General features: G+C 42.7%; 3 protein-coding genes, 1 long non-coding RNA gene and 1 pseudogene across 13 annotated transcripts; 2 read left to right on the top strand and 3 right to left on the bottom strand.

Annotated features, from left to right (window-relative positions):
* Positions 1-568: 568 nt before the first annotated feature.
* Positions 569-44,623, top strand: CDC16 (cell division cycle 16). Of its 4 annotated transcripts, none has more exons than XM_086707678.1 (18): positions 569-759; positions 2,433-2,487; positions 2,590-2,687; positions 3,636-3,674; positions 4,016-4,156; positions 5,659-5,818; positions 6,772-6,863; positions 7,542-7,675; positions 8,498-8,577; positions 9,609-9,658; positions 10,860-10,933; positions 12,663-12,788; positions 23,265-23,417; positions 24,738-24,801; positions 27,334-27,395; positions 28,509-28,644; positions 30,334-30,424; positions 32,606-33,706. In XM_086707678.1, exons 1-18 carry the CDS (start codon positions 712-714, stop codon positions 32,689-32,691), a joined length of 1,689 nt encoding a protein of 562 aa, XP_086563804.1. In that variant the 5' UTR covers positions 569-711; the 3' UTR covers positions 32,692-33,706. The 4 variants fall into 4 exon arrangements, with proteins under 4 accessions (XP_086563804.1, XP_086563808.1, XP_086563796.1 ...); XM_086707682.1 differs by lacking the exon at positions 32,606-33,706 and adding an exon at positions 44,226-44,623 and having other exon boundaries at positions 570-759; XM_086707670.1 differs by lacking the exon at positions 32,606-33,706 and adding an exon at positions 33,885-34,367 and having other exon boundaries at positions 570-759.
* LOC147584587 (uncharacterized) lies at positions 44,024-45,776 on the bottom strand. The gene is made up of 2 exons (XR_015251511.1): positions 45,586-45,776; positions 44,024-45,332 (listed from the first exon to the last, which is right to left on the bottom strand). It is a non-coding gene; the product is annotated as an uncharacterized LOC147584587 (long non-coding RNA).
* Positions 45,777-46,486: 710 nt separating this feature from the next.
* UPF3A (UPF3A regulator of nonsense mediated mRNA decay) lies at positions 46,487-70,586 on the top strand. 6 transcript variants are annotated; one of them, XM_086707704.1, is made up of 12 exons: positions 46,487-46,736; positions 47,738-47,844; positions 49,409-49,515; positions 52,756-52,854; positions 52,979-53,089; positions 57,057-57,112; positions 57,203-57,349; positions 63,381-63,541; positions 65,153-65,450; positions 66,191-66,285; positions 67,501-67,649; positions 69,459-70,586. In XM_086707704.1, the coding sequence occupies exons 1-12, from the start codon at positions 46,530-46,532 to the stop codon at positions 69,578-69,580; spliced, it is 1,659 nt and encodes a 552-aa protein (XP_086563830.1). In that variant the 5' UTR covers positions 46,487-46,529; the 3' UTR covers positions 69,581-70,586. The 6 variants fall into 6 exon arrangements, with proteins under 6 accessions (XP_086563830.1, XP_086563824.1, XP_086563843.1 ...); XM_086707698.1 differs by having other exon boundaries at positions 46,489-46,736; positions 57,203-57,361; XM_086707717.1 differs by lacking the exon at positions 66,191-66,285 and having other exon boundaries at positions 46,489-46,736; positions 69,459-69,570.
* Positions 70,587-71,801: 1,215 nt separating this feature from the next.
* On the bottom strand, positions 71,802-91,649 carry LOC147584586 (F-box only protein 36-like; annotated as a pseudogene).
* Positions 91,650-91,718: 69 nt separating this feature from the next.
* On the bottom strand, positions 91,719-103,675 carry CHAMP1 (chromosome alignment maintaining phosphoprotein 1). Of its 2 annotated transcripts, XM_086707657.1 has the most exons (3): positions 103,551-103,675; positions 99,817-99,946; positions 91,719-95,270 (listed from the first exon to the last, which is right to left on the bottom strand). In XM_086707657.1, the coding sequence occupies exon 3, from the start codon at positions 95,214-95,216 to the stop codon at positions 92,745-92,747; it is 2,472 nt and encodes an 823-aa protein (XP_086563783.1). In that variant the 5' UTR covers positions 95,217-95,270; positions 99,817-99,946; positions 103,551-103,675; the 3' UTR covers positions 91,719-92,744. The 2 variants fall into 2 exon arrangements, with proteins under 2 accessions (XP_086563783.1, XP_025780510.1); XM_025924725.2 differs by lacking the exon at positions 99,817-99,946.
* Between the last annotated feature and the right edge of the window lie 18,221 nt (positions 103,676-121,896).

Raw genomic sequence — 121,896 nt, 5'->3', positions numbered from 1 at the left:
CAACAGTGAGGTCTGGTTGCACCGGGGTTGAGGGTCACCTGAGTAGGGTTCAGTCAGTGGGCGAACCCTCGCCAGTGGAATCAGGGTGTGTGGTCCTTGGGGGGCTGGCGTCCTTCACTAAGCAGGTGTCAACACTTCCCTTTCATTGCCGAATCCCACTCCATTCAAAGTTTTAATTGGCCAGCCCTTTTAGCTTACTTGTTTTTGGTCTCGGCTTCCTCTACCTAGGGCTTCGGGCCCTAGGGCCGCAAGACAACATGACGGGGAAGCTTGGCAACCCCCGCGGCGATCCGGGAGGCGGGCCACCCCCCCCCCCCTTCACGCCCCCGCTGCCACCCGGCTGCCGGCCTTGAGCGCCCCGCCCCCCAGAACGAGCTAAAGAGCGAACGGCGCCCGGACACAACAACCGACCGTGCTACCAGAGCCCTCCAGTCGGGAGAAAAGGCGTCCGTGGTCCCCAAACCCCGGCAACCCAAGGGTCACGGGAGCGCGCCGGAACCATCAGCGCGCCCCCAGTATCTGGAGCCGGAGGGAAGACGTTTGCGAAGGACTTCCGGGGCGGGGCCTGGCGGGAGCGGAAGATCCCGGCGGCGCCGGACAGGGAGCTGGCAACAGCTGTGCGGACTCGGGGCGGGCCCGGCCGGCAGCGGGAAGGAGGGCGCGCGCGGGGGCGGTGGACCAAGCTCTGCCGGATTCTCCGGCCGCGCGGCCATGAACCTGGAGCGGCTGCGGAAGCGTGTCCGGCAGTACCTGGACCAGGTGGGCGGCCCAGCCCGGGGAGCGCAGGCCCCGGGGCTCGTTGAGGCCAGCGCGCCCGAGCCCTTGCCCGCAGGGTAACTGTCGTCAGGGTCTTGCAGGCGCTTCGTCCGGCGGGGCCTGGGCTGAAGCCCCGGAAGGGAGGGAGGCAGCCCCTCAGCCCTCTCTGCATCTGGGAGGACCAGAAGCCCTGGGAGCGCAAGCCACCAAAGCGCAGCGCGAGCTTTACACGTGTTGACTCCCGCTCTGCAGCCGTCCTAACTGCTGCGCGCAGTGGGTGCTCAGTACAAACTTACTGCTCAGTGGAAGTTAAAGGGTTATTTTAGGAGGAAAGTTGCAGGATGGCCTTTGAATTTAGCTAGCTAATGGAAAAGTTTCGAGAAGCTTAGTTGTAATTCTTATTTGGCAGAATTTAAGTGAATAAAGATACAAACAAGCCTGTTGTGTCAAATCAGTACTTTAACAAATTCATGTTGGGACGCCTGGATGGCTCAGTCGGTTGAGCCACACGGACTTCAGCTCAGGTCATGATCTCAGGGTTTGTGAGTTCGAGTCCCGTGTAGGGCTCTGTGCTGACAGCTCAGAGCCTGGAGCCTGCTTCGGATTCTGTGTCTCCCTTGCTCTCTGCCCCTCCTCGGCTCGCACTCTGTCTCTCTCAGGAGGAAATAAACATTAAAAAAAATTTTTTTTTAATAAAAAATAAATGTTAACTCTGTCTGTATTCCCTGCACTGCCCGTGAATGAGCAGCAGTTTGTTTAGGAAGTGTCTCCAGAATCAGCAGCATTACTTTTATCCACAAGGTCAGGTAGTTTGTTTGTTTGTTTGTTTGTTTGTTTGCTTTTAACGTTTAGTTTTTGAGAGCGCTAGCAGGGCAGGGGCAGAGAGAGAGGGAGACAGAGAATCCCAAGCAGGCCCTGCGTTGTCGGTGCAAAGCCCATCCTGGGGCTTGAAACCACCAACAGAACCCTGAGATCAGGACATGGGCCACCTAGGCGCCCCAAGGTCATTTAGTTTTATAAAATTTATACTCTCCAAGTAAGTTGAAAACCAGGAAGGGGAGGGAAAAGCATATTTGATATGAAATGTTTCTAATGGATGTGACATAACACTGCCAGATGCCTGCGGTATGTTAGGGTCTTGTGTTGGTGAGTCAGTTGAACTGAACAGGTGCTTCTGAGCACTTTCCTTTTGGTTCTGGGGATGTAGTGAGAGATGAGACAGGTCCGGTTTCCACCCTGGGGGCACCTACCTTGAGCAGATTTGTAACCATTCTATAAGCATTCCTTTTCCCAGATTGACTGGTGACAGAGTACCTAGCTGGTGTTCAAGAACTGTACAAAGACAGAACGTTGCTAATGAGGAGATAACTGCAAAATAATTGTTTAAATTATCTACTGTCTTAGATACCTGCTTATACATTTTTACAATGTATAAGTTTAAAAAAATCCTACCTTCTTGAGCTGTATGTATCAAAGAGCCTACAATAATGTTTATGTACCTTTGAACCAAAACTCACCTAGCTGAGATGTAAAATGGAGATAAGATTGGTAGACCTTTGCTACATGTAAAAAATTGTATTACGATGTTGATTTATTATATAGCATTCTAACGATATTAGATATCTGTTTAAAACTATTGAAATAACAAGGTGGTTACTTTTTATGTTTTGATACAGCAACAGTATCAAAGTGCTCTATTTTGGGCAGATAAAGTAGCTTCACTCTCTCATGGTAAGTGACAACTTGTAATTTTTTTTTCTGATTTCTATATTTTAAAAACTTTTCTATCTTTCCTTGTGCCTCTGACCATTTATGTGATTTTTTTCCTTCCAGAGGAACCCCAGGACATTTATTGGTTGGCTCAGTGTCTTTACCTGACAGCGCAATATCACAGAGCAGCTCATGCACTTCGGTCACGAAAACTGGACAAAGTAAGTGATTGTGTGAACTTTAAAGCTTCCCAAACTTTTCAAAAATGCTGTTAGATGAGGGGCACCTGGGTGGTCAGTTGTTTAAGTGTCCGACTCTTGGTTTCAGCTCAGGTCATGATCCCATGGTTTGTGAGTTCGAGCTCTACATCGGACTCTGCACTGACAACATGGAGCCTGCTTGGAACTCTCTCTCTCCCTCTCTACCCCTCTTGAGCCCTTTCTCTGTCTCTCTCAAAATAAATAAACTTAAAAAAAAATGAAAGGTATTAATTAAAAAAATATCATTAGATTAAATGTCAAAGTTATTTAAAAGGATTCAATTTTTCTTATTGAATGTAAAGAAAAATTTTCTTATTCCTAATCTCAGTCACTTTTGTCCCCCAATCTAATCACTCAGTTTTGAAAATTCTGTTTTCTAAGTAACTCTGAAATTATGGATATTCTTTTCCATTTCATTACTGCTCATACATGTCAGGCCTTTAATTTGTCTGTTTTGTTTTAGCTTCTTGTCTCTTTTCTTTGATAATATCTTTCCCACTTCCATTTTCCCTGACTCTTTTTAGCAGTCTTTTAAACTATCACAAGAGTGGTCTTCCTAAAACACAGAAACACAGACCTGATTATAGCACTGACAGTATCAATCAGTGATTTCCCACCACCTACATAGGCACCAGAGTCCCTGTGGTTTCTCTCCATCGGTGTCGAACCCACCACCACCACCTGTACAAGTAACATGTGCAAACTGACTGTCTGCAGTCCCATAGAGGAGTGTCCCTGCTCAGTGCCTGGAATGCTGGCCAGCCCCTCCACCTCTGTCCCTTGCACATATTTTCTTAACTGCTAGTACTTTTATGCCGTTCTTCCAGAGTTTATATAGTTTATGTCTCACGAGTACTGTGTTTGCGTCTTCCTGCCGTAACCTCCTTAACAGATTGTTTTCTCTCCTAGCTGTATGAAGCATGCCGCTACCTCGCAGCTAGATGCCATGTAAGTATGCCATCTGTTTTAATTTTCTTGGTAAAAGTTTAATTATGTTGCTGTTATACAGAAATCTGGTGGTGGAGCTGGCAGATTAGTAAAGTATTCATGAGGAAGTGTTCTTTTCTTTAGTATTGTGTGCTATAAAATATTGATTCTCTATTTACCAATATCTGACATGCATGAAGAAAACTCTGCCTTAGAATTTGAAATTTTAAGCTCTACATTTTAAATATAAGTAATGAGTAGGTATATTCTATGACCCTTTTAAAATTGACAGTATTTGCTTGTATGTCTAGTGTTCGAAGTGATAGGTGATAAACAGTAGTTCTGGCTTTTGCACAACACAGTATGCTGCGAAAGAGCATCAGCAGGCACTTGATATTCTTGACATGGAGGAGCCAATCAACAAAAGGTTATTTGAGAAGTACTTGAAGGATGAAAGTGGCTTGAAAGACCCCTCCAATGACTGGGAAATGTCACAGTCCTCCGTAAGTAATGCTGCAATAAGCATACTTCAGTAACATCAGTAAGAATTACTCACACGACATGCAAAACATAAATCACTTTCTTTTATTTCAGTATCACCATGTTAAAACAGTTCAGTTGCCAACTTACTTAATTTGCCACTGAAACACAAGAAGACTCCAAGACATTTCTGAGTCATTAGATGGAAAGCTATAGCTATGTCCTCATATGCTTGAGTCTGAAATAGGCTGACTTGAGAGCTTTCTTCTCATATTTGATGCCTTAAATTACTCCCACAGATGGAATAACCTTTCCCTTTCTTACTGTGTTTCAATACCTACCCCAGGAAACCATAGTTTGCTTCTTTCCAGGGAGTGGTTTGGTGTTACTCTTTATGTAATTTGTTTACTTCAGTTTGTATACTTCATATCTGCCTGAAATTGCAAATTCCTTGTTGGCAGAGATTATATAATGTAACATAATAAATGACATTCACAGATTACTAATCTCAACTGTTATTATTTTTTCTTTTTTTCTGGTTTTTTTTTTTTTTTAACAGCCTTCTTGAGACTATTTATGTGCTAAGGAGCACGTTTATTTTTCTGCTAATAAAGGTATTTATGAGGGAGTCTGGTATTACCATTATTATTTTTGGACTACTTACCATTTACCTGCTAAGAAATACATGGTTTGTTTGTAATACATTATTTATCTTATGAAATTATTATTATTATTATTATTATTATTATTATTTACAAGTCATAAGATACTGCATTGGTGTAAGATTACACCTTGTTACATCCTCTTATTTTTAAGTTTGGATTTTATGATGAATCTGCTTTGTCCTTTTACCAGTTTTAGCTGCCCGTCTCTGGATCATCTGTAGGTTTAGTTGCATGTTTCTTGAGGTTCAGAGTCTAGAATCTAGGTTGGATTGCTGCCCACATCCTCTTGTTAGTGGTAGTGGTGAGGTGGCTACTCTGTGAACACCTCACATGTACTCGCTTTGCAGAAGACTAGCACCTCTGCTTCTCACAGGGCCCTGTAAGTTAGATGAGGGAAGGAAACTTGTCCAGGGTCACTAGGAAGCATCAGAGCTGGGGTTTTAACTCAGGTCTGTCCAATGCTACAAGTTCATGACCCTAATCGTGGTACCTTATTGCCACCAGTTTTTCAGTGTTTATTACTAAGATCCTTTCATTGTGACCCGCCTATCAAACTGTCTGAGTTTAATTTAATATTTGTATTCTGCTTACTATCTAAATCATTACCCTCTTTGAGACAGAACAGATAAGGAACCAAGTAGCAGTGACGTGCTGTAGTTCTAAAGATTGTTGAAGTGAGGAGAGCCTAGGGAAGATAGAGAAGTTTTACTTCCTTTCCTGTTTCTGTTAATTTGTTGGGATTGAATAAATTATTTTAGAGGTCAAGAGAAGTCTCAGCCTTAAGATAATAGATCATTCTGATCAAAAATTAAATTTCGACGTATTGATTTAGTACATGACTCATCATATTTTTCCAACAGATAAAGAGTTCTATTTGTCTTTTACGAGGGAAAATCTATGATGCTCTGGATAACCGAGCCCTAGCTACCTATAGCTACAAAGAAGCTTTGAAGCTGGATGCCTACTGTTTTGAAGCATTTGATCTTTTAACATCACACCACATGTTGACAGCTCAAGAAGGTTTGGAAACTCAGGTGTTTTCATGTTTAGCACAATTAATATCATTTGGATTTTTTTTTCTCTGAAACCTTTACAGTCAACAGCAGACTATGCATGTTTAAACAGACCTGAAGCACATTGCAAAGGACAGTGGTGGATTGTGCAGTGCCCTTTGCTGTCAGAATCTTTAGGGTTGTGATGTGGTGAGGCCATCTTTTTGGGAAGTAACTTGAGATAGTGTAAACCAAGATCTCAGTATCTGATTCAGAGATGCCCAACATGGCTTTACCTCAAAGCCTTTAACAACATCAGGGTGCAGGTCCCAGCTCCAGACAAGTGGAATGGAATCTCTGGCAGTGGGGCCCTGGCGTCAGATGTTTTAAAGCTCTCAGATGACCCTAAGGTGCAGCTAGGCTGAGAACCACAGACCTAGTATGTCAGCAGTAATGTGAGGTGGATATGTGCAAGAAACACAGAGAAAATAGGGATGTTGTGTTAGTGGGGTTCAAGCACATTTTAGTCTATCTAGTGTAGTAGTTCTCAGGTTGATTTTGTGCCCTAGGGACACTTTTGATTTTTATAAATTGGGGACGGGATGGGAGGTTGCTAATGGCATCTAGTGGGTGGAGGTCAGAGATCCTGCTAACCATCCTGTGGTGGTGTGGGACAACCAACCGACAGAATTATCCACATAGAGTGTCAGCAGTGCTGAGGCTGGGAAACTGGCCGGGTGGTTCTTGCATCTGGTGGTGACCAGAATTGCCTAAAAGGCTTCATGGCTCAACCCTCCAGGTGGTTCTTATCACCTGGGTCTGGAACCACTGTCTTAGATTTTCAAGTATATTTTGATCTTGTTATTCTCTCTTTTGAGTTTGATTTACTTAGACCAAGAACTATAGAAGAATATTTTTTATTGATGCCTTTTTACCCCCATAAATACTGTGAGGACATTCTTTTTTCTTAACATTTTTAAGAGAAAGAACTTCTTGAGTCACTACCTCTTAGCAAGCTCTGTACTGAAGAACAGGAATTGCTACGCTTTCTATTTGAGAACAAATTAAAAAAGGTGAGTAAAAACACAAAATTAGTTTTGCTTTATGTAACTATTTTACTAAATTTGGCATCTATTCTTTTACTAGTTAAATTTTTAAAACTTAATTTTTATTAGCACATTTGCAAGAATAGATGATATGATTCCTTAAAAAGCATCCAAAAACATGTCTTTTTTCTAGGGATTCCTTATGCTAAAAGATTGAACTGTAACATAAGTGGGACGTTGTGTGAAAATGAGGATTTTTTTCTTATGCTTAGTGAACTTTTTTTTTTTAATTTATTTCTGAGAGAGAGAGAGAGACAGAACATGAGCGGGGGAGGGGCAAAGAAAGAGGGAGACACAGAATCTGAAACAGGCTCCAGGCTCTGAGCTGTCAGCACAGAGCCTGATGTGGGGCTCGAACTCAGAAACTGTGAGATCATGACCTGAACCGAAGTTGGATGCTCAACTGACTGAACCACCCAGGCACCCCTGAACTTCTGGTTTGTAAAATACTTCCTGCCCTGGAACTCCGTGATAAAATTGAGAAGAGAGTCCAGCTGATTGAGAGGAGGGCTGATAAGATATAAAGTCAGGGCTCCCAGAGGTTCACACCTGCCCTGTGTAAACCCTTGAGCCATTGGGCCAGATCGAGTCTGCCGTTTGATTTGTACTGCACATTGGGTTCATGTTTCCCTTTCTCTGTTGCAGTATAATAAACCCAGTGAAACTGTCCTCCCCGAGTCTGTAGATGGTTTGCAGGAGAATCTGGATGTGGTAGTGTCTTTGGCTGAAAGACATTATTATAACTGTGATTTTAAAATGTGCTACAAGCTTACTTCTGTGTAAGTATATCCACTTATTTCTGTGTAGGAGCATAGAGTCCATTCTCATTTTACCTAAGAAGTATGTAGGGCTGCTTTGTGAATAAGCTTGAACTAATTGGTGATAATTGAAGTTGCCTTTACAATTTGCAGAGTTTACTAGAAGGGTTATTGTTATCTTAAAAGAGCAATTTACAGACACAGGTTTATGGGCACTTATCGGTTTAGTCCATTGCCTTGGGAATAGACAATTCCCTCGTCTCAGTGTTTTATAATTTGCAAATTTGAAAATACCATTCTGGCACATAGTCTCATAAAATCCCTTCTTTTAAAGTAGGAACTAGTCAAATCCTGTAGATGCTGGGTGCTCAGTCAGGCTTACTAAGTAGCTAAGCCATCTCCCTGCCACCCCCACCATACCAGTTTTCATGATTCAAACTTGTCTTGTAGCTAAATTACATATGCTATTTTTAACAGATCTTTGGGATTACTTAACATCCTTGAATTCACAAAAATATTAATTGACAAATACGATCTGTTTAATATTTCATATTGTTTTTAATCCTTCTTAGTAATTAGACTGCTTATTTTGTAATTCTGTTGATTTAAGATAAATGTATGTGATAATGTTTATTTTTATTCCTTCTAAATAAACCAGAATTTTCCCTTTCATTTATAAGATAATCATTACCTTAATTGAGCCAACCTGAAGGTAATGGAGTTAAAAAAGTAAAAAAAGTATTTTACATAAAGATGTAATGACTGTTTAGACATAGCTATTTTAATGAGGTATGTTCTGTTATGTATTGCTTCTGACATGGTAAATGTTGCTTTGACTTTCAGAGTAATGGAGAAAGATCCTTTCCATGCAAACTGTTTACCTGTACATATAGGGACACTTGTGGAGCTGAATAAAGCAAATGGTAATTTTTTTTAAATCAAAATAATAATTGTTAAGACAAAAAAATTTTCTGTAACTTAACATTATGTCTCACAAGTCCTGGATAATTGAGATTACAGTTAACAACATAATGGAGTTCTCTGACAAAAATAACAGCTAGTGTAAGAAAAGCTTATCAGAGTGACTGAGGATCAATTCTCTTACGCCTACAGAACAATGTTTGTTTTCCCTTGCTTCCTGTTGTCAAATGTACTTTATGGTTTAAGTTGTATAAGCTTTAGAGTATCGGCAGATAGTTTTTCTTTTTTTTGTAAAATCCTAAGAAAACTGATAGAAAATAGTTTAGAAACTGGGTGGGGGCAGAGTTTTTGCTTGTGTTTCCTATACTTTAACATTTCAGAAACAATTTAGTTATGTTTGGATGTTATTTGCCCTTAAATCTTTTAAGCTGTGTCAGGAGTTTAAAAAGCCTGACACTCCAATTCCAAACCCCTGCTGCTCCGGTTGTGGTCTATGGACCAGCAGCATCACATCTCCTAGAAGCTTGTTGGAGATGTGGACACTCCGGCTGTGCTGGTCTAATGGATCCAAATCTGCACATAGGAAACTTCATCATGATGTGTTAGGACTTACACGTTACTCAAGAAGAAATCATCTTGCTGATTTGAAACTTGAAAGTTTGATCACTCAAATTGGTTATGGGTAGTTAAGATGGTCCATAATAAGGGCACAGAGTGTGTGACACCAGTTATGAAGATAAGCGAAGAGCTTTGAAATTACTTCTCAAGCACCATGACGTGCTTTATCATGAGAGACTCGTCCAGTTTTCCAGTCACTCCAGAAGCACTCAGTGTCCACTTGTAGGGTAAGAGGTTGGTGGGGGGCTGTGAATGAAACAACTGTAGTAGTTGTGTATTTTATTAAGTAAATAGAAAACTATGAAAGTGTTACTATAAGAATAAATTTGTTTGATCGTGAAGAGTTGTAACTAGAGGAAAGTCATATCTTAAAATTGACTGGATCTAATTCTTTTTTTTCTTTTTTTTAATGTAGAACTTTTCTACCTTTCTCATAAATTGGTGGATCTGTATCCTAGTAATCCTGTAAGTAAATGTAAACCTTTTTTTCTTATGGTGTTTTTTTCTTACCTGAACTCTAAAAAAATACTTAACTGGCTTTTAGGTAGTAACTTATATTTAAGTTCAAGCAAATAATGTTTATTTATTTATTTATTTATTTATTTTTATTTATTTATTTTTATTTATTTATTTTTATTTATTTATTTATTTATTTTTTACATTTATTTATTTTTGAGAGACAGAGTGAGACAGGGTGCAAGCAGGGGAGGGGCAGAGAGAGAAGGAGACAGAATCCAAAGCAGGCTCACAGAGCCTGACACGGGGCTCGAACCCACGAACCATGAGATCACAACCTGAGCCGAAGTCGGATGTTCAGCCAATTGAGCCATCAGGCACCCCCAAATAATGTTTATTTTAAGGTGTTGGAGGAGGACCTCCTAGTGCTATGATAATTAGAAGTGGCGTTAGCTTTTCAAATCCATGAAAGTATTTTTTTTAAGTATCTTGAAACAATAGCTTAAAACAAAAATCCTTTTATTCTGGTTACAGAAATAATATATGCTTTTTTTAATATACTTGATATACAGAAAAATAAAATGTTGAAACTGGAAGTCATACTCTCACCTCTCGTAAGTGATGCTAATAATTACTTGGTGGCTTCCTCACCTTGCACGTACAGCATAACTTACCGAATTGTGCAGTAGTTGGGTCATTGGGTCTCTTAGGCTACCTTGGAACACAACTGGGACCCAGAGATTAAAACTAACTCAGGAACTGTGTCCTTAGAGACAGAAGTTAGGGATCAAAGCCTAAGCCTCACCCAAGAATCTCTGCCCTTGGCCAGTATGAAAATAATTTAGAAAGAGGCAGAATCAGTGCAAGAGAAGTCTGCTAATGAGGTCGAGCCTGCATAGTGCTGGTGAGAACCTGGGTGGAGCCAGGGAGGACACGACTCAGGCTGGTGTTTGTACCAAGTGTGAAGGAACCTCATCTTGTATCGAATGCTGCAGGGACATCGTTGAAGGCACTTTGAGGAAGAATCTGTTCTTTTTTCATCTAGGACCCTTAGTAGACAGCCTGTCTCAAAGAAGTTTCTAACTTGAACTAGAATAACTTGACCTAGAACACATAATGGAATGTGTAGTCCACCCTCTGGCCTGGTATGTTAGAGATTTCCAGTTCCAAGTCAAGCATCTTTGGTCACAGTAAATTTTGAACTTTTTAGGTGTCTTGGTTTGCAGTGGGATGCTATTATCTCATGGTTGGTCATAAAAATGAACATGCCAGAAGATACCTCAGGTATGGATCTGTTGTCTTTCTCCCTCTGTAATGAGCCCATAGTAAGGGATTTCTTGTTCATCCTTTTTAATACAATAATTAAGTACTTTAAAAGCAGTATGAAAGAATAATTTTTTTCAGATTCAGTTCAGTTGCATCAATTATGTACCTTTTTTTTTTTAATGTTTATTTATCTTAGAGTGAGAGAGAGTGCACACATGAGAGCAGGGGAGTGACAGAGAGAGAGTGAGAGAGAGAATTCCAAGTAGGCTCTGCCCTGTCAGCACAGAGCCTGACGTGCGGCTCAAATTCACGAACTGTGAAATCATGACCTGAGCCAAAATCAAGAGTCAGCTGCTTAATTGACTAAGCCACCCAGGTGCCCCAGTTATATACCTTTTTATAAGATGTCATGAGGGGATATAAAAGTCAGTGGTGTAGACCTTATTCTCAAGGAATTTACGATGTGTGTAAATTATAAGTGAGAAAAAACATGAAACAATAATAGACGTTTGGAAGGTCCTGTTTTTCATTTACAGAGATACTCGGCACCTTTTAACTTTAGGACTTCTTTTGTTAATACTTGTGAAATTACATGAAACTACATGAGATTAGGGTCACTAAATGTGACTATAAAACAGAATTCTTGTCATAGTGAACTGGTTTATATAAGGATCTGCTGTGTGCAGCCCAGTCAAGCTACTTTATAAGTGTGATTTCAGCCACATGAACAAACTGGGAAAGTGGATCTAAGAAAAAGTGTGTAAACTTTGGACATAGATTTGAATTCTAATACAAGCCCTACCACTTGCTAGCTGTAATTCCTTGGGAAAGTTAATAACCTCTGACCCTCTCTTCTTTAAAAATGGGAATGATACAATACTTGTATCCCAGGATTGTTAGGAAAATTGGTAGGATGACTCATAAGGATCCTGCACTCGGAAAAACAGGGAGTTCTCTGGTCAGTTGAATGTTAAGCATTTTAGAAGAACTTGCTTGTGCTTTTTCCTGGAGTAGGCAGATGATTCAGATGTGATAGTTCCTCTGAACTGTGCTTCTCTGATTTAGTGATGGACTCCATGTGAATCAAGGAACATTTGAGTGATAGAAAACTTAGAAAATAAAATGCTGGGAAATGGGCATCTCATCGTTTATATTTTCCTTGTTTTGTGGTGTGTTCTCTTTATTCTGGGTGTCCTGGGTCACCGGGTGTCTGCTGATTGAAGACTACTTATGACGGCTTAGACTGTGTGGTGCAGTCTGCAGGACCAGGGTGTTCTCCTGCTGCCGTCCACAGGGTGTCACTTAATCTTCCCAGCCTCAGTATACTGATGTTTAAAATACAAATAACGATTTATCTTGTAAGTTACTAGGTGATGCACATGAAGCATTTCACATGGAGTCTGGTGTAAAATATGCCCTCATTAAATGGTTGTTGCTACCACAATTACTGAAACAAAGCTCCTGGATTAAGTAATATTTGTAAATTCAGAGTGTATTTGTATTTGTAAATACAGAGTGCCAGTGGTTTCAATTATTGGACCTAAAAAGTTGTGGACCTCTCTTAAAATGTCTTAAAATTTTGCTTGTACTATTAAACATTCTTTTATTTCAAATGAGATTAACAATTGTTATGTAAGTATTTAATATGTTAAGAGCTCATTTATTTAATTCCAATATCCTTGAAGTATCAGCTTATATAAAATTAACAAGAATGAATCTCTCACTAGAATGACGTTTCTTGTTTCAGCAAAGCGACAACACTTGAGAAGACTTACGGGCCTGCGTGGGTAGCGTACGGACACTCATTTGCAGTTGAGAGCGAGCATGACCAGGCCATGGCTGCTTACTTCACAGCCGCGCAGCTCATGAAAGGGTACGGCAGAGTGCGTGGTGAAATCCATGAAGGGCTGCTCTTGCTAACAGAATGACGATTCTGTTATTACTGTCATTGCCATTTGGTTGCTGAACTAAACAAAAATATCTTATTTGTATCTTGTTAGTAGCTTATGATTGAACATGGAGGGAAAGAGGCTGGTGTAGTGGTTTTGACCTAGCAGGTCTCTTTCACCAGTACAGAATGGCACTAGGAAATTAAGCTGAGGGAAGAGAGGAGGGTTAGAGGCTCCTTCTCATGCAGGAATGAAAGTATTCGTGAGCAAATATGTTATCTGTATCCTATTTATGTCCAAAAGGTATTTGATGTAGGTTTTGTGGACTGTATTTGACAGCGTTCTTGATTTTATTTACTTACTTTTTATTTTTATGAGAGAAAGCATGCGCGTGTGCGCATGAACCAGGGAGGGACGGGCAGAGAGAGAATCCCAAGCAGGCTCTGTGCTGTCATTGCAGAAGTTGATGCGGGGTTCCATCTCATGACTATGAGATCATGACCTGAGCCTAAATCAAGAGTCAAGACACTTAACCAACTGAGCCACCCAGGTACCCCTCCAGTGTTCTAGATTTATATCAATATTAAGAGTATTGATATTAAGTGATATAAGTGCACCCTAAGAGTATCTTACTTTGTGGTGGGGAGTCAACTCTCCTGTCAACTCTCTTTGGACTTGCCTAACACTTGTCCTAACCCTACCACGTGGTGTTCTTTTGTGTGGGCTGTGTCCGTTTCTGGAGAGGTAGTAGGAGTGCTGTAGTTGCAAGGGCTGGTCTGGAGTCAGACTCCTGGGGGTCTCAGCCAAGTATGTACCCTCTTGAAAAATAGGGAGAATTGCAGTACTTATTCCTGGGAATAATTGAGACAATACCAGTTAAAGACTTGGAACAATGTCTGACATGCAGAAAGCAGTCAGTAAAAGTTAGCTGCCTTAATTTCTTTGCTTATAGTATTCAGAAGTGGGATCATATATTTATCTGCATTGAACGTCATCTTGTTAGGTTTGATTTACCTTTTCTATTTCCTTACAAGCATTCTAAGTGTAGTCACTGGGGTAGGGCTTTATATATGAATTTGGTCAGGGTGAGGATATATAATTCAGGCCTAATACCAACGTATTATTAGAAATAGTTCTCCAGGTTAAAATGGTTTCAGCAGTTACTGACCCACCTGAATGGTCCTCAGTACCAATCATGGAGAGTCCATGATTTCTCCAGCTTATCCACCGTGATGTGTGAGACCTTTCTTTCCCAGTGTTTTGCTAAAACTTGGCTCCCGTGTCTACCAAGACCTCTAATCTATCAATCTGGTCAATTGGCAGAAAAAAAAGTCTCTGCAATTTACCTTGGGTTGTTTCTTACTATTTTTTTTAACGTTTATTTATTTTTGAGACAATGCGAAAGACACAGTGCAAGCAGCGGAGGGGCATACAGAGGGAGACACAGAATCTGAAGCGGGCTCCAGGCTCTGAGCTGTCAGCCCAGAGCCTGACGCGGGGCTCGAACTCACAAACTGTGAGATCGTGACCTGAGCCGAAGTCGGATGCCCAACCAACTGAGCCACCCAGGTGCCCCCTTGGGTTGTTTCTTATGAACACAGGCTAGAGTGTGCTTTTTAATTTTATTTATTAATTTTATTTATTTTATAAATAAATTTATTTTTTCTGGGTGCTCACAAACCCAGAATAGTTATTATTTGTTTGTCAGTTTCTACCTAAGAATCAAAACTAATTACAAAATTTTCCAATGTAACAAACTACATGCAAGTAAATTTTCAAATCCGCTCACCAAGATAAGCATTATTCTTTTCATTTCTTCCCCATCAGAACAACTTTGCATTCTCTTAACTTCCCTGTGTTTGGATAAATGTTTGAAATTGTGTAAATACTTCAAGTGTTCCTTTATGATTTCTTCTTTGAGCCACTGGTTATGTAAGAGTATGTTGTTTAATTCTCACATATTTGTGAATTTCCCAAATTTCCTTCTGTTAGGATTTCTGATTGAATTCCATTGTGGTTAGAGAGCATATTTTATGTATCTCAGTCCTTTCAAATTTATTGAGGCTTGTTTTATGACCTCACATGGTCTATTGGAGAATGTTCTAGGTGCACTTGAGAATCTGCTTTTTTGGGGTGATTGTTGTACTGCAGTTCCTTGGGTCTGATTGGGTTCTAGTGTTGGTCATGTCTTCTGTTTCCTTGTTTATCTTTTGCCTAGTTATTTTATCCATTGTGGCAGGTGAGCTGTTGAAACCTCCCAACTGTTATTTTTGAATTTTGTCTTTTTCTCTCCAATTCTGGCAGATTTTGCTACATGTATTTTGGGTCTCTATTGTTAGGTTTTGAGTGCAGTGAGTCTTTCACTATTATAGGAGGTCTTTCATTGTCTCCAGTAACAGCTTTTGTCTTGTCTATTTTGTCTGATACTAGTATAATCACACCAGTTCTCCCTTGTTACTGTTTGCATGGTCTTTTTCCATCCTTTTACTTTTAACTTGTGTCTTCAAATCTAAAGTAGGTCTCTTATAGACAATATGTAGTTGGATCATTGTTTTATTATTCATTCTGCCAATTTCTTTCTGATGGAATTTTATGTGTTACTGTGTTATGTAATTACTGGTAAGTAGGATTTATGTTTACCATTTGCTCTGTTTTTATGTCTTTTTTGTTCTTCCTTGTTACTGCCTTTTTTGTCAGATATTTTGTAATATACCATTTTAATTCCTTGGTTTTTCCTTATACTATATTTTTTGAGCCTTTTGGTTTGGGTTTTTAGTGGTTATCTTGGGGGTTACAGTTAACATCTTAAAAGAATCTAGTTTGTAGGGTGCTTTCCAGCACCAACAACCAATTCTCTGATTATCTGGACACTAGCTGGGTCCAGTTCTGACTGGTCAGTTCAGTTCTGACACTACCCAGATTTAGTACAGACCCTTCACAGGTTAAGCACTCAGTCCCATAAGACTGCCGCTCCCCACTTCAGATGCCAGTGGTAAGTCCCAGACCACTTTCACTTCTGACTGGCTAGAAATCGGGGCTTCCCATGACCCTCTCCTGAGATTTGGTGATTTGCAGAATGACCCACAGAATTCAGGAAGGCATTTTACTTAATTCTTCTGGTTTGTCATAAAGGGTATACTCCAGAATAGCCAGACAGAAGGTATCCACACCCTCTGCAGGCAAGCCACTCTCCTGGCAGTGCACTGTGTTCAGCAGCCCAGATACTCAGTCTCTTTGGTCGCAAGTTTTTATGGAGCTCAATTTCCGGCCCTTCCCTTCATGGGAAGTCAGTTGGAACTTTTGTTCCCACCCTCTTATCACTTGGTCCTCCTGGTGACCAGCCCCTTACAAGGCTGTTTTGGGGCCCTACCCTGAGTCACCTTCATTAGTATAAACTCAGGTGTGATCAAAAGGGGTCACTGTGAATACCAAAGAGACTCCTGTCACTAAGGGAATTGCAAGGGTTTTTAGGTGCTCCATATCAAGTACCAAGGGGAAGACCAAATACATTTCTTACTTTACCACTGCAACTTAATTCCAGTTGTATAAAATTTTACTCTTCTGCAGTTCTGTTTCTTTCTGCCTCCTTTGTGCTCTTAATCACACAGATTACATGTTACACATTGTAAGCCCCCAACACAAATTTATGATTGTTCTATTACTCAGTTATCTGTTAAATCAGGTAGAAGAATTGCAAACAAAATATATTTGTACTGTCTTGTGTTTACCTAGGTGGTAACTTTTATTAAATTACTTAAAAAAAATTTTTTTTTAATTTACATCTGAGTTAGCTAGCATATAGTGCAACAGTGGTTTCAGGAGTAGATTCCTTAATGTCCCTTACCCATTTAGCCCATCCCCCCTCCCACAACCCCTCCAGTACCCTCTGTTCTCCATATTTAAGAGTCTCTTCTGTTTTGTCCCCCTCCCTGTTTTTATATTATTTTTGTTTCCCTTCCCTTGTGTTCATCTGTTCTGTGCCTTAAAGTCTCATATGAGTGAAGTCATATGATATTTGTCTTTCTCTGACTGACTAATTTCATTTAGCATAATACCCTCTAGTTCCATCCACGTAGTTGCAAATGGCAAGATTTCATTCTTTTTGATTGCTGAGTAATACTCCACTGTATATGGAAACCACTTCTTTATCCATTCATCCATCGATGGACATTTGAGCTCTTTCCATACTTTGACTATTGTTGATAGTGCTGCTACAGATATTGGGGTGCATGTGTCCCTTCGAAACAGCATACCTGAATCCCTTGGATAAATACCTAGTAGTGCAATTGCTGGGTCGTAGGGTAGTTCTATTTTTAATTTTTTGAGGAAGCTGCATACTGTTTTCCAGAGTGGCAGCATCAGTTTGCATTCCCACCAGCACTGCAAAAGAGATCCTCTGTCTCCGCATCCTTGCCAACATCTGTTGTTGCCTGAGTTGTTAATGTAAGCCGAATATTCTGACAGGTGTGGTTTTGATTTGTATTTCCTTGATGATGAGTGATGTTGAGCATTTTTTCATGTGTTGGTTGGCCATCTGGATGTCTTCTTTGGAGAAGTGTCTGTTCATGTCTTCTACCCGTTTCTTTACTGGATTATTTGTTATTTGGGTGTTGAGTTTGATGACTTCTTTATGGATTTTGGGTACTAACCCATTATCTGATACGTCGTTTGCAAATATCTTCTCCCAGTCTGATGGTTGCCTTTTAGTTTTGCTGATTGTTTCCTTCATTGTGCAGAAGCTTTTTATTTTGATGAGGTCCCAATAATTCATTTTTGCTTTGCCCTTGCCTCTGGAGACGTGTTGAGTAAGAAGTTGCTATGGCTGAGGTCAGAGAGGTTTTTGCCTGCTTTCTCCTCGAGGATTTTGAAGGTTTTCTGTCTCACATTTAGGACTTTCATCCATTTTGAGTTTATTTTTGTGTCTGGTGTAAGAAAGTGGTCCAGGCTCATTTTTCTGCATGTTGCTGTCCAGTTTTCCCAGCACCACTGGCTCAAGAGACTGTCTTTATTCCATTAGATATTTTCTCCTGCTTTGTCAAAGATTAGTTGGCCATACGTTTGTGGGTCCATTTCTGGGTTCTCTGTTCTGTTCCATTGATCTGAGTGTCTGTTTTTGTGTCAGTACTGTACTGTCTTCATAATGACAGCTTTGTAATACAGCTTGAGGTCTGGGATTGTGATGCCCCTTGCTTTGGTTTTCAAGATTGCTTTGGCTATTCAGAGTCTTTTTTGGTTCCATACAAATGTTAGGATTGTTTGTTCTAGCTCTGTGAAGAATGCTGGTGTTATTTTGATAGGGATTGCACTGAACATGTAGATTGCTTTGGGGGTTATCGACATTTTTAACAATATTTGTTCTTCCTATCCAGGAGGAGTCTTTTTCCATTTTTTTGTGTCTTCTTCAACTTCTTTCATAAGCTTCTATAGTTTTCAGTGTATAGATTTTTCACCTCTTTGGTTGGATTTATTCCTAGGTATTTTATGGTTTTTGATGCAATTGTAAATGGGATCGATTCCTTGATTTCTCTTTCTGTTGCTTCGTTGTTGGTGTGTAGGAATGCAACCGATTTCTGTGCGTTGATTTTAGATCCTGCCACTTTGCTGAATTCATGGTTCATTTCTAGCAGTTTTTTGGTGGAATCTTTTGGGTTTTCCATGTAGAGTATCATGTCATCTGCGAAGAGTGAAAGTTTGACCTCCTCCTGGCCAATTTGGATGCCTTTTATTTCTTTGTGTTGTCTGATTGCAGAGGCTAAGACTTCTAATACTATGTTGAATAACAGTGGAGAGAGTGGACATCCCTGTTGTGTTCCTGACCTTAGGGGGAAAGCTCTCAGTTTTTCCCCATTGAGGATGATATTAGCGTTGTGTCGTTCATATATGGCTTTTATGATCTCGAGGTATGATCCTTCTATCCCTACTTTCTTGAGGGTTTTTATCAAGAAAGGATGCTGTATTTTGTCAAATGCTTTCCCTGCATCTGTTGAGAGGATCATATGGTTCTTGTCCTTTCTTTTATTGATGGGATGAATCACATTAATTGTTTTGCGGATATTGAACCAGCCCTGCATCCCAGGTATAAATCCCACTTGGTTGTGGCCAGTGATTTTGTTAATGTATTGTTGGATCCGGTTGGCTAATACCTTGTTGAGGATTTTTGCATCCATTTTCATCAGGGAAATTGGGCTATAGTTCTCCTTTTCAGTCAGGTCTCTGTCTGGTTTTGGAATCAAGGTAATGCTGGCTTCATAGAAAGAGTTTGGAAGTTTTCCTTCCATTTCTATTTTTTGGAACAGCTTCAAGAGAATAGGTGTTAACTCTTCCTTAAATGTTTGGTAGAATTCCCCTGGAAAGCCATCTGGTCCCGGACTCTTGGGTTTTTGGGAGGAGATTTTTGGTTACTAATTCGATTTCTTTACTGGTTGTGGGTCTGTTCAAATTTTCTATTTCTTCCTTTTTCAGTTTTGGTAGTGTATATGTTTCTAGGAATTTGTCCATTTCTTCCAGATTACCCATTTTATTGGCATATAGTTGCTCCTAATAGTCTCTTATTATTGTTTTTATTTCTGTTTGTTGGTTGTGATCTCTCCTCTTTCATTCTTGATTTTATTTATTTGGGTCCTTTCCTTTTTCTTCTGGATCAAAGTGGCTAGTGGTTTATCAATTTTGTTAAGTCTTTCAAAGAACAAGCTTCTGGTTTCATTGATCTGTTCTACTGTTTTTTGGTTTCGATAGCATTAATTTCTGCTCTAATCTTTATTATTTCCTGTCTTCTGCTGGTTTTGGGTTTTATTTGCTGTTCTTTTTCCAGCTCCTTAAGGCGTAAGGTTAGGTTGTGTATCTGAGATCTTTCTTCCTTCTTTAGGAAGGCTTGGATTGCTGTATGCTTTCCTCTTATGACTGCCTTTGCTGCGTCCCAGAGGTTTTGGGTTGTGGTGTTATAATTTTCATTGACTTCCATATACTTTTTAATTTTCTCTTTAACTGCTTGGTTAGCCCATTCATTCTTTAGTAGGATGTTCTTCAGTCTCCAAGTATTTGTTACCTTTCCAAATTTTTTTCTTGTGGTTGATTTCGACTTTCATAGCGTTATGGTCTGAAAATATGCACGGTATGATCTCAGTCTTTTTGTACTTATTTAAGGCTGGTTTGTGTCCCAGTATATGGTCTATCCTGGAGAACGTTCCATGTGCACTGGAGAAGAATGTATATTCTGCTGCTTTAGGATGAAGTGTTCTGAATATATCTGTTAAGTCCATCTGGTCCAGTGTGTCATTCAAAGCCATTGTTTCCTTGTTGATTTTCTGATTAGATGATCTGTCCATTGCTGGGGTGTTGAAGTCCCCTACTATTACTGTATTACTATCAATGAGTTTATGTTTGTGATTAATTGACTTATATATTTTGGGGGGTTTCACATTTGGAGCATAAATGTTTACAATTGTTAGGTCTTTTTGATGTTTAGACCCCTTAATTATGATAGAATGCCCTTCTGCATCTCTTATTACAGTCTTTATTTTAAAGTCTAGATTGTCTGATATAAGTGTGGCTACTCCGGCTTTCTTTTGTTGACTATTAGCATGATAGATGGTTCTCCATCCCCTTATTTTCAATGAAGGTGTCTTTAGGTCTAAAGTGGGTCTCTTGTAAGCAGCATATAGATGGATCTTGTTTTCTTATCCATTCTGTTATCCTATGTCTTTTGATTGGAGCATTGAGTCCATTGACGTTTAGAGTGAGTATTGAAAGATTAAAAAAATTTTTCTTTTAATGTTTATTTATTTTTGAGAGAGAGCGCAAGTGAGTCACGGAGAGGCAGAGAGAGAGGGGGACACAGAATCCAAAGCAGCTCCAGGCTCTGAGCTGTCAGCACAGAGCCAGACATGGGGCTCAAACCCACAAACCGGTAGACCATGACCTGAGCCAAAGTCGGACTGAAGTCTTCTAAATTCCTTTTTTTAAAATGTGGGATTTGAGGGGCACCTAGGTGGCACAGTCGTTTAAGCGTCCGACTTCAGCCAGGTCACGATCTCATGGTCTGTGAGTTCGAGCCCCGCGTCAGGCTCTGGGCTGATGGCTCGGAGCCTGGAGCCTGTTTCTGATTCTGTGTCTCCCTCTCTGTCTGCCCCTCCCCCGTTCATGCTCTGTCTCTCTCTGTCCCAAAAATAAATAAAAAACGTTGAAAAAAAAATTAAAAAAAAAAAAAGTGGGATTTGAGTTACTGTATAGTCTCCTTTCATTTTAGCGTGAGGGACACCCTTCAGTGTCTCTTGTCTTCAACAATATTTCTCAGTTTTTTGTTTCTCTGAGAAATGTTTTAATTTCACCCTCATTTTCAAGAGTAGTTTTATTGGGTATGAAATTCTTGGTTGGTGCTCTGTTTCTTTCAGCACCTTGAATGTCCTCCCTCTGCCTTTCCTGGTGTCCAGGTATTTGATTACAAGTCAGGTGTTAATCTTATTGGGAATCTCTTGTACGTCACTGGTTGTAGTTTCTTACTGCTTTATAGTCAGTAGTCTGGGAGTGCCTGGGGCGCTCACTCGGTTGAGCGTCCAACTTCGTCTCAGGTTATGATCTTGCGGTTCGTGAGTTCAAGACCCACATCAGGCTCTGTTCTAACAGCTCGGAGCCTGGAGCTGCTTTGGATTCTCTGTCTCCCTCTCTCTCTCTGCCCCTCCCCCACTCATGCTCTGTCTTTCTCTCTCAAAAAATAAATAAATGTTACAAATTAAAGTCAGCAGTCTGACTGACTATAATATGTCTAAGTGTGGATCTCTGAGTATCCTGCTTGGAGTTTTTTGTTTGTTTTTTTAATTTGAGGTGTTTTGGGCCCAAATATTCTTTAGTATCTAATATTCTTTCTGCCACTTGTTGTCTCCCTTTGCCTTCTGGTGTTCTCATCGTGTATATTTCGGTTTGCCTGATAGCATCCCACAGGTCTCTGAAGCTTTGTTCATTTTTCCTTATTCTTTTATCTTTATGTTCCTTAGACTGGGTAATGTCAGTTGACCTAACTCCAGGTTCACTGATTCTTCTGCCTTTTCAAACTGCTGTTGAACCCTTCTACTGAACAACCCTTTTCGTTATTTTACATTTCAACTTGAGATTTTATATTTTTGTTTTCATATAGTTTTTTAAATGTTTGTTTATTTTGAGAAAGAAGAAAGAGAGTGTGTGCACTCACACACGTGAGCAAGAGAGAGGCAGAGAGAGGGAGAGAGAACCGCAAGCAGGATCTGGCTGCCAGTACAGTGCCCGATGTGGGACCCAGTCTCACAAACCGTGAGATATATGACCTGAGCCAAAATCAAGAATCAGATGCGTAACTAAGCCACTCAGGCACCCCTCTATTTTCATATTTAAAATAGCTTATTTAAAGTGTTTGTCTAAAAATAATAATAAAGTGTTTGTCTAGTACATCCAACATCTGGTGTTTGTCAGGACAGTTTCTGTTGCCTGCTTTCTACCCACTCCCCTGGATTGCCAATTGTTTCCTGGGTATTTGCATGTTTCACCTGTCTTTGTGTAGTAAACAACCCTCAGATTGTTGTAAGGCTTTAGTTAGCTTCTGAAGTTCTGAAAAATTTATTTTGACAATTAGGCAGTGTTGATACTGCTTTTCTGGTGTCGAGTTTTGGAGGTGTTTACTTGGCCATTTTGGAAGTACTTCCTCCAGGTAAATCCTTTTAAAGCGTCCTTCATGAACCTATCTGTAGGTGACTCTTCACCTGAGCTGATTCTTGATTAAAACCAAAGCACCTATCAACCTGTTGGTTAGTATTTATAGACTTTCTTAGATTCATCTTCAAAAAAATATTATTTTATTCTGTTTGTTTTAATGTAATTACTGGTCTGGCAAGAGATTCAGTTAAGAAGTGGTTAGTACTTGCTCTGTACCTACAACTGTTTCAGAGGATGTGAAAATGGGGTATACATGACATACTTTTGAAACCCTTGGGGATAGAACTGATAGTAATTGAGATAATAGGAATGGACACAAGGGAGATCCATTTAGGTTAGAAAGTCAGAAGCATTTCCTAAAGGGAAGGGTCACTTGAACATGTCACAAAGGATAAATAGTAGAGGAGGGGGAAGACAGTCAAGGCCAAAGGTATGACATTAGCATCGTAGAAGAAAACAGGAAGCACAGACCTGCCCTTCTGCTTAGGAGAGTTTTGGTTTTTTTTGTTTTTACTGTAGAATGATGAAAAATAAAGATAAGTAAGTAGCTTGCTGATAGATTCTAGAAGTGGTCTGAAAGTGATAGATTCTAACAGGTCTGAAAACCTATTAGACATTTATTATGTATTAGTAAATGAAGTGTTAGGAAAAAAAGTAAACACATTATTTTGGGCTATGTTTAAGTTATTTTGCACACAGGATTTGAAGTTGGTAAATTAATTTCTGCTGAATTATAAAGTTTTAGGTGTTGCATATGTGACATTCTCCAATATTTTTAGGTGTCATTTGCCAATGCTCTACATCGGATTAGAATATGGATTGACCAATAACTCAAAGTTGGCTGAAAGATTCTTTGGCCAAGCGCTAAGCATTGCACCAGAAGACCCTTTTGTTATGCACGAGGTTGGCGTGGTTGCATTTCAGAATGGCGAGTAAGTCTTGAAAGGCCCAAAACCCTGTTTTCTTTCTGTAAATGAAATAAAACCAGTCACTAGAGTTTAAGTGATTAGGGACTCTTCAATAGATTTTTGTTTTTAAATGTGTATTATTTGAAGAGAAGGAGGCAGACATTAGAAAAAAAATAGAAAGTGTTATTGTGGAATTCTTTAAAAATACTGTACTGGGATTTTGGTCCCCTGGGAGGTGGGCTCCTGCAGACTCCATTCCAAGACTGGACAGTTATTGCTGACTGTCCAGTAACCACACCCTGTAGGGTGCCTGGAGGCCTTGCAGAACCCTCAGTCAGTCATCTCCTTGTTGGTTAGGAGTTGGAGTCATACATTGAAGGGAGATTGCCCACAGCTGTGAAACAGAAATGAAGTTAATCCAAAAATTAAACTAATTAGAATGGCCCAGATTCCTGGTCATTTGAGGCATTAGTGTAACCTTGGATATTTGTAGAATAATTCAGTATCATGCTCTAAAGAGAAAAATGTCTGTAGTGCTTTGCACTAAATTATACATAAATTTAAAAACAACAAATTAGTACTACTGTGTTTTTTATGGCATGTGTGTGTATTCTAAGTATTGGATTATCTAGTGTTTACAAAAGCAAGTTTGGAGCTGTTGTAAAATGATGTAATATACAGCCTGTTGGTTTGTAGCCCAGGGCCCGCTCCTGGAGTACTTTCATACTTACGTGCACGTTCCCAGCCAAGGTCAGAGGTGACATTCTGCCTTCCTGTTTCTGCTCTCATACTGTAAATGAGTTTGTGGGTTTTTTTTCAGTGCCACATTTTTCGCATTTTTGTGTTTTTTGTTGATGATTTCACTGTTTGAAATGATCCCCAAGCCTCGTGCTGATGTGCTGTTAGTGACCGTAAACACAAGAAGGCTGTGATGACCCTGTGTTAGATGAGCTGTGTTGCTGGCTGTGAGTTCAGTGTCAGTAAATCAGTTTGTATGTTAAATAAGGTATCGATCACAGAAACACATATAAAACAGGTTATATGTTGAATGGTTGACCAGAGGTTTATAGGAACCTGAGCCTGTACTTTTGCCAGGAGCAGTAGTTCAGTATTTGCTAAGGCAGTGTTCACACTGACTTTATAGAATGTAATTACCAGGAATAATGATAATTAACCATATCCTAAAATCTTGAACTCCTATAATGTTAATGCCATAAAATTCATTAATTTCACCTTTAAAGTTGAATTTTAATAAACTATTTACAGAAGGTTATCTCGTTTTTTCTTAAAATGTTTATATTTGCTAATTTTGAATAACCTGCAGCCTTTTCCCCTCTATTTTAGATGGAAAACAGCTGAAAAGTGGTTTCTTGATGCATTGGAAAAAATTAAAGCAATTGGGAATGAGGTATCTTATGTAACATCTGTAACTCTTGTGTGTGTTTGCTGTTGAATGAGAACAATAATATGGACAAAGTCTTGCCTGGGAGATAAAGGGCTAATATTTATCATGGCAAATGTCTTGTTAATGTTTGAATTTCAGGCATTTATTTTGCTGCATGGTGTAAAATGAGTTTGTTTCTAACTGAGAAGGTAGATGTCAACTGTTTGCTTCCTAGGAGGCTTTGATATGTGGGAGTAATCAGAATATATTTGATGATTTTTTGATATGGGGAATATGTGACAGTTAGTGGATACTAGTGGGCACTGTAGCATCTAACATAAGATGTCCTCTAGAACTGAAGAGGCTCCTCTTGAATTAATGGGTAAGTATACAGCACCCACCTCTGTAGGAATAAGGCCAGGTATCATTTTATTCAGACCTATCATGGCTCTTCCTGACCTTGTAGTTACTACATATTTAGACCTCTCAAGGTTTGAGAGATTTTGCTAGGTTCTACCATATGAAAGACGTGTGCTCATGAATTAACCTTCTGCTAGCTTGGATGTGTATATGTGGGTATTTTTTAAAAATAATATTAATTTTAGATACTGTCAACTTCTGTAGGTAAGGGATTTGCATATTGCTACTTTTCTAGTTCTTGATTCTTTTTATTCACATCTATTTTGTTTTGTGCCATTCTGATTGTCACTTCCCATTTTTACTCTGTTCCTATTTGGGCCGCCTTGCTTATAACCCACATCTTCCTTGGTGCTGGTTCCCTTCACTGACACAGACACAGCTCCCTTGGGGTCCCTGCCAAGTCTCTTATTTGTCATACATATGAACTTAAAAACACTGTATTTCTGTGTGTTGGCACATCTTTTATATAAAACAGGTTCTTTTTTTTTTTTTTAATGTTTATTTTGAGAGACAGAGCGAGCTGGGGAGGGGCAAAGAGAGGGAGACAGGATCCAAAGCAGGCTCTGCGCTGACAGCAGAGAACCTGGTGTGTGGCTCGAACCTACGAACCATGACCTGAGCCGAAGTTGGATGCCTAACCAACTGAGCCACCCAGGCACCCCTATAAAACAGGGTCTTGAACAGCTCAGTCTTGGGTGGTCTGGATAATAAATGTTTTTGTTATATGGGATGGCCACATACCACCTTGCTAGTTTTCATAGTAGGATACCTTAGGGCCTTGCTGCTCTAATGGGACCAGCTGCATCAGCATCACCTGGAAGCTCACTAGAAGTGTAGGGTCCCAGGTCTACTGTGTCACGTCTGCAGTTCTAGCAAGATCCAAGATTCTCATGCTCAGAGAAGTTTAGGATGCACTGTCACAAACTACACTTAGAGTTGAAACTATATTCGTTGATGATCGGAGAGCACTGTGGAGCCTTGCAGAAATTTACAGTAATGGCTTTAAGTACAAATGCCTAGTGCTACTGAAAGTTATGTGAAAAGGGGGAAATACTGTTTGCCTTCAGTTGTAAACTACAGCAAATGTCCAAACAGCCAAAGGGAAGCAATGTGCCTAAGAACCATGAAGGGTTTGTTTCCATTCTCATAGGCCACACCTCCTGGAGCCAGGCTCATGGGAGCTGGAGACTATGGCTCAGATCTGTTGCCTGGTTAGCTCAGACTGACTGATGTGTGTTGACTGTGTCCTAAGCTCTGAGCTAGGTGTTGGGAGGAAGTAGGAAACTGACGTGATAGCTCCTGGCCTTAGACCTGTTGGGGATTGCAGATAAGTAAATTGGCAGTAATGATACAGTGCACAAAAAAGGCCATGATTGAGGAAATAAAGAAACTCACGCAAGGGAGCAGTTAACTGGAATTTGAGGATGGGCCAAGAAAACCTCGTGGATACAGTTGTGACATTTCAGTCCTAAAACATGAGCAGATATGTTTTGCCAAGCAGAAGTGAGGAAAAGAGTGTATTAGGTATAGAGAATGGTATGTGCCAAGTTGGAGCTAATCGAGAATGTCAAGAAATGGGTCAGGAGGGCTGAGTGTGGATCGTCAAGGGCCTTGTACCTTATCTTGAGGTGGTTGGGCCCAGACAAGACTTGTTACATGGAGGTTGGCGTTATGCTGGGGCAGCTGATGAATAAGCCTTCGGTAGTTGCTAGGGGTTAGGGTTGACATGGGTGCCGGGCATGAGAGGCAGGCACTTAGAAGGGCGTGAGGTTGGGGAGCTGGGAGGGCAGGAGAGAGGGTAAGAGATGAACGGGTGGCATGCTGGATTTGCAGTGCTTATGAGGTTTCCAAGTGGGAATGTTTAGTAGGCAGATGGAAAGCTCTGGGCTCAAGATACAGAATTTGAATGTCAGCACAGACGGGCTCATTAACAGTGTTGTGCTAATAAAATAACAGCATCCTCAGGAAGTCTCTTCTAATAGGAAAGAAAGATGGAGAATCCACAAATACTCTGCTTTGTGCTGTGCAGTCACCGCCAGAGAGGGCGGCCTGCTTCACTGTGTGCAGTGGTGTGGTTGAATGCGCGTGACTGGAAAGTGGCACATGAGTCATGGGTTTGGTGTTGCTGTGTTTCAGGTGACAGTTGACAAATGGGAGCCTTTGTTGAACAACTTGGGGCATGTCTGCAGGAAGCTTAAGTAAGTGAACTAGGACCATTGCAGAAACATTCTTTGCGATTAAACGTTTACTTAATTTTGCGTAGCCTTTCTCCATGTTTTGTTTTGTTTTTTAAGGTTTTTATTTTTAAGTAATCTCCACCTAACATGGGGCATGAACTCATAACCCCTAGATTAGGAGTTGTATGCTCTACCAACTGAGCCAGCCAGGCACCCTTCTTTTCCCATATTTTTATTTTGAGGTCCTCCAGCTTTATACTTTGCTTCTCAGACACAGCAAGCATCAAAATAATTATCTCTAGTGAGTTTTATTATCTCTTTTTTTATTATCCCTGGTAGTATAATTTTATTTTAGAAATATAGAGAGTTACAGTTCTCTAATAAATTTCATTTTCTTAGATAAAAAAATGGGTATTCAAAATTAATTTGGAAGAATTAGGACAGTAGGGTTTATTTAAAACCATATCCATATTCTAACTTACTGTTTTTCTCTAGTTTCCAGTTTTATGATGTGATAAACAGCATTGCAAAAATAGATTCTTTGGCTCAATATGTTTGGGAAACTCTAGGTTACTCAAAATTTAATAGGTTTTTCTATTTCAGAATATGTTGGTGTCTTGAGTTTTCATTATGAGCTGCAGCATTTCCCAAACCTTATTGAACCTTCTTCTCACGAAAGATTTTACAGGGCAGGAATTCCAGAGAACTTAGGAAAATACTGTTCAAGTGACTTCTTTGGACCTTAAAGCAAAAACCTTTGGTTGCTTTTAACCACCCCCAGTGTGGGAGGTTTGTCTGGCCCCAAAAGAGACCTTGCAGTGTGGTGGGGCACAGGACCCAGGGCCAGAGGTTATGTTCTGGCTCATGTCTCCCACCTGTGTCCCTGTGGGAGCACCTTCAGCTGGCTGGGTGAGAAGGGCAGGAAGATCCATTTAGGAAGGTGTCAAGGTACCCGAAGGTGGTATAACCATTCTGGATGGTTACTGTGATGTACCAGATTGTTTTTGATGTTGGCACATGGATGAATACTCATCTTAGATCTAGAAAGTCAGTACTTTCACTGTACCCACTAATTGTTTTCTCTTTCTTCCCGTTCTTTCTGCTCTCAACTCCCTGTCTTTTCTTCTCTCACAGAAAGTATGCCGAGGCCTTGGATTATCACCGTCAGGCACTGGTGTTAATTCCTCAGAACGCGTCTACCTATTCTGCCATAGGGTATATCCATAGTCTGATGGGCAACTTTGAAAATGCTGTTGACTATTTCCACACAGTATGTCTAGTTAACATTTATCACTTTTTTTTTTTTTTGAGAAGATCTTTTCTAGCCAACATTGTATTTACCATTTTAAAATTCTTCAGACGACTTTGTAGTTTCTTCTTTCCTTTCCAGAGAAAAGAATGTGTGTGTGATACTCATCAAATTAGAGACAAATGTGAGACTTAGGTCCTAAGTGTGCAGTCAGACATACATGTGTGCATGAGGTTTGTGGGCCTCATCTGAGCTGGGCATCACGTCTGGGCAAGAAAAAAGAAATTCTGGTCTCTCTGTTTAGGACTTAAAGTCCTAAAGTCCTTGGATCACTTTTTTTTTTTTTTTAACGTTTTATTTATTTTTGAGACAGGGAGAGACAGAGCATGAACAGGGGAGGGTCAGAGAGAGGGAGACACAGAATCTGAAACAGGCTCCAGGCTCTGAGCTGTCAGCACAGAGCCCGGCGTGGGGCTCGAACTCACAGACCGAGAGATCATGACCTGAGCCGAAGTCGGCTGCTTAACCGACTGAGCCACCCAGGCGCCCCACCTTTGATCACTTTAGTTGGTGAACAAAACATCTGTGTCATCACAAGGAAAGAATCTCACGTCATACTTCACTAGACCTAAGACACCATCAGTAAGCAGGTTGGGTGCCCCGCCCCCCAACACACAGACAAACCTTTAAACTTTACACAATTCTTTCCAATCTCTCAGTTTTTTGGTACTTAGAAAAAGCACTCTTTTGGGGCACTCTTTTTGGGCATATTAGGACATAGGTTTTTTTTCAGAGATGACTCTAGTTAATCTACATAAAAAAGAAAATATAAGTGAAACAAATACTTAAGATGCTCTATTCTTTACATTCAGAGTTTGGTTCTTTTAAATCACTTTCGTACCAGGCGGTCAGTGTCCCTGTTTTCCTGGGGCTGGCACGTATACCCTGTTCTTGAAGGTTTTTCCCAAAGGCGTTGACTATGCAAATCTTATGCTGCCAGAAGGTGTCAACGCAAGGATTTTAGGCAACAGTCTCAGTTCCTGTATTTTTGAGTGTTCACGTGGTTTCAAATCTAGTCTGTACATCACCACGGCTACCCACGCAAAACACCCTCATCACAGCTGTGGCCAGCTGACAGCAGTAGTAAGAAACCACCAGTAGTTTAAAGCGTCCCAAGTTCAGAAATGTTAGAATAAAAAAAAAAAAAAGGGTGTTAGAATTGATGAAATAATGGTATTTGGAGAGAAAGATAAAATCAGAAAATGCATAGGGTTGGTTAGAGATTTTCAGATGAGATCAAGTCCTGAAGATGCCATTATGATAACTAGGATACTGAGCTAGGCAGAAGTGTAGACTGGCAGCTTTTCTGGTTTGGGTGATATTTCGAATGTGTGTATTTGAAGATTCTATAATTTACCTCTCTTCTGTGATGTAATTTAATGCAGAAGACTTAGAAGGCTCTATGTGGAGACAAAGTTTTGAAAATCTTTTTGGAAGACTGGGATTTCAAACATAAACAGTGGTGTGATAACCCTACATGTGCCCATCGCCCAACTGCAACAGACATCAACTCATGGCCACTCTTGTAGGCCCCCCCCCACCCCCTCTGATTCCCTGTAGTGTTTTGAATGGAGTCCTGCAGGAATATTTTTAAATGAAAGAGAAGGAAATACATTTTCTTGTAATAACCATGCTGAATCTTTTCTGCAGGCCCTTGGTCTTAGGCGGGATGATACATTTTCTGTTACAATGCTTGGTCATTGCATTGAGATGTACATTGGTGATTCTGAAGCTTACATTGGTAAGATTATAATTAATTACTCTGATTGACATTGCATCCCATTCTTTAGATTGTTGTATATCTCTGTTTAGGTTTATCAAATCTCATGTAAGGTTTTAAGTTTAACTTTCTAACCATTTAACTATATTATTAAGAAACTCCATTTATTTGTTGGAAAATTCTGTGGGAATTAATGGCTCATTAAGTGTTTGTTCAGTTTATAATTGAGTACTTGGTATATGCAAAATACTATTATGGAGTATGTGTAAAGTGCTGTGATATACAAGAATCAATCTAATTAATTGCAAGGCACCTGGCTGGCTCAATTAGTAGAGTGTGTGACTCTTGATTGCGGGGTTGTGAGTTCAAGCCCCACGTTGGGTGTAGAAATTACTTAAAAATAAAATCTTAAAAAGAAAAAGTGTTAAAACAATCTAAATTGCATAATGGGAAAAAACCCTAGAGACTTTTTAATTTCCAATAGTTTCTAATTTCTAATAAGTAAATGAAAACACTCTGGCCTTAATACTTTATAATGAGGTTTGTAGCATATTAATAACATTAATTTTTGCATTTCAGTGGACTGTTAAGCTGGCTTACATTCACACATTACAGTGCTGTGTAATTTTTTAAGTATTTTTTTTGGTAATGATAAGCAAGTGTTAAGATAAATTTGGGTAGAATTGCTGTCCTTGGGCCTTCATTTAGTGACAAACATTGTAAGGTAAAGAGGGTGTAATGAAGTTAAACTCGAGGTCTGGACTTTGGGGTAGGCAAAGATTTCTTTCACAGGACAAAAAACCATGAGAGGAAAGCAGTGTTCAAGTAGGCTTCAGTAAAATTGAGAACTTTGTTCATCAAAACACTGTTAACAGAGTGAAAAGGCATGTCATAGACTGAGAGAACTTACAATTTATAGACTGGTCAGAGCTTGTGTCTAGAATACAAAAAATCCTATAAATTGGTGAGAAAAAGTTCAGTCAAAGATGGGTCCAGAATGGGCAAAATACCTGAACAGGAGCCTCACCAAAGAGGCTGTCTGCCAAAGCAAATGAATGTCTGTACTGTCCTCGCATATTATGGAAATGAAATTAAAACCATAACAAGATGTCACTGCACACCTGCAAAATGGCTACAAGTGAAAACACCGCTAGTGCCTAGTGTTGGTAATGACATATACACCTGGTATGCTTGTATATTATTGGTGGTTGGTGCTCATAGCAGGTAGAACCACTTTGGAAAACTGTTCAACGTATCTGCTAAAGTTAAACCTGTTAAAGCAGTTATCTGTTGCTCCCTAATAAGCTACACCAACCGACAAGGATGTATTACCTGTCTCAGCTCTGTAGGTTGATTGGTGGCTCATTTACCGGTCTCATCGCTAATGCAGCTGTGGTCAGCAGTCACTTGATGGGTTGACGGGCTAAGATGGCCTTATGCACAGATGGGGACCTCAGCCAACCCAGCTGGGCCTCTCATGGGTCTTTCAGACTTCTCCATAGCATGGAGGTCTCAGGGTTCTAACAACAAGAACTAATGCCTCAAGACCTCTTGAAAGCTGGAAGTTTCCTAGAATCACTTCCGTCACATTCTGTTCAGCACAAGTCATGTGATCGAGTGCATTGTCATCAGGGGTGGGGTGTGATTCATTGGGGTGTTAGGGTGCTGACCTACCATGCTGCTCTTAAGCCATAGCAGTTCTCCTCCCAGGTGTGTGCCCAGTGGATCGATGTCTCTGTAAGCCAATGCTTACATGCAGAGTTGTTCACAGCAGCTGTTTGTAACCACACCTAACTAGAAATAACTGGATGTTCATGAGTAGGAGAATGGGGAAGTGAATTGTGGCAAGCATAAGCGGTAGAGTACTACACAGTTAAAGGGACCAACGATGAAGTCACACTGTAACCTAGGTGAATCTCCCAGATTTTGACAAAAAGAATATATACTGATAAATTCCATTTATGTGAAGAGTAGTTAATCATAAGCAAAATTGATCAGTGGTGATAGAAAAATTAGAGCGGTGATTCCTTCTGGTTTGGGAAGGGGAGGTGTTCACTGGAAAGGGCGTGAGGTGGTTTTCTGGGAACTGGAGGTGTTCTCTTTGTGGTCTGGTGGTGGTCATGTGGGTATATGTGTATGTGAGAACTTGCCCAGCTCTGCACACTTTTTACGGTGTGTATGTTGTGGCTCATTTTTTTAAAGCTAAAACAGAAAGCTTGAGCTCTGGCACCCTAAAGACCCTGAGTTGGTATCTCAACTCTGCCACCAAGCCCTGTGGCTTTGGGTAAGTCTGAGCCTCAGTTTCCTCTTTTGTTTGAGGAGGGTCTTACAACAGGCTTAAATGAAAAATTCTTATAAAGCTAAGGAAGGTCTGGAGGTAGGGTACTGAGTGAGACAGACATTTTGCCTGTCCTCACAAAGATAATGGTCTTACAGAGATTTCCAAGTGTATTAGTCATTACTTACTATTTATATACATTTTTTATTCAGGTATAATTGTCATGTAACATTAGTTTCAGGTGTATACCATAATTCAGAATTTGTACATATTGTGAAATGATCACCACGGTAAGTCTAGTTAACATTCATCACCATACATAGTTAGAAATTATTTTTCTTTTAGTGAGAACTTTTAAAATCTTCTGTCTTAGCACCTTTCAAATGTGCAATACAGTATTTAATCACCGTGCTGTACTGTTTTTCTTTTTAGAAGGCTTGTTTGTCATTATCTGTCAAAACACCTGTTGCTGAAACCTATTAGTTTGAACTGTGTAAAATTATTTTGTGTCAGAAATGATTGAACCTAATACATCTGTTGGAAATCTCTTCTCCATCATTCATAAGATTTTGATGTGTGGAAAGTGTATTTCCCCTCACTGTGTTTCTGTGTGCATAAGGGTGCAACTGCACCGATGCCAGAATGCCAGTGGGCTGTTCTTGTTTGTAACCTGCAAGGGCAAGTGCCTGCTGTGGCTCCCTTGTGTGTGGGGGCTTTAGGGATGGTGCCGCTGCCACATGGGGCTTGAAGTACATGTGCTTGTCAGTCTCCCAGCAGCCGCCCTTGATAATTGAGAAAAAGAAGAGGAGGAGAGTGATTGGAATTTCTCCTTCTGAGCTGTACTTGTGCTCAAAAGTACCATTGGACTTAGGGGTGCCTGGGTGGCTCAGTCCGTTGAGCATCCGATGGCTTCCACTCAGGTCATGGTCTTGCAGTTTGTGGGTTCCAGCCCCTCATTGGGCTCTGTGCTGACAGCTCAGAGCCTGGAACCTGCTTTGGGTTCTGTCTCCTTGTGTGTGCCCCTCCCCTGCTTGTGTTCGTTCTCTCTCTCTCTCTCTCTCTCAAAAATAAAAATAAACATTAAGAAATAAAAAAAGTACCATTGGACCTAAACGTTGGAGGTGGTGCTACATACATGGTGATGGAAATGATAGATAATGACGGGGTTTCTTATTTTATTCTCCTTGTGGTATTCCCTTTTAGGAGCAGACATTAAAGACAAATTAAAATGTTATGACTTTGATGTGCATACAATGAAGACACTAAAAAACATTATTTCACCTCCGTGGGATTTCAGGGAATTTGAAGTAGAAAAACAAACTGCAGAAGAAACGGGGCTTGCACCACTGGAAACCTCAAGGAAAACTCCAGATCCCAGACCTTCCTTGGAAGAAACCTTTGAAATTGAAATGAACGAAAGTGACATGATGTTAGAGACATCTATGTCAGACCACAGTAGTTGATTGCAGACAGATCTCCATTCCATTTCGCCTTGGGGGAGGTTGGGGTTTCCTCACACCCTTGTCCTGTCTTCAGAATTTCCCATTTCTTAACACGAATCCAGACTGCACCTCTACATTTAGGAATGGGGGCCTGCCAAAAGAGACTGGACTGCACACCTTTGCAACAGGTGTTTTCTGACCCTACAAAACAATTATAGGTAGAGGAATAAAGAGGTAAATTGTGTATTATGTCTGTTTTTCCTTTTTCAATAAACTTTCATTTTCAGAATAATTTTAGTCTTATGAAAAAGCTTCAGAGACTGCACAGAGAGCTCCCATAGGACCCCTAGACAGTTTCTCCCTGTTCTCATCTTACGTGACTTTGAAATCTTTGTCATGACAAAGAGGCGCACATTGGTACGCTACAAGTAATGGAACTCTGAGCTGTATTTGGATTTCACCATTTTCCCATTAATGTCCTCTTCCTGCCCTGCATCTTATCCAGGGGCCACACTGCACTTAGCTGTCACATCTTGGGCTCCCCTTGGCTGTGACCATGTGTCAGACTTCTGTGACATTTGAGGAAGGGGATTTGAGGAAGACTGGTCAGATGTCTTGTAGAATGTCCCTCAGTTGGAGTTTGATGTATTTCTCATACTGGACTAGGGTTATTTGTTTTGGGGAAAAAGTACACAGATGGGAATGAAGTATCTTTCTCATCACATGTCAGAGGGTGTATAATATAACATGACTTATCACGGATGGTGTGAATCTTGACCACGTGGTTACAATGATGCCTACCAAGTTTTTCCACTGTAAAGTTACTGTTTTTCCCTGCCTGTAATGTGTGATTTAGAAGCAAATCATGAAGTTCAGCCTATCCTCAATAGGACCAAGGTTGTTTTTGTTTGTTTGTTTTTAGGACCAAGGGCTCCACCATCTGGGGGGGGGGGTCTATCTGCACATATTTGGAAATCTTCTGTAACAAAAATTTGTGTCTTCTCCCATTTATTCAGCCATTAGTTAAGTATTATCAAAAATCAATATGTATACATATGTATATGTATACATATTTTGTATTTTAAGTTATAATCCTACACAATATTATATTAGGGCTTCATTTTTTTTTTTAACGTTTATTTATTTTTGAGACAGAGACAGAGCATGAACAGGGGAGGGGCAGAGAGAGAGGGAGACACAGAATCTGAAACAGGCTCCAGGCTCTGAGCTGTCAGCACAGAGCCCGACGCGGGGCTCGAACTCACGGACTGCGAGATCATGACCTGAGCCGAAGTCAGACGCTCAACCGACCAAGCCACCCAGGCGCCCCAGGGCTTCATTATTTCAACTTTGGCCATTGGGACCTCTTGAGCCTCGCTCCTGTGTCCCTGTGATATAACCCCATCCGTTTTTGTTGTGATTCTTTGTTCTGGTAAAATACACATAACATGAACTATGGGCTTTAGTTAATAATGCATCACTATTGATACAAATGTCGCAGTGCAAGGTGCGGATACAGGTGTGGTGGGGAGCATGTGGGAACTTGTGCTTTTCCATTTTTCTGTAACCTAGTGCTCTAAGAAATTGTGTGCATGTGTGGGTATAGATATGGGTAGGTAGCCATTTTAACCAATTTCAAGTGTACATTTCAGTGGTACTTATTTCCAGTTTTTTTTCATTCTTGCAAATAAGTTTTGTACCCATTTGGGCAGGAACTCCACACATGTCCTCCCCCCAGCCTTTGGTAACCTCTAATCTACTTTATGTCTGAATTTGCTTATTCTAGACCATATAAGTGGAATCACACAATATTTGTCCTTTCGTGTATGACTTTACCTAGCATATTTTTTAAATAAAAGTATTTATTTTTGAGAGAGCGCATACAAGCTGGGGAGGGGCAGAGAGCAAAGGGGACAGAGGATCTGAAAACAGGCTGTGTGCTGACAGCAGAGAACCTGATGTGGGGATTGAACTCACAAAACCTGAGATCATGACCTGAGCCAAAGTCGGATACTTACTAGATGCCCCTATCAAGCATATTTTTAAGGTTCATTCCTGTTGCAGCTTTTACCAGAACTTTATTCCTTTTATGGCTCAATAATATTCCATAATGTACATCACATTGATTTATGGATGGATATGAGTTATTTCCATCTCTTGGCTATTGTGAATAATGCTGTGAGCATGCATGTGTAAACATCTGAGTCCCTGTTTTCTGTTCCTTTGGGTATTTGCCTAGGAGGGGAATTGGCTCATGTGATAATCCAATGCTTAACTTTTTATTTTTACATGTTTTTAAATATTTATTTTTGAGAGAGAGACAGAGTGCAAGCAGGGGAGGGGCAGAGAGAGAAGGAGACACAGAATCCAAAGCAGCTCCAGGCTCTGAGCTGTCAGCACAGAGCCTGATGTGGGGCTCAAACTCACAAACTGTGAGATCATGACCTGAGCCGAAGTCAGATGCTTAACTGACTGAGCCACCCAGGGGCCCCATTCAGTGCTTAACTTTTTGAGGAACTGGGCAACTTTCTACAGCAACTGCCCATTTTACATTCCCGCCCCCAGAGCATGAGGTTCCAATTCCTCTGCACCCTCACTGGGACTTTTATTTTTTGTTGTTACAGTCCACTCCAGTGGGAAGTAGCTGTTTCGTTTGTGTTTCCCTAATAACTAGTGATATTGAGCATCTTATCCTGAATTTCCTGGCCATTTGTATGTCTGTTTTGCAAAACTGTCTATTCAGATCTTATGGCCACTTTGTGTGTGTGTGTGTGTGTGTGTGTGTGTGTGTGTGTGTGTGTGTGTGTGTGTAAGTTTATTTTTGAGAAAGAGAGAACACAAGCAGGGGAGGGGCAGAGAGAGAGAGACACAGAATCCAAAGCAGAATCCACACTCAGCACAGAGCCCAATGTGGGGCTTGAAATCAAACTGTGGGATCATGATCTGAGCCGAAATCAAGAGTCAGATGGTTAACTGACTGAGCCACCCAGGTGCCCCCTTATGCCCACTTTTAAATTGAGCTGTTTCTTTTTGTTGTTGAGCTATAGGAGTCCTGTATTGGTTTTGAATATTAAATCCGTGTCAGATATGTGATTTGCACATATCTTCTCCCATTCTGTGAGTTGTCTTTTCACTCTCTTGATAGTGTCCTTTGATATACAAATTTTTAATTGAATGAAGTCCAATTTATTGTTTCTTTTGTTTATGGTGTTTTTGGTGTCATATTTACAAAACCATTGCCAAATCCAAGGTTATGCAGATTTTCACTAAAGTTTTCTTCTAAGATTTCCATAAATTTACGTCTTTGATCCATTTTGAATTAATTTGTCTAAATGTTGTAAGCTGTGTTCAACTTCATTCTTTGGTGTGTGGATATTCAGTTTTCCCAGCACCATTTCTTAAAGAGACTGTCCTTTCCCCATTGAATAGTGTTGGCATTCATGTCAAAAATCAGTTGATGGTAGACATATCTGGGTGGCTCAGTTGGTTAAATAAATGTCCAACTCTTGGTTTTGACTCAGGTCTTGATCTCACGGTTTGTGAGTTCGAGCCCCATGTCAGGCTCTGTGCTGACAGCATTGAGCCTGCATGCGATTCTCTCTCCTTTCGGCTTGCTCTCTCTCTCTCTCTCTCTCTCTCTCTCAAAATAAATAAACTTAAAAAAAAAAAAACTTAATTGATGACAAATATGAGAGTTTATTTCCGGGGTCTGGATTCTATTCCATTGGTCCATATGTGTATCCTTAGGCTAGTTCCACACTGTTTTGATTACTATAGCTTTATAAGTAGGCTTTGAAATTAGGGTGTGTGAATCCTCCAACTTCTTCTTTTTCAAGATTGTTTTGGCTGTTGTGGCTTCCTCGAATTACCATATGAATTTAGAATGTTTTTTTCCCCCCATTTCTGAAAAAAGATGGCATTGGGATTTTCATAGAGATTTCATTGAATTTGTGTGTCTTCTTAATATTATATCATCTAATCCATAAACAAAAACTGTCTTTCCATTTAATTATGTCATTTTTTATTTCTTCCAGCAGTGCTTGTAGTTTTCATTGTGCAAGTCTTTTACCTCTTTGGTTAAATTTATTCCCAAGTATTTTATTATTTTTTTGGATGCTATTATAAATGGAATTGTTCTCTTAGTTTCCTTTTTTTGATTGTTCATTCCTAGTGTATAGAGAAACAACTGTTTTTTGTGTGTTGACTTAGTATCCTGAATGTATTTATTAGCTTTAACAGTTTGTGCATGCGTGTATGTATGTGTACATGTAGAGCTTTCTACATAATAGGATCGTGTCATCTGCAAATAGAGATAGTTTTACTTCTTTTTTTTGAATTTGGATTGTATTTATTTCTTCCCACTTGCATAACTTCTCTGACTCGAACTCCAGTATTACGTTGAATAGATGTGAGAAGCAGGCATCTTTGTCCTGTCCTTGATCGTAGGACAGGCTTGATCCAAGGCTTCAGTCTTTCACCATCAAGGGTAATGCTATTGTAGGTTCTCATCGATGCCCTTCATAGTTTTGGAGGAGTTCTCTTCTATTCCTACTCTATTGAGTGCTTAGTTGTTTCATCAAGAAAGGTTGCAAATTTTGTCAAATGCTTTTTTTTCTTTTTTTTTTTTAGGTGGATCAATGTGATGATGAGGGGTAATGAGTTCTAGGATTTCAGGGCTGTTGAGGGAAAAACATGACCATAAGGTGGCAGTAGCATATTTTATTTGGGCAAGTGTATTTGAGCGGCTCTTTGGGGGCGATGTGGTAGCAGGGTGACAGGAAGAGGAGGTTAGAGAAGACTGAAGCGCAGTGGCTGTGTGGTCCTTCATAGTCCCAGGGTGTGTCTTATGTACAGGTTGCAGATGCTGCGTGTAGATTTACCCAGTATGCAAAACAGGCAGGCTCTAGATGGCTAAAGATACGCTTGTTTAAGCTATATTTAAAACAATGATATGTGTAAAAATTGGACTTGGCATTGTTGGGCTTGAGCTAACCAACCCCGTCTGCTGTGAAGAAGTAAACAACATAGGCTTCAATATACAAGGGCCACATCTCTGGTTCACTTATATAACGTCTTGAAGGTTTTTTCCTTCATTATATTAATGTGATAGTTTACAATGATTTTTTTAAATTTGTAAAAAGAAAAAGTGTTTATTTTGAGAGAGAGAGAGAGAGAGAGAGAGAGCAAGCAAGCGAGCAGGGGAGAGGCAGTGAGTGAGACAGAATCCCAAGCAGGCTCCACACCATCAGCATTGAGCCCGATACAGGACTCGAACCCATGAACCATAAGATCATGATCTGAGCCCAAATCAAGAGTCATGCTTGACTGACTAAGCCATACAGGTGCCTCCTACGTTGATTGATTTTTGTGTGTTGGACTACCCTTGCAATCCTGAGATAAATCCTGCTTGGTCACATTGTATGATCCTTTTAATAGAATGTTGAATTTAATTTTTTGTTGAGTTTACATATATGCTCATAAGAGATATTTATTGGTCTGTAGTCCTCTTGTAGTGCCTTTGTCTGGCTTTGGTGTTGGGGTACTGCTGGCCTCATAAAATGAGTGAAGTAGTATTCTCTCTCCTCTTCAGGTTTTTGAGAAGAACTAATGTTAATTCTTTAACAGTGAAGGCTTTTGGTCCTGGGCCTTTCCATGTTGGGAGGTTTTTGATTACTGATTCAATGTCTTTACTTGCTAATAGCTGTTTCCTCTTGAGTCAGTTTTGGTAGTTGGTATGTTTCCAAGAATTTGTCCATCCAGGTTGTTCACTTTGTTGGTTAACCATGGTGCACGGTATCCTGTTACAATCTTTTTTATTTCTATAAAGTCTGTAATAATATCTCCTCTTCCATTTTATGATTTTAGTAATGTCTTTTTCCCCCCTCAATCTGGTTAAAGGTTTGACAACTTTGTAGCTCTTTTCAAAAAACCAACTTTTGATCTTGTTGACTTCCTCTGTTGTTTTTCTAGTTTATATTTCATTTCCACTCAAATATTTATTATTCCTTCCTTCTGCTAGCTTTGGGTTTAGTTTGCTATTCTTTTTCTATTTCCTTAAGGTGTAGAGTTTTATTACTGAAATAAGATTTTTTAACACATTTACAGCTATAAATTTCCCTCTGAGCACTGTTTTTGCTGCAGCCCCTAAGTGTTAAACTGTGTTCTTGTTTTCATTTGTGTTAAGGTATTAGCTAATTTTCCTTGTGATTTCTTCTTTGACTCATTGGTTGTTTAAGAGTGTGTCGTTTAATTTACTACATGTTTGTGGGTTTTCCAGTTTTTCCTGTCTTAGGATTTCTAGTTTTATTCCATTGTAGTTGGAAAGAATATTTTGTGTGATTTCAGTCTAAGTGTTTAAGACTTTTCTTGTGGTGTAATTTATGGTCCTTCCTAGAAAATATACCCTGTTCACTGGAGAAGATTGTATTTTCTGCTTTTGTTGGGTGGAGTGGTCTGTGTATGTCTGTTAGGTCTAATTGGTTTATGGTGTATTTCAAGTCTTCTATTTCCTCATTGATCTTCTGCCTACTTATTCCATTATTGAAAATAAGGTGTTGACGTCTGAAACTATTATTATAGAAGTCTATTTCTCCCTTAGTTCTGCCAATGCTTGCTTCATGTATTTTGGGGCTCTCTTATTGGATGCATATATATTTATACTTGTTATAACTTTTGACCCTTTTATCAATATATAATGTCCTTTTTGTCTCATAACAGTTTGCCAGCCCAGCTCTCCCCATTACTATTTACATGGAGTAATTTTTTCCATCCTTTTACTTTCACCCTTTTGTGTCTAAAGCAGGTTTCCTATAGACAGCATTCTAATGGATCATATTTTTTTATCCATTCTGGTTTTTAATTGGAGGGTTTGATCTTTTACATTCGAAGTAGTTACTGATAAGGAATTTGTCTTGAGCTGCCATACAGCCATTTGTTTCTGTAAGTGTTACATATTACAAAAATATCAATACTATCAATCTTATAGTTGATTTTGTGTGTGTGATGTGCCATTTTGATACTCTACTATTCTGGGGCTTTTTGGTTTTTCTCCTCATGGCTACTCTGGGGATTACAATATCTGACTTAAATTTATAACAACCTAATTTGAATGATTCCAATTTAGTTTTAGTAGCATACATACACTGTTGTTATACGCCTCCTTCCCTTTCTTCTTATTATCACAGATTACATCTTTTTTCATTGTTCCCATTAACATTGATTTATAAATACTATTTCATTCATTTGCTTTTTAAATCATATAAGAAAAAAGGAGTTAGAAACCAAAAACCAAAAGTACACTAATACTGGCTTTTATATTTACCTATGTAGTTATCATTACTATTGTTCTTTATTTCTTGATATGATTCCAAATTATTGTGTAGCTTTCTTTCATTTCAGCTTGAAAGGCTCCCTTTGGGATTTCTTAAAAGGGCACTTGTACTAGTCTACCAGTGATAAACTCCCTTAACCTCTGGTTGTTGGGGATGTCTTAATTTCTCCTTCCTTCTTGAGGAATGGTTTAGCCAGAAAAATTTTTGGTTGACAGTGTTTCTCTTTTAAAGCTTTAAATATGTCATATAATAAAGGGATAGGGTTATATGCTTCATTTGTTGTAACCCTTGCAAGCCTTCATCCTGACTTCACCAGGTATATTATCCTATGTTTTTGTGGTTTCTGAGACATTTGTTCAGAGCATTATTAACAAAGTATTGTACAGAAATGAATTTTCCTGGCACCTGAAATGGTTCCTTAAACACTAACTTTTTTTCTTAATCTAACATGTATTCCATATAGTTCTACCTTAAGAAGCTAAGGCAATAAATAAATAAATAAATAAATAAATAAATAATAAATAAATAAATAAATAAATAAATAAATAAATAAAATAATAATGGCTCTCATTTCCTGAGGTCTAACTCCAGGAGGTCTTTAAAGTAAGTTGCCTGGGGGGCTCAGTTGGGTAAGCGTCCAACTTCCACTCAGGTCATGGTCTCACAGTTTGTGGGTTTGAGCCCTGCATCAGGCTATGCTGACAGCTCAGAGCCTGGAGCCTGCTTGGGATTCTGTTCTCTCTCTCCCCCTCTCTCTGCCCCTCCTCCACTCGTGCTCTGTCTCAAAAATTAACATTGAAAAAAATAAAAATAAGACTGTACATTTGAGGAATTTGAGTGCAGCTATAGATGCTTCCAAGGCCCAGCATCCTAGCTATTGTGTGTTTCCGCTTATGACAGCGAATGTCAGTTTAGTGCAGTCATGCACTTAGGTCGTGAGTTACCTGCTGCTCTTCAGACTCAAATAGTGTGGTTCTGAGTTTTCATCTTTCTATTTAATGGCTTTTTTAATTTCTTCTCTATCAGGATCACATGTGCCTATTGTTATGCCTCCCCTCTTTAGCTGGGGCTGGAAAATCAAATGACTGAACTTAAAATAGTAATTTTTAAAATAGATAAAAATGTAGGTATTAACACTTTTTTCAAGTTTATTTTGCCTTCCAGATAAAATATTTCTTCCTGTAATTTCTTCATTGATCACATGGTATGTTTTTTTAAGTTTCCGAAAAAGCAAACTCCTGATAAATGAGCCTAATTACCATATTGACAGTGCTTTAAGAAATGAAAGGCAAAATCCAAGCTGTTTTTCAGGTCAGCAGTCTAGTACCAATGTTTAGGCTTCAGAGAGTATCAAAGAAAGGTAATGTGTAATTGTACTGTCAAGTAGTTTTCTATACCACCCAATATTTTACTCTCATAATGATGCATGGTTTACTAAAAAGGCATCCTTCTTGCCAACTTTAAAGTGATCATGCTGTCATTTTCAAAGGGATATGGGAGTGTTATGGTCACCTGCTGCTTTAAACCAGTGCCATTTACCAATTAGATGTGCTCCCAAGTAAAATGTAGCCTTTCCTGTGACAAGCATTCACCCCAGGATCACATTCATGTGTGGCAAAGCAAAGTTACCTACTTTATTCACTCTGACATTTGGGGATTCTTTTCTTTTATTGTCTGTAGTTGTGTGTGTATGTAAAACAATGTAAAAGAAAACGTATATAACAGGCTTGGCAGTATGTAGGAATCTAGACTTTCTTTGTGATGTACTTATTTTTTCATATAAAATCTTATTTTGCAAGTGTATTTCATTCACTGTATCTTGAAATTTGTACTATGATTTTTTTAATTTACAGAATAATTTCATAGTCATACCTGAATTCTAAAATTGTGTCATTTTTGTGAAACCATTTCTGAGAACCTTATTTGTTAATAACAGGAAGTAAAGAATCCAAGGAGTCTTTAAAAATTGACCATGGTGGCTGTTGGCTAGGGGAAAAAAAAAACATTTGGGCATTTTGCTGTCCAGATTGCAGTACACATACAGCAAACATGTGAGTGCCTGTAGGTGCCACCTACAGGCCTGGACTGGGCACAGAGTTGGATAAAGACATAGTTCCTGCCTAAGTGAAGGCACAGTTCTAGGTTGTTAGGGAATATTCAGCATTGAAACAATGTAGTAACTAGCAAATGGAGGTATGCTTGAATTTCTGGGCATCTTGAATCACTTTGGCTGGGAAGATGTTGGGTTGGGATGAGAAAGACTTCAGGAACGTCCTTCAGGATAGGACATTCCAGGCCGAAGCCATAGCATAAACCGTGGCTTCACTACGGGGGCACAGTATGGACACAGGAATACCACAAAGCGTTGCACATGACTTGGGCCTGATGAGAACTCCCTTTCTGAAGACAGCAGTTCTTTTCTCCATTTGACAATTTTGCTTTTTGGCCTAGTATAGATGTGAGTAGGTTTGTGGTATGAGGTTTAGAATCCTTATCTCAACTTAAAAACCTCACCAAAGAGCAAAAGATATTTAGATGACTGTGTCAACCTGAAAATAAAGAGCCACAATGAGAGGCAAATGAGTATTTATTTGGGACCAAAGAGTTGCAGTTTCGGGAGCACAGATTCAGGAAAGCAAGGTGGTTTTCATGAGGAAAACAAAGGGAGGTGCAATGACATGATTTAAGGGAGAAATTTTTTTTCTATGGGTGTTTTAACAGGCTAGGCTACTCTGGGTTATATACTGACTGAGTGCTGATTCTGTCTTCAGAAAGTCCACAACCACCAGACTTGTGATCCGGATGTCTGTTCTGCTGACTTTTCAAACAGTTGCTTAAAACAACTGCCGTTTTACCCAGTGCAAAGGTTTTGACCCAGTTCAAAGGTGAGTATGGCAGTTTCTCTCCACTGGCCACTCAGACTCGATTTTAAAATGGCTCCAGTAATGCCAGTTTTTCAGTTGGTTAGTCTGAATAATATCAAGAAATTAGAAAAGTAAAGACCTGCAAATAGATTGAGAGCAGTTTTTTAAAAGTCCAAATATGTGCTCTGTAAAGACTGCTGAAACATTCCAATTTTTCAAATGAATGGTTTTCACGTTTTTCAACATCAGCCCCTTCTGCATCTACCTCCTTTCCGTCTTTTGTATTAAAAGATTTTATTTTTTAATTTTTTTGACATTTATTTACTTTTGATAGAGACAGAGCACAAGTCGGGGAGGGGAAGAGAGAGGAGGAGGCACAGAATCCAAAGCAGGCTCCAGGCTCCAAGCTGTCAGCACAGAGCCCAACACAGGGCTGGAACTCACAAACCAGCAGATCAAGACCTGAGCCAAAGTCGGACTCCTAACCGACTGAGTCACCCAGGTGCCCCTGTATTAAACGATTTTAGGTGGCAACCATATTTTCCTTCTTTTTATCACAGGTTATACCATCAGAGCTTTTGATCAGCATACCTAAACTGTCTGTACGGAGTTGATTTGAGACCAAAAAAAAACAAACAAACAAAACAAAACCGTGGAGCCAGGGTGGGCAACCTTATCATAGGTGTGTTTCTAATAGGATTCCTTTAGATTTATGAAATATTGACAACTGCTCCTTGCCCCCTTCATGGGGTTTTAGAAAACTGCTTTGGAACTGCTTTTTGAGTCTTGGCTCATTTAAAAGTCACATTCCCAGTGTGTTCATTGGTAGCGAGTAGTTTAAGGATAAAGCACTAGAATTAGGCCTGGACTTACCTCCAGTATCTGACAGTGACTCCCTTCATCTCTGTTTGTGCTCGGAAGTTCTTGGGAGAAAGATGCTATGAATGACAAATACAGCCAAGGTAATTAAAAAAATAGAAAATATGAAAAAACGTGGCATTTAAAAATGAAGACCTGGGGCGCCTGGGTGGCGCAGTCGGTTAGGCGTCCGACTTCAGCCAGGTCACGATCTCGCGGTCCGTGAGTTCGAGCCCCGCGTCGGGCTCTGGGCTGATGGCTCAGAGCCTGGAGCCTGTTTCCGATTCTGTGTCTCCCTCTCTCTCGGCCCCTCCCCCGTTCATGCTCTGTCTCTCTCTGTCCCAAAAATAAATAAAAAAAAAAAATAAATAAAAATAAAAAATAAAAAAAAAAAAATAAAAATGAAGACCTGATGGGGCACCCAGGTGGCTCAGTCAACTAAGCATCCACTTCAGCTCACGTCACGATCTCGAGGTTTGTGGGTTCAAGCCCCGCGTTGGGCTCTGTGCTGACAGCTCAGAACCTGGAGCCTGCTTTGGATTCTGTGTCTGCCTCTCTCTCTGCCCCTCCTCCACTCGTGCTCTGTCTCCCTCTCTCAAAAATAAATAAACGTTAAAAAAAAAAATTTAAAAAAAAATAAATAAACATCAAAACAAAACTGAAGACCTTCTATACATTCTAATCTGAAGTGCTACTGCCTCTTAAGTTCATAAAAGAAAAATATATGAACGAGAACCTGGCTTGGTTGCTGTCCCATCAATAGCTTCGAACAGTTGTGTAAAAATTGCTGCAAATCCTTCAGGCCCCGTTTTGTGGGTGCCCTGGGTCTGAGCAAGGCACTCGCCCCTAGAATGCGGGCTCAGAGATGAATAAACCCTCTTTATGAGCAGGCCACTTTCTGCTTCCAACTGCGGCGCATTTATTCTCCGTATGGGGAAGCCATTTGTGCTGTTTGCCAACCCCTCCATTCTTCTTAAGTGCTGTTCTCTGAAGAAAGGTTCAGATTTCCTTGGAAAATAAAATAGCTGTAAATACTTTGTGAAGCACGTGTATGTAATTGTCAGGAACACTTAGCCAAACGTGCTCTGGTCCCTAATTTCCCGCCGACTGGCTACTGGGAGAGGCCTTTCGACCCCTTGCCGTCCCAGACCTACCCGGGCTGCCAGGGCCCACCTCGGCTTTACGTCCCGCGGTACTACCAGGTTGAGTCCCCTGGGACAGAAGGATGCCATGCTGGACGTGGAGCACCATGGGTCGGGGGAGCGGGGGGAGGGAGAAGGGGCGGTGTCGTCCCAGTTCTCGCGAGGTTTCGCCCTGGGAGGGAGGCAGAGACGGTTCCGCGGCGGGTGCGAGATGCGCTCAGAGAAGGAGGGGGCCGGAGGCCCAGGCGCTGCCGTTGCTGCGCGGGGCCCGAGCGGGAGGGAGAAGCCGTCGGCCGTGGAAGTCCAGTTCCGCCGGGAGTCGCCGCGGCGAGAACCCGAGGCGCCACCAGCCTCGTTCTTCGTTTGCGGGGACGGCATTTGCAAACATCGCGAGGAGAAGAAAACGGTCCTGAGCAAGGTGGAGAAGGGGCGGGACAGATAAGCCTCGCGAGAGGAGGAGGGTCTTCAACAGGAGAGGCGAGGTCGTCCTGCAAACCTCGCGAGGAGAAGAGGGATGCTCTTCAGCTTGGCGGGGGTGGGGCCAATGGTTGGGGTGGTCTCGAGGGATGGGGCTAAGAAAGGTGGGTGGGCGGAGGCGAGGGGCTGCGGGAACGGGGTTGGGCAGGCAAACCTCGCGAGAAGAGGGATGGTCTGAGCGAAGACGGGGCGGGTTCAGGGTTTGGAGTGGTGGGAGGAGGTGATGCCACGCGTGGCGTGTTCTGGGAGCGCGGGTCGGGGCTGGGCCAGCCGCTTCAGCACCGCGGACAGCGGCTGGGGGAGGCGGGGACGACGTGCAGCTGGAACCGTTTCCCGTTCCGCCAAACGCGGCCTTTTCTGGTATGGAAGGAGGAAGAAGAGTGCGTTCAGCCTGTGTTGTTTACGATTGGGGCTGCCACGCTGAGATGCTGGGCCACCGGGAGGCTCTGTCCTCGGCCCGGGCGATGCGAGGGGGCGGCTCGGCGAGGGTCCGGTCCTGTCCAGGGAGGGCGGCGGGAGGATACTGCGGGCAGGGGCAACAAGTGCGCATCGCAGGCGGAGGTCCCTTGGCAGGAAAAACAGGTGCACCGCCGGGCTGTTAGAATTGCTGTTGCTCTGCGTGCAGGGAGAATGTAGGCGGAGGTTTTATTTTTCAACTCGGGCATGGACAGTAAGCGTCATGCCAAGAGTTGTCTGGTTTCCTGAAAAGGAGCTGCTTTATGCACCCCTTTTTCTGACCTTACCGATTCCGTTTAGATTAGTCAGCCCTCATTACCCTTTTGACAGCCATGTTCTCCATGCATGTATTTCTTAGCTTTTCCTAAAATGTGTGTTTCTGCTGGACTCCTGGTTGAGATCTCCTTCTGAACCAAAACACAGGTGACATTCAAATTATTGAGGCAATGATAGTGAAACAAAACCCACCCAGAGTCCTTTCTACAGGTGGTCATCCGACGGCTTCCTCCCAGCCTCACCAAGGAGCAGCTGGAAGAGCAGCTACACCCACTGCCGGCACATGATTACTTTGAGTTCTTTACTGCCGATTTCAGGTGAGAAGCTGCTTACCAACATTAAGAAGCTGGGAGGTCTTGTCACTTGATGAGAGATTAAGATTATTATAGATGATGAAAGCTATGTTTATTTCCATCTTCTTTCTTACATGTACTCAGAAATCAGTGCAGACCTTTATTTCTGCAAATTGTTTCCAAGTAGGCAGATCATTACATTCTACTAGCACCACCATAGTCTAAAGAGAACAAACACCAGAGACAGAAACAATATTCCAGCCCCCAGAAACCGACTTGTGCTCCCTTAAATCACTAAGACCCCTGTCCCCACCTCACACCTGCCAGGTTATATCTTTTTTGATTCTCTTTTACATCTTGGTAGTAAGGTGGCTCTGACAACACTTTCACACTTCCAGATCTTTTTTTTTTTTTTTCCAACGTTTATTTATTTTTGGGACAGAGAGAGACAGAGCATGAACGGGGGAGGGGCAGAGAGAGAGGGAGACACAGAATCGGAAACAGGCTCCAGGCTCTGAGCCATCAGCCCAGAGCCTGACGCGGGGCTCGAACTCACGGACCGCGAGATCGTGACCTGGCTGAAGTCGGACGCTTAACCGACTGCGCCACCCAGGCGCCCCCAGATCTTCTTTTTATTAACAATGAAAGAGCAGACCTCATGTTAGACCTTCAACAGGTGATAGTTCGGTTAGAATTTTGTGATTTTTCACTGTTTTTATTATTACCTTTATTATCATTATTATCCTTTTTATCTTCAGTGTCATGAGTGTCATGAGTTTGTTATGGTAGCCATATAAACTTTCCTTCTGAATAAATACATTTAAGTTAAAAATGCCAGTTCATTCAAAGAAAAATATCACAGGTAAATATAGATTTGGTTTTAAAAAAATAGATGATTTTCAAATGACTAACGTTTAAGAAAACTGGTACCATTAAAGGACAGGCACCGGACTCAGAGTGACTCAGGTTGAATCATAGTCCTATCTTTAACTAGCTGCACCTTTTGCACATACTGAATTTCTCTGGGCCTCAGTGTTCATGTCTGTGATATGGGGTTGAAAGTTCCTGCCTATGAAGGAAATTGGTAGTTGTGAGATCAAGGAGAAAGAGTTAGTTCTTCTATAGTCCCCATACCATGTGCTACAATTAATATCCCTTTAAAATACGTAAAAGTGGTCATCAGTGAAGAATATCTTGTAAATATAACGTTTTCAACTGTGAATGAATCATGATTAGGTTGTATTACATCATTGTATGTACTAAGGAAAACCTTTAAATAACTTTGCCTGTGATTTTTCAACCTCGGAAGACCATTATTTTAACCCTGGTTTTGTGTAATAGAGAAACTTACCTTAAGTGTCTTTCCCAAGTTATTAAAAAGATCTCGGGTAATGTTTTGTTTATTTTTGTTTTTTTGTTTTTTTTGCTAAAGAATACCCAGATTATTGTAATTAAAAGAGAAGTGATTCTTTGGCATAAAGGTTTTATTTGAAATAGTTTGTTGCATCTAGAAAAGGAAAAGAAAATCAAAATTAAAGAAGCCTTGAATTTTTTTGCTAACAGTTTTCACTGTTCTCTTTTATTTCAGTCTTTATCCTCATCTCTACTCAAGAGCATACATTAATTTTAGAAATCCTGATGACATCCTTCTTTTTAGAGATCGTTTTGATGGATATATCTTCATTGACAGTAAAGGTTCGATTGTTGGCTTTTTAAACTATTATAATCTCTAACTACATTAATTATGTTTTGCTGGAATGTTTGTGAACAGTAATTAAGTTCTCAGATACCGACTTAAAATAAGTTCATAAATTTTTATTGTGTTACTGTGGTTATGTGCTTGTGTTGAAAATTGAAATTACGTGTAAACCAAAGAACTCCAGCAAGTCTTTGTAATCTATTTATGTATTATCAGAGAGTGAAGTTTTTCATATAAATGAGTTTCCTGGATAAGTGAGCTTCACTTTCTTATGTACCAAAACTGAATTGCTTTGTTCATATTAAATATAAGTCTTTTAAATTATATTATTTACTTATATCTATGTCTTAAACAGAGAACTTTTTATAATCATACATTTCTGGATTATGTCATGGGGGAAGGGGATTGTAGTAACGAACATCACTTTCTCACTGTTGAACAGCTGCCCGCTGAGACAGCTCTGTACTTTTGGGTCCTCCCTTTGTCCTCCTTTCCTGTCAGACTGTCAACTGTTGTGTCCACTGCAATCAAGTCTGTACACCTGTATCAGCATATTCTCTGTACACCTTTCACCAGCCAGCCTCCTCCCACTTCACCCACCGCACTACTGATAAGTGTTTTCTTCTCCAATGAGAGGGAGCAAGAAACCCTCAAAGAGTGACTAGGCCAAGAGATTCTTTTCTTTGAGCAAAAACAAATTTAATGCTTGAACTATTTGACATTTGTGTTAAATGCTTGTTTATTCAAGTGCCTTTTTCCTTTAGTTTTTAAAAAGTTATGGTAAGATACACAAAACTAGATTTACCATCTTAGTCTTTCCTGAGTGCACAGTTCAGTAGTGTTAAGTACGTTCACACTGTTGTGCGGCCCACTTCCAGAACTCTTTTCACCTTGTAAAACAAAAACTCTGTACCTGTTAGATAACTCCCCTCTCCTCCCCCACCCCCAGCCCCTGGCATCCACCTTTCTGTGTTTTGGTTCTATGAATTTACTACTCTGGATACCTCCTATAAGTGGAATCTTACAGTATTTCTCTGTTTGTGCCTGGCTTACTTCATGTAGCCTGGTGTCCTCAGTGTTCACCCATGTTGTAGCAGGTGTCAGAATTTCCTTTTTAAGGCTGAGTAATATTCGGCTGTGTGTGTACCACATTTTGTTTATCCATTTTTCAGTGGACCCTTGGGTTGCTTCCAGCTCTTTGTTGTGAACAGTGCTGCTGTGAACATGGTGTGCAAGTATCTCTTGGACACCCAGCTTTCAGTTTTTTTGGGTGGATACCATTGTGGGATTGTTAGATCATATTATAATTATAGTATTAATTTTTTGAGGAACTGCCCTACTGTTTTCTGTAGAGGCTGCTTCATTTTCTCTTCCTGCTGATAGTGCACAGGGTTCCAGTTTTTCCATATCCTTGCCAGCAATTGTTGTTTTCTGGGGTTTTTTGGTAACAGACATCCTAGCAGGTATGAAGCAGTATCTCATTGTGATTTTGATTTGCATTTCCCTAATGCTTAGTGATGTCGGCATCTTTTTGTGTGTTTGCTGATGTCTTCTTTGGAGGAAGAGAAATGGAGGGATGTTCAATTTCTTCGCCCATTTTTAAATTGAGTTGTTTTTTGTTAAATTGTAAAATTTTTGTTAATATATTATAGATCTTAACCCCTTATTGGATATATGATTTTTTTTCCCATTCCATAGGTAGTCTTTATATTCTGTTGATGTTTCAGTGCTTGCTTTGGCAGCACATATACTATATTCTGTTGATGTTTCTAATGTGATGTCCAATTTTTCTTTTTTTATTTTAGTTGCTTGTACTTTTGGTGTCATATCTAAGAAGTCATTGCCAAATCTAATGTCAAGCTTTTACTCCATGTTTTCTGCCAAGGGTTTTATAGTTTTAAGTGTCATGTTTAGGTCTTTGATCCATTTTCAGCTAACTTTTGTCTGTGATACTAGGTAAGAGTTCAACTTCATTCTTTTGCATGTGGTTATCCAGTTTTTCCAGCACTATTTGTTAAAGAAGATTGTCATTTCCCCCATTGAATGTCATCTTCCCAATTTCCCCATTAGAGAGAGAGCATGTGTGAGTGAGGAAGAGGGGCAGGGAGGGGGGGGAGAGAGAGAGAGAGAGAGAGAGAGAGAGAGAAAGAGAGAGAGAGAGAGAGAGAGAGAATGAGAATGAGAATGAGAGAATGAGAATCTGGAGCAGGCTCCATGCTCAACAGAGCCCAAGGTGGGGCTTGATTCCACAACTCTGGAATCATGACCTGAGCCAAAATCAAGAGTCAGATGCTCACTGACTGAGCCACTCAGGTGCCCCAATACCATACTGTTTTGATTACTGTAGGTTTGTAATAAGCTTTGAAATCAGAAAGTGTGTCAACTCCTATTTAATAACTATTTATGTCCCAGGCATTGTTGATGGAGCAGTGAATGAGACATTGTTCCTCTCTGTCCAAAGCCCTGCTCTCCTCCTGGTTCTTGACTTTCTCCTGGATAGTTAGGGTTAGCATCGAAATATCTTTCAGATAATAAGAGTTGCAATATCATAGTCACGTGACCATTCCTGACGAGGCTGAAGGTGATTACTCAGTGAATTTAGTACCAACATGAAAGTGTTCCATCTGTTGATTAAGTGTATAGCAGGTTATCTTGGTGAACATTTCTTGGTATGTTCCCCCCCCCCCCCCCCCGCACATAATGACCAAGTCAGTTTCTCATGGCTTTCATTGTAAACATTCCTGTTTGAAGCAAACCCTGTCTGATTATTGTGCACACCCTTCGAAGCCCCTCTTTTAGTCAAGTGTCTCTTGTAAGCAGAGTAATTCCCTTGAACTCACATAACAGATTGATAATGGAATTAACCTTTTAAAATCAGAAGAAATTTAAATGTGACTAAGAAATGTATTTAAAGGTACTCCACGATAAACTCTTCAGTGGAAAAGAGAGGGTTTATTAACATTGAGTTAATGTAAAATTCACCATTTGATGAATTTTGAATGCATTCAGTTTTGTAACCTCTACTAACACATGAAAAATCATTTTATTTGATAAATAAATGCTCGTCCTTTGTTCATGTCTGGAGTTTGACATGCTAAGGTTGTGGTTGCTCGAAATATAGTTAAAACAGTTAACATTGTCATTGTTATACGCGGTCTTTAAGAAAGCAAACGTTATTTACTAAAATGAATGTAGTGGAATTTCAGAATGGCTTTTGCAATTTGTTTCTAATACAGGCCTAGAATATCCTGCAGTGGTAGAGTTTGCCCCATTCCAGAAGATAGCCAAAAAGAAGCTAAAGAAAAAAGATGCCAAAACCGGAAGCATTGAAGATGGTGAGTCCTTTTACAAAGGCTGAATTAGGAAACTGCCAAACCAAATACACTGATCAGATATAATTCGTCTACCAGATATGGGGAGGAGCATGTTTATTTTCCATTTTTCTTTTTAAATTTACAGATCCGGAATACAAGAAGTTTTTGGAAACTTACTGTGTGGAGGAAGAGAAAACGAATGCCAATCCTGAAACTCTTCTGGGAGACATGGAGGCAAAGACAAGAGAGCTTATTGGTCTGTTTGCTCATTTCTTCTCTTTGTTGAGACGTGTACTTACAAAGCTTGTATTTCTTTTTCATGAGTATTTAAAAATACACGCTCATGACAGGCTTGGCAGGAATGTAGAATGTTTTCCAGTTGTAACAAAAGGATGGAAACCCGTGAAAATATTTCTGCGTGTCTGTTGATGGAGAGCACCAGAACTTCCAGTCATAGGCGTTTTGTTGACAGTTATGATGCTTCCAGACAAGCAGTAAAGAAGACCGTGGAGTGCTCTGTGCCTGCTACATCAGGGAGGGAGTGCTGTGTCTCAAGATTGAAGTCGGTCATCTTTCTCAAGAGCAGTCCTAGAGATGAGATGCTTTGCCCAAGTGTGAGGCCATGTTGTTACTGTTCAGAAAATACCAAGCGCTCTGAGAGAGCAAGCAGACAAGTGGATAAACCCAGCCGGAGCACAGAGTCTGCTTTGAATCAGGCTTCAGCCCTTTTTTGCAAGCAGCATATTTTAGAAATGGCTATCTCCTGGTGGCAGGTTGTAAACTTACCTGGTGTCTCCCTTGCTGTCTGCTCCCACTCGCCCCTGCTCTCCTATCCCTCCCTGTGGCTGTGTCCCACTTGCCCATCAAGATGTCTAGAACGGGATGATTGCCCTGTTAATAATTTACATTTTTATTTACCCATCTCTCCCCACCCTCCCCCCCCAGTAGAACCGTATTTTCATATTGGTGGTCCCAGTAGTACATGGTTAGACAAGGTTAGGTATTCAGTAAATGTTTGTTGAGGAAAGTAGTAAGAGAGGTTAACATTTGAAATGGTCTTCATTAGTCAAGTAATGAAGGTTTATGTTTTGTAACAGCTGATTTAATGTGTGGCTCAAAAGATTTTTAATCACTAAAGCAAATATTTGTAAAGATGTGCTTAGGGTACATTTGCTCATTTTTGGTTAGCACATGTTGACTGGGAGTAGGGAGTGAGCATGGCCACGGCCATCACGTAGCTGCCCTGCTCATGGGCAAGACTGCAGTAAACACCCGAAAAATAACCAGGCTTCAAGCCAGGGAATCTTCATGGCGCAGTGCCACAATGTGGTGAAATAATTCTGAGTGGGAAAGGCCCTCTGAGTCCACATTTGAGCTGAGAGCAGCCATGCTAAGAGGCGGGAGAAGAGGGGACTAGAGATGAGAGCTGGGAGCTGAGCTGCGGGCCCATAGGAGTGGGATACGTGCCTGTGTGCTTGGTACACAGGTGGGCCTCAGGCGGAGTGGCTGGAGAGGCAGGTGAGTGAGAAGTTCGGAGTTTATTGGAGAGACAGCTGGAGACCATTGAGGGAGTGGCATGGCTTGATTAGTTCTCCCTGTCGCTCCATACATGATGGTTTGTGGATGCCCTGAGGAGACATTGGGCTTCCAGTGGGGAGACTTTGCTCCAGTCCAGGGAGGGCTGCTTGTGCTAGCCAGCAGAGTCCACATAAGCTCTGGCGGATTGGGTGTGGGAAGAAAGGAAACAGAAAGAATCCAGGCCCCCAGGAGTTTTACCCAAACAGATCAGTGGATGGGGGCACCATCACTGACCTGGGGCAAACTGGGGAAGGAAACTTACTGGAGGCAAATCGAGATCTCACTGTAGAGCATGTTAAATTTAGGAAGAGCTTAGAAAAGAAGCAAATTAAAAATGTACAGGACTTGCCCTGCCCCCCACCCCCCCACTATCATTTCTTTCCTACTTTGCTATAAAAGCCCTTGTACAGGGTACCCACAGAAAAGGACCAGGAGCTTCCACTGGTGGATAGTTTTGAGGCAGGCCTTGGTGGCCAGACACACACCATCCAGCTGCTCCAGCTACTCTCCCACACAAGGGGGACAACCTTTCCCATTCCCAGCCCCTCACCTTGTTCCTGGTGCACAGCAGGTGATCATAGTGTTTTGCTGAATGAGTAAGTGTGATTCAGAATCTGTGCCCATTGAAGTTTGGATCTTAATCAGGCAATTCATGACAGATTGCCTTTTTCTTTTCTTCGATTTTGGCCTTCAGTGGACTCTTATGATCTAGTCTGAGCAATGAGGGTTAAATGGAAATATTAAATCCCTCTGAAGTTGCAGGTTAGTGTGGTGGCATGGCAGGGTCTGTGGAGCGGACAAACCTGGGCTCAGGTTCCAGCCCTAAGACTTAGCAGCTGTGTGGCCTCACCTGAGCCTCAGCATCCCTGCTGCCAGGTGGTGGTGACAGTGCCTAGGATGGAACAGCTCTCTGTGAGTGGTGAGAGTCATGCTCTTGGATAAGTTAGTGTTATATTACATGACCATGCACCTTGTTTAGCAAATGATACATTTCTGTGGTTTGTAAAGCACTTTCTTATCCAGGGTCTCATGTATCCTTCATATCTATCCTTTGGGGTAACAAGGGAGGTGTTTGTAGAAGGGGGAAGGCAGGTGGGATCTCGGTGTTAGCTCCCCCACCTACCCAGGGAGATCTTGGTCCTGCTTTTTGCCTACAAGTCCAGAACTCCCATGGTGAAGAGCAGATCCTCCCTATTTGAGGTGATTGCCTATTACAAAGGGCATTGGCTGTGCTCATCCTGAGCCAGAGTTCATGGTTAACACAGGAGCCACCCAGGGAGGAAATGGGCTCCTCTTGGCCCCTGTACTTATGATGAAACGTGGGCATTTGCACAGCCCTGAATCCAGGGCAGAGCTTTCTTGGCAGAAGCCATTGGTATATTATGTTGCGGTGTTCAGGAGTCCTTAATTCCAAGGTAAGAACCCCTGCCCAGGGGCTTTCTTGTAGAATTTATGATTAATTCCTGATCCTTAGAATTCTGGAAATGTATGTCTTGGCCAGCCTTCAAGTGCGTCCAGGGATTCTTTCTTCCCTCACTTAATCTTAGATCTTGAAAGAGCTGTAGCATAGACCCAAACCATCTTCTGCCTTCCCACCTGCATCCACAGCCACTGCCATAGGGAACACATGCTTCTCAGAAGCAATCCCTTTGAGAGGCTATGCCAGGAGGCCTGCCACAAATGGGCACCAAATTTCAGGTTAGGTCAGACAGGTCCAGGGCATGAAAACTGAGGATCAGGTTTGAGTTTATGGAGAGGTTCATCCCTGGGTGGCTAGTGCTGCTTAGATAAAGTGCCATGGGTGGGGGGCGGGGGCAGTGTCACTGTCTAAACTTTTACACCTGGTTATTCTGGTTTGTAGAGTGTATATCATGCGAAATCACAAGAATCCACATTGCTTAAAATCATTGTCTAGAGAGCAGAAAAGGAAGAAACTCCCAGAATATATGTTGAATCAGTGAATCTGTAAGCGGGCTATGTAATGTTTTAAAATATCCACAAAAATGCGAAGATACTTGGGTACCTGGGTGGCTCAGTCAGTTAAGCGTCTGATTCTTGATTTTGGCTCAAGTCATGATCTCACGGTTTGTGAGTTTGAGCCCTGTGTTGGGCTCTATGCTGACAGCATGGAGCCTGCTTGGGATTCTCTCTCTCCCTCTCTCTCTCTCTCTCTGCCCAGCCTCCTCCCCCGCCCCCAATAAATAAACTTAAAAAAAATAATGTGAAGATACTCATAGCATTCAGGAAGTCTAATCCATTGTACTCATTTTTCTTTTTTGCTTTTATGGCGTCTTTGTGAGTAACATGAAGCCTCCCTTAAGAATCAGGAGTTCGTTGCCTACTGTGTGTAGAGTTGTCAGTACCTCCAGATGATGTGATTTTATAGTGATGGAATAGGAATTTCTCCAGGTACAATGTGTGCACATCTAAATTGTATTCATTTATTTATTATAACTGTTTTATTTTTAAGTAATCTCTGCACTCAACGTGGGGCTCAAATTTCCAACCCCCAAATCAAGAGTTGCACGCTATGCCTACTGAGCCAGCCTGATTACTTAAGGATTAAATTGAAAACAAGTATTTAAAATAAAGGAAAGAAATCATATTTTAGAGTTAAATACTACATTACAATTTTTGTGTTTTAGCTAGAAGAACCACACCTCTTTTGGAATATATTAGAAATAGAAAATTAGAGAAGCAGGTAGGTTGACCTTTTTTCCTGATAAATATCCTTCCTGTCTCTGCCACATTCGTGCAGACAATTTATACACATGCTTTTCCACGTCTTCAGAGGATTCGAGAAGAGAAGCGAGAAGAGCGAAGGAGGAGGGAGCTGGAGAAGAAGCGCTTACGGGAAGAAGAAAAGAGAAAAAAGAGAGATGAGGAGAGGTGTAAGAGAAAAGAAGCAGACAAACAGAAGAGAACAGCAGAGAGAGAAGTAAGGATTAAGGTAATCTTGAGGGGACCTCTCCTTTCGTTTTTCCAAAAGTAGTTCTGCTACAGGCACGCCTTTTAGGCGTTTAGCTCTTGCTACTTGTAAGGAAACTTGCAGTTAGCCTTGTCTCTTACTATTATAGTTCCATTTCTCTGCGATACAGCAGTGCTTCTCAAACTGTGTTCCCTGAGCCCTGGGGGTTCCTTGGGCATGCTGTGGGGGAGGTGGAGAAGGACCACCCAGCGGAGCCCCACACTTACATGTCAGAGTTGGGGCTTCTGCTTACGTTTCCATCAGAGAGAAGACTTCCTGACTAAAACGTACATGTTTGGAAACCACTGGCCCCATGTGCACTGGCCTTTCTAGATGAGGGCTCACTCCTGGTGTTGGGTGTTACCATTTTCTTTGCAGGAGCAGCAATGTTTCTACTCTCTTGCCCAATTTCTCCTTTGACTGATGCATTCATCTGGAAGGGTGGCTTCATGCACAGAAGGAGGTCTTTCCAGTGTAAAATATGTTGCCCCAGTTTGAGCCAGCCCTTACTTCTTAGTCTTCTGCTCAGATGACCTTACTAACCCTAGACTTCAACCTAATGTGCACCTCCCCTCATTGCACAAAGTGTTTGAGATGCTTTATAGGGATTCATTAAAATTATATCAGAAAAAGAAAGAAAAGATCAGGACTTGGGGGAAGATAGAGTAGAAAGGGAAAGGATGGGGAAGAGATCATAGTCATCATAATTGAGCAATAGACTGGTTTCTGGTATGCTTGATCAGAAACAGTGTCATTATCCATGAAGGAAAAACAGGCCAGTTCTTTAAGGAAGGCGAAGCTTTTTCTAGGCCTTTGCTTCTAAATCAGTTTCTCCTGTAGGTGGTCACATGGGGCTCACTGGCTGAAGGGAACAATTTCTTCACAAAACTTGTACAAAAACACACAACCGTGTGTATCCTTGAGGCCTGGCTAGGTTTGCTGCAGGAACAGGTAGCCTCACACCAGTTCACGCAAGGAGTCTGTTGGTGGCGGGCTGTGGCTGTCGGTCGCTGCTTACCGTTACTGCCCAGGACCCGGCGACCAAGGCTGCACATTGGCATTTGCTTCCACAGCCCTTATGACCAGGCAGGAACGTGTGATGCTGCAGGTCGTATGCCCATGTTTCTCTTCTGCCCACGTTTCACTGGCCAAAGCAAGTCACATGGCGGTACCTAACCTCAGGTTGGGGGCATGTTTAGGAAGCACCAGGAGGAGAACCAGAAGTATCTGATGAACAGCACTAAGGAGTAATTTCCAAAGACTGTTTATTCAGGTGTCTCTCTTGAAGCTTAAAGGCATTGCGGGGCGCCTGGGTGGCTCAGTCGGTTAAGCATCCAACTTCAGCTCAGGTCACGATCTCGCAGTCCGTGAGTTCGAGCCCCGCGTCAGGCTCTGGGCTGATGGCTCAGAGCCTGGAGCCTGCTTCCGATTCTGTGTCTCCTTCTTTCTCTGCTCCTCCCCCGTTCATGCTCTGTCTCTCTCTGTCCCAAAAATAAATAAACGTTAAAAAAAAAATTTTTTTTTAAATAAAGGCAGTGTTGAAAACCTTATCTAGATGAAAGGTGTGGGGCAGGTCATGTCCCTCGAGCACATTTGCTGCAAAGACAGCACCTGGATGGGCAAGATGAGTGGGGAACTGATTGTCCCACAGAAAGTATCTCCTAATCTGATAGCATTGATGAAATTGAGGAACCCAGCCAAGACTATCAAATATACACGGTTCATTCCCCCCTCCGTCAGCAAGGACATAGCAAAACCAGGGTATTCCTCAGGAAACAACTCTGAGGTCATGTTTTTCATTCGTCCTTGTAGTTTTAGTGAACACACAAGTCTCCCAACAAAATTGTAGCAGATAGACTTCCTGTAACAAACTTTTCATCTCCAACAGCATAAATCAACAGCCCTGGAAAGGTAATCAATAAAATGAAACCTTAATATTACAGAGAAACCTTAAGCATTAATCCTGACAGAAATTCAGTTCTGTCATGGCCAGGCACCAAATAGATACACGTTTAATAGAAATTTTGTGGCCACCGATGTGGAAATATTATCTAACCTTCTCATTTATCTTTCTAAACACGGAATCATAGCTAACCCAGTGCCTAATCTTTACACCCCAAAAGTACTTTTGTCAGTAGCGCTGAGAGTTTTTCAGGAATAATGACACTTGTAGCTTATAATTTCAGTTTTAATTTTAAGTAAGGCTTAAAGTATTTGGAATGTAGCATTCATTTTACTTTTACATTTTAAATTATGGAATTAGGAGCGCCTGGGTGGCTCAGTCAGTTGAGCATCCGACTTTGGCACAGGTCATGGTATCACAGTTCGTGAGTCTGAGCCCTGCCTCGGGCTCTGTGCTAATAGCTCGGAGCCTGGAGCCTGCTTCGGATTCTGTATCTCCCTCTCTATCTGCCCCTCCTCCGCTCACACTCTCTCTCTCTCAAAAATAAGCATCAAAAAAAAATTTACAAAAAAAAATAAATTATGGAATTAGAGTCCGAAATAAGTCAAAGAAATAAAAAACAAAATTATACCACTGAAAGTAAACATATGTTCCTTCCTGTAGAAAAAAATAAGTCAAAACATAAAGAAAGCAAGAGAAAGGGTTATTCTTGTTCAAATCTGGTAAAACAAAATCTTGGTGGCAGGTTAGACCACAATGGCATAGGTAATCAACAGCCTGTGTCCTTAGGGGAGTGTCTGGTGTCTAGACCTGATTACACACAGCCACGCCCAAGGTTTGCCTTTAATGAGCATCTGTGCTCATTTTCAGGATTTCTGACTTAAGAATCATTTGGAGAGTTAAAATTCTTTTGTAACCTGAAAAATAAAATCAGTGAAGAAATGCTAAAAGAGTTTATTAATATCATAAAAATACAGATGCAGAGAGATATCCTCAGGCTATTTTTAACATAAAGGAAACTGTGATACAAGGAAAGCAACCCAGCTGTTTTTATTTTCCTCTGAGGACTCTAAAACTAGGTGATGAGCTTAAGCTGAAGTAGGAAGTTAGAGATACGATACAAAGTTACAAATACAATTCCTGAGTACACAAATTGTGGAGAATAGATGACATTAGTTGTGTGATCTTTTCTACAAAGCTTATTAAAAACCAAGGTGGACTGCGTGGAAGCACCCAAGACCTGGCCTCTGTTCCTCCTCCCCCTCCCTCTTCCCTCCCCCGCCTCCCTCTTCCCCTCTCCTTCCTCCTCCCTCCATCTTCCTCCTTCCTCTCCCCTCCCTCCCTCTTCCCTCCCCCACCTCCCTGAATCTCCTGCCTCTCTGTCTCCTCCTCCCTCTGGTTTCACCTTAGGCCTCTGCTTGCTTCCTTCTACTGGGAGTTTCCCCCAAGACTTACAGTTTCTCTTAAGTGTCTCGTTCTCATTATCTGGTCTCTATTCATGTCTAACCTCCACAGAGAGTCCCTCCATGACCCCCTTGAGAACCCATTCCTGCTCTTACTCTCACCCCACATCTCTCTGGGGATGTGTGTGTGTGTGTGTTTTCTGTTCTATTAGTTGTTTGTAGCATTTCACGCCATCTAAGATTATCTGGTTCACTTTTTCTATTTTGTCACCGCGTACACCGTTCTCCCCCTCCCCCCCATGGCCACCACTGCCTCAGCTAGAATGTACTGTGGATTCCTTCACCGTGGGCACTTGTCTCTTACTCACAACTGTATTCCTAACACCTAACACAAGGACTTTTTCCCGAGTTCTGGCACATAGCTCCTAAAACCCTTGCAACCCCCGGAGTGATAAGAGCATCTTCTCTGTACCAGTGAGGTGACAGGTGGCTGAGGCCTTGGTAGCTTCAGGATAAGAGCTGATTGTCAGAAAGACTGGGTGTGATTAGAGGGTTGGAACACTCAGCCAGCCCTGTGACCTCAAGAGATGGGAGAGGGCTGGAGATTGAATTCAGTCCCCAGCCACCAATGATTTAATCATTTGTGGACATGTAGTGGAGCCTCCATAGAGGTCCCTAAAGTATGGGGTCCAGAGAGCATCCAAGCTGTTGAACACATCAAGGTGCAGAAGGGTTCTGCTGATGGAGAGGGCCTGGAGGCTCTGAGCCATTCCCCCGTACCTTGCACGGAACACCTCTTTGATCTAGCCGTCCCTGCACTGTGTCCTTTGTAATAATCCAGTGACCTGGTTCCTGCATTGTGTCCTTTGTAGTAATCCAGTGACCTAGTGTAGCCGTCCCTGCACTGTGTCCTTTGTAATAATCCAGTGACCTAGTTCCTGCACTGTGTCCTTTGTAGTAATTCAGTGACCTAGTCTAGCCGTCCCTGCACTGTGTCCTTTGTAATAATCCAGTGACCTAGTCTAGCTGTCCCTGCAGTGTCCTTTGTAATAATCCAGTGACCTGGTTCCTGCATTGTGTCCTTTGTAATAATCCAGTGACCTAGTGTAGCCGTCCCTGCACTGTGTCCTTTGTAATAATCCAGTCACCTAGTTCCTGCACTGTGTCCTTTGTAGTAATTCAGTGACCTAGTCTAGCCGTCCCTGCACTGTGTCCTTTGTAATAATCCAGTGACCTAGTCTAGCTGTCCCTGCAGTGTCCTTTGTAATAATCCAGTGACCTGGTTCCTGCATTGTGTCCTTTGTAATAATCTAGTGACCTAGTGTAGCCGTCCCTGCACTGTGTCCTTTGTAATAATCCAGTGACCTAGTCTAGCCGTCCCTGCACTGTGTCCTTTGTAATAATCCAGTGACCTAGTGTAGCCGTCCCTGCACTGTGTCCTTTGTAATAATCCAGTGACCTAGTTCCTGTGAAGTTTTGCTGAGTTCCACAAGTTGTTCTCATTCAAGAACCCCTGAATATATAGCCAGTCAGTCATAGGTGCTAGTGGCAACTTGGGACTTTTGACTGGCATCTGAAGTGGGAACAGTTTTGTGGGGTGTGACATTAATTGCAACTAGGTGGTGTCAAAACTGAAATGAATTGTAGGATACCAGTCCGTGTTGAGAGTTGGAGAAATGGTTTTGGAAAAGACACCACACATTTGGTTTCAGAAGTATTGCAAGTAAAAACGATTCGTAGGTGCACTAAATTATTCATTGGATGGATGGGCAGGAACATAAACTGTTGTACTTCCCTGTGATTTACTTCTAGGACCAGCATGTAATGCTTTTTTAGTTAAAAATGTGTCAATAGATATGTGAAAGAAAATGTGTCAATTCATAGAGCCCACAGACAGGAGAAGACTATGTAAGGTACTGCAACTTCCAGTGCTTGGCCTCACATTTTACCTGTTTTATTCTTAAATGAACTCATGTAGTTGAAACTTATCTGTGTGTCATTTTGCTGTAATGCAATTTAAAATACGTTCACTTTTTCAAGTTAGAAAAAAATTCTCAGAAGTGTACCTTCTGTTTTTGTTTATAAACTGACTTGCCTGTGGCAGTTGAATTTCAAAGAGTAAACTACACAGAGAAGAGCGAGGAGGGCCCAAATTCCACGACAGCCGCCTGCTCAGGCTGATTCAAGAAAGAGTAGGAAGTGTTCTGAAAAGTCTAAACTATTCTAAAAGTCATCAGTATAGTGCAGCATTTTAAACAATGCTTTTTTTTCCTCGTTACAAAAGCAATACTTGTTAATTTTGGAAAAAAACAGAACTTGTTGATACAAGAAAAGAAGATCATTTCAGTCCCACCACCTGGACACCACTGTTAACAGCGTTGCCAGCCTTACAGCTGTTGTTGTGTGTGTGTAAACATAGAGACCAGGTCGTTCAGTTCTGTAGCATTCTTTTGTTGTGTCAGCATGCATGTCTTCTCACATCAGCCGTCCTAAATCGTTGTTCATAACGATAGTATTTCGTTGACTGACTGTTCCCGTATTTAACCAAAAACCTGGTTGCTGCACCTTTAGCTTACATTTTTTGCTATTCAAACACTTGTGCTCAATGTTGCTTTATGTTTTTAATTTTTTTTAAAACAGCTTCGTTTATACCATATTCTAAAAGTGATATTTTACTGACATTATAATTTCTTAGCTTCTTAAGAAACCAGAAAAGGGAGAGGAACCAACCACTGAGAAGCCAAAAGAAAGAGGAGAGGAAATGGATACTAGAGATGGAGAACAGGAGTCCTCTCCTGGCTGTGCTGTCCGGAAGCCCATGCCCTTGGGGATCTCGCTGGAGGAGCCCAGGGAAAAGTGAGCCTGTGACTGTCACTGTGTCAGAGTCGTATGTGTCCTTTATCGTATTTCAAACTGTTTGTGGAATCGGGTTTTACCAAGATAATGCCCACATCCTTATTTCTTCTGGGTCACGCTAGGGGCTTGGTAAATGCATTTCGTCTGCAGCCTCAAGTCTGTCTTCAAAGCAGGAACATGTCCTGCTTCCAGTTCCTTAGCCGTTCCTGTCCTTGCTCCCTTTGGATTCCTGTTATCACTCTTTAGGTCTTCAGGATCTCCTTCCCAGTCTTGTCCAAGTGCTAGGATTCCTGTGTTGGTGTTACCATCCCTGTGGCCCTCCTGTGGAATCTGACCAGCAGCTGTGTGGATCCCAGTATTGCGCTAGCCCTGCCTGTCTCAGGCTAGGGGTCCTTGGGGCATGTACTTCTCTGCGTGCTTGTGACATGCAGCTCACGAAAGGAGCTTGAGCAGGGCTTGTGTGGAATGGGACAGACACTGTCTTTGCATGGGGGCCAGAGAGACCCGCCAGAACCTTGTCAGGTAGGAGCCCCTCCCTCTCGCCCCTGAGCCTCCTCAGGGTTTGGTCACCTCCCCACAGTCAGTGGGGCCACGTGTGTCTGGGCTTCTTGTTCCCCTGGCCCAGGGCTCCTGCTCGTGCACTGCATCCGGACACCCATGGAGCTTCCTGGATCCCAGGGCTGCTCTGCTTCCAAGGGGTCCAGAAGTGAATTTGCACTTGGATGTGAGATGGCAGGGTTGTGGGGTTAGGCTGCCATTTGCCCAGAAACATACCAGTCACAATGAATTCTTACTGTCTTTCTTATACAAAGAGTTGTGATAAAAAAAAATTTTTCCCTCTTTTTGAGGATTCCAGTTTATTGCTCAGTTTATGAAATTAATTTATGCATGATTATTAAATCTGTGATCTGTTAGGACTGTAGTTTCTGTTATATGTGTTTGTATTATTATCGCTTATGATACAGCAGTGCCTTTCGTCATGTTTCTGGCATGAATTCTCACTTTGCTTATAGATCTTTTTCTCCCCAACAGTCCTGCTGCTTCTGTTTTGTGGGAAGTCAAAAATAGTGTGTGAGGACTTTGCCTGTTGGTTGTGGACTTTAAGAAGCAAAGGAGCTAAGGAGCCACTTATTTATTTACTATTCATTTAAGAGTTTGATATATGTATAAAATTAGTAAATTTCAATTAATTGTAGCTACATGAAGCAGAAACAAGGCTGTCAGTATCAGCTCTGTGTCATGATGAATGTGTACCTGGGGCCCTAGGAAAGTCACTTGACCACTTTGGTCTCCGGTACTCTATCTGTAAAGGGGGTTGTTAGTCTACTTTGGGGGGTTACTAAGAGTTAGAAAAGTAAGTATACATAGTTCCTTACCACAGTGCCTATTCCTACGTGTCATTCAAGTTTAACAGTAGATACTGTCGTTACCATTGTCAGTTCATCTTTTAGCAGTTTTTTATTGAATGCCTATTACGTGCCCACTTGGCAGCGTGGTGATGTGCAGACTGAGGTATTCCCTGCCTCTTCTGGAACTTGCGGTATGGACGGGCAGACAGGTTCTCATCAAGCAGTATGCCTGAGGTGACTGATAATTTGAATTGAATCACAGGTCACAGAATGAGAGCAATGAAGAGCAAAGGGAGTTGGACCGAAGATTCAGAGAAAAAGACCCTGAAACACAAAGATGCCACTTGGATGACAGTAGAAAGCAGAGAGCTCACTGTGAGTTTGACACGTTTTCGCGGAGAAATGAGGAGGAGCTGAGATGGGGGAAAGGAGGCCCCCCCGACAGAGGGAAGAAGGGGAGCCAGGACAGTGGCAACGCTGTGGAGGCAGCAGAGCGGCCCGGGAAAGAGCAGAGGAGTGAAGGTGGCCCAGCAGCCAAAATGGAGCGCCCAGGAAACAAGGTTCTTCTGCTTGTTTGGGATCATCTTTCATTCATCAGCCATAAAAGCACAAACAGCACATCTGCGGCTTTATGCCTGCTTTATCAGACGGAAGTTGTTTTAGTTAGCCCAAAGAGAGAAATCTGTGTAGGTGTCGGGGACTTAGGGTCACACACTCTGCCAGTGGGAAGTCTGCCCCCACTGGTTCCTGTGCTCTTAGGGAGTGCACTGCCCTGACAGTTTGCATTTCATGACGCTTCAGGGAGCTTTCTTTTACGTGATTAACAATGTAGTGATTATTAGTAGATAGTCAAATGGCTCATAAATACTCATCAGTTAGGTGTGCACAGTCGACACAGGATTGGAGTGGCCTACTTAGACCAACAAATGGCTTTTCTTTCTTTTTTCTTTTTTTTTTCCCCAGAAGTTTGAGGTTAACTTTTACTCAGATCACATTGTTGTAGAGAAGCACTATTAATGGGGTCCCCTCCCTATAGGGCCAGGCCCCGTGGTGCCAGTGAGTCCCCCACAGCCTGGCCGCCCAGTGTCCAAGGGGAACACCCTCATCCCACCCCATTTCCAACCTCGACAGGGACACTATCTGCTGTCTGCATGGTTTTGTCATTGCTATATAAGTGCTATGTAAGTGGAAGCATACAGTGTGTGACCTGAGACTGTTTTTCTCACTCAGATCTGCCTTCCCTTCCAGTCACCCAGGGTGTTGCTGGTATTAGTGATGTTGATTTTTAAAATGTTTCCAGGGCAGGCAAAACCACAGGCAAGAGGAGAGCCTTCTTCACCCCTGGCTAATCACATCTGTGTCACCCAGGAGTTTCTCTAGTTTCCTTAATCTCAGGTACACCAGAACAGCCATGGGTCTTTTTGGTGGGAGGTGTTTATACGAACACTTGTTTTCAGCTCCCTTTTTTTGTAGCAGCAGTGAGCACAGCTTTAGGCGTTGGGAGTCTTCTCCATGAACTCTGTGATGCTGTGGTGGAAATGAGGCGCCTTGTGCATAATGGCTCCTCCTTACGAGGCCTGGCAGGTTACGATGTTCTTTCAGTATCAGTGTTGACCCCCATCTGTGCACACCAGTGCTGCCCTGGTGAGAGCAGGACCATGTGTGTTGGCCCGGGCAGGAGGTGGCATGTGAACCCTGCCCTTCTCTCTGCACCCATGGGGCCTGCCAAGGCCTTTGCCACTCTCCTCCCTGGCCAGGCTTCCACCGGGGAAAAGGGCTGCTAAGTGCCCTGGCAGTGACTGTGGGGCCCTGCAGAAACACCTCCCCAGATATGCCCACCTAAGCTGCCCTGTCCTTGGGCCCCTAGGTGGCCACAGAAGGAGTGTAGGAGGCTTCCTTGAGGGGCTGGAAGCTCCCCTGAGCTGGGGTTTGGTTGTTCCTCCTCTCCGTCAGAGCAGAGCTACCTGGCTTCTGCTGTTCTGTCCTTCCCTGGCCTCACTGTGCTGATATCTGGAAGCAGTTCCGTAGTGTCTTACTCACGTTGCTCAACCATCATTGCGTTTCTCCACCTCTAAGACTTGAATCAGATGATGGGTTGGTGTTTCCTATGAAGGGGCAGTTCAGGAATAACCCACATAGAAATCACTCATTACAGACATCAGTAATTATTTAGTTCATGGCCCTAAAAAGCCGCCTCTGAGGGGCCATGCCTTGCTTTGTCTCAGGCCACATGTTCACCCTGCCTGGTAATTTAGAGGGGCTGAAATGTGTAAGTCTTCACCTCTGCCTGGGACGGCAGACGCCGTGGTTCTGCTGGTTCCAGGGAGATCTGGGTTTGCACAGTAACCTTTTCCCAGATACTAATTTTTACCTTTTTTCAAGTTATTTTAAATACTAACTTTCTGTTCATGGCTTTTTTTTTTTTTTTTTTTTTTTTTTTTTTTAGCTTCAAAGTGCCTGGTTTCTGAGATGAGATAGTGCTGTGAAAAAGGCAGATTTTTAGCTGATTTTTTTTAGGTAATTAGAGTTATCAGACCCTGGAAGTAGAGAAGTTGCTCCCTCCTGTGTTGCTGGCCTTTGGAAGGGTAACCCACTGCTCTGTCCTGGCAGGATCGGCCGGCCTTGCAGCTGTACCAGCCAAGAGTTCGCATCCGAGCACGAGAAGGTGGTAGGGGAACCTCTGTGGAGTGCCCTGGCAGGAACAAGGATGAGGCTGAAGATTCAGCACAGGGGGGTTCCCAGAAGAGCGAAGAGGCGGGGTGAGTCAGCGCACATGTTTGGGACCTCCCATTCGGCATTCTGTGGGTTAGAGAGGGCATTCTGGAAATGTACAAATCAGCCTTGAATCTAACCTGCAAAGTGAATTTACTCCTTATAAAGAAATCAGAAACTAGAAATATAAATGTGGCATAGAAACATCTAGAAACCATTTTTAAGAAAGAAGCAATCTTTTAAAAAATTGAAAAGTTGTCATATTTTATTATTTTTAGTATAAAGTAGTATGTATCATTTAGCCAAAATAGCCTGTACTTTGAGTTCTACACATTTGTAAGTGATCTGTTGGGATTCATATCACATAGTATGTGAGCTATTGTTCGGGGGAAGGGAGGGCTCTCATTCCATTGTAACTCGGTGATACAGACACCTGTGCCATCTGTCCTGAAGATTCCCCGAAGTCTGTATTGTGTTATAGCCCCTGTGATAGAACTTAACACTGTATAAAATCTGACAGCTTTAAGAATTGCCCTTTTAGCAATGTGGCCACTGACTTTTTTCACAGTCTTTTGATGGATGTGCTCATGGTTTATAACTACCGTAATTTAAGGGTTGCTGAGACAACGTAAGGGCATTATTTTGGGACAAGGATAACTTAGTTATGGCATCTAGGGTTTTTCTTTTCGCAGTCTGAGGCAGTTTTATTTTGAAATGACTCATTGGAACTTTCTGCAGTTACGTGTTCTACAGTATTTTTTAATGTTAGTGAAATTTTTAAACATTAATGTATTTTTGGCACTATGCTTTGAACCACTTACTAAATAAAAATTTTAGTTGCTATGAATTTGAAGTCCAGTAGTACTTTTCCTACATCAAATTTTACATAATAAAACATTGCTTTTTAAAATGTAGCTTTAGGGGCGCCTGGGTGGCTCAGTCGGTTAAGCATCTGACTTCAGCTCAGGTCATGATCTCACACTTCGTGGGTTTCAGTCCCACGTTGGGCTCTGTGCCGACAGCTCAGAGCCTGGAGCCTGTTTCAGATTCTGTGTCTCCTTCTCTCTCTGCCCCTCCCCACTCTCGTGCTCTCTCTCAAAAAATGAATAAACATTTAAAAAAAATTTTTTTAAATAAATAAAATGTAGCTTTAGTTATCTGAGAATTTTGCTGGTTGTATCTATTCCTTTCTAGATATGAAACATTTATCAAAAAACTTAGAATACTCATTTATCATTAAAAATGTCTGTCAGACATATAGTCTATTCCATGGCATTGCTATGCCCTTGCTCTTGACTCTGGAGCTCCAAGAATTTGGCAGGGGGAGGGGGCAAAGGACTTGCTGTGATTTAGTGAGGTCTATGTGACCTGCTGGGGTCAGCCCTGATGGAAAAAGGGTAGGTGGGTAGTAACTATTTAGATGTTGCAGGCTCTCTGGTCTCTGTTACAACTTGCAAACTCTGCCATTATGCAATACATAACAAATGGGCAGGGCTGTGTTCCAATAAGATTTTATTTATAAAGATACATAGCAGGCCATATTTGGCCTGTGGATCATACTTTGCTGACTCCTACTTAGACTTTGGATCACACTGGATTTCCTGATCAGTGAGACACTGTGTCCTCACTGCTCACTTGGGCTTTGATCTGTAAACACAAGTACAGCTCAAAATAGAATAAGAATAAAGGCTTGAACACAAGACCTGAAACCATCAAATTTCTAGAAGGAAACACAGAGGGTTAGCTCCTTGATACCAGTCTTGGTGATAATTTTTTATATTTTGACACCAAAAGCAAAGGCAACAAAAGTAAAAATAAACAATGGAACCACATTGAACTGAAAAACTTCTTCACAGGAAAGGAACCTATCTATAAAATGAAGAGGCAACCTACGGAGAGGAAGAAGATATCTTCAAACAACACACCTAATAAGGGGTTAATATCCAAAATATGGAAAGAATTCATAACAACTCAATAGCAAAAAAAACCAAATTACCCAATTAAAAAAGAAAAAGGAGCAAAAGACCTGAATAGACATTTTTCCAAAGAAGACATCCAGATAGCCAACAGGTGCGTGAAAAGGTGCTCAGCATCACTCATCACCAGGGAAATACAAATCAAAACCACAATGAGATACCACCTCACACCTGTCAGAGTGGGTAAAATAAAAAAGACAAGAGAGCAAGTCTTGGCAAGGATGTGAAGGAAAGGGAACCCTCATGCAGCGTTGGTCGGAATGCCAAATGTTAGAGCCACTATGGTTTGCCAGCGTGGAGGTTCCTCAAGAAATTAAAAATAGAACTACCATATGATCCATCAGTGCCACTGTGGGCATAGATCCAAAGGGAATTGGAAGCACTACCTCGAAGAGATATCTGTTCACATGGTTGTCACAGATTATTCACAGTAGCCAAGGTGTGGAAACAGCCTTAGTGTCCACTATGGGTGAATGGATAAAAAAAATGAAATGAATATTATGCAGCCTTAAAAAAGGAAACCCTGCCATTTTCAACAACATGGATGAACTTGGAGAGCATTATACTAAGTGAAGTAAGCCAGACAGAAAAAGACAAATACTGCCTGCTATCCCTTACATATGTACAGCCTAAAAAAAAAAAAGTCAAACTCATAGAAACAGAGTAAAATGGTGGCTGCCAGGGACTAGGGCATGAGGGAAATAGGGAGAGGTTAGTGAAGTTCTGTTATTCAGTTATAAGATTAATAGGTCAAGGGTCTAATGTATAACATAGTGACGATAGTTAATACTGTATTGTATAATTGGAATTTGCTAAGAGAATTTTCTCACCAAAAAGAAGTAAATATGTGAGGTGCTATTTATTACTCAGTGTGAATCCTTTCATAATGTATGCATTTTACCAATCGGTATGTTGTATGCTTTAAATATATATTATAAATTTACTTGTCAATTATACCTCCATGAGGCTGGAAAATAAGTAAATAAAAAGTAGCTACATGCTGTGAAAGATTCTTGAGATCTGTCCCCAGGGCTTCGCAGAAGTCACTTTGAGATTACTGATTTAAAACAATAATACATTTGTATAATGGACTACTTCGGTATAAAACACTTCCATGTACACTCCCTAGTTTTGGCTTAGACTCATTTTTAAGATGGTTGGGCAGGACACGACACACATAATCTCCCTTTTACAAACTAAGAAACAGGTTTAGAGATGTCCAGCACTTGTTGCTGGCAAAGCCAAAAGCTGTTTTCATATTCGTAAAGTTTTTATTACTAATTACTCAGAAATAAGTTTTTGAGTTTATCACATGTCTAAGAAATGATAGAAATGTTAAAGAATATTCTTCACACGGGCATTGCCCATGGGAGCCCGTATTGTGGGGAAGGCTCCCATGACCAAGGAGTGGGGTGGGGTTGGCCACCTGTTGGTTCACTTTCTAGTAATTCCTCTGCAAAACTTTCTTTTTTCTGTTTCTCATTTTGGATTTGTTTTTTGTTTTATTCAGCTACCTAAGTATTTTATTTTTATTTTTATTTTTCAGAGAGAGCATGAGCAAGGGAGAAGGGCAGAGGGAGGGAGACAGTTAATCCCAAGCAGGCTCCATTCTAAGCACAGAGCCTGATGCAGGGCTCGATCCCACAACTCTGAGATCATGACCTGAGTGAAAATCAAGAGTTGGATGGTCAACCAACTGAGCACCGCCCCCCCAGGCGCCCCACAGCTACCTAATAATTTTAGTAATTATATTTAAACATGAACAGGGGCGCCTGGGTGGCGCAGTCGGTTAAGCGTCCGACTTCAGCCAGGTCACGATCTCGCGGTCCGTGAGTTCGAGCCCCGCGTCAGGCTCTGGGCTGATGGCTCAGAGCCTGGAGCCTGTTTCCGATTCTGTGTCTCCCTCTCTCTCTGCGCCTCCCCCGTTCATGCTCTGTCTCTCTCTGTCCCAAAAATAAATAAACGTTGAAAAAAAAAAATTTTAAAAAAACATGAACATAGCAAAGCAGAGCATTAACTATCAGTATTTTAATGGCTCTCAGTCTTGCTAGTAAATTGGAAACACCAACTGACTGAAGTAATTCCTCAAATCTGACGTGAAATAGGTACCTTGAAGAATCTCACATGCATCTTTGGAAATAAGTTTTCACTTGCTTGATAATAGTATTACCAAGTAATTGTCTCCCACCTAATGAATCACATGACAGTGAAACACTTGGGGAGGGTGAGGTAGCTCACGGAGCAACAGGTTCTTTAATACAAGTCTCAGGAAGTCTAGTGGATCATGTGGCCCCAGGAACTAAGGAGAGGAGTGGTTATGGCTCAGCCGCAGTCGTGACATGGAGAGGACCTCGGGTGGAGAAGGGCATGAATTTCTTCACATTACGCCATGAGAAAGGATTTTTTATTTTCATCTGTATGAGTGAATTCTCATTTTTAAGTCTATTTTCTTAACTCTGATGAAAAGAGAGGTAATTATACTTTAGACAGATTTGTTTTCTGTTCTATTCTTCCTGTCTTTAAAATTAAGAACATGTCAGAGATTAAAATGGAGAATTTAAATGGATATTTGATCTATTCAATCTGTGTTAATTACTACCAAAAAAAGAAAAAAAAAGAGTGAAAATAAGTTTATTTTCAGAACAGTGTTCAGAGTCAAGAGGGTTGTTTTTTTGTTCGTTTGTTTTTCCCCAAGCAAATTAGCCTGCTTAAATCCACCAGGTAATTTCTTCAACCCAGTCTCAGCTTTAGTAAGGTTTAATGATAGTCATTATTATATGAAAATTCAGTTTAAATCCTTACTTTTAAAAGTTTGTCACTTCAGTCAAGTTTAGAAAAATGCTGTCTTCTCTGTGTGTTTCTGTTGGCCTGCATTTTGGTGGAAAGCTTACAACTTCTTGTAAGTGTCTATCCTTCCTTGTGTCAAAAGCATGTTTGTCTTGTAACACGTTAAGTTTCTTCCCCAAGTTCTTCACTGTTACACATCTAAAAAAATAATTACATAAGTAACTTTGTATGACTAAAGGGATAAAAGGTAAGGCATCTTGGCCAATTTAAACACAAGCAGTCTACCCCATAGAAGAATGGCATTTTTCAATGATAATAGCATTTTTAGTAGAATAAATTATTGTCATGATAGAAAAATCAAGGTGCCAAACTGAGAGCCGTGTGCCTACATATAATTTGCCCAGTTATACATGCACGAAGTAGCCACTTCCTGCATCACTGGGACCATGCTTTTTTTTTTTTTTTTTTTTAACGTTTATTTTTGAGAGACAGAGCGTGAGGGGGGAGGGGCAGAGAGAGAGAGGGAGACACAGAACCTGAAGCAGACTCCAGGCTCTGAGCTGTCAGCACAGAGCCTGACGTGGGGCTCGAACTCACGAACCGCGAGATCATGACCTGAGCCAAAGTTGTACGTGTAATTGACTAAGCCACCCAGGTGCCCCAGGACCATACTTTCCTGAACCAAAAAATGGAACAATTGATTTGACAAAGGATTCTTGTGTCACTTGGGTGTGAGGGCCAATGTAGGAGATGCTGTTTGGGTACAAAACTGCTGGCGTTTCTTAGATGTCTTAACAGTGATAGAAACCATGATATTCACATTGAAGCCTTACTATGGACTAAACTTGGTCTCCACAGGGTTCACATGTTGAAGTCTTAACTGCTTCCTCAGTGTGGCTATATCTGGAGTAAAGAAGTAATCAGTGTTAAATGAGGTCATAAGTATGGGGCTCTGATCTGATAGAATTAGTGTCCTTGTAGGAGGAAACACCAAAAGGTGCCCACGTGTAAGTTAGGAATGCCTCACTAAGAACCAAAACAGCTAGCACCTTGATCTTGAACTTCCAGCCTCTAGAACTGTGAGAAGTGTCTGTGGCTAAAGTGGCCCATCTGCAGTATTTTTTTTTTTAATTTTAATGTTTATTCATTTTTGAGACAGAGACAGAGTGCAAGTTGGGGAGGGGCAGAGAGAGAAGGAGACACAGATTCTGAAGCAGGCTCCAGGCTCTGAGCTGTCAGCACAGAGCCCGACGTGGGGCTCAAACCCACAAACTGCCAGATCATGACCTGAGCCAAAGTTGGACGCTTAACCAACTGAGCTACCCAGGTGCCCCCAATCTATGGTATTTTGTTGTGGTGTCTGGAGCTGTGAGAAAGGCCTGTCACTGGAAACCCAAGGGCTAAGAGTGTGCAGGACATTAGGAAGGAAACCAGTGGTGGCTCCCCTCTCCTGGATCATTCCAACAAGATTTGGTCATTCCTGTGTTAGGAAGGAAATTCCTCAGGCAAAATTGCCATATCAAAATATAAAATGGAAATATCCTCACACTCAGCATTTGAACTCCTAACACTGCACCCTACAGACAGACCTGCACATGTACAGACAGTAAGCATGCCAGCTGTCCCTATGCTCTGCCCACTGCTCCTCAGCAGTCATGGCAGAATACAGACATTGAAATGTCCACAGTGTGTCACAAAATTACAAGTACGGGATGTGCTTTAAATAGTTCATAGATATACAGGATGTCTGTGCTAGAAAATGTCTGGAAAGATGTGTACCAACATGTAAGAACACGGTCAATCAATCTGCAACAAAGGAAGCAAGAACACACAATGGGGACAGGATAGTCTCCTCAGTAAATGGTGCTGGGTCTGGACAGCTACGGGCAGAAGAATGAAGACGGATCACTTTTCTACACCACACACAAAAATAAACCCCAAATGGATTAAACACCTAACAGACCCGAAACTGTAAAACTCCTCAAAGAAAACATAGGCCGTAATCTCATGGATTACTCAGCCTTAGCAACATATTTGTGGCTACCTCTCCTCAGGCAAGGGAAACAAAAGCAAAAAGAAACCATTGGGACTACACCAAAAAGAAAATCTTTTGCACAGCAAAGGAAACCACCAACAAAACAAAAAGGCAACCTACAGAATGGGAGAAGATATTTGTAAATGACATATTTGATAAGGGGTTAGTATCCAAAATATATAAAGATTATACAAATCATTACTGGAAAAAAATAATCTGATTAATAAACAGGCAGAAGACCTGAATAGATATTTTCCCAAAGACACAGATGGTCAAAAGACACATGAAAAGGTGCACAACATCACTAATCATCAGGGAACTGCAAATTAAAACCACGATGAGAGATCACCTCATCCTGTTCAGAATGGCCAAGATCAAAGACAAGAGATAACAAGCGTGGGTAAGGATGTGGAGAAAAGGGAACCTCGTACACTGCTGGTGGGAGTGTATTGTGGAAAATGGTACAGAATTTCCTAAAAAAATGAAAAATGGGAATACCATATGATTCAGTAATTCCACTGCTGGGTATTTTCCCAAAGAAAATGAAAACACTAATTTGGAAAGGTATATGCACCACTATGTTTATTGCAGGATTATTTACAATAGCCGAGATATGGAAGCAGCCCAGGTGTTCGTGGATAGATGAATAAAGATGTGGTTTGTATATACCATGGAATATTACTCTAGTCACAAAAAAAGTATGAGATCTTGTCATTTGTGACAACCCGGTTGGACATAGAGGGTGTTATTGTAAGTGAAATAAGACGGAAAAAAAGTAATACAAATGATTTCACTCCTATGTGGAATCTAAAAACACAAACAGAAACAGACTCATAAATACAGAGAACAAACTGGTGGTCGCTGGGGGCCGGGGGCGGGGGGTGGGGAGGATGGGCAAAATGGGTGAAGGGAGTTAGTAGGTACATACACAAAACGTACTCAAGCTTTTAGGAAAAATACAGGAACTATTCCACAATTTAATAGCAATTGGAGGTAGGATTAAGTGATTTTTAGTTGTTTTCTAACTTTTAAATAATGATTATATACAAAGATAGATTTTCATTGCTTCTCATTCCTAAGGAATTCAAAATTTATTTATTACCAAATATCTGAAACAATATGTGTAAAATTAGGAATTTGAAAAGTAATTCTTTCCCCAGGGATCTTTGTTAATCTGCTGCCAAGTTTCTCATTGAAGGACACTGGTGAAAACCACACTTAGGAATTTCCATGCAATTTCTTTTTCTGTTTTTAGTATTTGCTTAAGTTCAATTAGAAACTGTATTAGTACTGTTTTTAACATTCTCTTTAATATGTGTGTTTTAACACCATTTACCTTGAAATGCAGCATGATGCATTTCCTTTTGTTAGAATAGTTTTGCCTACAGTGCTCATTGACCTTATATTTTACAAAAGACCACTTTATCTTTCTTTCGTGGTGCTACTTTTTCCTCTTGAGCATAACTTAACCAGTTTCTTAGGCTGTAAGTAAAACATATTTTATCATTGCCAAAATCCAGTGCGTCATTACATGAAGTTAAGGTTTTCTAAATCATGCCCTTTCTCTTTGAAATTCTGTGTAATATTTACCAGTAAAAAATACATGCACACACGTGTGTGTGTGCGTGTGTGTGTGTGTGTGTAATATTTTAAGGCCTTACCTTTTGGAATTTTTTGCAGGTTTTTGAGAGCTGCCCAATGTCATCCAAATCAAGAAAAGAGAAGATCTGTAGCATTATGTTGTCAGGCATGTGAATTAACAAATCAAATTTTCCATGACGCAGATTCAAAGAATAATCCAATGATACTTCTTTCCCAAACACATTGTGCATCTGCCCTAAACATCAGTGAGAGAGAGAGACAGAGACGGGTAGACACAGGCAGAGACAGACCAGGTTATAATAGGCCAACTCAGTCCCACACACTCTCAAAAAACATCACTTGATTTGAGGAGCACCTGTGCTTCTTCACAGAGGGTATACCTATCTTTGTAACAAAGCCATATTCCTACTGAAAAGATGGGCATCATTAAGGAATTCCAGTGTCCCTCAAGTGAAGTAACAGCATCTCACATTTATGATGCTCTTTACTTGTAGTCTGACAACAGTCCTTTGAAGAGGCAGTGTAACCACTCTGGGAGGTTCCTGCATTCCTTCGTCACATTCTCTCCAAGCGCCTCTGTGGGGCAGGCACTTTTATAGGTGTCGGGCATAAGCAGTGAACACAGCAGACTAGTCCCTGCATCCTCAGGGCTCATACCCTTCCTTAAACATACAAGGAGCTGAAACCCCTAAAAGGTAGGGTCTTCCTTGAATCTTCCAGGTCATAACTGCCAGAACCAGATTGTCTAGATCAGAAACCCTTCATCCGAAATCCATGTTGAGTGTTGATATGACACTGTTGCTCTAGTGGCCATCCATGGCCCCTAAATTAGTCTCCCTGATATTATGAATAAGCAAGATCATACTCTTTCTTTCTATGGAATGAAAGAAACATTTATATTAAATGTTTGTCAGATCCTCAAAGGAACAACTTTTAAAAAGCTGTAAGTGTCATACATTAGGCTCTTTGTAACCCAGCACTAAATTGTTGTCACCATTATCTTGCCATAAACATAAAATGGAGTGATTCAATATTCTAGGCAAAAACTGTCACCTTAAGTGACAGATAATGATATGTATTTTCTCTCCATTGCCAAGTAGCCATGTGATTCCTGTCGCCTTCCTTCTTCCAAGCAGATCCCCCAGAAGCCTGCTTCCTTCTGACCAGGGCAGACCCCAGACGCGGCCAGTCTGCTCTGGGCCTGGGCCTGCTGGCTGTCACTGGTCAGGTGATGGGCACATGATGTCAGTGAGTGCAGGGAGGGAACAGGGCAGACCTAACTCTATCCTCCCGTATGTGGCCAAAGAGGCCCAAGGGTAGTCAGCCTTCACACAGAGCCAAAATGCAGAGGTGGGAAGACCCCGGGCTCCTGACCGCGGTGGTCGAACTGCCCACCTCCTGTGGGCTTCTGTTAGGTGAGGGGGGTGTCCCTTGTGTAAACAGTTTGAGTGACTATTTCTATTACTTGCACACAAATCTGACCCTGGATGAAAGGTTTTGTTTTGTTTTAATGTGTGAGAAAGCTTTCATTCACCCCAAGGAAATCCACTCTTTGTACAACAGTGTGATACCCCACCCCCAGCAGCTCCTAGAGGACTTGTCAGAAATGCACATTCTCAAGTGCTGCCTAAGAACTACTGATAATTTAGGTCTCAGCTCTTATCCTCAAGGTGGTTCTGAAGCCTTGAGAAACCCCACCATACTGCCTATCAGACCCAGAGGCCCCAGCAGCACACAGCCATTACTTCCACTTACAAACGACTATGAAGAGAAACCCCAAAGGCTCGAGGTTCTAATGGACAACCAATTGATAGGTCGTAATGTGATAAAGCTGTGGTTCCTCTTGCAACTTTTGCAAATTAATCAAGAAATATTTAGAAAAATGTGAAGTCATCCAGGTTTTCCTAGAACCTAGCATTTCCACTTAATACACATTTCAGTAACCGTCTTGTGCTGCTTCTAAGATGTGAATTACAAGTTCTACCCTCTAGGAATAAGAGACATGACTGCATCTCCCCCTTCCACACCACAGACACAAACCCTCACCTGCCAAGGGCAGCTTTACAGCCTACACACTTACTTTATTCCTTCAGTGACGACCCACTTGTCTGGGTGTGTATGCTGTGCTGGGGACAGATGCCACATGCTCATGTTACAAAGCGTAGGACTTGTGCTGATAATGAGCTCTCTGTTTGCCAGGAAAATCCACACAAGTGGATGAATAGACCATTACAGTTCACTGGCGTAAGGACTGAAATAAAGTGTGGACAAGGAAATGTACCTTTTAATCATCTTCTCCCCAAGTACACTGATCTATTTGGGGTCCCTTGCTCCTGGCAACAGGAAGCCAGAGCTTGACGTCATCATCCTGACTCAAGAGTGATGCAGAGGCAGGCACAATCAGGCCATCCAAGGCAGCAGCCTGCGGTGGTGGGGATAATGGCACCCAGTGGGAGGGCAGTGGTGCTTCCCCAGGGGCCCAGTACGTGCTCACTACACTGCACCCGGTCTGTTGGTTCTGAGCCTCAGCTCATTCTCCAGGCTTCAAGTTCATTCTCTGGGCTACTTGAGATCCTTCAAATAATTTCCCTTCTCTGCTTAAGTCAACTAGGATTGGTTTCTGTTGCTTAAAACTAAGAACTCTAAAGGAAAACTGACAAACAGGCAGGGAGTTAGAGGCAAAAGTAACACAGGGAAAGCTGAAGGAAGAAGTTACACTGGCCTGAGCAGAAATACCATTAGTATCCAGCAAAAAGAATCTGGCAGCCCATACCCTGTGGTGGAAAGTGGCTAATCACCTGTGGTGACCTGGTATCAACTATCTGTTGTGGATTTGTTCAGGTTTGCTCCACTGCGATCACCACGGAACAATGTGAAAGGCAAAAGCAATGCAAGATTGTAGTGTCAGGTGGTGATTTCTAACAGTCCTGAATTGCAATGTAAGCAGCAAACAAAATAACCTGAATTCTTAAAACATAAGCCCTGAGAGTTGCTATGCAAGGGGTAAAACAGGGTTGAAATAGCCACATATGTGACAGTTGGTTCAGTAACACAGAAAGAGTGTCCTCTGAACCAGAATGGAGGTATTTAGGAGTCTTTGATAGGCTCACCAACACCCAGACCCACTGTTACTCCCATGCTGTCCCGTCCCCAAGGAAACAGATCTTATGTTTCTCCCCACGCCACCACTGTTTTCAGACCGGAAGTAGCCAATAACAAAGTTGATACTGGAACAACTTGGCTTCCACACAAAAAGAACACAGCCCTTTAAGAATTCATGTCAGCCAAAATGAGGGGAACAAATGAAAGTATAGATTCTGAGTGCAGGAGTCTAGAGAAGAAAGAAAATGATACTAAGTTGGATTGAATTCATGGATAGTGTGTTGGTTTAAACAAAGGAGAAGTTCTAGTTGTTTGCTCAACTGGCTACTAGGGGCCTAAACTCAGTGGTGGCCAAGTGAAGTTGAGAGGCCAAAAATTCCCATCACATTTAAATGGACTCTGGAGTGGGCTGGAGGATGGCCGCAAGAGATGTCCACATCCTAGTCTTTGGAGCCTGGGGAGAAAAAGGGTCTTTGTACATGTGATTAAATTCAGGATTTAAAAGGGGAGGCAGGGAAAGATTTTACACCCAGGTATGCAGAGAAGGTGATGTGCAGATGCTGTTACGAGCCAAGGAAGCCCAGCCCCCACAAGTTGGAGGAGGCCAAGATCAGACTGTCCCCCAGAGCCTCCAGTGGGAACAAGCCCTGCTTATACTGATGGTGGGTTCAGCCTCTAGAACTGTAACAGAATAAATTTCTGTGCTTTTAAGCCACTACACTTGTGGCCATTTGTCATGGCAGCCAGAGGCAACTAATACAGGTACCCTGGCTTAAATGGGAAAGGAAGACTCAGGAGTTTAGTGTCAAGCCAGGAAGCTGAACATAGCAGGCAACAGGGCCAGTGTAGTGGTCAGAATGGCCCTGCCCCAGATAATTCTGGGGGTGACTGATTACCAAGTGCCTAGGTTTGAAAAGGATAAACTGCCCACTAGATTCCTGCTTGGTTTGCGTAGTTAAAACCTATGTCAGATCTTGTGAATATAGGCCTGACTTGAGTAACAATCAGGTAGAGACATGTCCCTTCAACCAATTTCTAGACTAGAATAATTCCACAGATCAGAGATCCTCCACCAGCCAGGAGGTTAGCTACACTCGAAGGACCTTGTGAGAACCTACACGTTTGTTATGGGACTTTTCTTTCTGTAGGCATTTACTGCAGATTGGCAAAGATCCACAAGCTTGACTCTGTTGGCAAGGCTGTGTCTCGGTTGGCAAGATTCAGGGGCCAGTATGCTGCAGGAACCCAGCTCAACTGACATCTTGGGAGCAACTGTGGAGTTGACTGTCTCAAGTAGAGGACACAAGGGACCAGCATGGGTGTCACCAGTTGGGGTCACTTTAGGGATGGCACTGCTGTGAACCTGAGTAATCTGAGATGACCTGTGCCTCGGTAGCATCCTTCCTGCCCCTTGCTGTGTCCAACACACACATGCTGCCTCAACAGTCACCTCTTTGTGTCCTTGTTTCCTGCTGAGGTGGCTGTCCCTTTAGCTACTGAGATGCCTCTCCCTTGTACCCTCACTTGTTGGAGAGTACAGCAGCTTGAGCCCCATGCAGACCTTCTAATCCCACAAGGCTCCCAGGCTCCACCTGCACCTAAGGGTGTGAGCCACCTGCTATGGACCAGTCTCCCCAGTGCCCCAAGTACCCAGATTCCCCTGGGAAACTCACTCTTCATTTAAGAATCAATTCAGTGTTGGGGCACCAGGGTGGTTCAGTCGGTTAAGCGTCTGACTTCGGCTCAGGTCATGATCTTGCCATTCCCCAGTTCCAGATCTGTGTCGGGCTCTGTGCTGACAGCTTACCTGGAGCCTGTTTCAGATTCTGTATCTTCCTCTCTCTCTCCCTCTCTCTGCCTCTCTCTCTGTCTCTCTCTCTCTCTCTCTCTCTCTCTCTGCCCCTCCCCTGCTTGTGCACACACACACAGTCTCTCAAAAATAAACATTAAAAAAAAAAAAAAAAAGGAATCAACTCTGTGTCCATTCATCCCCTCATAGCACTAGTTTTTCTGTTACCACTCCCCTCTGCCTTTGAACACCACAGAAGCAAGCTGCTTTATTCATTTCATATTCCAGAGCCTAACACTGGTTCTGACACAGAGTAGGCACTTTTCAATGAGTGAACAAGTCAATTCACCCTTTGTTGGTTCCACTCTGGGACACTCTCAGGAAAGAAAAGCATCTGACCATGTGGCCCATGGAGGACCCCTATCAGCTCCTAGACAGGAGGTCCCATGGATGCTCTGCAGCTCTCCTGGGGGCTGCTGCAAACCACAGTCAGCCTGTACAAGTTCAGCCGAGTGGGACACGCCCTGGCTTCCCTCATATCCATGAGCCAGGCCTCTAGTGCCAAGAACAAGGGCTTTCTTTAAAGAGGGAGGAAGGGGCAGCCATGATGCCCAAGGTGACTTGAAAATGCCACATGCACCCTGCGTCCCCTCCACCGCAGCCCGTACTTGCCCTGCTGCTGCTCGTTCAGCAGGAAATCTGTGGGGGGCTCCTCACCTCTCTTGGGAGGGTCATTTCTTATTCCAGGCAGAGAGAATCCATCCATGACTTCCAGGTAACCTGCCCAAAGAAGCAGACACACACATTCTGGCACAGGTGTTGCCCACCATGGGAGCCAGTCAGTGGTGGTCTGCTATAGCAGCCTGACGAAGACCTAAGCAGAGAAGGTACAATGTCCCTCTGTGAACTGACAACAGCAGCATATTGGCAACTGCTGAAGCTGGTATGGGTCCATGTTATTACTCTCTCTCCTGTGAAAGTTTAAAATTTCCAGTAATAAAATGTTAAAATGAAAATTCATCTCAGATGGGGATTTTTTTTCCAGTTGGTTCATATGTTCACAGACGAATTGAAAGAATACCTTGTCCTCTTCCGTTTTTCATTTTTATGGGTCTAATTGCTGAGACTGTGTTGATGTATGAGGGAGCAGAGGGGTCTTGTTATAAAAATTCCACCTAATTCTTTAAATTTCTTTCAAGTTATACACCAAATGTTCCAGTTATCTATAATCACAAATTACTTCTGAGGGTTTACCATCTGATAATTCTCTCAATCTTACTGAAAGCAAAGACCTGCCTTATTTATTTATTTATTTATTTATTTAACTTTTTTAATGTTTGTTTTTGAGAGAGAGAGAGAGACAGAGCAAGAACAAGGGAGGGGCAGAGAGAGAGGGAGACACAGAATCTAAAGCAGGCTCCAGGCTCTGAGCTGTCAGCACAGAGCCCAATGCGGGGCTTGAACCCACAAACTGTGAGATCATGACCTGAGCCGAAGTGCTCAACTGACTGAGCCACCCAGGCACCCCAAAGACCTGACTTTAAAAAAAAATTTTTTTTAGCATTTATTTATTTTGGAGACAGAGAGCGACAGAGCATGAACAGGGGAGGGTCAGAGAGAGAGGGAGACACAGAATCCGAAGCAGGCTCCAGGTTCTGGGCCATCAGCACAGAGCCTGATGCGGGGCTTGAACCCACGAACTGCGAGATCATGACCTGAGCCGAAGTCGGACGCCCAACCGACTGAGCCACCCAGGCGCCCCGAAGACCTGACTTTTAAAAGGATTTGTTATTCAATCAGTAGACTCATTAATTTTCTGTTCCTGGGAAGCAGGCACAGAAGAAGACTTTACCAGGACTTATCAAATAACTACTAATCACACCTGCTACCCTTTCATTCTTAGAGGTAAACAGTTTAATCTGATCTATTCAAGAAAACTTGGTGGGTGGAGTTCAAGGCAGTAATTTCAGTACATGTTTGTCAGTACAATATTTTTACAGAGAGTTTAAGAAAGCCTTGGATTGTAGATTTAATTAATGCAATTTATGGAAAATAGTCACCATGTAACCTCTGCCAATTAGTCTTTGTTTTTAGACCAATGAGTCAAAATCAGGCTTATTTTCTCAGAAAAGTATAACTTTGTTTTTTTTAAAGTTTATTTATTTTGAGAGAGAAAGTGAGAGAGAGAGCAAGCGGGGAGGTGCAGAGAGAGGGAGAGAGGGAGAATCCCAAGCAGGTTTCATGCTCTCAGCGTGGAGCTAGACACAGGGCTCCAACTCATGGACCCGTGAGATCATGATCTGAGTTGAAACTAAGAGTCAGATGCTTAACTGACTGAAACACCCAGGTGCCCCCAAGAGTTTTAAGTAAACTTTACACCCAACATGGGGTTTGAAACCACAAACCAGGGATAAAGAGTCACATATTCCACTGACTGAGCCGGACAGGTGCCCCATAACTTTGTTTTCAATTCAAATAAATGTGAAATTTATGTCTCAAAATGAGGACCAATTTATACAAAGGAATCAGGAACATATCTTGTTAAGAGATTACTAAATGCAGTAAAGTCAAGATTAAACTTATGTAGAGCTAACAGTCTGTTTCTTACTACCTAAGGTAATGCAGTATAATGTGTAGCTAAACTTAGAGGATTTTTTGAAGCAGAGAATATGATAATGGGAGCTATGTTGCTTCAGTAAATGGCAGTACATGAGTATATGAAACTCTAGTATTGGGCTTTAGGAAGTTAATTTATTTAAAAACTAATCAATAAACCCTTTAATTTTGTTCTGTACTACTACCAAACATTGTACACATATTTAATAGTCAAATATATATTGCTAAAAACGATTCTGCCTGGCAACTAATCTATATGTTTATTTCTTAGTCAATAGCAAGTAGAAATATTTAATTGTATGAAAAATGACTGCAATTGGGAAATAAACTTGATAAAAAACAGATTTTCAGCTGCTATTTCAGCCTTCACTAAATACACTGTTGTTCCCCAAATTCTCCTTTGGGAACTGGCTCATTTGCTCATTCTGTACTCACAATCTGATTAAGTCTAAAACACATTCATTCTGCTTTTTTAGCCTTTTGGAAATCATTCTGTGACCTCAAGCTCACACCCTTCTCTGTGTTCCTAAACTGTCTCTCAAACCTCCTCCTGTGTGTCCTTGAACTCATCTTATCATTCAGGTGTGTTGCAGACAGACCATGTGATGTGCCAAAGACCAGCCAACCTGTAAGGGAAAGAGATCTTACACCAGGCCTTTGCTATACCAAATTACTGGGTCTTTCTGCCATTTGTTCGCTCACCCAAACCCTTAAATGCCATCCCTCCTCCAGCTTACTACTTAAGAAATGATACAGGGGGCGCCTGGGTGGCGCAGTCGGTTAAGCGTCCGACTTCAGCCAGGTCACGATCTCGCAGTCCGTGAGTTCGAGCCCCGCGTCGGGCTCTGGGCTGATGGCTCAGAGCCTGGAGCCTGTTTCCGATTCTGTGTCTCCCTCTCTCTGCCCCTCCCCCGTTCATGCTCTGTCTCTCTCTGTCCCAAAAATAAATAAACGTTGAAAAAAAAAAAAATTAAAAAAAAAAAAAAAAAAAAGAAATGATACAGGAAAATCTACATCCCTTAAACATGAGAAACGTCTGGAAAGTTGTGTAGTCTCATGATACTTTCTGCTTGCCTTGAATTCTGTCCAGAGGAAATCCCACCCGTTTAGAGTGGAAGAGGCTGGGTGAGACCAGCAGAGGCTGCCATCTTTCTGCCCAGCCTCCCCTCTGTGCTTCTCCTCTGGCAAACATGGCTTCACTAATGACAGGAAGCTCCAAAGGTGAAACATGGGCAGTAGAGTTCCCCACTGGGAACAAATGTAATTTTTTAACCTCAGACTTCAAGTACTGACTCGGGCTCAGACTCACAAGCCATGACCTGAGCTGACATCGAGTCGGATTTCAGACTGAGCCAAACAGGCACCCCTCGTGGACCACAATTTAAAGAATTGAACTCCTTTGGCTTTTTCTCTGCTTGTTTAGATATTGTTTTAAAACTAAAATTACATGACAGGACATTCCTGCTTTACTACAAATGTGATTCACAATGGGCACAGTCACTTGCTCCTACTCCTGTGTTCCCCAATAGCTCCACGAGGGTGGGCTGGCTGGGCTATGGGTAAGCCTGAGGGCTTAGCATTCATGGTTTATAATGCTGGGTCTCAATTGTGACTGTATTTGGAAACATGTGAGACTCTGGAAAACACCCAAGCCTGTGTTCTATACCCAGATTTCACTGGCCTGGAATGGGGCCCAGGAACCAGTAGTTTTTAAAGCTTTCCAGGTGATTTTTTTTTCTTATTAAAAAAAAATTTAACATTTACTCATTTTGAGAAAGACAGAGCATGAGCAAGGGAGGGGCAGAGAGAGAGAGGAAGACACAGAATCTGAAGCAGGCTCCAGGCTCTGAGCTGTCAGCACAGAGCCCAATGTGGGGCTCGAACTCATGAACTGCGAGATCATAACTGGAGCCAAAGTCAGAGGCTTAACCGACTGAGCCACGCAGGTGCCCCATAAAGCTTTCCAGGTGATTCTAATGTGCAGCCAGGTTCAAAAATAACTGATAGGTAGCACGGTGTCCATGGGAAAATGCTGGGTAGCAAAGAATGCCCAATCCTCTACTCCTCAACAAATATTTGAGAAAATGCTACTTCCAGGAATATGACATGCAAGTCTCTGCCCTCAAGAAGAGGGAAACACTCCAGTAAAAGTCAGCAACAATAGGTGTCTAGGAGCCTTGGAAAAGGTGTCTTGCCCAGCCTGGAAGCAAGAAAGGCTTCCTCAGTGAGGAAGTAGTGCCTGGGTTGAGTTTTAAGCAGGACCCAATGCCTCACTTACATGATGACTTACACTCACATGGTGTGTAGGGAATCAGATGTCTTGCCCACTAGAGCTCCGACATCAGCTATGACTCCAGGGTGGGAGTCCGCCATTGGATATTTTCATGGTGGTTATGTGTTGGCTATTTGTAATTCAGATGTTTGATAGAAAGAAATCCCCAAAGGCCTGCAATACCTTGCCAAGAGGAGGTAAGCCATAAAATCTTCATCCTTCAATATTACTTTCCCTACCAGTGGTGAAAATTCTCATTTGCACAATTCAATTAACGTATGAGTAACAGTGGCATCTAACATTTACTAAGTGCTCTGAGCACTTTATGCATCTTATTCCATAATAACCTTATGTGGTAGGTCCTGCAGTCTATCCCATTTTGCCTATGAGGATAATAACTCACTCAAGCTCACATTCAGGCATGCACACACATATACACACACATTAAGTGATGAAGGCAGGTCTGTCTGGAGATGAAGATGTAGGTCTGTCTGAATGCACAGCCCAAGCTCTCAACCTCTATGCTCATTATCCTCAGCAGGAGAGTAAGTGTGTGCTTATCAAGCATTAAAGCTATAATGTCCAACAAAGTAGGTCCTTAGCTTTGCTGGTGCCTTACCTCAGTTTTGTTAACAGTCAGATGGTGGGAGTCCTTGCATGGAGAGGGAGCCTGGCTTCCAGTCTCATACATAATATAGGGCAGGAGAGAAGTCATGGGTTCCTTTTGCAGTTCCACAAGCACAAAGAGTATCCAAGGTCAGGCTGGTTTCTATGCTCACCACTCCTGCTTTTTCCTTCACCAGCAAGAGCAGGTGACCTTTACTCAGGAACCCTGTTCCAAGCAAAGTGCCCTCTGCCTCCTCCTTAGCAGGAGCAAACAAGACTGGAAGATGATTGGCTTTGTGTTGTCATGATACATCGCATAAAGGGACTCAGCTGGCCAGCATCAGGTTCCTGGTAGCCTTTCACTTGCATGTGTGTGGAAAGTCCATTCACTCATGTATTCAACTAGCATTTATTGAGTGCCTACAATGTGCCAGGCACTGTGGAGTCAGCAGACCCTGTCAGTTCCTGCCTGCCTCACTCTGCTGGCTGTGAATTTGAGATGGTCATTTAGCAGAGCCAGCTCTGCTTGGCAGAAGAGAAGAGCCCCTTCGCACCAGCACAACCCTCTGGGGTCCTGCCCACCCCCCCCCCATTTTCCCACCTATAAGGGGGCTCGTGAACTGTCCTCAGTTTATCATCCAGTTCTTTCTTGCTGAGGTGGAAAGTCTCTGTCTGATCCACTAGATGAGACATTGTGCTATTTGTTTCCCATATGCTCTATAGCTCATAGGGCATATTGAAAGTTTGTCCAGATTTCTTCCCCTCATTCCTGTATTTTTCCCTTTTACATTTAGTTGATTTTTAAAAGTAAAATGCTTGAATTCTTTATTTCCTTTTGCATGAAATCTACAGCAATTTTCTTTGTGGTTACTATGGGGATCAACATCTTAAAGTTATAACATTCTAATTTGAATTTGTAGCAGCATAAGTTGAATAAGCATACAAAAACTCTGCTCTCTTACAACTCTCTCTCTCCCCCTTTACGTTGTTGATGCCACAAAATTACAACTTTATACACTGTATGTCCCCAAACCAAAACTAATTCTTCTAAATGCAGTAGTCTCCTGAGTAACGGAGAAAACAAGACTTGGAGTCACAAAGCCAAGTTACAATAATACTAGTTTTATAATAATTTTTTTCTTTATATGTATTAGTCTCTGAAATCACTTAGCTAAGAAAAAAGTACAGTTACAAACCATTGTTATAATACCAGCATCTATAATTGACCATATATTTACCTTTATGAAGATATTACTTTCTCCATACAGCTTCAAGGTAGTGTCTAGTGTCCCTGCAGGACTCTGCTGAACATTTACTGTGGGACATATCTAGTGGTCACAAACTCCCTGAGCTTTTTTTTTTTTTCTAGGAATGTCTTGATTTCTTCCTCACTTTTGGAGGACTGTGTTTGCCAGATATTTGATTCTTGGTTGACAGGTTTTTTTATTTTAGCACTCTTACTTTGACCCAGTGTCTTCTGGCCTATAAATTTTGATAAGAAATCTGCACATAATCTCATTGAGGATCCTGTGTATGTGACGATTTTCTTCTTTCTTACTGCTTACAAGATTCATTCTTTTTCTTTCAACTATAATGTGTTTCGGAGTTTGTAGAACTTCCTGGATGTTTGGGAAGTTTTCAGCCATTTATTTCTTTGAATATTTGCTCTACCCCTTTCTCTCCCTCTTCTCCTGGGACACCCACAGAGTGTATGTTCGTCTACTTGATGGTGTCCTACAGGTCTCTTAGGTTCTGCTTGCTTTTCTTCAATCTTTTCTTTCTGTTCCTCAGCCTGGATAAATTTCATCATCCTGTCTTTACGTTCACTGATTTTTCTGTTTGCTCAAATCTGCCTTTGAATCCTTCTAGTGAATTTTTCATCTCCGTTGTGGTATTTTCAGCTCCAGAATTTCTTCTTGGTTTCTTTTTAGGTTTTTGATCACCCTGTTGGTATTTCCATTTTGTCCATACATCATTTTGTTGACTTTCTCCACTTCTCATTAGGCCTTTGAGCATCTTTAGGTCCATCGTTCTGGAGTCTTTGTCTAATAGATCTGCCATTAAGTCTTTCTCAGGGACAGTTTCTGTTGAAGTTTTTTCCTTTGGGTCACACTTTCCTGTTTGTCTATATTTTGTGAAACACTGGACATTTGAATCTAAAATGTGTAACTGTGTAAATCAGTTTCTCCTCCTTTCCCAGGATTTACTGTCTTATTATTGTATGCTCTACGCTGAGGATCAGCCTGAGGTGTAAAGTGTCTTATGTCTATTCTGAGCCTTTCCTTGGGCATTCATGGCCACTTTCTAATTTTCCCTGTACATGCAGCTGTTTTTCAAAGTCCTAGTCTTTAAAGTCTGGCTCCCCAAAGGGGAAAAGCAAAACTGAGGTCAGGGCAGTGGGAGGTGGGTGGGTGGAGTGCTGCCCCTTTAAATATCCTGAAAGTCACTTCAGCCGGGAGGTGGGAGTGGGGTGGGGGAAGGGGATTGCATTAATGGGGGAGATAGAATGAGAATGCCTGTCTGCCTGCACCTCTTTGATCAAAACTAGCAATCAGCAAAGCACAGATGCCCAACATTTGGAAGACAGGGTCCTTTTTACCCACCTTAGTTCCTGTAAGTTGTGGGCAAGGTGCTCACATGGCCAGGGGTGGGGGATGGGTAGCTGCCACTGTGTGAAGAGCTAAAATTTACTGTCCAAGTCTTCCCCTGGAAGTTGTGAGCTTTCAAGAGACTGGAGTTCCAAATAGTTACATCAGACAGGTTCTATGAGTGTAATTGTTGTCCACATGGGGGGGGACAGATTCCTGGGGTGTCCCACTCCACCATCTTCCCAGAATCCTCACTGGAATTGATTGGCTTTTACTACCTTATTTCACATGACTAAAACTCTCCCATTTATACAAACCAGGCCCACGACAAGCATTCGCAATAGATTGGGTGGTGATGGAAGCAAAAGTTAATTAAAATTATGCTCAAACCAACTAAGCCATTAATTGGTGAGGATCAAAAGTGTTGACACATCTGATTTCATTCCAATGACTTTTTTCAGTTTTCAGATTTAGTGTAGCCTCTCCAGTCTGGAGAATTTGTAACAAAAATGTTACATTCCTGCACTGAATCAATACTAAATGAGGCCCAATTCAACCTTATAGGGTTTTTCTGTTCTTTCTCCAATTCCTAAAACACAATGCAGTTTGGCCAAGACTAGCATTGGAAGGTGGAGGGAAATGTGCCAGGCTTGGTGAGGATAGCAGTTTAACAGGAAACAGAGGGAGCATTTTCTTGGGGAAGAAAAAAATGAGCAGGGGGAGGGTTGGAAGGCTGCTTGAGTAAGGTATGGTTTGCCAATGGAAGATCCTAAGTAACTGGACCTTAAATGTGCAACATAAAAATCAGTCTTGTGGAGACCTTATTTGTGTGTAAAGGGTGAATGGGGGTTGACACTGGAGTCCCCAGACTACAAGCAGTCTACTGTACTAATACATGTACACAGTGAGGTGGCCACAGAAGATATACTGCTGAAGAAACCTAGCTTGCAATAGGTCAAGCAGAGGAATCAAAACCCCAAAATTCAAGCCCAGGTCTAACATGCTGTAGCCCCAAAAGACATCCAAGTCCAAACCACCAGACCCTGTGATTATGGAAGTTTATATGGCAAAGATTTAGGGCCGCTAATCCGCTGCCTTCAAAACAGGGAGATCATCCTAGATTATCCGGGTGGCTTAATGTAAACGTAAGGGCCCTTACGTGGAAGAAGGAAGCAGGAGATGTAGGTGCTAGCAAGCGGGCCACGAACCGACAGAAAATGTAAAGGGAAGGGAACGGATGCTCTTCTGGTGCCTCCAGGAAAGGCAGCCCAGCTGACACCTTGACTTTGGCCCTGTGAACTACAGAAATGTCGGAAAACAAATTTGCGTTGTTTTAAGCAACTAAATTTCATGTCATTTGTTATGACAGGAAGGGGAAACTAATACACTGCATACTCAAAGTTACTCAACAGAAACTGCAAGATTGAGAAATGGGGACAATTTCAGGGTTTTTAAGATCTAGGGATGTAACTCAGCTTAAAAGATGCCCCTCTTCACTTTACGATCCAACTGAAGATCCAACATGGTAAGCACCCTTCTAGGCCTTCATCTAAGACAAAAGCTATAATCCACACCAATATTTAAAACAAAAGCAGTATCTGCTAAAGACACATCACAGTTCATGTACTTAGGGTCAAATTAATGAAAACTAAATAGGCCACCCTAAAATGTAATGGTGTCAGGTCCATGAATGTTGAGCAAAAGATGGTACAATTTTTCGTATTATATAAAATAATTGGATCGAGTTCATTTAAAATAGTTGTAATTACATAGGAAAATAAAATGAACATGTAGGGCTGCATTGATTAGAGTTGGGATGCTATCATATAGAAACCAGAATTATCAAGGTTGAAAAAAAGGGTATTAGGTTACTTTGACCGGAAGAGGTAAAAGGAAAAAAAAGTGGAAAGCCACAAACAAGATGAGCCAAGAACATGGTGGCTTAGAGGCCAAAACTATTTGTCACCCCCTACTTTAGCATAACATCCTGTGTTACGAAAAAACTCACCTAAGATGGCAAGTCATGGGATCTAGTTGGCTCCACCTTGAGCAAAAGTCTAGGAAGCGTTCTGTGAGAAGTATGCAAGGTCCTAAGGAAAATGTGTTATACATTACACAATTGGTCTGAGACTGCAGGCTTCAAAAGGGTTTCTGGGTGCTGCACATCCTCTTTTCCAGTTGTAATTTTAATCAAGTCAGTATAGATGAGAAAAAGACCACTGTATATCCAAGATATCCCATCTGTCCTACTGTTGGCCTAGAAGGAAAACCCAGTAGTAGAAGCTTGCTCTCAAGGTGCCCAGTGTGAACTGAAAACACCATCAACTACTCACAGTGCTTTCCCTGCCAGACTGCTCAAAGAGGGGAGATACCTGGAGCCTGTAAGACCTTCCCAGTATTCTGTAAACACTACCTTCTCGATTGGCATGCTAATTATGATGCTATGAGAAAAAGTGTTCCCTGTTCAAAAATGTCTAGAAACAGCTTAATTAAAAGTAGTCTCCCAATCCTCATGGCACTAAATGTTTCACGAGTCAGCCAGGATGTGGATATTCCACAAGGAGCCTCACCTAGGGTAGCTTCTCCCTCACTTACCTGACCACAGAGCTGAGAAAACACAGCTTAGAAAATGCTTATTCAGACATGAAAATCAGCATGCTGAAAAAAGGGGGTATGGGAAAGAATAATAGAATCTGGGTATTATACAATGAAAATTACACAAAAGAAGACACACACATGAAGATACTGCTGACATGAAAGCCTTTGCTTTTAATTTGGTCAATACACATTTGACAAAATATTTTGGAACAAAATAACCCACGAACAGGTACAAGGTATTTACAGTAACAACCGTGGAAAACAGACAATTGACATACTCTCAAACAGAAACGTCTACTTATAAAATTTTCTACTGTGAATCTGGAAGACTTCAGTTCCTACTCATTACCAGGTCTGAAATCCCAATAGGTGGCGCATGAGGCCCAGGGGCAAAAGTGTAGTTCTGACACATTTGGCAGTTAAGGATCATCTATTGGTGTGAACTCACAGGTAAGAAAAGAGCCAGAATGGAGCGGGGGGGGGGGGGGGGGGGGGGGGGGGTGTCAGTGCAGTGTGGAAGAACCCAAAGGGAACATCTAAGGACAAGACCTAAGTCTAAGTCACACTCATCTTTCCCAGTCTCCTAGAGGAGAAGGCTGCAAATATTTTCAAACTTACTTGACCCCTCTTCTTTTAGCAGAAAATCAGCAACCCTGAGACTCCAATTTTCCATGACGTAAAAGCTAATAAACATCTAGAACTGCTCAAAATTCTAACTTTATATGATCAAATAGGAACTTCAAAATAACTTTTATGATCTGAAAATGAGAGAAAAAATTTCATGCCTAATTGTTAAACATTCCAACTAATAATTTCCATTGTCTGAAATCAGTTTCACAAAAAAAGATACACTTTATTAGATGTTTTAAATCGAGTACAACTTGCTCTGGATTAAGTGGACCGCCTACATCTTCATATTATTCAAATACATTTAAAGAAATTAGAGAAATCTTAATCCACCTGGAATATAGTTACGAATTTATTAACAAGACAGCCACATAAACAGAGGCCATGAAAAAAAGGACCAAATGCTTACCCTTTGTAACACTACCGAGACAAACACGGTACATCATACACATCAACATCTACCATTCCAACTATGCTACTTAACTAGGCTTTACAGTTTCAACAAACAACTCTGTAGATCGTATATCCACGCCGAGTGTAAAAATCAGATTTGCTGCTCCTCCAGTGGCTGTTCAAGAGCTTCCATTAGCTTTTTATTTGCCTCTTCATTATGCCGGCTTTGACAATGAGTTAAATGTTTCTTAAAGCCTCTTGGGAAATTTGATTCAAAATTACAACGTGGACATTTAAGTAAACTTTGCCCATGGGCTGCTACATGATTTTTAAGGAGAGATTCCAAAAGGAAAGCCTTTCCACAGATTGTACATTTGTAAGGGCTGTGAACATTATGCTTATTAACCAAATGATGCAAAACAGCACCTTTTTTCATAGCTCGACAGCAACAAATTTTGCAATAATACTTTCCTTTTCCACGCTTCATATATTTTGCAATCTCTTCTTCAGAGATAAAAGCCTCTTTTTCTTCAGTAAATTGTAATACGTTTTTGGACTGCTCTGGACTGGTCATGTCCATTTTGTTCTCTTTACTAAAATCAATAGATTCCACATCAACCTGCTCTTGATCGCTGCTTGATTCTTGGCCCTTGCTGTCTATCACATCTAAATCTGCTTTTATATACTCACTGCTACTAAGCTCAGCATCTGAGTTCTCTTGGTTGTCTTTCTTGAGCTTCTTTGAGGAAGGAAATAAAGTGTCTTCTAAGAGTTTCTTAGGTGTAGCTAGTAGGTCTTCCTGAACCAAAATATCACACTTTTGATCATCTATGGCATCCGTCTGTAGGTCATCACCAAGCTCAACTGCCTTCTGGGATTCTGAGAAGATAGCAGACTTGGGAAGTTCCGAGAAAAGGGCATGTTTCCGGGGCTCTGGAAAAAGAGCACGTTTTCTTGGTTCAGGAGAAGCAGGAGGGGCTGTTTTGGTGGGCTCAGAAAACAGGGCAGGTTTTCTAGGTTCAGCATCAAGAGAGAGAACAGGCTTCCAGACATCAGAGGTGGCTTTGGGGGACTCAGATGGTCCAGGTTTCCGGGTCTCAGAGAAGATAGGTTTCTGAGGCTCAATAAAAAAGGAAGACTTCCAGAGATCAGGGGAACCACCACGGGAACTTTTCTGGGACTCAGGAAAATCAAGTGAAGCAGGAGAAGTTTTCCGCTGATCCGGAGATAGCTTCCAAAGCTCTGGAGACCCTGAAGGTTTTCTGAGCTCTGGAGATCCCGCTGGACTGCGGATCTCTGGGGACAATGGTGGGCCTGGTTTACGAAGCTCAGGAGATAAGGGAGGTCCTGCTTTACGAAGCTCAGGGGACACTGAGGGAATGGTCTTCCAATGTTCAGGTGACAAGGTGGGAGTTGTCTTTCGGAGTTCTGGTGGGCCAGACTTCCACGACTCAGGAGATGCAGGGGGAGACTTCCAGGAACCAGGTGAGACTGATGAAGACTTCCAAGATGCGGGGGACACAGAGGGAGCTGGTTTCCATGGTCCAGGTGAAACAGAAGGAATTGGCTTCCAAGGACCAGGAGACACAGCTGGAGCAGGTTTAGCTGGCTTCCAAGGTCCTGATGATGCTGAAGGACTGGATTTCCAAGACCTTGGGGACCCAGGTGGCCCTGGCTTCCAAGAACCTGGTGACACAGCTGGGGCTGGTCTCCTGGGCTCTGGGGAGGCAGCAGGGAATGGCTTCCAAGGCTCAGGAGATTCCGATGGGGATGGCTTCCTTGGCTCAGGGGAGACAGTCCGGGCTGGCTTCCGAGACTCTGGAGATGCAGTTGGGGAAGGACCCCAAGGTTCAGGGGAAGCAGCTAAAACTGGTGACTCTGGAGAAGAGGCTGAAGGTGGCCCCAATGTTTCTGGGAAATGGGAGTGTTTCTGGGGTTTGGGATTAGGAAGAGTGGCCTTTACTGGCTCAGGAGATAAAGGAGTAAGTTTCTGTGGTTCTGGAGAAGGAATAGGGATTGGTTTCTGAGATTCAGAAATAACAGGGACTGACTTCGGAAGTTCAGGAGAAGAAAGAGAGGCAGATTTTGCAGGCTCAGGAGAAGGAAGAGAAGGTATCTGTGGCTCAGGAGAAACAACAGGGCCAGGCTTCTGAGGCTCCAGGGAAGTGAGAGGAGCAGGTTTTGGGGATTCTGGAGACAAAACTGGGCCAAGTTTCTGTGTTTCTATGGAAAGGGCAGGTATGGGTTTTGGGAGTTCTGCTGAATTAGAGGGTATTTTCTGGTGTTCAGGAAGAGGAGGGCTCTTCCCAGGATCTGCTTCTTTGCTTAGCTGAGTTTTTGGTTTCTCATTCCACTTCTCTGGGCCTGCGTGTTTGGATGTGATGTGATAGTACACATTAGAGTACATCTTGCTGGTGAAGAAGCATTTATGGCAGTGGAATAGCTTTGCACTTTTCTGGTAAAATATCATTTTACCTAACCCACCAGCATCCATTTCATCACAAAATTCTGGATGGATGGTGCCCATGTGGATTTGCACATTTTCATAATCTGTGCCTCGGAAACTGCAGTGGTCACACTCCAAACGTGCTGAGGGCTTACGGAGTTCCTGGAATACTTCCATTTCTCTTTCTGTTACAACACACACGATTATATTCTTTGAAAACTTTCAATAGTGCTGCAATAAAGTAGAAATTAATTATTTTCAGGGAATATAATTTTAAATAAAATGCTGTCCTAGAACTTTTCATTCTATAATTGCTTAATTTTAAGTCTAGAATGGTATGTGCATTTATCAGATAATATCTCAACAAAGATTTTGAAGAGAAAAGATAGATGGAACTAATTTTTTTTTTTTTTTAAAGTAGTGGAGTCCTAACACAGGGCTTGAACTCATGACCCTGAGATCAATACCTGAGCTGATATCAAGAGTGAGATGCTTAAATGACTGAGTCACCCAGGAACCCCGAGATGGAATTAGTTTTTAGCTGAGCCTCAAAACTGCTTTTACATATATCATCTCATTTAATCCACCTAACACTATGACTCAGTATTAGTATTTTCATTTATAGATGAAGAAACAGGTTTGGAATGGTACCTTACCCATGTTCTAGACTACCAGTGACCCAAGCCTGACCCACCCAGCGTGTGCCTTACACCTTGACTCTAAAACTCTGCATCAACAAGCTGCCAGCACATAAAGTTGAGCAAACATCAAAATTAAAGCTAGGCAATTTAAGGCTGAGCAAGAAAACTAGATCCATTTCAGAAAGCACTCATGAATCTAAAATTATGAAAAGATGGCTTTTTAAAAATATCAACACATTTTATAATATTTTATCCATCCTAATATTTTATTCTTTCATTTAAGATTAATTATTTTCTGTCCCCTGCTTTTCTAGGCACTTGGGTTTAAAGATGTGTCTTGTACTATGGTGCTAACATTAGTTGCACAGGTAAGTGTGAAGGGCAACACAGAAAAGGCTGTCAAGGAAAGAAGCTCCAGCGTAGATCCTGAACGATGTAAAGGAGTTTGCTTAGCAAAAGGGCAATTCAGATAGAGGACATCCTTGAAGCAGGAACTGGCTTGCCAGTAATTATGACTTTTTAAAAGTTTAAATAAGCACGTTTTCTAGGATGGTGAAAAGTGACAGAAGCTCAGAGTTAGAAATATACTCATTCGTGCAGAACAAGATATTTACACAGTATCACTTGCTCTAAGACTACACAATCTCTCACAAAGACATGCTACACAAATAGGATTCTAAACACAATATTCTACAACCTGCTTTCATTTAAGTAAGAGCAGGTGGCTCAAGAGAACCAAGACCAGGCTCCTGAGGCTTCAGGTAAAGCGAAGAGAGGAGCAGGTTTTGGTGATTCTGGAAACAGAACTAAGCCAAGTTTTCATGTTTCTATGGAGAGGGAAGGCATACGTTTCAGGAGGTCTGCTGAATTATGACGATCATTTTCTAGGACATTTTTACATAGAGGAAGCACTATATTTCCTTGTACATATCTTGAATATGAGGGTGCTGCTGAAGGGAAAATTCCTACAAGTGAATTACCCAGTTCAAAGGCTCTTTGCATTTAAAACTGATACATTTCACCCACCTCTCAGAAAGTTACAGTAGTATTGCACACCAACCAACAGTTCAGGGGCAATTCCCCAATCCCTCAAGAACACTATTATTAACTTCTAATCTTTGCTACTTCTAGGGTGAAAACTGGAGTCTCATCATCGTTTTAACGAGCTGTTCTTTAATGAGAAAGAGTGAACATTTTCCCTTTTTATTACACATGTGTATTTCTTTTGTAGGGTATGCCTTGTCCTTTTAATTATCTGTAGTCTTTGCATAAAATAAATCAGTCCTTCTACTGAAGATATGTTCCTAGTTTATCATCTCTTGACTTACGGTATGTGTGTGTATATGTGTGCGTGCGTGTTTTCACACACAACTGGTTCACATACAAATGAAAAACTTAAAGGTTTTCCTTACGACTGTTTTAAATCATGCTTTCCCACTCCATTACTTTTAAAGCAGTCTACATATTTTTCTTGTGATTTTGATGGTTTCATTCTATTTTTTTTTAACATTTGTATTTTTACTCCATCGTGTATAAGGAGTGGGATAGTCTATTTTTTCAGCTTATTTTTTCACCCCAAACGGACAGTGCAGTTGTCTCTGCAACCCTTTTCCTCACTGATGTGTAATGTTCCATTTAGCATTTACTAAATTTTGTGTTTATGAATCCATTCTGAACTCTTTTCCTTTTTTTCCTTTTTCTTTTTAATTTTGTAAGGTAATCTCTACTCCCAACGCGGGGTTCAAACTCATGACCCCAAGATCAAGAGTCCCACGTTCTTCCAACTGGACTCTATCCTATTCTCCACCGGCTCCATCTGGTGTGTTCTTCTCAGCATGGGAACCCAACAACTGCTAAAACAGATTCTGTAACACATACAGTTTATCCAAATGGATCACAAAGTCTTTTCCCATTACATTATGTTCCATCCTTTACCAAAAGTACCAGCCACTCCCCAGGACCCACAATGTGCTCTGTGCTAACAGTAATGAAGGGTCAAAATGTATTCCTTCCATGTTACTGCTCCTCAGAAACCAGTACACACTTCTTATGTCCACAGGATCGCCCTTTAATAATTTCAAAAACATTCATTTAAAAGACTTAACAGGGACGCCTGGGTGGCTCAGCTGGTTAAGCATCTGACTTTGGCTCAGGTATGATCTCAGTTTGTTGAGTTCAAGCCCCACACTGGGCTTTGTGCTGACAGCTCAGAGCCTGGAAGCTGCTTCAGATTTTGTGTCTCACTCTCTCTGCCCCTCCCCAACCTGTGTTCTGTCTCTCTCTCTCAAAAGTAAATAAATGTAAGAAAAAAAAATTTTTTAATAAAATAAAAGACTTAACATTTCTGGGGCACCTGGGTGGCTCAGTCAGCAGCTCAGGTCATGATCTCGTGGTTAGCAAGTAAAACATGTAGAAAGAACATGCAGGCTAACCTCAGACCCAATGTTTCATAAAACTAGAACAATGTTAAAAGAATAGGGAAGATTTATCTTAATAATCCTACCTGGCAATAAGCGGCCCTAATGAACAGTCAAGGGATGCTCATATTAAATAATGGGGGATATCACATCATTGTAGTATAATATTCCCTATGTCGTATGTATTATGACACAGAGGTTAAGAGCTCAGGCCTGCTGGGTTTGAGGGAGTCCTAGCTCCACGATACGGCTTCTGTTAAGTTGCTAAACCTTTCTATGCTTCAGTTCCCCTAAAATGGATGTGATATTTTGTAGCATGTTCAGAGTTAGCACTCAGTGTCAGCTATGATTTGTTATATTAGAAACTACAAGAGTACCCTCTAACAAATACTTCATTTCTGGTAAATAAATATTCCCAAATGATCTTGGTAACTTTATGACTGACCAACACACAGTATCTCATCCCAAATATACTCAGGTCCCACTCGTGACAGGAAGAGGCTTTTTACTTCCATGACTTCAGAAGCTTATTAAACAAAACTATGGAGACTTTTCCCATCTTCTCAAGAAACTGGCATACAGCAAAAGTATCTTACTTAGCGACCCCTCTCCTTTCTTTCCCTAATACAGTCCCATCAATGAAATGATTTTATTTCCTATATGCTAACTCACCAACTTTTACCAATACTAACTCATAAAACAGAAGTTATCAACGAACCCAATAAGTGTACAATACGGGGATCAGATTATGAACTGTAAGGGTATAGAGCATTTCCTTCTACTACCACAGAAATGACTGAGCACAATATTCTATTCCAGGAAGGTTTTACCAAATGAAAAAGAGGATAACACAAAAGCACAATGCATAAATAGACACCTCTGACACAGTGCAACAGTAGAGAACTGGTCCCCTCTTCAGCCACACCCCCGGTCTCGACTACTACCTAAGTCCTGTGGAACTTTTCTACGGGCAAAGCTCTACCACTCTTTCTCCTTACTTCTATTTTCCATCAGTTGTACCTCTGTTTCTTGCCTCTCCGGAAATTGTACGCTCACTACATTTTACAGCTGCTCCTGTAAATGAGTCCGTCTTTGAGGAATACCATTTGGCCTAAGTCCGCTGGCTTCTGCCTCGGGCGGCCTCCAGCCACCTCAGCTTCTCTGACTGGACGGTCTCCTTTGGTCTTTAATTGTTGCCTAAATCATCAGCTCTCCCACCCTTCATCTAGTGCCACCCAATCAGTATCTCACCCATCCCATTCTCTTTCAAGCTCCTCACACTTTAAAAGTCCCCAGCTCTCCCACCTGCCCCTATTTCCTCTTCCTGTCACCAACTCTTCTGGCCAATCTCAAAGTGCCTACTACCCAAACCTGCCTACTCCCACAACTCATTATCATACTCTAGAAACCTCTTAAAAAATTAAAAAGAATGGTAAAAAAATTCACTTCTCAAACCCCAAACTCTGTCATATAAATGCATATCTAGCACACATTCCCACATCATTACATGAGTGTATATGCTCTTATAAGTGGTTTTTCCTTACGAAATCCAAACACTTTTCAAAAATGTTCATATCTTAAAATATTCTCCTAAACATTAAAAAGCAAACAAAAACATATGCTAAGTAAAGCTGGTAGAATGACACTATGAATCCAGGACAAGTGCTTTTACAGCAGGGAAGAAATAGAGACCAACATGCTATCCCCTGGTAGACTTACCAGCTATCTTCCTAGAAGTCTTAAAAGTCTGTCTTCAAAGGGCAGGCAAGTCTACATGGCTTTCTGACTTAACTACAGAAAAAAGCCTGTAGTACATGAAGAACAGAGATACAGAGATGAGAAGTTGGACCTGAAAAAAATAAAGGAAGTATAATCAAAACTACATTTCTGTGGTCATCTGTGGCCCTGTAATAGAATTCTGCCTATTTCTCTCGCTGTCCTGCTCCCTGCAACAGTGACAGGGGTCCGATCCAATACGCTGAACACTTGCTTTACTGAAATAATACCAAAGGTGACCGTACCATGATGCCACCCATGCCTAATTCCACTTTAAAATCCACTACAGAATTAACGCTCATGTGTTTAACCACAGCACTCTCCAGCCCACCATCCCACTTCAGCTGATGTGACAGCACTCAGCAGACAAAACCAGGCATGTAAAGCTCTTCACGATCTGTCTGGCTGCCGACAGGTCTAAGTACTGACCCATCTGTAACTCCCCCACAAACCAAGCGTCTGGACCTCTGCACAGGCATCGCCCCTTCTTTACACTCCCTGTCTTGCCACCCAGCCATCAGACCCCTCACGCAGAATTACTTCTTAATAATGGCCACTCCCACCCCCCATCCTCTTTGTCAGCACACCTCCAGTGTAGCATTCACCCTCTGGCAGGAGTCTGGCTCTCTGAGGGCAGGGTCTACCATTCACCCTGTAGCCCCTGCACATCCCTGGCACACGGTGTATGCTAAGAAAGTATGTGTTTGTTACCTCTAAAACATCTGGTCATGAAGACTGGAGACCTGACCTTAGGTTCACAAGATTTTAAAAGTAGAAGAGACCTAAGCTATCATCTAGCCTTTGAACATTGGGATTTAGAGCAGAAAGACCTCAGGGAGCATCTACTTTAAAATTCAATTTATAGCTGAGGAAATTCAAGCCTAAACATTAAGTAACTTGCTCAAGATGAAGCAAATAATGAGCATCTGACAAAGGACCAGATTAAAGTTCTGCCATCTATCCAGGTTCTTTCTAACACACCTTGACTAATACCCTGGAATTTAGTAAGATCTTGACAAGCCAGTACAGTGCACAAAATCAGGAAGACGAATCTACAGAGAACTGCATTCCATATTCTACACTGGACAGAAAGTCCCAGTAGATCGCTGTCTCTAGCTCTGAGCAGGAAGGACACTTTGAGTTCATAACACAGGGGAACACGCAAACGAAAGCAACCAGGATGGCAGGCAGTCTTTAAAAACATGTATTTTGGGGGGCGCCTGGGTGGCTCAGTCGGTTGAGCGTCCAACTTTGGCTCAGGTCATGATCTCACGGCTTGTGAGTTCGAGCCCCGCGTCGGGCTCTGTGCTGACGGCTCAGAGCATGGAGCCTCTTTGGGTCTGTCTTTCTCTCTCTCTCTGCCCCTCCCCCGCTCACACTCTGTTTCTATGTTTTTAATAAACATTTAAAAATATAAATAAATAAGTAAATAAATAAATAAATAAATAAAAACATGTATTTTGGGATTACAGAAACTGATTAACTTCAAAAGTGGAAGAAGTATGGATTAATAGGTAAGGTGTCCTAGAAGCAGCAAGTGGAAGCCAGCAGGGTTACAAAGTACTCAGTCATGGACTAGAATGACTGGCCCTGCCAGGTAAGAGCCCTCCCTAATCGTAAGTCAATGATCAGCATGGGACTGAAAGGGTCGTCAGAGGACTTGAGTCCAAACCCTTCACTTTAAAATGAGAAAAGTGATGCTGACGGAGAAAAGCGCCCAAGATCACAACACTTAGGTCAGAGGAAGGAACACAAGATCCTGATTCTGGATCTCTGCTGTAACACCATGAGGTCTTTCCCATGGGGACTCCTGAGTACAGGCCAGACACACAGATTCCCTCTGCCCTCCCATCCAAATTTCAGAGCTCCTAAGCCTAAGTATGAAGGTAACTCTACAAAAGTTTCCCTCATCCTACTTTCTGCCTCTACAGGCTACACGCAGTCCCTAAAAAAGTTCTGTCATTAGTGGTTTGCCAGTCCACCACATCACACTTATCTCCTATCCAACAGCTTCATTAGACTCTAACACCACTGGTTGTCTTTAAAAACATTCTGATGCATAGTTTAAAAAATAAATGCACAAAATTATGTACAGCACGGTTAAAACCAATCGGGTTCTATTATACATCCACTAGCATTTCTCTTCACCCCTAAATGTCAATTGAAAAGTAGTAAACTTTATTTGTAGTTTTAGGTTAAAGAAGAAATTGAATGCAAAGTTTCAGCTTTCATATACCTTCTTTCCTCCTCTGCACACAACTTCTGTTAGTATTTGTTATAACTGAGGAATGAATAGTGATATATTATTGTTACTGAAGTGCAGAGTGTAGTTAGGGGTCATTCTACCTGTTGTACAAGCCTATAATTTTCCACACAGTGTCACATACCGAGCATTACAGAATGGACAGAATGTCACAGCCATAACAATTCCCTGTGCTCCTCATTAACCATTGATCTCTTTACTGTCTTCCTGGTTTTGCCTTTTCCCGTACATTTTAAAAACTTATGGCAAAACACAACAAAATTTACCATTTTAACAATTTTCAAAAGCACAATTCAGTGGAATCAAGTATATTGCAATGTTGTATAACATCACCATTGTCCATTTCCAGGACTTTTCATTAGGACAAAGAGAAACTCTGTACCCATTAAACAGTAACTCCCCATTCCCCCCACCCCTCCACCTCCGTAGCCCCTGGTAATCTCTACTCAATTTTCTGTCCCTATGAGTGGAATCATACATTTGTCCTTTTGTGTCTGGCTTATTTCACTTTCCACATGTATATTACAGCATGTATTAGAATTTTATTCCTTTTTATGGATGAATTACATTACACAATTTGCTTTCCATTCATCTGTTGATAGACATCTGGAGTATTTCCGCCTTTGGCTCATTTTGAATAAAGCTGCTAGTAACACTGGTGAACAAATATTTGAGGCCCTGCTTTCAATTCTTTAGAGTTTAGCCCTAGGAGCGGAATTGCTGGGTGTTAGAGTAACTACGCTAAAATGTGAGCAACCACTAACCCTTTTTCCATACCTCCTGGCTGCACCCCTTTACGTGGCTGCCAGCAATGCACGAGTGTGCCCCCTTCTCCACACCCTCCCCAACACCTGTTATTTTTCTTTTGATGACAGCCGTCCGAGTGGGTGTGAAGTGGTACCTCATTCTGGTTTTTATTTTCCTAACTCTGATGTCTGGAAGCATCCTGCGGAGCATCCTGTGACGTGCTCACTGGCCAGCCCTTGCCCATTTTTTAAAGCCAGGTTGTTTCTGTTGTTGAGTCGTAGAAGTTCTTCACATATTCTGGGCACTAGCCCCTTCCCAGCTACGTGATTACGTGTCTCCCACTCTGGGTTGCCCAGCTCATTTTTAAGTAGCAACAATGACAAAAGCCCACGCCGACGAGGTGCCGCGAAAACTGCGTCCTGGCCCGTAGCGGAAGAAGCGCTTTCCTTCCCGAGCCGGTTCTCGACCTCCCCGCGGGATCGCGCAGAGCGTTTCCCGCCTCCCGCAGAGAACGCGGGGCTCGCCCCCCGCCCCGAGGCCCACCCCGCCGGCGGACGGGGCGCAGGCCGCTCCTCGGTGCACGCCCCGGACGGGGTTCCCCGGACTCGGGCCTTGGCGGAGGCGGGGTGGGCCCCGGCCCGGGCGACAGTCCCGCCCCGCTCCTCACCGGTGGGCCTCGGCGGCGTCCAGACACTCGAAGGACCTCGGAAGCCGCGCTCGCGGGACCCGGCTGCTCCGCGAGGCCCTGCAGCGCGGCGGCCTCCCGAACGGCTGCGCGGCGCAGGCGCGGGATGCGGGCGCGCGGGCGTGCGCGCGGCCGCGGGACGGGTCAGTGGGGGCTGATGGGAAGCTAGTTTGTCGTCCCGCGCCCTCCAGCGCCGCCCAATCAGGTCGCAGATCGCCGGGCGCCGTTTTGGGAGTACGTTGGCGTGCGGAGCAGCCCGTCCTGCCTCCGGAAGTTACGCGCTCAGTCCCGCCCCCGGAGGATCGCGGGCGCCGGCCGGGGTTGGGTCTACAGCGCTGGTTACCCTGAGTGAGTGAGCCGCGGTCTCAGCGGCTGTAGTCCTTGTTGACTCCGGCAAGTCGACGGTCCGATCCCCGGCCTAAGGTCGCCTGGCCGCTGTGTTTCTCGCTTCTGCCGGTTCCTTGAGGTGAACACGCCCGCAGACCTCGAGTGGCCGGCCGAGACGGTGCTGCGCAGCAGATTCATTGTCGCGAATGCCTAGTGGACCTCGCCGTCGAACCAGCAGCCCGCCGGGTTGTGCAGTCGGTACCCACTCATGCTTAGTGCAAGGCTTCTCCAGTCTGCTGTTTTGACCTCCCATTCACTTGGAACTGAGGGCCCTGCGTTCTTTGATTTTTGAGAATATTCTGACTTCTAATATTTAAATAGTGACAGGCGCATTTTAGGGCATTTGCAGGTTTTTGCTTGTGTAGCAGAGTGATCCATTAGTTGTGTTTAGATTTAATAGCCTCGAAAGAAAACTGCACAATTAAAAGGGTTAAAACTATATATATACATATATATATATATATACACACACACACACAAATATATATATATACACATACATAAATACACATGTGTGTGTGTGTGTGTATATACATATATATACACACAATATATACATATATATACACATACATATATGTATGTGTATACACAATATATATGTGTGTGTGTGTGTGTGTGTGTATATATACATATATATATATATATATATATATATATATATATGTATATATACACACATATATATTGTTGCCTGGGCGGGAGGCAACTGCCTGGGCCTGAAGACTGTACCTGCCAAGGTACACTGTAAACACACTCCTGGGAGAGGGAGGAGGAACCATTCATCTTGTAAGGCACAATAAACAAACATTTTAGAATCTCTTTAAAAAAGAGCATTTTGGGGCACCTGGGTGGCTCAGTCGGTTAAGCGCCCGACTTCATAATCTCACAGTTCGTGAGTTCAAGCCCCGCATTGGGCTCTGTGCTGACAGCTTAGAGCCTGGAGCCTGTTTTGAATTCTGTGTCTCGCTCTCTTTCTGTGCTCCTCCCCCCACTCATGCTCTCTCTCCTTCGAAAATAAATAAAAACATTAAAAATTTTTTAAAAAGAGTGTTTTATTCAGGTCTAGATTAGGACAACTTCCTGCGATACACAATCTTCGGTATAGAGTTCTATACATTTTTTACATTAAAAGTCCCATTTTATTATGCAAAGAACGTTTCCAAGAGTTGCAGACTTTAAGTTTCCAGTATATGCAGCGCTGTATGACTTTAATCTTGAAGGAATCAGGGAAGTTTCTTACTTTTTCTTATCTTTTTGTGTTAAGAATGCTCCTTTTTGTTATTTTATTTAATGAAGCAGACATAGTGTGTGCTACAGACCTTGGTAAATGTTAAGTAGTTTCTGGAAGCCCAGGAGTAGGGTCCCCAAATGTTAAAAGTTGAAAATTTTCTTTACCTGGGAAAACACCTCCCACTCTCCCAAGTCCAAACTGTGACATGAACTTTTATCTACTAACACAACAAAACTTTTTTTGTGAAAAAGGAAAGTTGAACACTGCATTAAATATACAGAAAAAAGACAAACAGCTTATTTACAAGAGAAGAAACATAGATGTCCAATAAATAGTGAAAAAGTCTTCAGCCTTAATAGAAATACAATCCATACTCTTTAAGCCATAAATTTTAAATGTAGAAATGAGAGAATCTTTTCTCTGACCACTTAGTTTTACATATTAACTTTTGAGATTGTTACCTTTAATAGGAAGTTATGGTGTAAAATTCAGTATAGGCATATATGTAGTGCTGTTTTTCTCATTTTAGGCCTGTACTTTAAAAGTATTGTAATAATTACAAGTGTTGCTGCTGTATCAGTGTTACCAAAATAACTTTCAACTCTTATTACTGTTGTTACCCCTAAGGCCTCCCCCTGGAAGGTAGTGTAATTTGTACTCACATCACACAATTTCCAGTTAAAGAACTGGGTAGTGACCAGAGACTGATAGCAAGATAACAGTGTATTATTTCTTCAGTTGCTGAAGATCTGCCCTCCTGGGGTGGTTTGTCAATTTGTGAACTGTTCTGAGTTTCTGTTATTTAAGAAGCTTTTTTTTTAAAAAAAACATTTATTTATTTTTGAGAGAGAGTGTGTGTGTGTATGTGTGTGGAGGAGGGGCAGAGAGAGAGAGACAGAGACAGAGACAGAGGTTCCAAAGCAGGCTCTGTGCTAACAGCAGCAAGCATGCTGTGGGGCTTGAACTCATGAACCTCAAGATCATGACCTGAGCCAAAGTTGGACGCCCAACTGACTGAGCCACCTGGGTACCCCAAGAAGCTTCTGTGGAGCTTTTTACCTTCTGTTTTGAAATCCAATTTCAGAAACAAGGTTCATGGTGGCTGCAGGCCAGAATTTGGCTGTGGTACTTGGTTTTTTCCTCAAGTGTTAGAATGAGTTGTTTTAACAGAACTCTGAACAAACAAGCCTCTAGCGTAGGGCAACTCTTGGAAGCCAAATGTAGATTGTGATGGGGCAGTAATTCGGTCCATTTTAGTGAGAATTTCTCTATAAATGACAAAGTAACATAGCAACAAAATACCCTCTGCCATTATTTTGAATTGAAATTATGTAAGCAAAGCTATCATAGAGTATATGGATAATTCAAATGAACTCCCAATTATTGAAACCTTAGTCTTTTAGAGTCTGTCAGTATATTGCCCTAAACCTGAAGTAACCCAAGAAAGCACAAATTAGCCTCATAAAACCCTGTACTAAAACTAGACCTTACAGACTTTTAAAGTCCACTTTAAGTCTCCTACTTGGGAGACTTTAAGTCTCCTATTTAGCACATACTTCATAACTTATTTGGGTGTTTTCTCAATTCCTGCTAGATTCTAGGGTCTAAACTTGAAGTGGGGAGCAGGTGGATGCAGGAGAACTAAAGTTGCAGCAAGAAGTGATCACCTCAGTGTCCTTGGTGGAGGAAGACACAGCTGTGCCTGTGCATATACTCAAAGCTGACACAGAATCACAATTGCAAACACAGTGCAGTTTGTGAATTGAAGGTCTAAAATCGTACAGAATTTTTGTCAGAAAAAGGCAGACTTAAATTTCCAATCCAAACTAGAGCATTAACGTACATCTCAAGGAACATCAGAAAAATGACAGAGAAATAAATACAGACATTTACATGGGGTAACTGTGGCATTCTGTTTCTCAGTTTATAATCGTAAAGAGCTGCTCTTCACCTGCTAGTGTGTTTTGCCCTCTTAAGTCACATCTAGTCCTTCAATTCATTTCAACAACAGGGCTGCCTAGATTTAGGTGTCTCTGGTTTTCTGTCTTTCCCATAGAATATATAAGTTACTGATGTTAGTATTATAATGAAAGAATGATAACTTGTTCTTTGGGAGTTATTAGGGATAAACATTGTCCAATTTCAAAGCAAAAAGTTCAAATAGCCACAGTTCTCACATTTGTCTTTGATACAAGAAGGGGCTTCTATAGAGGTCCATTGAAAGCTATGTCTCCTACTTTGCGAAGATCTGGCCTGCAGCTTGGATAGAGCAAACTGTGATGCTCTGGCCTTTCTGCTCCTTTCTTTTTTGACTATCTGGGCAGCTCTCTAGTCACTGAGAGTGGATTTTAGGTGAACAAGTGGCTGGAGTAGCTATAAGATCACCCCTCTCTGTCTTTAGGCCAGCCCCTGGGCCTTTCAGAGAGCTTTGTGTGTGGAAAGGGTGGACCTGTTTGCCTTTGCCTATTTATTTGGACTGCCTGCCTTGTTTTCAGTTTGTTGTCCACCTCTGTGATGGTTAGCACTGGCCTTACCAATATATATATTTTAAACTTATTTATTTATTTTGAGAGAGAGAGAGCATGAATGGGGATGGGGAAGAGAGAATCCCAAGCAGGCTCTGCACTGTCAGCACAGAGCCTAGCATGGGGCTAGAACTCACGAACTGATCATGACCTAAGCCGAGGTCAGCTGCTTAATTCACTGAGCCACCCAGGTGCCCCTGCCCTTGCCAACATTAAAGGTAGCGTTCTTATTGTCCCATGAGTAGTTGGAAGCAAACAGACATTTCAGAAGTTCATAAAAAGGCCTAAGGGAGATAGATGTTTGTTATGCCACAGAAACCAGATGATAGCTGTCTTTTCTGAGGCTACCAACTTCTTTTCAAAATTTAAAATGCAGAAGATACCACAAAACCAAAGACTATAGGGCCAAAACTTTGTAGTGTAATGTTTGGATTTACAACTTTTACCTAGACTGACATGTTGACTCACTGCTTTTTCCTTACTCCTCAGGAAGCAAGCCTTCCTGACTGTGGGGGTTCCTTGAAGTACGTCATGGATGATGAAGGACCCCAGGGCCATCCTCACTGTTACAGGATTTGTCCAATGCACCCAGGTGGCCACATGATTGATGTTTTCTCAGGAATAAAGCATTACATTGAAGAATCTTACATAATTCAGAAGGTTTGACATGCTATGGAGAAAGAAAGGAACATGGAACTTGGAAATTAGCTGAACTCTAACTGTGAAGACACAGCTGAAGCTCTGGGAAATATTTTCTTGCTTGAAGTGGATCTATCCTTGCTTCCAGAGGGCAGCAGAGGAGGAGAAATCAGCTTGGACACATTTTTCAGGGCATCTTGGTTTGTTGAAAAAGAGGTATCATGATGCATTTTAATGTGCTTTAAGTTTATTTTAAAAGAAAAGCAAAGAGTGAACACCAAGCATGAATGCCGTAGTATTTACTGCTTTCAACCATCTTGAACTGTTTGGTGCCATTCAAATCAAAGTTCTATAATAATGAGAAGGTCTATTCTACTGAATTACTGTGACTAGAATTAAACATGTACTCAAACGCACACACTCACATTCACACCTCCATCTTTGAGCATCACTGCCATATAAACTGCAGTGAATTCCCAAACTGCAACTGATCATGTTATTTAATGAGTCAGAAAGCACTTTTAAAATCACCTGAGGGATGTGGCGTCTAGGTGGCTCAGTTGGTTAAGCATCTGGACTCCTGATTTCTGCTCAGGTCATCATATGATGGTGAGATCAAGCCCCAGAGGTCATGATCTCATGGTCGTGAGATAGAGCCTCACGTTGAGTTCTATGTTGGACTCCATGCTGGGAGTGGAGCCTGTTTGGGATTCTCTCTCTTCCTCTCTCTCTGCCCCTCCCCCGCTTGTGTGTGCACTCACTCTTTTATTTTTTTTAAGTTTATTTTTGAGAGAGAGAGAGACAGCAGGGGAGGGAGAGGGAGAGAGACAGAGAGGCAGAGAGACAGAGAGAGAGAGGGAATCTCAAACAGGGTCTGCACTGTCAGTGCAGGTGCTCGAACTCATGAACTGTGAGATCATGACCTGAGCTGAAACCAAGAGCTAGATGCTTAAGTGACTGAGCCACCCAGGTGCTCCCTTCTCTCTCTCTTTAAAAAATAAAATAAAATAAAATAAAATAAAATCACCTGAGGGCTACAGGTCATTTTATTAATACCACTCCCATTGGGTTGTAGACATGTGGATGTGCCATTATAAGGTAACTTAGAGTTGAAATATTACTAAAAACCCTTTTCTTGAGAGCTTGCAGGAGAATCTGGGAGCAGTATTTTTTCTTTGCACCATGTAGAGCTTACCTCCACAAGGTTCTGTTCTCAAGTACTCAAAGAAGAGGAACCTTTGCTGGTGTGGATGGTGTTTCTGGTTGCCATGGTGATAATGGTTTGGGGATGTGTGGCGGTTGATGAAATAAATATTAACTTATAGTATTGAGTATGTCCCAGGTGCTGGCTTGGTATGAACTATTCTGCAGAAACAATGGCTGAGAATGAACAAAGTGAAAACCGGTCTGGAACACATAGGTAAGGGGTTGTGCAGAGTAGGGGGTAGGGGTCACAGCCCTGGCCAATTTACCTAGGTTCAGAAGGTGTGAGGGGTTGGTGGTGTTTCACCATAAGTAATTTCACAGAAGAATGGCTTTTGGATGTTGATGTATTTTGTAGTTGGTAGAGAAGTCGGAGAGAGGGCACCCCATCTGTCTGAAAGGATCTGCAAATCTCAATAGACGTGACAGCCTGAGTGCTCTTAAGAAGGTACCTGGCTTTCACAGGGCTCACTTTGAGCCTGCACGCAGGACTGATTAAGACAATAAAAAGAATTGTTCTAAGGATGGGGTATTGGAAGAATGATGCACCTTGTAATCTTGGGAAGAGGGTGGATCTGGAGTCCACTGTGGAGTTACTTCACGAGAGTGGTGGTGGACCTGCAGCGTCTGGCTGATGAGATACCGGCCTTTTTTTATGAAGTATGGGCGTGGTTTCTGTGACTTTGTTCTAAGGGCTGGAATTTCCAAGGAGCAGGATTGTTCAGATGTAGGTTCCTGTAAGAGTTGATGCCTGGGGAGTGGACAAGTCCCCTTTTGTTGCTGGGAAGTATGTCTCTAGCGGCTGGAGTGGGTATTACAGGCATCTGGTAAGTGACGGGGTGGTTACAGGGGACAGCAGGCTGTAGTCACTTATGATCTTAATGGATGTATTCCTTATGGAGAGATGTTAGATTTTATGGATAGGTATCCTCATAAAGTGTGATTTTGAGTTTAATAGTAGATATATTTTTATTCTATCAATCTCCTTGTAGTTGGTATTCCAATGAGCGGTGTGTTACAATATTGGCTGCATTTTATGTATTTGCATATTGAAAATGTTGATGACTCCCCTACAAATTGTACGCTGGAACATCCAATTAGTTATTAATACAGTTTTATTTTTGACAATGAAATAAGTGTCCTCCTGTGATTCTTAGCTTGAGCCAGGGGGAGGGAGCCCTGTTTGGTACCAGTAGTGAGTAATGATATGGGAAACTTTCAGCTGTTAATGTTTGTCAGCCTTGCTCCTGAGCTCCCCAGAGAAGCTACAATTTAACATTTACCAAGGTCAGAATGACCTGGCCGAACTTCAGAGCATGGACTCTATTTCTTCCCTGAGCACACATTGTATGTCTGCTTCATTAAACAAACATACAAAACAAACAGACAAAAAACCACAAAGGAGCATTTTGAACAGAAGATAAGAAAAAGAAAGAAACATCCCTGGTTCCCATAAGATTAAAGTCACATAGCCCTGCACATACCAAAGAGATAAGATAAAGTCTGTAACTTTCTGGAATGTCCTTCGTCACATAGATTTGTAACTCTCTATTGAAAAACCATGTAACCCTGTGCCAAATGTTCCTTCTCCTGAGCATTCTCTTCTTTGGGAATATTGTGTATGCTTGGCAGCAGCCCTAACTTGAGCTCAAATAAAACTCTTTTCCTTTCTCTTTAAAAGGGTTTCTTGGGGCGCCTGGGTGGCTCAGTCAGTTGAGCGTCAGACTTCAGCTCAGGTCATGATCTCACAGCTCATGAGTTCGAGCCCTGCGTCGGGCTCTGTGCTGACAGCTCAGAGCCTGGAGCCTACTTCTGCTTCTGTGTCTCCCCTCTCTCTGCTCCTAACCCACTCTCATTCTGTCTCTCTTTCTCTCTCAAAAATAAATAAACATTAAAAATTTAAAAAAAAAAAAGGGTTTCTTCATTTTGTGTCGATAGTACCATAGTCCCTCCTGGGGTACATTATAACATTCTGTTGGGAGCCAAACTCGATATTTGTTATTGTGAAAGAATAAGGAGTCCATGAATTGTTTGTATCTTGTTTCATATTCCATGAGTCCTGGTCTTAGTTTCACACCTCCATGAATCACACAGGGTGTATTCTCTGCAAAGGGTATGTTTGAGACAAGGGGCAGCCTCTGTGCAGCTGGCCAACTCTAGCATCAGAATGCTGTCAGTAGGGAGTTACTGGGACCCTAACTCTGAACCTGTTCATGACACACAGAGTAAATAGATTCTAGGTTTATACCCTTTGGGGAGAAATTTTGTATCTATGATGACAACCTGAAGAAAATTTGTAACTTCTAACCTTTAGCCTACCCCCTAACCTGAACCCTGAACCTCGAGCCCAAACTCCAATCTGAAACCCTAGCCCTAAACCTTGAACTGCAAACCCAGATCTCTAACTCCAACCTGAATCTGAACCCTGAACCCAAAACCTGGACCTAAGCCCTGAACCTGGAAACCCTAACCCCTAGCAGTGTTAACAATAGCCAAAATGTAGAAACTATGCAAATGTCCATCAGTGGTGAGTGTATAAACAAAATGTTGTTAAGGTTTAGACTTAAGATTTTATCGTTAGGGCCATGCGTTGGGGTCAGTGCAAGGCTTGAGATCAGGGCCTGTGTTTCATCCCCCTTTTCCATCTCTCTGGCCCTCCAGATTGGACAAGACTCACCCAGGATCACACATGCATCAGAGGTTGATCTGAACATCGGTCTTCTGCCCCTTCATCCCTGGGTACTAAGAGACGGAGAGTCAAATGTCCGCTTGGTCCCTGACTATTTCAGATCAAACTCAGACCCAGTCCAGCATTGTGGAGAGCCTCAGAGATTACACAGGATTCTTCCACCCTCTCACCTGGAGAGGGTGTTGCTGGCCACACTCTGCCTGGGCAGCCCTAGGTTTCAGCACAGCCCTGACCCACAGGGCACTCAATGGACATGTGTCGGTTTACATAGGTCTGAGTGCAGCATCCTATAAGACCCCATGTGCAGCCCTTCTTGTGGAATGGGAGGGCCCTCCTGGCACTGGCTGTATCCCTGGTCCCATTGGAGCCATCAGCAGTAGACAGTCAGGTCTCAGACAGGACAGCCCTTGGCCTCTGACCATCCAGGCAGGCATCTGTGGTCCACCAGCTCAGGTCCTAAAAACCCCCATAGCCAATTACTGAGCTGACTGTGCTCTTGGCAATTTAACAGGTCTATGGGCAGTGTAGACCAATCCACAGGATGTTTCCATTCCCAACGTCTGTGTGGTTGAGACAAATAACTCTTCCCTCCTAGCCTCCTATCCTGCCAAGAGATATAATAACCCTCCAAATGTTGAATGTGGCCTTGGCCACAAGAGCCACACAGCAGACTGGCCCTGTAGTCCTTGGCCTCTCTGTTGTAATGTAAATCTTGGACATTTATACTTGTTAAGGATCAAGAATATAGGAGCAACTGTTTCCCAGCAGGCAGTTTCTCACTGAGGCTGCATGGTCTCAGAGAGCCACATGCATGACTCCAGGACCATGGCCTCCAGAAAGCCTGCCAAGTGTGGGTTCTGTGCTGTGGAATAATCCTGGAGTCTCCCACTCCTTCACTGAGCATTAATTTCCTTACCTTCCTCACATGTGGTCTCTGCTCTTTGTAAAGGAGAGAGAAGAGACTTGAAGATGGGACAATTTGTTCTATGACAATGTGTAATTAATGTGGCCAGGGGCAGGTGTGACTCCTGGTCTCCTTCCGAGGGTTAAGATTAGAGGTTATGGTTATGGTAGGGTTAGGGTTAGGGGGTTAGAGTTAGGGTTAGAGTTAGTGTTCCAGTTAGGGTTAGGGTTAGGGTTAGGAGTTAGGTTATCATTAGAGTTTGGGTTAGGGTTAGTTTAGGGTAGGGTTACGTCCCAGGCGGCTCCAGGTGCTGTACTCACCATAGGGCACTTGTCTCCCTGAAGGTCTGAGTGTAGTGGTCAGGGGAGGGTGCCATTTAGGGTTAGTCTTTGTTTTGCAAGTCTTGAGACCTCTATGGGCCAATGGTCTGGTAGTCCTCAGGAATTCTCTTTTATAGCTATATTCGTTGTTTTGAAATGATATTGTGATTCAGTTTACATGTCGCGTATTATCCACCATTTCTCGACCTCATTTGAGTTGTGTCAGACTGTGGAATTGGTTCACTATGCAGAGAGAGCCTTAGTTACCCTCTGATTTTGGGTCAGGGAAATCTGTAGCGCCGAAGTGGCACCAGTCCTGTGATCTCTCTGGATCGATGATTTGAAGGCCCATGCATGTTGGGAGTTAGGTGTAGGGTGCGGGTTAACGATGAGGTGAGATTTAGCTTAACGTGTATACTGAAGGTAACAGTTAAGAATAGGTTTGGTCATAGGAGGCTCTTGGTGCTATACACCCAGTAGGGAAGTTGTTTCCCCGCAGGGCTGAGTGGGTGGTCTAAGGAGCGTCCCAGTGAGGCCGAATTTTGGGTGCTAGGGTCACTCCTCGGTTAGACCTCAAGAAATCCCCTGTGGATCTCCTTCTGGTCTTTGGAAATGACACCGAGATGTTCCAGGTTCCATGGCGAGTAATCTTCCTCTGCTTATGGGCCTCACGTCCATTGTGTCCTCAGACTTAAGAATTGGGTCCCCACTGGGGAAAACTTTAGCCAAGGTTAAGGTTCGGTCCAGCGATGTTGCCAGGGCCGAAGTGACACCAGTGCCGTGATCACCCTGGAAGGCTGAATGAGGTCCATGATTGTGCGGGTCATGTGTAGGGTTAGGTTTAGAGTTGGGTTGAGGTTTAGTTTGAGCGGTGTGCTGAGTGTCATGGTTTAGGTTAGGGTTAGGTCCCAGGAAGCTCCAAGTGCTGAAACTCCAGCAGGCTAGTGGTCTCCTCAGAGGATTGAGTATAGGCCTCATTTGAGCGAGCTGTTCAGACTTAGTCTTTGCCAAGGCCAGCCTCGTGTGTGTGGCATCTTCAGTTGGGCCTCATCAACCCCCTTGTGCAGCTCCATGCGGGCATTGGAAATATCATGATGATGTTCCATGTTCCATGATGAGTAATCCTGCACCACTTTGGGCCCTTTGTTCGTGGTGTTCTCAGAGATAGGAATTGGGTCCCCAACCAGAGAGATCCTTAACTAGGGTTAATATTCTGTCCAGGGACTTCACCAGTGCCAATGTGACACCACTCCTGTGTGTCGTGAGCATTGGGTTAGGGTTTGGGTTTGGGTTTGATGTTAGGGGTTAGGGTTACGGTTAAGGTTGTTGTTAGGGGTTAGCGTTAGGGGTTAGAGTTAGGTTTATGCATTAGGGTTGGGTTTAGGGTTAGGGTTAGGGTTAGGGTTAGGGTTAGGTGTTAGGTTTGGTCTTGGGTTAGGCTTAGGTTTAGGGATAGGGCTTGGTTTTGAGAGTTAGGGTTATGTTAGGGTTAGGGTTAGGGTTAGGGTTTGCATTAGATTTAGGGTTAAGGTGAGGTCTAGGTCTAGGACATTGGTTAGGTGAATGGGTCGTTATTAGGATTAGGGGTTAGCGTTAAGCTTAGTGTTACAGTTTTATGGTTAGGTTAGGGTTAGTTTTAAGTTTTTATTTTTATGGATATTGGGTTAGGGTAGGGTTTGGGTTTAGGGTAAGGGTTAGGGTTCGGTCCCAGTCGTGTCCAGGCGCTGAACCCAAAGCTGTGCCGTTGTCTCCCCGAAGGGCTGTGTTGAGGGCCCAAGGAAAGGTGCCCCTCAGAATAGTATTTGGGTTCCAAGGACATAGAACTCTGTGGGCCAATGGTCGGGTAGGCCTCAGGAATCGTCTCCGACAGCCTTGTCAGTGCCTTGGAAACAACATGCTGATGTTCTAGGTTCAATGCCCAGTGATCCTGCACCACTTCTGGACCCCAGGCGTGTGGTGTTGTCATATATTTGTTTTGGGTCCCCATGGGTAGATAGCCTTAGGTAGGTTTATTGTTTGGTCTAGGATCATCACCACGGCCTAGGCAACTCCAGGGTCGTGACTTTCCTCATGCGCTGAAGTGAAGGCCCATGTGAAGGTGCGAATCATGTGTAGGGTTAGGGTTCGAGATAGGGTTACGTTTCGGTTCAGTGTTCTGCTTAGTGTTAGGTTTAGGTTTTGGTTTAGGTCCCAGGGGGCTCAAGGCACTGAAACCACAGCAGTGCAATTGTCTCCCCGAAGGGCTGCATTTAGGGCCCAATGGAGTGTGACGGTCAGGATTAGTCTTTGGGTTCCAAGGCCAGACAACTCTATGGCCCATTGGTCGGGTAGGACTCAGGAATTCTCTCGGGTAGCTGTAGCCAGGTTTTGGGAAATAAAATGGTGTTGTTCTAGGTTCTATGCCGTGTGATCCTGCACTGCTTCTGGACTCCAGTTTCGTGGTGTTATTAGACTTTTACATTGGGTCCCCATAGGTAGAGAGCCTTAGCTAGGGTTAGGGTTTGTTCCAGGGAAGTCACCAGGGCCCAAGTGACTCCAGTCTCATGATCTCCCTCGAGGGCTGACGTGAGGGCCTATGCCACGGTGCGTGTTCAGTATACAGTTAGGGTTGGAGATAGGGTTAGGTTTTGGTTGAGGGTTCTGCTTGGGTTAGAGTAGTGTTAGGGTTAGGTCCCAGGAGGCTGTAGGTGCTGAATCCACAGCAGTGCAGCTTTCTCCCCAAAGGGCTAAGTTGAGTGTACAAGGGTTGTTGCCGGTCAGGATTAGTCTTTGGAATCCAAGGACAGACAACTCTTTGGGCCACTGGTCGGGTAGGCCTCAGGAATCGTCTTGGGCAGCTGTAGCCGGGCCTTGGAAACGACATGGTGATGTTCCAGGTTCTATGCTGAGTGATCCTACACTGCTTCTGGACCCAAGGCGTGTGGTGTTGTCAAATGTGGGTATTGGGTCCCCATGGGGTGAGAGCCATAGCTAGGGTTAGAGTCTGGTTCAGGGACATCGAGAGGGCTCAAGGGACTCCAGTCTCGTGATCTCTTTCGAGGGCCGAAGTGAGGGCCCATGCGAAAGTGCAAGTCCAGTGTAGGGTTAGGGTTCGAGATAGGGTTAGGTTTCGGTTGAGGGTTCTGGTCAGAGTTAGGGTTAGGGTTAGGGTTAGCGTTAGGGTTAGGTTCCATGAGGCACCAGGAGCTGAACCCACAGCAGTGCAGTTGTCTCCCCGAAGGGCTGATTGAGGGCACAAGGAAGGTTACCTTTCAGGATTGGTGTTCGTGTTCCAAGGCTAAACATCTCTTTGGGCCACTGGTCGGGTAGTTCTCATAATCCTCTTGGAAAGCTGCACCCGGGCCTTGGAAAAGTCATCGTGGATATTCCAGCTTGTTTGCTGAGTGATTCTGCACCTTTTCTGGACCCCACGTGCGTGATTTTGGTATACATGGGTATTGTGTACCCATTGGAAGAGTTCTTTAGCTAGGGTTAGTGTTGAGTCCAGGGACGTCGCCGTTCCAAATCGACTCCAGTCTAGTGATTTCCCTCCAGGGCTGAAGTGAGGGCCCATGCCAAGGTGTGGGTCAAGTTTAGGGTTAGGGTTTTAGATAAGGATATTTTTCAGTTGAGAGTTCTGCTTAGGTTTAGGGTTAGTGTTAGGGTGTGATCCCAGGAGACGCCAGGCACTGAACCCACAGCAGTGCAGTTGTCTCCCCTAAGGGCTGAGTTGAGGGCACAAGGTGGGTGCTGGTTAGGATTAGTCTTTTTGTTCCAAGGCCAGACAAGTCTATGGGCTACTGTTCTGGTCAGCCTCAGGAATCCTCTCGGGCAGCTGCAGCTGGGCCATAGAATTGAAATAGTGATATTCCATGTTCTGTGCTGAGTGTACCTGCACTACTTCTGGACCCCAGGCACGTGCTGTTTTCACACCTTGGTATTGTGTCCCCATGGGGAGAGAGCCCTAGCTTGGGTTAGGGTTCGGTCGAGGGACGTCGCCAGGGCTGAAGCGACTCTATTCTCCTGATCTCCCTTGAGGGCTGAAGTGAGGGGCTCTGCGAAGGTGCTGGTCAAATGTATTGATAGGGTCCGAGATAGGGTAAGGTTTCGATTGAGGGCTGTGCTTAAGGTTAGAATTAGGGTTATGGTGAGGTCCCAGGATGCTCTAGGCGCTGAACCCACAGCAGTGCAGTTGTTTTACTGAAGGGCTCATTTGAGGGCACAAGGGAGGGTGCCGGTCAGGATTAGTCTTTGTGTTCTATGGCCAGACAACTCTATGGGCTACTGGTCTGGTAGGCCTCAGGAATTCTCTTGGGCAGCTGGAGCCGGGCCTTGGAAACGACATAGTGATGTTCCAGGTTCTATTCCAAGTGATCCTGCACCGCTTCTGGATCCTGAGGCATGTGGTGTTGTCAGACCTTGGTGTAGGGTCCCCATGGGGAGAGGGCCTTAGCTAGGGTTAGGGTTTAGTCCCGGGACATCACCAGGGACGATGCGACTCCAGTCTCATGACCTCCCTCGAGGGCTGAAGTGAGGCCCTTGTGACGGTGCGGGTCAAGTGTTGTGTTAGGGTTCTAGATAGGGTTAGGTTTCGGTTGAGGGTTCTGTTTAGGGTTAGGGTTAGGTCCCAGGAGGCTCCAGGCACTGAACCCACAGCAGTGCAGTGGTCTCCCTGAAGGGCTGAGTTGAGGGCACAAGGGGCGGTGCCGGTCACGATTAGTCTTTGGGTCCCAAGGCCAGAGAACTCTATGGGCCAGTGGTTGGGTGGGCCTCAGGAATAGTCTTGGGCAGCTGCAGCTGGGCCTTGGAAATGACATGGTGATGTTCCACGTTCTATGCCGAGTGATCATGCAGCTCTTCTGGACCCCAGTTTGTGGTGTTGTCATATACTGGTATTGGGTCCCCATGGGTAGAGAGCCTTATCTAGGGTTAGAGTTCGGTCCAGGGACATCACTAGGGCCTAGGCAACTCCAGTCTTGTGACCTTCCTCGAGGGCTGAAGTGAAGGCCCATGCGATGGTGCAAAACAAGTGTAGGGTTTGGGTCGAGATAGTGTTGGGTTTTGGTTGAGGGTTCTGCTTAGGGTTAGGGTTAGGGTTAGGTCCCAGGAGACTCCAGGTGCTGAACCCACAGCAGTGCAGGTGTCTCCCTGATGGGCTGACTTGCGGTCACAAGGGACGGTGCTCGTCAGGATTAGCATTTCTGTTCCAAGGCCAGACAACTCTATGGGCCACTATTCGGGTAGGCCTCAGGAATCCTCTTGGGCAGCTGCAGCCGGGCCTGGGAAATGACATGGTGATGTTCCAGGTTCTATGCTGAGTGATCCTGCACTGCCTCTGGATCCCAGGTGTGTGGTGTTGTCAGACTTTGGTATTGGGTCCCTATGGGGAGAGAGCCTTAGCTACGGTTAGGGTTCAGTCCAGGGATGTTGCCAGGGCCAAAGAGATTCCAGTTTTGTGGTCTCCCTTGAGGGCTGGAGTGAGGGCCCATGCGACGGTTCATGTCACATATAGGATTAGGGTTTGAGATAGGGTTAGGTTTTGGTTGAGGGTTCGGGTTAGGGTTAGGGTTCTGTTTCTGGTTAGGTTAGGGTTTGAGTTAGGACTGAGGAGGATCCAGGTGCTGAACCCACAGCAGTGCAGTTGTGTCCCTGAAGGGCTGAGATGAGGGCACAAGGGATGGTGCTGGGCAGGATTAGACTTTGGGTTCCAAGGCCAGAAACCTCTATTGGCCAGTGGTCGGGTAAGCCTCAGGAATCGTCTTGGGCAGCTGTAGTGGGGCCTTCGAAACGGCATGGTGATGTTCCAGGTTCTATGCTGAGTGATCCTGCACTGCCTCTAACCCCAGGATTGTTGTGTTGTCAGACTTTGGTATTGGGTCTCCATGGGGGAAAGAGCCTTAGCTGCGGTTAAGGTTAGGGCCAAGGACATTGCCAGGGCCGAAGCGACTCCAGTCTATTCATATCTATTGAGGGCTGAAATGAGGGCCCATGGTACAGTGCAGGTCAAGTGTGGGGTTTGGGTTCTAGTTAGGGATAGGTTTCAGTTGAGGTTTCTGGTTTGGTTTAGAGTTAGGGTCAGGGTTAAGGTTAGTGTTAGGGTTAGGTCCCAGGAGGGTCTATGCGCTGACCCCACAACAGTTTTGATATCTCCCGGAAGGGCTCATTTGAGGGCACAAGCAAGGGTACCAGTCAGGATTAGTCTTTGGGTTCCAAGGCCAGACAACTCTATGGGCCACTGTTCAGGTAGGTGCAGGAATCATCTCGGGCAGCTGTAGCTGGGCCTGGGAAATGACATGGTGATGTTCCAGGTAATATGCCAGGTGATCCTGCATCGCTTCTGGACCAAAGGTGTGTGGTTTTGTCAGACTTTGGTATTGGGTCCCCTTTGGAAGAGAGCATTAGCTAAAGTTAGGGTTAGGTCCAGGGTGTCACCAGGGCCAATGTGACTCCAGTCTCATGATCTCCCTCAAGGGCTGACGTGAGGGTCATGTGACGGTGCTGGTCAGTGTAGGGTTTTGGTTGGAGATAGGGTTAAGATTCAGTTGAGGGTTATGGTGAAGGTTATTGTTAGGGACAGGGTTAGGTCCCAGGAGGTTCCAGGTGGTGAACCCACAGCTGTGCAGTTGTGTCCCTGAAGGTTTGAGTTGAGGGCACAAGGAAGGGTGCCAGTCAGGATTAGTTTTGGGTTCAAAGTCCCTCAACTCTCTGGGCCACTGGTCAGGTAGTCCTCAGGAATCCTTTTGGGCAGCTGCAGCCGGGTTGGGAAATGACATGCTGATGTTCTAGGTTCTATGCCAGGTGATCCTGCACCGCTTCTGGACCCCAGGCGCGTGGTGTAGTCAGACTTTGGTATTGGGTCCCCATGGGGAGAGAGCCTTAGCTAGGGTTAGTGTTCAGTCCAGGGATGTCGCCAGGGCCAAAGCGACTCCAGTCTTGTGATCTCCCTCGACGGCTGAAGTGAAGGCCATGCGGCGGTGCAGGTCAAGTCTAGGGTTAGTGTTCGAGATAGGGTTAGGTTTTGGTTGAGGGTTCTCATTAAGGTTAGGTTTAGGATTAGGGTTAGGACCCAGGAAGTCCAGGCTGTGAACCTACAGCATTGCAGTTGTCTCCCCAAAGGCCTGTGTTGAGGGCACAAGGGAGTCTGCCTTTTTGGATTAGTCTTTGCGTTCCAAGGCCACACATCCCTATGGGCCACTCTACGCGTAGGCCTCATGTATCCTCTCAGGCAGCTGCAGCCGGACCTGGGAAATGACGTGGTGATGTTCCAGGTGTATGCTGATTGATCCTGTACTTCTTTTGGACTCCAGGTGCGTGCTGTTCCAGGTTATGCCGAGTGATCATCCACTGCTTCTCGACCCCAGGCACCTGGTGATGTCAGACGTTGGTATTGGGTCCCCAAGGGGAGAGAGACTTAGATATGTTACAGTTCGGTCCAGGGACATCACCAGGGCCAACGTGAGTCCAGTCTCGTGATCTCCTTTGAGGGCTGAAGTGAGGGTTATGTGACAGTGTGTGTCAAATAAGTTTTTGGCTCGCTATAGGGTTAGGGTCTGGTTGAGGGTTCTCATGAGTGTAGGGTTAGGGTTAGGGTTAGGGCCCAGGATACTCCAGGCGCTGAGCCCACAGCAGTGCAGTTGTGTCCCCGAAGTGCTGAGTTGAGGGCACAAGTGGGGGTGCCGGTCAGGATTAGTATTTGGGTTCCAAGGCCAGTCATCTCTATGGGCCACTGCTCAGTAGGCCTCAGGGATCCTCTCATGCAGCTGTAGCCTGGTCTTGGAAATGACATGGTGATGTTCCAGGTTGTATGCCAGGTGATCCTGCACCTCTTCTGGACCCCAGGTGTGTTGTTGTCAGACTTTGTTATTTTTTCCCGTGGAGAGAGACTTAGCCATGTTTAGGGTTCGGTTCCAGGACGTCACCAGGGCGGAAGTGCCTCCAGTCTCATGATCTCCCTCAAGGGCTGAAGGGAGGGCCCATCTGATGGTGCGGGTCAATTGTAGGTTAGGGTTAGAGATAGGGTTAGGTTTCGGTTGAGGGTTGTTGTTAGGGTTAAGTTTAGGGTTAGGATTAGGTCCCAGGAAGCTCCAGGCACTGAACCCACAGCAGTGCAGTTGTGTCCCCGAAGGGCTGAGTTGTGGGCACATGGGAGCATGCCGGTCAGGATTAGTCTAGGGTTCCAAGGCCAGACAACTCTATCGGTCACTGGTTGGGTAGGCCTCAGGAATCCTCACGGGCAGCTGCAGTCGGGCCTTCTAAATGACATGGTGATGTTCCAGGTTCTATACCGAGCGAACCTGCACAGCTTCTGGACCACAGGCACGTGGTGTTGTCAGACCCTGGTATTGGGTCCCCATGGGGAGAGAGCCTTATGTAAGGTTAAGGTTAGGTCCAGGGACGTCGTCAGGGCCAAAGCAGCTCCAGCCTCCTGATCTCCCTCATGGGGTGAAG

The sequence above is a fragment of the Puma concolor genome, chromosome A1 (assembly GCF_028749965.1).
Source record: "Puma concolor isolate L17-30 chromosome A1, mPumCon1.1.hap2, whole genome shotgun sequence".
Taxonomy (NCBI): Eukaryota; Metazoa; Chordata; class Mammalia; order Carnivora; family Felidae; genus Puma; species Puma concolor.
This window is presented reverse-complemented; position numbering and strand designations above follow the sequence as displayed.

Excerpts from the sequence above, each read along its gene's own strand:
- CDC16 (XM_086707670.1), top strand. The coding sequence starts at position 712 with ATGAACCTGGAGCGGCTGCGGAAGCGTGTCCGGCAGTACCTGGACCAG. Across the intron at positions 5,819-6,771 it reads CATGTTGACAGCTCAAGAAG|AGAAAGAACTTCTTGAGTCA; the intron begins GTTTGGAAACTC and ends AACATTTTTAAG. Across the intron at positions 27,396-28,508 it reads CATGTCTGCAGGAAGCTTAA|AAAGTATGCCGAGGCCTTGG; the intron begins GTAAGTGAACTA and ends CTTCTCTCACAG.
- UPF3A (XM_086707698.1), top strand. The coding sequence starts at position 46,530 with ATGCGCTCAGAGAAGGAGGGGGCCGGAGGCCCAGGCGCTGCCGTTGCT. Across the intron at positions 57,362-63,380 it reads AGAGAGAAGTAAGGATTAAG|CTTCTTAAGAAACCAGAAAA; the intron begins GTAATCTTGAGG and ends ATAATTTCTTAG. Across the intron at positions 63,542-65,152 it reads CTGGAGGAGCCCAGGGAAAA|GTCACAGAATGAGAGCAATG; the intron begins GTGAGCCTGTGA and ends ATTGAATCACAG.
- CHAMP1 (XM_086707657.1), bottom strand. The coding sequence starts at position 95,216 with ATGGAAGTATTCCAGGAACTCCGTAAGCCCTCAGCACGTTTGGAGTGT.